The sequence below is a fragment of the Aulonocara stuartgranti genome (genome assembly GCF_965226115.1).
Source record: "Aulonocara stuartgranti genome assembly, chromosome: 13".
In the NCBI taxonomy this organism is placed as follows: domain Eukaryota; kingdom Metazoa; phylum Chordata; class Actinopteri; order Cichliformes; family Cichlidae; genus Aulonocara; species Aulonocara stuartgranti.
The window spans coordinates 31919047-32063225 of record NC_138949.1 but is presented as its reverse complement, the minus strand read 5'-3'; the positions used below and the strand labels follow the sequence as shown (position 1 = coordinate 32063225).

Below are 144179 nucleotides of genomic sequence, written 5' to 3'. Positions count from 1 at the left end.
TGGTCAAATCTGAGCCTGTTTAGAAAAAATAACTCCCAGATGCATCCACCCATGATGGATGTTTCTTTTTCAATCACTATGTGCTAAAAGACCTCCCTGCACTGAATCATACTTGTTATCAATCTCTGGCTCTCTTTCACAGCATGTCTTTTGTACTGTCTTCCTTCTCTCACCCTAACCAGTCGCGGCAGATGGCCGCCCTCTCACTGAGCCTGGTTCTGCTGGAGGTTTCTTCCTGTTAAAAGGGAGTTTTTCCCTCCCACTGTCGCTAAAGTGCTTGCTCATAGGAGGTCATATGACTGCTGGGTTATTGTAAGGTCTACCTTACAATATAAAGCGCCTTGAGCTTGTATAAATAAAACTGAATTAGTGTACACCCCCCCAACATACACACACGCACGCACACAGCGCAGGTAAGCAGCTGAGTCACATGTGAGGTAGACTCTTCATCTGCAGCTCACAGACGGTCACACGCAGAGCCATGAACCGGAGACGTGCACGTGCTTATTTACTTTTTTTTCTTTTTCTTTTTTTTTTTTTTACAATAGATGACGTCATCATCCTCATCCCCGTGTCAGCGTTGCGGTGACGTCACGCAAAACCGGCGCTTCCCGTACTGAAGCGACGGCGCTCCAAATCATGTGACCTCTGCCCGGCGCACGCTGAGCTGATCGATCAGAAGAATCTGTGCTGATTACCGATGAGCGGGTCTTCCGAAAACCCTCACACTGCCGAGCGCGCGACCGGAAACCGACCCGCCTTCACAATAAGAGTAGGCCGAGGGCAGCCGTTCCGTCACGGTCACACCTGCAGTCAGGTGTGCTGTGACGAAGTTACTCGCGTGGTCACACTTTTTACTCGTACATGAGTTATCCTCCATCATCGCTCCTCAGCAGACCAACGCTGAGGGGGCCGTGCTTTTCCGTGCTCAAGTCTTACAGTATGTAAAAGGGACTCTGAGCTGCTCTCCGGTTTAAGTCTTGCTGGATCATGCAGGTCTGACTTGCCACTTACACAGCCATTCGACTCAGTCGTGTGAGGTGTGCACCGCTGGATTGGCTCAGCACACACCATCCCTATCGGTACAATCTGCAGAATCCTGCCTACCACGTGACTTTAGCCAGCAGGTGAACCACTGTTTCATTTTAATCAATGGCTAGTTTTGTGTGAACAAAAACAACATGAAAATTCAGTCTGACTCACCGAAATTACAACATAGTGCCTCTGAGTCTAACTACTGACCACTGCCAAGCCAAATGTATGATAACAGAGCTCCACAGCGACCTCTGCTGTGGCAGTACCAGGTAATTTGACAGCCAGCCCCGGTGTGCCTGCCTCAGACTCGGTCGGTGCTGCAGTGGACTGTAATATTCTATTTTTTCTAATAAAACCTGTTCGAACCTCACTGGGCATGTTATCAGGTGCGGGCTTTAATTGTGAAGGTCTCGGCAGCTCTTCCGGTGCGGTGGTCGCTGTCGCGGTGCGTGTTGACGCAGCGGGTGCGTCAGGAGGAGATGTTGTAGAGCATCATCGGAGCCGAGCCGCCCCAGTCCGTGTGAGTCCGGATAACGGGACCCGCTCATGCTCTGCCCGCCCCGCAGCACGCCAGCCCCAGATCCAAGAAGCGAAGAGCAGCGGGGAAGAGCCCGGAGGTAAGAGAGGGGGAGGGCAGGGCGTGGAGGAGGAGAGCCTGTCTGTCATCTGTCTGTAACTCCCCCACCCTTCACACACACACGTCTGTCGGAACCGGACAGGAGGAGCAGCTCTGGGCAGCAGCCGCCGAGAGGCGCTGAGGCCTGGAGAGATGCTGCTGAAGAGCCGCTCCTCTCCTCCAGCATCAGCTCAGTGTCTGTGGTTGTCTGTGTGTATGTGCATCTGAGTGTGTGTTGTCCACACTTGTCCACATCATGAGCAGTTTTCTTCACTGGTTCTATGCCGTGATGAAAAACAGGAAGATCCCCCCCTCCCTTCCCCAGACTTTTTTACCTATGGAACCCTTTGGAGTGAGCCGTCCAATCACCTCTGACCTCCTGAGAAGGGCAGAGCTTCACAGAGTGAGCTCCAGAGTGGATGTGAAGTCTCAGTGACTGATGGAGGAGCTGATCTACTCCATGTGTGCCCGTGTGTCAGCCTCTGATTGGACAGAGCGTCTGTGGCACTGCTGTCTGTGCTGCAGAGGAGCTTCATCTATCCTTCAGCTGTGTCTGCAAGAGCTCCTGCATACAAAACCCAGTGCTCAAACTCCAAACTCTCACTTCATCTGTTCGTGTGGTTCACACAAAAGTATTGACAGTACTGATGATACTGCAGTATATGTGCAGAAAAACACTAAAACTGAAGTTTTAATGTCAGTGACTCTCACCTGTGCGAGTGTGTGTGTGAGATCATGTGGTCATTTGACAGTTGGATATTTCCTGTTAGAAATAGGAAATATCTTTAACCCCTTCCCAGGAAACAGAATCATCTCTGAGCCGTTATTTCAAATTAGAAGTTTTATAAAGCGCTCGTGTTTTATTTTCTGCTGGTCAGTGCTTTAGTTCAACTTTTAACTCTAAAGATGAAATGAACAGTTGATTTGCTCATGCTCTGTGTTTTTAATAAATATCACATATTTGACTGCATGACCCCGTTTCTGTGCCGAACCTCTGTAATCAGAGCACTGTGAATAAAAATGTCTGTAGGAGTTCATTCAGTGCTTAATTGAAAGTTGAAGGTGTTTGAACCTCAGACTCAGGCTGGTGTGGACAACCTGCAGGTCCTTTTGGACCTGACTACACACCTGCAGGTGCCTCAGCTGTCAGGATTCAAACACACACAAATCAGTAAGAGCAGGATCGTCTGAAATTACTCATTTTGTCTGATTAAATATTTAAAATCTGTCACGGTGGCACAACAGGCCCGCACAAACCCACCTGTATCACCTGCCTCTGTCTTCATTTCCCAGGATGCTCTGGGGTTTCTCAGCAGGCCTGTGAAGATGAGTGTGACATCATGGTTCCTGGTAAGCAGTTCGGGGACTCGACACCGCCTCCCCCGAGAGATGATTTTTGTGGGCCGAGAGGACTGCGAGCTGATGCTTCAGGTGAGGCTGACCTGTGCAGGTGTTCGGGTTAGTAGAAATTGCCTCCCTCTAGGTTGGTCTGAAAAAGGAAGTTGTAATGGTGTCTTGTTTGAGTCGCAGTGAAAGTAAGCAAAAAGAGTTGTATGTGTGTGTGTCTCAGTCTCGCAGTGTGGACAAACAGCACGCTGTCATCAACTACAACCCGACCACTGATGAACACCTGGTGAAGGACCTGGGCAGCCTCAATGGGGTGAGCCATACACAACATATCAGTACATTATCATAGGTATCCACCAATCAGCAGCAAACACAGGTGGGGGGTGGTGATGCCTAAAGTCACAGGTTACAGTACAAAGATTTTTTTTTTTTTTTATTAACTTAAAAAAATTTAATTCCACTTTAATTTAAACAGGCAAGAACTGTAAAATCACAAAAGAGTGAAAACCTTCAGAGTGGACTTCAGCATCATAATCAGAAACTTTCACCTGGACGTTTGTTTGTTTGTTTCCTGCAGACATTTGTAAACGACCTTCGGATTCCTGATCAGACCTACATCACCCTCAAACTGTCCGACATCATCCGCTTCGGATACGATATCCTTCAGACGCACACACGCACTGTTTGTGTGCGTGTCTGTGCGCGCCTGTGTGTGTGTGTGTGTGTGTGTGTGTGTGTGTGTGTGTGTGTGTGTGTGTGTGTGTGTGAGATAATTTTAATATTTTTCTGAGCTGTTGTTCACATTCTCACGTCTACGTTCTGGAGAAAAGTCAACACAAAGTCCCAGAGGAGGCCCTAAAGGTTGGTGTTTGTGGGTGTGTGTTTTCTATTGTACAAATTACTGCATAGAGGGTGTTATTTAATTTCCTTGTTTAACTGCATTTAGTTTGCATTTCCAAAACTACTCAGAGCGTCATGAATTTCTCATGACTACACACAGCATGTACAGTACCGTGAGCACATGCAATTTGCAGTACCTTGAGTACGTTTGCCTCGTTCTTCTGTTTCAGCATGAGAAGTACAGCAGTCAGCTGCAGATGAGCCTAAAGCCTTCAGAGGGGAAGAAGAGTGACGTGGATGAGCGGGCGAGAGGCGAGAAAGCGCAGAGTACCAAGAGCCTCGCACAGGGTAACAATAATACAGCAACAGTACTGGCAGTAAATATACTGTGTATCAAATGTACTCCTAACAATACTGGGCGTAATACAAGCAATAACACAAAATTTTGACATCACACAGGGTCAAAAATATACTGCACTGTACAAAACATAATGTAACACAAAACCCTGCACCAGAAAGCCTGGTGCAGGGTTAAAAAGTACTGGATCAGGTGTCTGGCCGCTGTGTGTTCCTGTACGCAGATGATGTGTTGCTGTTTGTTCTGATGTATTTTTTACTATAAATCTGCTCGTTCAGGAAAATGTTTTAGTAACAAACCAGAAAGTCGTTTGTTCACGCTCCTCGGGACACTTTGATTGGTCGGCAATTTCACCTATCACACGTTTCTGTGACAGAGGCGCCGGTGTGTCGGCCCACTCCTTTGTATGGCCAGCCTTCCTGGTGGGGAGAGGAGGATTATGGGAGTAAAGTCCAAACCAGCGATGAGCCACATTCAGGTACGCACACCTTAATAAAGTGGAGGAGTGCAGTAAACTGGTGCTGTATAAATAAAGCTAAATTGAGCTGATGGTGCGTTATTGATGATGTTGGTGAGATGTCATCTCTTTGCCTCTGTCAGATGTTCAGAAAGACGCTCCCTCTGCAGATCCAGAATTTTCTGCATCGCTGTCAGACTGTCAGCCAAAGTCCGCCTTCCCTTCGTACCACCGTGAGCCGAGCTACTTTGAGATCCCCACCAAGGACTTCCAGCACCCTAAGTCCTCAGGCGCGGAGCTCCATGAGATCCCCACCAAGGACACTGACACGCCCCCGGCCCCACCCTCACTTCCCACTCCGACTCCGCCTGTCGTTCAGAGCCATGCCTCCTTTACCATTGAGTTTGATGATTGCATGCCTGGGAAGATCAAGATTAAAGACCACATCACCAAGTTCTCCACTCGCCAGAGGAAGCTGCAGGCTACACCCACCAAGACAGCCATCATGGCCACACCTGCAGAGGTGATGTCAGCAGAGAGCAAGGTGGCTGACTGGCTGGTCCACAGTGATGTAAGCATGATGAAGAGACGCCCACCGTCTGAAGACGTTTACAGCACCAAGAGTGACCTCGCCATGAACATCAAGACCCTGAAAGGTCAGAGTTGCACCTGTGTTCCGGACCATACCTGTGTTACCTGTTTGTCATTCACAGGTAATCGGGGATTATGCTTCCTGCTGGTGATAAAACCTGTCCAGCACTTCATTGTTAACAATTTATTGACACACGGTCCCTGAATCTTCTGATATTTCTCTGATTTTACTGACCCCACTAAACTTCTGTCTTTGTTTGAGGCTATCAAAGCTTCAGTCATACACTTGTGACCATTGAGCTTCAAAGTTCAAAAGCTAGTACTCACTGACATCTTTATTCCTGTCTTTAGGTCACCACCATGAGGATGGGACCCAGAGTGACTCAGAGGACCCAGTTCTCAAAGGAAGGGGTAAATCCCACCACTCGGTCCGCACTGAGCACTCTATGCAATCAGAGCTGTCCCAGGCGTCGCAGCAGGTCATCCAATCAGGCCAGTCCATCCATAGTCAGCTACACCAACCACTGCAGTATGCTCCACCCAGACCGGCCTCTGCCTCACCCGTAGCCCCTGAGAGGCCCCTGTCCCAGAGTCCTCCTAAAGCTCTGTCACCCACCGAATTTCCCAAACAGGCGCCCCCCGAGCACCTCACTCAGCAAGCTTTCATCATTGAGTTCTTTGATGACAACCCACGCAAGAAGCGCTCTCAGTCCTTCACCCACAACCCCGCCCATGCTGACTCGTACTCCACACTCAGAGCCAAGTTGGAGCGGCGGAAAGGCGGCGAGAGGCCGGCATCTGTGCACGGCCACATCCCTCCCACACAGCAGGTGACGGTTCCTCTGAAGAGTCAGAGCCATGGCGGCCCTCAGAGGTCAAGCTCTCTGAAGAGAGAAAAGACTGAGGGGGAGGCGGCTTCGTCGGCTTCCTCGTCTCGCTCCTCATCGGGCATCATCATCCGTATGCTGTATGATAATGATGTAACCGTTGTGTTCCTGCCTATAACACATATGTGGCACACACGTACTACACATTTACAGCATCTAGCAAAAACATCCACAATGATGACAATATCTGAACTAAAAACAGAAACATCAGTGTGGCTAAATATACACAGCAAAAACTGGAGTGTTAAAATTTCAGGGTTAAAGATGTTAGAGTTGATTTCCACTCTCAAAGTGTCATTTTAACACATTCTGATTCAAATAGTGTTCAGTGTTGGAGTTATTAAACAGTGTTATTCAAGTCCAAGCAAATGAACTCTGAAGAGAGTTATTTAACTTGGCAGGCCCCTGGGCTTCTGCCCAGGTAAACCCGTGGATCAATAAATAGTTTGCTCTGCCGGGCCGATTTTCCATGTGCTTCTGCTGGTTACACCGTGGTGGATGCCTGCCGTACTCATTGGAGTATTTTACACAAACGGTAAGTTATTCAAACTTATATAAAATTCACGGTATTCTATCGGCGCAGTGAGGTTTTCTTGATGTTTCTTGGTGTTCGGTTGCTGAAAACGAGCTTTAATAGAGGAGGAGATGTGTCGAAAATTCTATTTAGCCTCCAATGCTAATGTTAATGTTGCAGTCTTTTTACTCGTGATGGTAGACACTGCACGTGGAAGCGCCGCGCCACGTTCAGCTTTTTCCCTGTTCACACAGACACGTCTTTCTCCACGCCAGTTCATGAGCGTTTTTGCTTCTCTGTTTATTCAGAGCAATTTTTTCACAATTGATAAGTAAATAACATCCCAAAATAATTGAAGAGAGCTTGTTTTAGTCACTCCTGCTTTTACTTTGACATTGTCAAAGGCTTTTACTTTGGAAGTCAAAATCAGAATGACTTGATATTGATATGGTATCACTGTGGGGCTGTATACTGTTGATCTAAAGTGGAATTATCCTGTTGAAACATGAATTTTTCATTTAAGAGCATTTTGAAATCGTTAAAAGAGTAGGTCGTATATGGACAATTTGAAAAGGCTTTTATTTTGGAAGGCAAAATAAGATGGCCTTGATAGTGACAGGGCACAATTAGGGTACAAGGCTGTGTCATATAGTAGTGATGGCCAAATGAAGCTTTCCGAAGCACTGAAGCTTGTATTGAAAAATGGTTCATTACTCGAAGCTTTTCAACACAGTCCTCTCCGGTGACATCTGGTGGCGAATATTTTGAAGAGCAGCTTGAATCTGCAAAATAAAACAGACTGCTCAATAAAAAATTCACTGGGTGAATGGGTTAAATGCAGAGGAACTATTTCCCTATGGGGACTAACACGCACACTCAATCATCACTGCTCACTCAAGAGTGGAGTTCTCTCTGATATTGGGCCACCGTTCCGTTGCTTTGAACATGTAATTGGTTTTGTTTTCTCGATTGGGGGGCTGAAAAAAATGTAATGCGTATTTGCGTAATACATTTTGATCAATAAACTTTCCCTATTTAAACATGCACTATGGTGTGGCCTTTCTTTGCTCATAACTCCTTTATGTTGGTAAATACAATAAGTGAGCAACATATACAATATACATATGAGACTGCACAGCACATTATGGAGTATGCCCCTGCTGTGGAGTCCTGCCCCCATCTACTTGTCATTTAATCACTGGACAGCTGGACAGGTTCATACAAAATATTAGATTAGGCCAATTGTCCTATACATATTTTTGACCTAGGGGTGGGATTGATTGTGAACTGGAAAGGGAAAATGCTTAGGGGCTGAGTACGGCTGCATCGTTACTGATTTGTAGAATCATTTTGATTCGATACAGGATCCGATTCAATTTGATTGGAATCTTGAAAGTTTTGCCTCAGTCAGAAATATTACAATTCTGGTCATCTATCAGTATATATCCATAATTTCGTATCTATTAAAAGAAAGCTGACACATGTGAGACTTAATTAGAGATGTAAACAGAGAGTTATGAACCTGCAGCTGCAGAAGCCAGCGAAAAAAAAAAGAGGCAAACACAGCGCGGACCCGACGACACACCAAAATCTGACTCTGACGCGTCGGGTCCGCGCTCTGTGTTTACGTTTGTATGCAGAATCCGTAAACCTGCTCCCAGGTACTGTTTTAGCTGTATGGTGTTTGACGACATGTTGTGAGGTTTAACCTGAGATGCTGGCGTTTCAGGCATAATAACGTTAATTTACAAATCGACACAGGATTGTAATGAATCAATATAAATTTATCCAATTTAGCATGGATTGTAATCAGAAAGGCAATAATCAAAACCCACCCCTAATCAAGAACTTGCAAAGTAAAAACATGATCTATGTCAGGTAGCCCTTTTGTAATTTACATTTAAAAAGAGGATTAGTGTTACTGTGCGCTGGCTGAGTCTGTTTCTTTTCTTAGAAATAGTTTCTCCTGCCCTGGAGAAAATCCACTTGCATGGAACAGAAGAGGCTGTGGAGTGCAGGAACTGCACTGCAAGCTGGTAGATATGCAGGTATTCCTGGGTCCTGCAGACTATCACCTAAAAACAATAAACAAAATGATTTTCTAAACTGTAGCAATGTAATGTACGTATAGTGTCAAATACATTGTTGTAGTCTTCATCAGCTTTAATTCACATGGAAGTGTTCCTAAAGTCATATGCTGTAATGAGATTTACATTATGAAAACATGATTTTGGACATTTCAGGTTTTTCACTTCGGCAGATAAAATGAATTGAGCAAAATCAACTCAAAATATTCCCACACGCCAGAACGTCCTCTCTTCCTCGCTGGCTCCATATCTGTCAGTGGAATGATCACCTCTTCGCTCTATGTCACCATCAACACACTCCACGAATCCCGTGGATGATTCACTTCCTTATATCCGTTTGAATCAGGTACCGAAGCAGTTACGTGCGTAATGAAGCTTCGGACGTCACTGGTCACGTGACTTTTGCCAAACGAAGCAAGCCTCGACACAGTGCTTCTGAACCAGTGTGTTGTTTTTTTCGACACACGCTCCGGAGCGTCAGCTTCAAGCGGGCCATCACTATCATATAGATCTAACATTAGAGTTTGAAAAAAAAGAAAAAGGAAAAAAAAAAGCCTAAATTATATGTTATTATGTTCTTAACATACCTGTTAATTCACTCGAAGTTGGCTTTTATTTTGAAATCCGGTTTCCACATCCATTCCGTAATACTTTGAATACACAGGGAACGTAAAACAAACTGGAGGCTGGCTTGACTGCAAGTCTCGAATTGGAGGCCGGCTTGACACAAGTGACAGATTCCAGGTAAGTTTGTGTGATGAGCTTCTTCTGTTCCCGGTGAAATACACCTGTACCTGTGGGAGCAGCGGAGCGGCTGAAGCTGCTCCGTCCTCCGGCCGGTGTTGCTGAGCCGAACCCACCACAGCACCGAGTGAACTGAAGCTCAGACACTAAATTCGATTAATTTTGAAGGGAGTCCGGTTTGGCAGGCACAGCTCGACCTGTCAGCGGTTTTTAGCCACAACTGTGTTTAAACTTTTGAACCTTTGAATCGGAGCATGCGGGTCTGCTCTTATCCAATCACTGTATTGATCCATCAGCACTGAGATCAATGCATTTGTTCTTCTGTGAGGGTGTACCACTGACAGATATGCGCATGTGTACAGTGAAAGGTCTGTTTAAGTTGTTAAATGATGACAAACACCTGAGCTTCAGGTTTAAAGGATCATCCCTCAGTTTTTCCCGATACTGGAACAACTAGTGCTGAGTTTGTTTGCTGGTCCTTCTCTGAAGACTGAAACCTGCTGCTGCTGATGAGGAGCATTTGTTTCCGTGGTTAAAGTTCTGCTGCCGGGCGTGAGGAGGAGGCCACAGTTTAACCAAGCGATGAAGCATCTGTCCAAAAAGAGGAAGAGTCTTTATCCTGAGCTCATCTGCTGAGAAGGAATTTCTCCCCCCAGTCAGTCTGTCTTCACTCACACACACACCCACACACACCTTTACAGGTGAATTTCCTGCCTGTGTTTCTGCTGGTTTACACAGTCAGTGCTCACTTTATTAGGACCATGTTGCAGTGAGTCTGAAAGTTTCATGGTTGTGTTTAATATTCTGAAGCTTTACTGACGCAGGAAGGCTGGCTGGATGGGGGGGGGGATTCAAATGCCCCGGGGGAGATTTGAATCCAGGCCTCTGGAAACACCCTTTGACCATGTGACTGACCTACTCCACCTTTCAAGTTTAAAGTTCAGGTTTTCTCACAGCGGCGCGTTAATGTGGCGAGCGTGCTCAGCTGTCAGGACATGCACACGCACTGAATACCAGAAATACCACATAGCTGACATATTTCACCCACCACGCTGTGACGTGCAGTCACTCTTCTTCACTGATGAAGACTCTGCAACACACTGAGTGCAGGATTCACGTAGCCTTCAGTCTGATTCATTCACTTTCCAAATCACAGCCACGATAGCTGTGAGCGCTTCGTGTTTATTTTTCTGTTACTGGAGCCAATCATGTGCTTTATTATCAGTCTGTTAATCAGCTGATCCTTCAGCCTGATTCACTGCATTCTTCTTCTTTTTCTCTGTTTCTTGTTATTCATGCATTCCACAGAGTGCCTTTGTCCTGTCTTCCTTCCCTCTCCCAAACTGGTCTGAGCCTGGCTCTGCTGGAGGTTTCTTCCTGTTAAAATTGAGGTTTTCCTTGCCACTGTCACAAAACTTCTTACTCATATGGTTGTTGAGAGTACAAAGACAGTACAGCATCTCAAGGTGACTGTTGTTGTGATTTGGAGCTTTGATTCGGAGCTGAATAAAACCAAGTTAAAACTGGTCCACATCAGAAGTGTACTCGAGCTGTCAGTCAGGAACATAATTCAAATAATAATTTATGACACAACTAAAGCCAAATGGAGTCCAATCACAGTAAAGGACTCTGACCTCCTGAGCAGATAAAGGCGTCCACTGGAGGAGCTCAGTTTGTGACTCAGAGATGTGTTAATGAATGTGAAACTGTGAGCCCGAGGCAGGCTGACACGGGCGTGATGTCATCGCTTGTGTCAGGTCTGCTTGTCATGGACGTTAAAAAGATGATGATGTCATTGATTGTTTGTGATTGATTACCTGTATCTGTTTTAACCCTCGTCAGCTCAAACATCGGTAAAACCTTTAGCCTGTCATCATGGCAACCAGTACCAAATGGGGGGCGGTAAAGGACCAGTTGACCAGAGGCCCCGCCACAGTCACTGACGGCAAGGTGGAGGCCAATCTGGAGAACGCTGACCCCGAGCTCTGCATCCGACTGCTGCAGGTAGGAAAGAAGCAGAACCTCAGGAGTCCTGCAGGGGAAGGAGAGGGCGTCTCACAGCTCTGACCGATGGTCACTCTGCCCCTCCAGGTTCCCACAGTGGTGAACTACTCGGGTCTGCAGCGGCGGCTGGAGGTGAGTAATCAGTCATGGATGGTGCAGTTCCTTGAACTACAGGGTTTGGACCTCCTGCTGGAGGCGCTGGAGGCTCTGTCGGGCCGCGGCTGCGCCCACATCGCCGATGCTCTGCTGCAGCTCACCTGCGTCAGCTGTGTCCGGACCATCATGAACTCGTCCGCAGGGCTGCATTTCATCCTGGACAACGAGGGCTACATCAGGATGCTGGCTCAAGGTGGGTGGAGGACCAGAAAGTTAGAATGAAGCAGATCTGCCTTAAAACCACCTTAAAATCATATTTACACGCTACCCTGAGCAACAGGTAGACTCAGGTGGCTGTTCCAGCCTAAGCTAAGCAGGTAGCCGGTGTACCTGTGAGGTGAAGATGACGACTCAGAGTCATTACTTATGAAAGCGGTAACTCCACCTCCTCCTATATGCCCTCAGCTCTCGACACGTCCAATGTCATGGTGAAGATGCAGCTGTTCCAGCTGCTGGCTGCTCTTGCCGTCTTCGACCCTCGGGGACACCACCTCGTCTTCGATGCACTCGACAACTACAAGGTATGCTCATGTCCTCGTCCACTTCCTCCTCTCTCCTTATTTCCTTCCTGTCCTTCCTTTTTTCCTTTTTTCCCTTCCTTCTCGGTCTCCTCTGAGGTGATTTGTGATTTCATGAGATCAGTTTAAGTAATCTGAACTCTGCCTCACGATGGCAGTCAGGACAGTTGGCGCTCAGTCATATAAACAGTTAAATGTTGCTGTAGGTCCAGGTCACTTTCAGAGGCTCTCTTGGCTGATTTCATTTGTTTAGAGGGGCATGTTTACCTGCTTGATGGACGAACCAACAGATGTCGCATGAGCTGGATGGGGAGACATGAGCAGGCCATTTGGGTCGGTTTGAAAAGCTTTATCGGCAGGACGTTAGCAAAAGGAAGTGCGAGTCAGTTTCACTTAGTTTCAAGGCTAACATGACAAGCAGAACAGCTCAAACTGAAAGCCACTGGCTGACTACCTAAGTCAGCAGAGAGCTCACAAAGCTCCACCACAGCTCCTCGCTGCCAGGTGAGAGCAACGACGACGTGGTCTGTGTACCATCAGGGCGTAACTGCAGATACACCATAACAAACAGCTGAACCTCAGACGCTGCAGATCTTATCGTCCCCGCCCAGCCTGTTCTCACAGGCTCTGAACTTACAGCATGGAATCATGGGATACCACACGTGTGCACACACACACTCGTTTTATTATCTTAGTGAGGACATCTCATTGACAGCTTCTCCCTCGAAGAGCTCTTCAGCACCATCAAGGCATTCAGAGACCTCTTCCTTCGAACCCTCAAGGTCAGCGCCAATCGCAGTGCGGCTCAGTCTGCAGGACTCATACCCTGCCGCACGTTTGCATGTGTCATTTAAACTATGTCTCAGCCAGCCAATCGGCTCTGACTTGAACCGTGACAAAGTGTGGTAGCTGCCACACATTAGTCCTGTTTCCCTGTAAATGTTAAGCTCCGCCCTCTCTGGGGGGCCGGTTAGCCTGCTGAAGTTTGAACTGTGTGTTCCTTTTATTCTTCGATCAGGAGAACGAAGGTCACAGGGAGCAGGAGAAGAGGAGGAAGAGGTTGGAGGAAGGGAGGAAACTGAGAGAAGAAGCCCCCACCAGAAAGATCAGCAAGTCAGACACCATTATTTCACCTTAAATCCTCCCTCCTTAAATGGAGAGACAGGTGTCCCTCACCTGTCTCTCCAGGTGTGGCAGGTGAAGGACAGGTCAAGTGCAAGTGGAGAACAGGTGAGACATGTGAAGGGCCGGTGACGGACAGGTCGAGAATCAATAGCTGACATCAGCAACATTTTTCTGCAACAGTTTATCAGCAGCTGAATATTTAAAGGAAATGATGTGACAGCATCAGGACGAGAAGAAAGTTTGTAAAGATTAAATGCTGCTGTACCTGTGAGGCTGTCAGGTGATGCAGTGACAGCTTTCACCTGTTGTTTGTGACACGTGCGCTAAGCTCACAGGGGAACGTGTGTCTGTGCTGCAGTTAGGACAGACATGGCCAATTGGGACGAAGGATGCACCGTCGACAACCTGCTGGCCGAGATCAGGAAGGGCTGCAGGCTGAGGAAGACAAGCCCACGGGCAGAGCCGGACGGTGGGGTCGAAGGTGAGAGCCCGGCAGGACTTCTGCAGACTTTCTTGTCGCTACTGCTCGTTTGACAAAGCCTGTACACATTGACAGTGAGCTGTGGAGTCCCTTTGATAAGGAACTAGAGGAGGCAATAGTCAAAGTTAATGTTAAAATAAAGGGGAAGCAAATTGTGCAGATTCAAAAAAGTCAGTGTGAATAATTTGAATAAAATGTACAGTTCCTTTGTTCAAAAATGTGACCGATTGTATTTTATAAATGTCACGGTTTGCCGGGGCAAGCCGTGTGGAATTATTTAGGACAAGGACGCGGCAGCTCTGGTGCAGGTGAGTATTTATTAACGAAGGAAATACAAACAACAAAGGCACTGGGAACATGAAACTGGAACCTAAACTGGGTAAAACTAACAAAACAAACCAGAAACGAAGATGCAGGGAGGTCCGGGGAAATACACATGAAGAGATGCAGGGAGACCGAGGGGAAACAACACAGACGAACCAGCAACTACTATGACAGAAGACGCAACTTAAATACACTCAGAGAACACAGGGAGATTACACACAGGTGAGGAACACAGCTGGGAGTGATTAACGTGACGAGACTAGGGAGTCAAACTGAAAACACTCACATAAGACGCAGACCTTCACAATAAAACAGGAACTTACACATGAAAGGACACAAACTAAGAAACGCAGACTAGATACAGGGCACACGGGCAGAACAGAGTAAACACCAAACAGAGGAAGAACAGAACCAAAATCGCAATAAGAGAAAACACAAAACGCTGGGTTAAAAGGACCCAGAATCATGACAATAAATTAAAAAGAATGACTTTTTTTGTTATCAGTATTTATAATTTTTAATGACATTTTGTTAAGTTCTGTACCATAGTTAACAGTTATAGTATTTTCCAATGTTAAGCATTTATATTTTAAAAATTCTAATAATCTTATATTTGCGTTTGTTTTTAATTTTTTTAGAACACTGGAAGGCTAGAAATGTTTTTCTTTTGAAAAGAAGAATAACAGAACAGATCAAGGCTTAATGTTTTATTTTGTAGCTAATAAAGGGGGCAGGTCTATCAACAATATTTTATTTGTACCTTTTGAAAAAGCCAACAAATTCCTTTTATTATTAATTTTAACACTCCTGCTCTTTTAATTTTTAATTCAAATGATTGTGGAAGGGCAAAAAACAGTGCAGGATACTGAAAAATGTTTAAATAGTTAGGAATATTTAGAATAATTAGCAAAATGCAGACTTTGTATCGTACCTGTGCATTAAAAAGTAGACATGTAGTAGACTGTTTCTTCTAACTTTTTGCCTGTTTTCTTTCTTTTTTATTTTCATATGTTGTCTTTTCATTGTGTGATGGGATTTCCGGCTCTTTTTAGAAAACCGGCTCTTTCGGTTCGGCTCACTAAAAAGAGCCGGCTCTTTCGGCTCCGAAACAGCTTTAACGGTTGTTTTGTTGCTTTAATTGATTTATTATTAACAATAATATAAAATTATGCACAAAAGGAATTACTAACGTAAAAACAAGTGGTTTTATTTATATATGTTTATATATAAATATATGCGGTGGCCCCTAGAGACAAAACACGTACAAACTCCAAAACACATTTCTAGCATGAACTGAACTTCCAAAGCAGAGCTACTAGATCACTTAAATTACACAATTGAAAGCATGTGTGTATTGTTTGTGTATTTATACACAGGCACTCATATATATATTCAAATAATTTTAAAAAAAGTTCATTTACCTGTTATTACCACACACCAAATCCGGTCATTGGTACTTGCTGGCTTGTGTAGCCACAAGATAACAAAGGCTCAACACTGCGCCCAGCATCCTGGAGCACTTCTGTTGTTCTTTTGTACGTGTTTTGAGTTTTTATGTGCTTCTGAGTTTTTATATGCTTGAGTTTTTACGTGCTTCGGAGTTTGTACGTGTTTTTACGTGTTTTGGAGTTTTTACGTGTTTTGGAGTTTGTACGTGTTTTTACGTGTTTTGGAGTTTGTACATGCTTCAGAGTTCGTACGTGATTTGAAGTTTGTATGTGCTTTGTCTCTAGGGGCCACCGTAAATATACTTTTATTTATTCACTCCACATAAAATGTAATAAATAAATCATATAATACAAAAATCAACTATTCACATTTCAAGTTTTAACTATTTAAATTTTCAGCTTTTTCCTTTCACAAATTTAAAGTGAAAAGAACACAAAACACTGCAAACCACAACACAATTAAATATAAATTATAATATGAAAACAAAAAGAACATGCATATTCTCTGTCATATGGACCTGCATGAATAAACTTTCTGAATCCTTTATCATCTGCAACTGAAAATAGTTGTGGATGATTATATACCTTTCTAATGTGACGTTGTTGTCCCTGGCTCTTTCTCTGTCTCTCCCTCCTGCTCTGTTCCTGTGCTACTGCGAGTGTAACTACCGCCCCTCCCCCCTCTTCCCAGTGTAAAGCACAAGGCTTGCATGCTGAGTGAAGCGGGAAAAAAGTGCGAGAGAGAGCGGATGAGAGAAAGAATGTTTATATGTTCTCTCTCTTGCTCTCTCTCTATATATATATATGTGTGTGTGTGTGTGTGTGTATATCATATATATTGTATATCTTTTGTATATAAACTATAAACTTTCATCTTCAGACAAAAATTATATGACTTAAATTACTTAAAAATTCTGCCTGGTCTTGTGTCTCTTTGTTTCTGTAACATAAATAACAAGCCAACATTTTCCTCACGACACCACTGATCAGCTCTATGGACCCTCAGTTTACCTGTACACATCCATCTCACCTGTCAGCTGTTTAACACCTGCTGATGAGTCAGGAAGCACGTCCACGTGTCCTGGTGTTAGTCTCCTGTTTATTGCAGCTGCTGTTCAATATAATGTAATGTCGACACAAAATTGTGCACAAAATAAGTAAATGCAGTTTGTTTCCTGAGTGCAGACCTGCTGTTTCCCTCAGAGTGACTGTTCTGGGTTAAAAATGACAGACTTTAAAAGGAGGCGAGATGGACACAGAAAATTACACAGCACTTTATCAGTGGCTGATATCCAGTCACCAGCTTTAGCAAACACCAGACTGTCAGGTGACGTTTACATCACTGTTTTATTTGTTTCTTGGAAAATCATTTTGGCTCAGATATAAGTCAAGTTTTATAACTGTACAGTTTTACTTAAGCTCAATGTCATACTGCAGAATACGTGTTAGACTGAACCATTCGCTTTTCTTTATTATCTGCTGTTCGTATGTACAGGATTTTTTTTAACCATGAATTTTGAAATAAAACTAACATGAAAAATCGTTTTTATTCAAGGAGAAGAGAGAAAGCGCTATCCACCAGGAGAAGCGTCTGAACCAGCATGCTGTTTGTGAATACTGAAAGACTCCAGCCTGTCTAGAAATACTTACATTATCTGTTTTTTAATATTTATTCAACTAAGCACAATTATCTGTTAGAAGTTTTGGGGTTTACTAAATTAAGAAAAAAAATCAGATTACTGTATTTTCCGCACTACAAAGAGCACTTAAAATCCTTTAATTTTCTCAAACAAAAATGCATGAATTCTGGTTGAATTCTCACTGACTACAAACCTATTTTATGTGATTTTATGTTTCAAAAAAAACTGCCCAAAACTGTTTTAGTACGACTTTGGTAAGCTACAAAGCTGAGCATTACCGCTACCGTAGTCACGAGCTTCCCAGAGTAATCTGGGTCCAAAACGCCGTCCTTTAAGGTCCCAAAGTCATACAAACGCTGCGGCATCACTGAGAGTTAAAAACTGTCTAATTTATTTCATCTGTAATGATCAGCATTGCTGCTTTACGGTGTAACAATTAAGTTTAACATCCAGGCATCCATAAAAACATTCATACATTCTTATATAGTTATATAGTTCTATACTGTGTATTGTGTATTTTGTTGTACAGTTATTTTATTTTCAACTTTAATTTATATATTTTATCTTATTCTTTCCCAGTTAAATTTACCCTTTATTCTAATTTGTGTTGTACAGTTATTTCATTTTTAACCTTAATTATTTTATATTTTATTCCTTCCTAGTTAAATTTACCCTTTTTCATTTTTTCATATTTATTTCCTATCTTATTCATAGCCTTGTCCTTTTTTTTTCTTTAGGTCACAAGCAGTTGTCTAAGCATTTCACTGCATATCGTACTGTGTATGACTGTGTACGTGACAAATAAAATTTGAAAACAGAATTTATTCAATTTAATTGAGTTAGAAGTTAGCAGGAAGTTAGCTCGCTAGTTTCCACCTAAACATGATACAGCATGTTCTGAATGAGAGATTTCTAATAAGAAAAATAAAATAATACATCTCTTTTATCACTTCCAAAATGATTGAAGACAGAAAACTAATCAGCAGTGACATTTGTAGGGTTACAGAAGTTGGACTAGCTGGTATATAATGATTTGCTACGTGATCACTAGCGGCACAGCTATGTTAGCATAATATAAACACAGTGATGCTGGAGGATGAATGCTAACTTTTGTTCAGAAGAATTACGGAGATAATCCATCCACAATACATCCATATACTCCAACCACACCGGAATAGAGCAGTAGTGAGAGAATTCTAGTGATGTGTTGGTCACAAACGAAATGGCTCCTAGAGCCGGATCTTTGACGTGAACGACATGAGCCAAGGAGCCGTGGTTTTTCTCTCACCCTCTCTCTCTCGCACTTTTTTCCCGCTTCACTCAGCACGCGAGCCTTGTGCTTTGTGCTGGGAAGAGGGGGGAGGGGTGGTAGTTACACTCGCAGTAGCACAGGAACAGAGCAGGAGGGAGAGACAGAGAAAGAGGCAGGGACAACAACATCACAATAGAAAGGTATAGTAATCATCCACAACTATTTTCAGTTGCAGATGATAAAAGATTCAGAAAGTTTGTTTATTCATGCAGGCCCATATGACAGAGAATATGCATCCTGTAAACGACCACGGCAGACCCAGTGGCATTTTGATGCTTTTATTAATCCCTACACGGTTGCTGTACATTCGCACTCAGAGCTGCAGCTCTCTCGCTTCCAGCTCAACATAACACCAACAACCCAACCACAGGACCCAGTACAATATTTAATTCGGTGGGGCGTGATTGCGGATGCCGTGCAGGTGCGTCCGCCTCCTCTGCACGGCACCGCAGGCCACGCCCCACCACACATCTTTTTTGTTTTCTTATTTTAATTTATATTTAATTGGGTTGTGGTTTGCAGTGTTTTGTGTTGTTTCACTTTAAATTTGTAAAAGGAAAAAGCTGAAAATTTAAGTAGTTAAAAGTTGAAATGTGAATAGTTGGTTTTTGTATTATATGATTTATTTATTACATTTTAGGTGGAGTGAATAAATAAAAGTATATTTACGGTGGCCCCTAGAGACAAAGCACGTCCAAACTTCAAAACATGTATTAACTCTGAAGCATGTACAAACCCTGAAGCACGTATAAACTCCAAAACACGTAAAAACTCCATAGGACGTACAAACTCCGAAGCACGTACAAACTCCAAAACACTAAAAACTCAGAAGCACATAAAAACTCAAAACACGTACAAAAGACAACAGAAGTGCTCCAGAATGCTACGCGCAGTGTTGAGCTTTTGTTACCTAGTGGCTACACAAGCCAGCAAGTACCAACGACCGGATTTGGTGTGTGGTAGTAACAAGTAAATGAACATTTTTTTTTAATTATTTGAATATATATGAGCGCTTGTGTGTAAATACACAAACAATACACATATGCTTTCAATTGTGTAATTTAAGTGATCTTAGGTAGCTCTGTTTTGGAAGTTCAGTTCATGCTAGAAATGTGTTTTGGAGTTTGTACTCGTTTTGTCTCTAAGGGCCACCGCATATATTTATATATAAACATATAGAAATAAAAACACTTTTTTTGTACATTAGTAATTCCTTTTGTGCATAATTTTATATTATTGTTAATAATAAATTAATTAAAGCAACAAAACAACCTGAAGAGCCGGTTGGGAGCCGAAAGAGCCGGCTCTTTTTAGTGAGCCGAGCCGAAAGAGCCAGTTCTCTAAAATGAGTCGGAAATCCCATCAGTACTCCATACTTTGCTCGGACATAAGCGCTCTTTCAGACTCATTGAGTCTACCTGCGAGAACAAAAAGAGAACAAAAATCACTCAAGAAATCTCATCCTTGTCACCAAGATTATTGTGGAAAAATACACTGAGCATCGACCCAAACTGACTTTCTCAGGTTTATCGAAAGAAGCTTCAAACCTTTGCAAAGGGATCAACACAGCATGGACGGGGTTCATACCAGCACTGACAAACAGGCAAAATAATAACAGCTCCTCTATAGCCATACAGATACAGTGAAAATGAAAGTGTTTTTGAATTTTATTTTCTGTAAATCATTTGATTTATTTAATAGATTAAATATTATATTTTAGAGGCCGTTCTAATCTGATATTCCATTCTAGGCAAATTGACAGCAAATAAAACTAAGTACACTTTTAAAACTTTTTTTTAAATTAATTTTTATTTGAATTCAATTCCATTTTATTTATATAGTGCCTAATCACAACAACAGTTGCCTCAAGGCGCGTTCTATTGTAAGGTAGACCCTACAATAATACAGAACCCAACAATCATATGACCCCCTATGAGCAAGCACTTTGGCGACAGTGGGAAGGAAAAACTCCCTTTTAACAGGAAGAAACCTCCGGCAGAACCAGGCTCAGGGAGGGGCGGCCATCTGCTGCGACTGGTTGGGGTGGGAGAAGGAAGACGGGATAAAGGACAGAAAAACGTTATAATGTAATGTGGTGAAATTATTATCAACCAGGTGGTTCATGAGACAATTACTTTAAAGTAGTTTGGTTTTAACATTTACAATGAAGAATTGTAATAAAAAATGTAATGCATTTAGGCTACGTCCACATGTATACCCAGGTGTTTTTGAAAACGCCGCTTTTTTGATGCAGGTGTCAGGTAAACTTTAACGTGCTCGTAAGAAAACCCTAGAGAAGAAATTAGGTCTCTTCAGTGGGGCATTTCTTTTGAAACTTTTGACAATCACATTGTCAATATTGTCTTGGCCATTAAACATTAACTCCAGCACAGTGTTTGGATTTTTCCACTTTTCCCGGAGTTCATTGAATACTTTCACACTGACTTCTTCAGTGTTCTCGAAGGACATTTTAAGGTTTTGGGACAAAATTTTAGCCCAAATCCTGTTGGTAAACCTGTTCATAATGGCTTTATCAACCCTTGGAGGCAATTCCCTTGTCTCATTTGCATTGCTTATAGCGTGCAGAACCAAATCTTTAGTGAAGCTTTCAACAACTTTTATGTACTCTTCTCGGTTTTCAGATATAGTGAGTACTCTTTTTGGTAAAGCCAACAGGGGTTCTGTAAACGTTGGGACAGTAATATCATCAAGCCGTTCGCTCAGATATAAAATCAAATATTTCTCCTTGCAGTTATGTGCTTTACAAAGATTGGTGAAAATGTCCCTGTTGATATTGGTCAGCCTTTTTGGAGATAGATCCAAATTTTTCTCGTCAATTTGAGGCCAGAGTTTTTCACGCAGGCGATCGCTGATAGAGTCGGGATTGTGCCGCTGTGTGAAGTCCTTGTATTTAGACGAGGCTTTGGCCTCTGAAACTACCAACTGAATAACTTTGTAAACACACATCTTTTCTTCAGACAGATAATCAGATGCCAGAGTGATGTCATAAGAACCAAAATCTGAATCAGACTTACGGACTGACCTATGTAGTTTTTTCTTCACAGGCTTTTCCAGGGGGCAAGCTTCTATGTTGTCCAAGTCTTTTGTATCAGCTGAGTAGTTTTTCTTCGGTTCTACTGTGGCTGTGGTTTGGGTTTGAGGAGGAAACATCTGGGATGACACAGACGCTTCTTCCTCAGATGAATCACTAAAACCAATAAAAACATTTAGATATATGTTGGGTGGTGTAGGTGCACGATGCAGTGTTACAATTTCGCTATTTTCACTGTCACCTGTGCATGTTTTATCAAGACTGCTCTCCTCTGCAGTCAAATGCAGCTTGAGGTTTTTTGAGTCGGAAGAATCCTCCAGTCCTGGAGTTTCTGTTTCTTCTTTATCACCGTGGTCATCTACAGAACTTTCTTTCAGGATGCTGTCCTTTGCTCGGGTTTCTTCTGTTTTCTCAGGGGACTCTGTGTCCACTGAGTGAAGACAGGCCTCATCAGTCTGCGTGGACACTGGATCTCCCTTCTCCACAGTTGTGTCCATTGCGTCCACTAACATGGAACAAAGTTTCAACATGTCTTTCATCAAAGTGGAAGGCATCTCAGTGTTGCAGTACTCTGGGTTGAACTGCAGAGATTTCCACTGTGGTACAATTGTACCAAAAAAGTGGTCACTTAAGGACTTCCATGTTTCCACTGAGGTGTAACTGTGTGCAGTTGTCATGTTTAAGTTTGTATTAATATTTCTTTGAGTCTGAAATGTAGAAGTGGAAATAAATTGTTGGGTGGTTGGAGTTGTGGTTGGCATGTGTGCTCTTTGTAAACTAAATGCTTGGGATTCTGGACGGTCCCTGTATAAGGGTTTAAGCCCCGCCCACGTTTGGCTGCAGCCACTGTGATGTCATCCACTTTTCTCTGAAGTTGAACCTTCAATGGCTTGGGGGCGAGGTTTAAGATAATCTCTGACACAGCTGCATGACATTTAAATGGCATAAACTATTAATTTAAATTACGCACTGTAAATTTTGTTCTTAAACCAGACTAGTTAATAATAATTTCACCACATAATATTGTCAAATTATTTTTTGTTTTCTTAAATAAATACATAATTCAAAGACAAGTTAGGTGATTTTTCATTGTGTATCTGTTAGAATGCCTGGGTTGTTGACCCAGGGTTTTGAGTTTATATATTATTTATCATTTCTATTCTTTGGTTTCTTTGTTAGAGTTCTGTTTTATGGTTTATGTCTCTGTGCATCCTTAGTTGCTGTCTCCCCTGTCTGCGATATCCAGTCCAGTCCAGTCAGTGTCTGTGTCTGTCCTGGTCCCACGTCTCTGTTCTCTCTGTTGCAGTGCCTGCGTGTGAGTCTGTGTCTTTAGTTCAGTATGTGTTATGTTTCCTGTTTTATTTTGAAGGTCCATGTCTGATGTTAATGTATCTGGTTTCGCTTCCCCTTGTCTCGTTAGGCCTGATTTGCCCCAGCTGTGTTTCCCTCCTGTTACCCATTCCCTGATTGCTCCCTCTGTGTATTTAAGCCCTGTGTTTCTCTGTGTCTGTGTTGTGAGCTACCCTCATTTATGCTGTGTGGTCTGGCTACCTGCTTATGTAAGTTTATTTGGATTTTTGCTACGTTTTGCAATCCAGCAATAAAACTGAGTTTTGAAGTACACTTTTGCCTCTGAGCGTCTGCACTTTGGGTCCTCCTTACCACCACTCCTGCCTGCACACAACCTGCACCTGACAATATCAAGTTACAGTTGGACATTTTAGGTGTTCCCTACATTTTAATGTAGGCATCAGGAAATAGATATCTTTTATTTTTCTTCTTTTTATTCAGATTCAAGCTGAGTATGATTAAAAGTTGTTGTTGTTTTTTTCTTTTTAACTTAGACTGAAGTTTGTATTCCTATCTACTGATATTAATTCATTGTTATCTTAATATAGCTCAAGGTGGGGTGCATGCATACCCATATGGAAACGATATATATATATAAATCTTATAAAGTTTGTATCTGTCTTGTGTGAAACTTGTATGAAAAGCATACAAGAGTGAAAGCAGATATAAGATCCCTTGAAAAATGATATACATGAAACTTGTATATTTTGGATACTTACTAAAACACTATATGAAAGTAATGAGAAAGTGGCCACCTTCATGAGTGAATCATATAAGCCTTATATGATTCACTTTAATGAAGTAGGCCACATCTTAGGCAAGTTTTTTTCTATTTCTTTTCTATATGGGTATACTTGAGCTTGTATGTATACTTTTTACCCTGTGTGGATAAGAGAAAATCTAAAACTAGTGATGTGCGGATCGATCCTGAAATATCGATTCCTCCGATACCAGTCATTTATGTTCTAGAATCGATTCTCACATTAAAATATCGATATTTTAGTAATTTAGGGTAAATTTGTAGTTTATAATTAACAGGAACACAGTGGAAAGAAACTATAACATTCGGATTGTCTACATTCAAAGGAACTACTTCCTCTTCCGCCTTTCATAGTCATGTGCGAAATACGGCTGTCTGTCTCGCAGCCCCTTGGTGTGCGCACTCACAACAATGGCTGAGCGTAATTGGAGTAATGTGCGAACGTATTTTACCTCCATAAAAGCTGAAACGTGGTTTGCGATACATGTGGCAAAAACGTGAGGTGTTGTGGCCACACTCGGGAGATATTCAAAAGGGCTGCTGGGGGGATAAATACATTTTACAGTGTTTATTTATCGGATAAAATACGTTAAATGTCTGGAAACAGCGGGGTTGTCCAAATTCAGAGGCTGCTTCCACCTGAGGACCTGGCCTTCGCGGTCTAAAGAAAGCTGGGTAGTACGTCACGAGCTCCCTCGGTGGAGTGAAACGCTGCCATCTGCTCCTTGCTATCTAAAATATAACAGTGCACTGGCGTAAACTCTCGACCGTCTCACACTTCTGTTTAATCAGTTTTCTGTTTGACGTTTATTCAGCTGTGAAAACCCAGAGGAACCCTCCCGAGGGATTAATAAAGTTAAATTTAATTTGATCTAATATAATAACTTTAATTTCAGCCAAACTGATTTACAAATAAAACTGAAAACGCCAAACAATAACATTTTGAAGTTATCAAAGTGACTTATATATCATGTTTAACCCAAGTAGCGAAAGACCGCGGGGATTTGAAGACGATGCGTCGGTCGGCTCAGATATTTGAAGTTTACACAGCTACATTCTCACCTGAAAATATGTTAAAAGTTTTTTTGCGACCCAAAAAGAGAAATAAGAGTAATATTAAAACTAAGTTGCTGCCGACATTGTTGGAAACTGGAATTGGCTGGACCAGTCTGGGATATGGTTTTTCAATTTTGTTGTCCGGGTGGAAAATCGGGAGAAATTTGGGAGAATGGTGGCTCCGGGAGATTTTCTGGAGGGGCACTGAAATTTGGGATTCTCCCGGAAAAATCTAGAGGGTTGGCATGTATGGTTGTGGCAACATCACTAACCTTGTCAAACACCTCAGAGCAAATCATATCACAGAATATGACGAGTGTATGTTGAGGTGAACTGAAGAGGAGGACAGGGACAGGTGCTGCTAAGGCGAGACACGGAGTCCTTTAGTGCTGCAGGCAGGCAACGTGTTCACATAGCGCTTTTATTTCTATGTGATGAACTCTGCATTATTAAGTGATAAGAACAAGTAATCTGATGTCCTGTAATCATTATGACGCTATAATTTGAGATACAATAAATAAAATAAGTATTGGTATTGGATCAGTATCGTCGATACCACCCTGAATATTAATTGGTATCGGATCGGAAAGAAAATCAGTGGTATCGCACATCACTATCTAAAACTAAATTCAAACTTCTGCACCCAATTCTTCCCTTTTAAAGGCATTAAAATGTATACTGTAAAGTTAGAGAAATCATTAAAAGCCCCAAATTACAATATAATATTCATATTCATTATAAGAGCCTCTAAACTTCTCACCATATCTGTATGAAACTCCTGGCACCATTTTTGGTGATCCCAGCATCTGTTGACAAATTTGGGGCGGACGTCATAGTAATTTAACCTTAGTTATGGTTCATACTAGGTTTTGCAATATTATTTGACTATTTTACACATTTGACTTTCTTATATATTTCATTATTTTACTATCACTTACCACAATTTATAATTTTATCAAAACATTTCTTTCTTATAGCATTTTGTGAGGTGATTTTGGTCCAACTGTAATTATTACAAAAGGACATCTTAACTGTATAAACAACACACTGAACAACCGACAATGAAAAGAATAAAACTTCTGAACCTCTCAAGGCGCACCCTTGAAGGTTGATCAGGGTCTCGTCAGTTTACAGAACTTTTCTCTGAATGGCTGACACCCTTACCAAACACAGAGTAAGTTTACATTTCTTAAATCATACTTGCCCCTTTAAAAACCCTCTCATCCGCTCTCCACTCTGGATTCTTTAATAATTGAGATTTCAGTGGTGACTCTGTCTGATCTCAGTTGCCACGCACTCGCCTTCTCCATACTAGTGATGTGTTGATCGTGAACGAAACGGCTCTGGGTCTGCAGCCTTAAAGGCCGCATTTTAAGGCCGATTACATCACAGCGATGCGACGAAGGCTGTCCCAATTCAAAGGCTGCTCGAAATGCGGCCCTCAAATGCGTCCTTCATTTCCCTGAATTTTAAAGATGTGGTGGTGTAGACTTCATGGCCCAACATATCTCAGACTTCATAGCGCGGCGGTGGGTGTGGATAATTTTGCCGAAAAAAACGGTGAAAGCGGAGCGGCCAAAGAGTAAACTTTTAAAAGTAAGTACTGAATATTATGTCACTTATTTATGTGCAAATGTTTAATAATGAAGAACATTAAAACATTACTGTTGGCCACATGTCCGTAAAGTCATGTGACATTAGCGGTGTTTGCACTTTCAGCGTTAACTTGGTTTTAAAGACTTTACTTTAAAATATAAGACGTTCAATAGTTGACCTTAATCTTACAGAGAATGTGATGATTTAATGGATAATTAAAGTCAGTCACATATCCACAAACGCAACAAGCTCAGTGAATGCTGCTCTGTTTGCAGTCCTGAATATCACGTGATTTATCAAAACGTGATTTTACTTCAGCAGCACAGAAAGCGTCTGAAGGTGAGCTTAAAAAATGACTGCAGGCTTAGGCTACATTGTGGAACAGATGCTACCGCTGCGTACTGTAGAGTGTCTGTCTTTTAAAAAATGTATCTATTATTTAAAGCAGCGGTCCCCAACCTTTTTCGCGCCACGGACCGGTTCATGCCCGACAATATTTTCACAGACCGGCCTTTAAGGTGTTGCGGATAAATACAACAAAATAAAACTAGTACCGGTACCGTAAAAAAGAAGATTTATTCATAACACACATGAAAAGACCCAGGAAAACCGAGTTAACGATAAAAACGATAACAAAATCACGCTCAGAACCGATAAAAACCCTGAAAACTATACATTTCATACCTGAGCCTCAACTCTCACGGCCCGGTACCAAACGACTACATAAGTAAATACTTATGTAGTAATTAAGTTACTTTTTTGACACAGTAATTAGTATTTTAAATACAATATTGACTAAGTAATTAGTAATTAATTACTTTTTTAAAGCAACTTACCCAACACTGGTTATGTGTTTGTATACTTTGTGCCCAATTTGACCCAAATAGTAGAAGTCAGCCTGTTTAAGGCTCTGATATCTATTCTGTATGACTTAACTTGGAGCGCCTTAGAAAACGACTCCCTTTCGACGCCCTAGAGCCAAATATCGACCACGCCATAAAAAGTGCTATAAAAATATCATATATTAATATTTTTTTCCACTTTAAATTAGCCAATCTTTTAGACCTACTTCTCCTTGAAATATTCATATAAAGTTTTAATTACATTTCGTGGATTTTAACCCTTTATATCCCGGTTTTGTCACATGAGCGCACGGCTTTTTTTGGCGAAAAAAACGAAAAAATTTAATATTTTCCATAAAATACATTTGAAAGTTATATTTTATTGTAATTATAATTAGGCCTTTAGATGGTCTAAAAATTACCACTGACATTCATTTTGATCGGCCGTTGGTTTTTCTGCAGGAGCTCATGTAAAAAAAGACTCCCTTTCGACGCCCTACAGCCAAAAATCGACCACGCCATAAAAAGTGCTATAAAAAGATTATATATTAAAAAAAATTTCCACTTTAAATTAGCCAATCTTTTAGACCTACTTCTCCTTGAAATATTCATGTAAAGTTTTAATTACATTTCGCGGATTTTAATCCTTTATATCCCGGTTTTGTCACATGAGCGCATGGCTTTTTTTGGCGAAAAAAACAAAAAACTTGAATATTTTCCATAAAATACATTTGAAGTAATATTTTATTGTAATTATAATTAGGCCTTTGGATGGTCCAAAGATTACCACTGACATTCATTTTGATCGGCCGTTAGTTTTTCTGCAGGAGAACGGTTTTTCACTCTTGCCCTGTTAAATGCATATTACCTTGTTGCCTTCTAATAAAATAAAAAGCATTATGTAAATAAAAATTCAAGATCAGTTTGAACCAAATAAACATTTATTTTTTCAACGATGAACAAGAACATGTATATTGTTGTTGGGAATGGGGAAATGTATGAGAGAGAAAGAGAGAGCTAGTGAGAGGGTGGGGGGGGGGGGCTGTGTGTGGCCGGGGGGGTAAATGTCTTGCTCAGGTAGAGCAGTTGCTGCAGACAAATTTGCTGTGGGCTCGGCAGGTGAACTTTCCACATTTGCTGCAGGTGTTTCCGACTCGCCTCCTTTTCTCAAAACAGACCTCACAGGACTTCCTGCCCTTGGGATCTGTCACTCCAGAGGGGCCTGCAGCAGCACCATCCTGCGCATCTCTGACTAATTCAGCAGCGGCTAATGAGCGGGGAAGGCGCTCTCTTTTTGACAAATGAGGCTTGATCAGGCTTTCTCCCACCTCTTCTATGAACAGCCTCCTCCTGTGTGACTTCTGCTGATGCCAGGCCTGATCTACGGAGGTCCACAGCACGAAGGCGTTGTAGAGGGAGACGTCTATGACGTTATGAAAGAGGGCCATTGGCCATCGATTGGTCCGTCTCCTGCAGGAGTAGGTGCCGACAACCTAACAAAACAACAACAACATAAAACCTCTGTATATTTTACACAAGAATATATGAGCAAAAATGAATAAAGGTGTGCGTAACTGATGCGTAATGACACCCACCTTATCAAGGTTGTCGACACCTCCTTTGCATCGATTGTAGTCGTCAATGATCACCGGCTTTTTTCTTTGTCCATTGCTGACCTCCGGCCTGCGATGTTTGGTGCTCAACAAAAGCACATTTCTGCCCCGTCGAGGAATGTAGGACACTAGGGTGTGTTTCAATGAAAAGGCAAAGGTGGAGGCATAGACAGCTCTCCCTCTCGTCTGGCGCAAAACGGGTGGAATTTCTGTTTTGTTCCGGCGAATTGTGCCGACCAGAGCCATTTTATTCTTGAGGAGTTCCTCTACCAGTTCAAATGAGGTAAAAAAGTTGTCGCATGTCACGACGTGTCCCTGGAGCCTGTCCGTCATCTGCAGGACGACCCTCATCCCCTGATTTACTTCGGCTGGTTCGCCCGCTGCTCTCCCGGTGTAAACCTGCAGCCGCCAGGCGTAAGATGTCTTGACGTCGCAGGCTGCCCAGATCTTTATGCCGTATTTAGCAGGCTTTTTGGGGATGTACTGGCGGAAACCGCACCTTAAGGTCCCGGTCTGGACTAAACAACATCGGCAGGCGGTGTGCCCACATGTCCCATACCTGCCGAAAGGGAGCCAATTTGTCGGTACGGCGTCCAGGTCGGGAGAGCTTGTCGTCAAATCTGAGGGCCCTGCAAATGTGCGAAAATCTTTTCTGGGACATCGCGTCCCGGAACATCCCGTTTTCTCACTCCAAAGGCTTTTGATTGACTTGTGTTTTGACCGGTATACATCGGCCAAAATGAGCAGCCCCACATAAGCCAGCATTTCGTCGCTGTCCAAATCGCTCCATTCTGAGATTGCCCGTCTGCCATGAAGGTTTGTCATTGAAACGATATGCTGTATAATCTCATCGGTTAGGAACAACCTGAAGCTGGAGAGTGGGTCTGAAATTCGGGCGACGGCTTAGTGGGTTGGTCCCGGAATAAGCCCCGTGGGTGCTGCGACGTAGCGCAGCGTCTCGGTGTTTGTCGGGGACCATTTCTCTCCATTTTTGGCAGTCCACGCCACTGCTTCCTCGTGCGTCTCCCCCTCGTTCTCATCTCCAGTAGAAAAATCAGAAGATGACTCCTGCTGATCGGTGTGGAGAGACGACGACTCCGTGTCATCCCCGGAATCAGAGTCACTCTGGGCGGGTGAAGAGGAAAGATCCTCGCTGTCGGAGCGCATCAGGATGTCCACTACTTCCTCGGTCCTGTAATACCGTGCCATCGTGAAAATGCCTACTCCCGCGCTACGGCTTATTCTTATAACCTCTGCTGCAGTGCACCTGCATAAACAAGCTAAGCTTGAAGACAAAATAAAGTCTAATTTGTTTTTTGTTCTTGTTTTCATGTTAGATTTGTTTGCATTGCGGGGTGGACTTCAAAGAGGGAAGGCTTCTGATTTTAGACATAAACATACTTTTATCTAAAGTTAGAAGCAGACACAGACACATCTTTTTCTCTTCTTTTAGGCAAAAGGACCTTTATTTTTTTGTAAATATAAAGGTCATTGATAGTGACACAGAACACAAATCTTTTTTCACTTTCTAAAGCAGAAAGAGACGCTCAAAATCTGACTTTTTTTGGCTGGAGTTCGTTCAATGGTGAAATATGAAACAAGAGCGCCACCTGGTGGACAAATAAAAAAAATTACAATTCTAAGGCCCCTACTTCAAAGACTGAGTGAAAGTGGAAAGATGACATTTAATTTGATGGTAATGATTGGGCAGTGAAAAATAGCGTTTATAATGGGTTTCAATGGGGCGTTTTTTGGCTCTAGCATCTCAAGTGGATGGAAGTTTGTAGCTTAGCCACTTTAAGCTAATCTAATGAACTCAGACTGGAATTCTAAAGTTAAAAAAAAATGTGTGGAAAGTTTGGCTATATTCTATTCAACACAGTGAAAATGGCTTGAAATTAAAAAACGCTGTGGATGAAAAATGGCTCCAGGTAGCCCAGAGGGGTTTAACCCTTGTGCTCCCCTTCGGGCCAGCTCCAGACCCCGGGGGTCCCAGAGTACTCCTGGGTCGCATTTCACAGGCCGCGCATCAGGGTTGGCTCCCGCACCCCGTACACCCACGTTTCCCTCCCTGAATGCCACTCCCGTTTCAATTTTTTTCCTAGTTTCAGGCAGGCTCTATCACGTTCGTCCATGGGAGGCCGCTCTTAATTTGTTGGCATTCTTACATTTGGCTCAATGCTTACATATATGTGTAAAAAGAAAATGTACGAGCTGTGATAACTGTTTCTGATAGAATGAAGAGTAGACTGATATATTAAATATTCCTTTATTGGGTGAGAAAATCATACTGCTACAGGTAGCAGCACTTCCAGATTTGTATCATAGTTTTAATACAGCACGTGCATTTCAGTAAGAGCTCATATATTTCCGTATCGCAATTTACAGTTCTTATCAGTTTGTCCTTGTAAAGTCCACAACAAGCATGACACAGGAAATAAACACCCGATAGATATTATCTCAGTAAATGAAGTTGGTGTTCAGCCTCTGAGAGGGGACAGTCAGCGGGGGTTATGCAAGTTGTGTGTGTTAGCTGAACAAGAGCTTGACCTCTTGCAAGGCAAGCGGGTCTGTCACACCCTTTACTGAGATACTGGGCTGGGCAGACATCTCCGAAATCATCAAAGATTTTGGCAAATAGGCTCTATCTTGGCAAACTGACCGGATATCTAACATGAAACCACAAATATCCAAAGTGTATTTGGTGACACACAAACGGGGCTTTTCATAATGTATAGTTTAGTTTAGTTAGTTTCCACATGTCCGTTGTTGTGTTGGGAAAATGCTCACCGAAAGCGTAGCCACATGAAAATGTTAATTAAGTATTCAATAGCGCATTTAAGTAATTTGTTTAATTTTAGCACGCCTGGCCCTCCATACTCACTGAGACTCACACTAAGACATGTAAATTTCCAACTGCAACTCGGGATAAACAGACATTGAGACATGACAGAAAGGGTAGAAAAAGGGACGAAACACAGAGAGACACTAACAAAAACTGAGTTCAAGATTAACTCATGTGGAAAATACACAACTAGAACACAAGTTATCTCAAATTTCCAAAGAAAAAGAACAAATAACGCGTCCATAACAAACTCAAAAACTGTTTTGAAGATACAGGACCATGACAAAAAGCCACGATGTTCAACTTCAAATTCAAATTCAATAGAAGCTTCAGTTCTCACGATTACATATATAAAATGTTTAGTATTATAAAGCAGTAAGAAAACAATGGATGTCTTTCAGCACCTGGCTTTACTAAGCACATGTGGGCATAAGCCTTTGTAAAATACCACATGGACCTTATCCCGCAAGCTCACAGCAATGATATCTGTGATGGTGTCTGTGCAAGAAAAAAACCCACTTAATTTTGTATGAAACACAATCTAACTACAGGGGACGTCTGATCTTTATTTCTAATGTTACTTGTGTCTTTGGGAATTCTAATCCTCAACTCTCTCTTGATTTTAACCACATAACAGAGTCAACAAAGAAACTTTAAGAGTTATTGGGACTGGGGCCCACTGCATTAACATTGTTATTTTTTCAATACCTAATTTATGGAAATATGCCTACTTTTTCCCCTAATACAATAGGTACCAAAGACAGCATGTCTAACAGGAAGCATTTTGAAATGGAAAACTAAAAACACATTTACAAGAGACAGTTTGTTCATTGATTATTGATTTTGGTTTTTATTAGTTAACCCTATGTATTTGGATTAATTGGATCAAACCGGCAATATTAATAAAAGGCAAAAAACAAAACATAAAAGAAAAAAAAGAAACAAAGACAAATAAAACAAAAAACTGAAACAAAGACAAACAAAACAAAACTGAAACAAAGACAAACGAAACAAAAAAACAGAAACAAAGACAAATAAAACTAAAAACAGAAAAAAATTGAAACAAAAAAGAGAAACAAAGACAAAACAAAAAAGAAAAAACAAAACCCAACAATCAAATGATCCCCTGTGAGCAAGCACTTGGCAACAGTGGGGAGGAAAAACTCCCCTTTAGCAGGAAGAAACCTCCGGCAGAACCAGGCTCCTCTTGGGGCAGCCATCCGCCAGGACTGGTTGGGTTTTGTTTAACTGTAATTTGGATAAAGTGCCAGTTTAATATTATTTTTGAGATTAGAGCTGAAATAAGGCCCCTGGAGTAAAGCCAGTTCAACACCATAAAGTCAGACTTCACACAGTGGTGGACTCACATTCTAACCTTCTTGTATGAAGTTTAAAATTTAAACTATCTTCTCCTAACTGACAATCTGGTGCTTTCTGTGACTGAGCTTTCAAAGTCTGACCTTGTTGAATCTGTGAAATCACTGAGTTCTGTTTTTAGAGCGTCTTGTTGTCTGCATACATTCTCTTTTTTCGCTCTCATTGCTGCGACTTTCTCTTGCAGAGCCTTTTCCTTTCTCATTTTCTGCTCTAAGTTCACTATTCTGCTGACGCAAAGCCTGTTCCTTAACCAGCTTTGGCCGCAGCCCCTCAAGCTCTTTCTGCAGAGTGGTACCTTGGCTGGTAAGAGACTTTTTCTCTGCTTCCAGAGCCTTATAATTTGCCTTAATAGCCTTTCGACTGTCTATTTCTCCATTCAGTCTTTCAATTTCTGTAGTTATCTCGTTATTTTCTTTCTTCAAGACTTCTACCTGTTCCTTTAGTATGCTATATTTTTTACTCCAGTCTTCTTCAGTAAACACCTGTTTGGAGACATCAGCACGCCTTTTAAAAATACTTTTTTTGTGCCCCTGGAGGGCTTTTTCTTCCTTTTCTAGTTTTTTTTAAAGCTTTTCTCATTTCTACACGATCATTTAGCTCACTTATTTGAGCTTTTAATTTCTTGTTTTCTTTTTTCATTTTGCTCATTTGTGCCAGTTTTTCTCCATTTTCAGAGAACAGTTTCCTGAGATCATGGTTATTTTTGTAAGTTTCTTTGAGGGATGATCTGGCCTGTAGAACGTCTGTAAGTATCTTCTCGATGTCTTTCATCAACTTCTGATTTTCCCTTTTAACAGCGACATGTTGTTGTTTTTCAGACTTGTAGACCTGAACCAAATTGCTTATGTGCTCGCGTTCCTTTTTCAATCTCCGGATTTGCTGTTGCAGTGCACTGTTTTGCGCCTTCATCTCTTCTGTACATTTTTTTAGCGCCTCACAGTTCTTCTCTAAGGCTGCTTTATTTATAACTGATGCCTGCAGATCTTGAAGTTCCTTCTTGAGGGCCACATGCTCTTGTGTGACACTTTCATTCTCTTCTTTAATGGTCACATTAACTTCTGGCCCGCTGTTGTCTTTGACCGTTTTCTGAGACGCTTCAACAGCTTTTCTTTTCTTCCTTCTTATTTCAGCGTTAGATTTATGATTTTGGGCTACGTCCAAGAGTTTGTTTAATTCCTTTTGAAGAGAAACACATTTTGCTCTTGCATTCACTTCCTCTGCCCTCATTACGAAATATTTGTCCTCCATATAATCAGGGCTGTGGAGCTCAGTGCTGACCTCGTAAATTTGGAGTTGCGCAGCATATTACTGTTCTTTAATGGCTTTGATCCTGTGATACATGTTCTTGTATTGGGTTTGTTTTTCGGTAGCCATTCTTCTTTTTCTTTTTTTGAACAAATCACTAAAATATTCAAAGTTGCTTTAAACGAGAAAATACACTGTGACATCACACTCATGATCACATGACATAAACCAATGTTTCCTGGCTTTTGGAGCCAGGGCACATATTTCACATTCAAAAGATCACACGGCACACCACCACACAAAAATGTTACAAATAGCATATTGATAGTTTTGCTCTATGCACCAGGCTTAGCAGAATTGGCTCAGTTTGTCCCCAGTATACCTTTTTTGCTTTCTTTTGACCACTACTCATGCTAGAGCCCTTATCTGGGTCGCAATTTTCTCCAGGACCCAGGTCAGATTGATGACTTTTCAAATATTTACCTATTGCTATTTGTGGTATTTAAAAGCTCAAGGCAAAACACAGGATGACTGACCTGAAACAATAAGAGGAATAATTCCAAAACAGTCACAGGTACAAAGTAAGGAGAGACATCCTAATGCAGAGCACTAAGTGAGTATTTGTTTGCAATACTCTCAGAATAAGAAAGTGGTTTAAAGAAATGGACTGCTATTATTAAAGTGTGTGGACACTTCTTCTTCTTGGCAGATTTGCTGCATGTTTGAAATTCTTTATTAATATATCATCATAAAATGCCAGTTAGCCATACTCTGCCTACTTAAAACTTTTCAGTCTCCCGTTTCCTTCTAAGGAACTTTACTTTGTGACAGCTACTCTGTCAAGAAGGGAGATGAACACACTGTAACAGTGATATTTGTCTCTCTCTACAGGATAAAAGTATTTATAACGTTCTGCATGTTAATAACACCTTAAGGACAAGGAATAAGAAACCATTCACAAGCTTAAATAGGAAAATACAATAAAGAATAAGAAATACTTTATCTCAAAAGTTTGGGAATTAAAGCTTTATTGTTGGCGCAATACTAAATTCCTTTCTGATCTGATACCAAATAAAACTCAAGCTGATATGGACGATGCTGACCCGACACAGATTGTTTGTACAAAAACTGGATGTGTTTTGGAAATTTAAACTAAGCAGTAGTGTATTTCAAATGATATCTTTCATGTTTCATTATGAAGAATTATTATACAAGAAATAAAAAACCTGCATTTGTGACAACAGCTGTGTGCAGATCAACAATGGATCATATATCGAGTACTGGAGAGAGTATGAGCGTGCAGCGTTTAAAGCATGGAAGTACTGACCTTACTTTGAGTTTGATTCCATAAAAAGTGACAAAAACATTAGTGTCCGTTGTGCGTGGGAAGAAAACTTCTTTTTACAGCGAAAAAACCCCTAAACTTCCAAGCAAGCACCGAGTGCGCAACCACGTAATGGGAAATTCACAGAGAAACTGCCATATCCTTCCACTGACCGCTGCGGCACACCTGCACCAGGGTAAACCTCCGCCTACCCTGCTCCTGCTTTACAGGTGAAAATAGAGCAAAAGGACCGCTCAGTCTTTGACTTTATTTATTTTCTGCTGTGTTTTACTTGCATCTATTTAAAGACTGAGTGTAAACACACAAAAAAAATAAATTTATGTGCTGGAATGTGCAGAAAAAAGGTTTAAATATTAAACAAATTTCTTCCAGTCAGAGAATGTTGCATATAATTACATTTTTGCTTGATGCATAAAGTTAAAAGATTAAAACTAATAAAACAAGTTTTAAAAAGGGACTTTTCCATTTGATTACATTTTGTATGATGGATTATGTAGAAAAAGTAGAATTGGGCTGAAAGATCTATCACTTTATCACCTCTTCAGGTTGTAAATCGTGTTTTTAAAAAGTAACTAAGTAATTAATTACTTTTGAAAATAAGTAATCAGTAAAGTAATGGGATTACTTTTGGGGGGGAAGTAATCAGTAATTAGTTACTGATTACTTTTTTCAAGTAACTTGACCAACACTGCTTACAATCAGCCATTATTGTCAAATAACTGAGTGAGCACACGTGAGTCAAACACAAGAGTAGATCTTCTGCCCTCGTGGATCCCAGCCAAGTTTTGAATTCTTTTGTGTGTGTTTTGGTTAATAAAGTTTGTAGGAAAAAAACTGAAGTGTCTGTGAATTCAGTTTTCTCACAACCTTTACTGTTATATCAGTGAAAGAAAAGATTTTGTAAAAAAAACAAAAACCCCTCACACCACAACATCCTACAGTTACAAGTGTTAAGTTTAAAATGATTGTGAATGAACACATTTCAGAGGAGGTGTTGGACCAAGAGCTTAAATTGGACATGAAATACTACATGTTTAAAGGCTAATTTACGCTATGGAGCAAGGGTGTAGATTTGTTGTGTGGGGCATGTAGTCCATGTCTGTTGCTGTAACAGTAGTCCATGTTTAGAATAAAAAATCCCAGCTCACTGAGTTGATCGGGGCAATAGTGCCTAAAATGTTGCATAATTTTGCTGAGAGATCTTTTACTTTGTGGTCATCTTACATCAGTAGTTTTATGGACAAAAACCAGCAGGTCATTCAGTGTTCCCTTAGTGCTAATGTGTCAGAGATGTTGGTGTACTATAACTGAAGTAATGTTGTTAAGTCCTTAAAGTCATATTCTTTTATTGTCATGACTGTATTTGAAGCTATTTTTATTTTTGTATGATACCTGATTTTTATGGAATATGGCTGAAGTAAACTAAAGCCTAAAATACTTAGGCAGTCATTTGTTTAATAGTAATTTAACATTATATAATTCACATATAGAACTATGAATTGTGATTTTAAATGGTTTAAAAGCAGGTAGAATAGCATATGTAGGCAAGTATGTTTCTCCTCTTTTTATCAAGAAGCAAAAACAAAAAGGAAAAAAAAAAGAAACAGGGCAGGCTTCGGTCCCCACCAACGCCGAAACCAAATCTACACCCTTGCTATGGAGCACTGCTCTCACATGGATTTAACACTTTCTCTCTTCCACACAGTCCTCATTTCTCGTGTGCTTTACAACCCTGAATATTACAGCAGGAAGGCAGTACAGCCAGGGAACACCCTGTGACGTCACACTCTGGACTGGCACACGATGGCAGAAAAGTTCTTAAAGTAGTAAACACTTATTTATTAAACAACACAGTAATATGTCAGATTTTGAAAGCAGGGTATAAATGATTTTCATGTCCACTTTAAAAGGAGACCTGCCAAAGCAGTAATCAGACTCATATGATCAGCGGCTTATGCAACGCAGCTCCGTCGGTGCTCTGACCTGGTATGAGCGCGAGTGTCCGTCACGCGTGGCTGGGTTAAAATACTGCGTCCGCTGAGACATCAGTGGCTTCGTTAAATAGCACTATTTTATTTGCTCCTAAGAAAATCAGTTTGGCTCAGATTAAAGTTTCAGCACATAGTTGTACAGTAGGTGGATATTGAAAGCCTCCAGCCTGTCCAGAGATGATTATTCTATTCTGAGCTCAGCTGTCTATTAGAATTTTTGGAGTTAATTAAAATTAGAAAAAAAAATCAAATTCACATCTGATTTGTGTTCTTTTGTTTTTGTTCAATAAGCAGATGTCGGTGTTTCGATCATGTTACGTTGAGATGTAAAATGCTTGTTAGAAACTATGAAACACATTATGCTGACTTCTGGGTGTTAGAAGACAATTAATAATGCTCATGAATAAGACTAAAGGCAAGAAGGTGTCCTTTATAACTAAACATGTTAATAGTACCACTAGAGTTTATAACATAGCGTGTGTATTTCAGTAATAGCCTGTATATTTCAGTGTAGTGATGTGCAGTTCTTACCAGTTTGTCGTTCGAACGTCAACACGAGTCGAGATTTCCGAGGAAACAGCTCACGTTGACGTTAGTTCTGATACTCCCTAACTTAAGTTATCCAAGTTGACTTAAGTCAAGTCAGATAATTCTTTTGTAATGAAAACGTAAACACTCGCCGGGAGTTACCGCAGTGTCAGCTGTTTAATTCACACAGCGTGTGCAGTAACCATGGTAACAACGGACACTGAGTGGAGGATCGATGCAGGTCAGATTTTGGGAAATATCCCTCATATCTCTGAAACTAAAAAACGGTCGTTCATCAGCTGTGCTGATAGTTTTCCAGCAGGACAGCTGAGAGAAGAAAAACTCAAACTGTCGGAGCAGGTTTGATCGTTCAGGTTTAAAATCAGCTGGAAGCTCCACGTTTTCACAGCAAGCGGCTCTGTTCAGGAGAAATATGTTTTATATGTGCACCATGTGAAGCCTGCTGTACTAAAATCACTGAATGAAGAACAAACAGTGCGTCGCTGTTAAGGAAAATGTTCTAAAACACTTCTTCAGTAAAGACTCAGAGAGGAGAAACACACAGAACTTCTTGCTAGCAAGGGCAGCCTCCAGACTGAGACTCGCGCTAAGAAACTGCCCCGGTCTTTATTTATACTTCAGTGAGCGTTTGTTCTTTACATTGGAATGTGGAGGTGTACGTGTGTGTGTGTGTTGCTGATCAAAGGGTCATATAACATGAAAGCACAAAAGGTACATCCTTGGTCAGGAAGAGGGTAATCTCCCCCTCACCCTAGATGGTTCACCCTAGATAACACTGTGAGGAAGTCCAGCAGTTAAAACACTTAGACTAGAACAGACGTAGCTACGTTAAAACAATAAAACAATAAAACAAGGTACGAACTCTCATGCTCCCAGGACGTGGGGGTGCATTCCTGGAGTGCACACCAAGCCTGCAGCCTGTTAGAGATCACACACAATTGATTATATGCCTCTAAGTATACATGGCTGAATATTTCCTAATACAAATAACTACATGCAGTATTCTATCATATGCAAACTTATATCACTAAAAGATTATACTGACTACTAAATACAATTTTCCATTGACAGTTGCATTGTCGCAAGAACATGCATGTATTTATTAAATGTATAAATGTTATGATATTTGATTCTAATCTGCTGCTGAGTCTCTGACGCTGATGGAAACGCAACAAACAGAACACAGAGCAAGAACACCTGTCTAACCAATCACATTCATTCCACTTTGTGACAAACTGATGTCACGGCGGGGTGCGCCGGTGTGTAAAGAAAACAGGACCCAAAAGCAGATGAGGACGAGGAGTTGAAGTTTGAACAGAAAAAGTGATCCTTTATTAGATGACGGCAGAAGTAAACCAGGAAACCAAAGTAAACTGACAAGACACTAAGAAACAAAATACTAGACGGTACTGCGACCAAAAACTATAACTATGACTAACGTGGAAATAACAGACGACAACTAGACCTATGACTGAGGTGAGGTAAACAGACGACCCGACAATGGCATGCAGAAAACAAAGGACTTAAATACACACATGAGGTGATCAGGGGAAGTGGAGACACATGAGGAAACAGCTGACTAACATGAACCTAATGACAGGAGCAGTGAAGCTAAATACAAAGAACCAAGAACACACGACTCCTTCCAAAATAAAACAGGAAGCATAATGAAACGCAGACATGACAACCAGAACTTGACAACGTAAGACACAGACATGAAACACATGAAGAGCAGGGGAGACTTAACATGGGTTGGAAACATGAGGGGGAATTAATAAGAACTAAAATCACCTAGACATGGTAACAAATGAACTTAGAAAACCTGAAGGGCTTAACATAAACTATAAACATCAAAATGAACTCATACTCAAAACACTGGGTCATAAGACCCAGGACCGTGACAACTGAAGCACTCACCTCTCATCATCGGGTTTCTTCCTTCAGTTTAACCTCCTAAGACCCAAACTCTTTCATGGCAGCATTTTTAAATTCTCTTTGCTATTTGAGCTGTTTGGGACCTGATGAATATAAAAACAAAGAATTTACAGATTTTGTTTTTTTTTTACCTGATTTTATCTCTGACAAAAATAAGATCAACATATGAGGACATTTGTTTTAAACTTCAATGGAACATTTGCAGTATATTGTCCTTATAAGTGGTTATCAGGCCCTTGTAGAGTAAAATTTTGTATTTTGGTCTAGACATCCCAAAATGTGATGTCCACATATGTGGACAGCAGGTCCTAAGAGGTTAAGTGCCCATGTGAAGAAATATTTAGGTCTAAAAACTAAGGTCAGTAATGTGTTTGGAAATTACGTTCTATAAATCATTAATACTGCTCTTTGTAAAATGTGTAATTCTTTAACTATTGACAAAAAGTCACAGCATCACTTCAAGGAAATATCACAGTTCTTCATAATTTTCTGAGCCAAAATACAAAATGATTGTGTATGAAATGTGTATGAAACGTCTCATATATTTTAACAATAGGAACTAGAGTACCTGTTTTTTTAATGTTTTGCATAATTTGATTTCTGCTTTGTATCACTTTTTTCTACTGCTGGTGAGAAGCAGTCGTCTGCTTAGACGTGAGAAAACTGGTGTAATTTTTAGGCTTTCATATCCTATTTCTGTTTCACATCTCAGAGGCCACACTTTCCTACTGAAGATAACAATCTTTAAAAAAAACTATGTCATCAATCAGGCATTTGCTGCCACTTCAGCTACTGCTGTGTCTGTGGGTTTTAATGTGGTGTAAACAGGAAGAATAGGTTTGTAAGGAGCTCATGAAGTTAAAAACATGACTTCAAAAAGTTAGGCTAAATCTGTATATGCTCCATTTGTTTCAGATTATTTCCATTTGTGGATCGATTCAATTCACAACTGCTGCTCTAGTGAGTATTTCTATGTAACGGAGAGAAAAAAGGACACTCTGTCCCATGTTTTCTTCCTCCAACCCTGGCAGCAAACTCTGTTCAGTATACAAGGAAATATGAGATGTGGAAGATAAAAATGTTTTAGTGCTAATAATTACATCTATGAAACTACCAGTATTTCAAGTTTTGTTAGCAGATTCTGTACTTGTCTGAATCAGCCGTCTGGTCTGGTGCTGTAAGCACAAGTGAAAGGTAAGAAAATGTGCTGTCACTAATTATCACCTATACTGTACAAAGATGGATAGTTTCTGCAATAAATATAAAAAATTAAATAACAATCATTGACTATTTCACGAAATCACATTTGCTTTCATATAACCAAATAGTTTTAGTTTGTGTTCACTAAAAATCAAAATAAATAGACTCCATGTGTCGGTATTGCAGCAGACTTAATGAGTAACCTAATTCTTATTGTGTAGAAGATTTATCTAATGATACTAGAATACCTGCTTATATGCTTGTTTTGATTTTCTACACAAGTCTGTGGTTGTGACTTCTTGAATAAGCCATCAGCTGGACCTTCACACCACTGAAGATTATGATAATTAACTGTATAAGAAGGATGGAGTAGCTCCTTGTCATGAAAAAGATCTGTCATGTCCTTAAGAAACAGGAAAAATACACCAAAGGCCTGACACAGAGCTTTTACACATGCATCTGTCTCAATCCATCTCCTGTTCACTGATCCCTCATCAGAAATGGTCTCAGTGGGAGGATGGATGTGAAGAAGCCGTTCTTTATTAGGGATACAGGCTAGGCTTCTGCAGTTAAACAAGAACTGTTATGAATATCAGTGGCAACAGCTCTGAATCTGAATTAAAATTTGGGGGATTGAACTGTCATCAGTGGGTTTGTTTGTTTGTTTTTTTGCATGACAATGATCCCAAACACACTGCCAATGAGATGAAAGTATGAACAGAAAATCACACAGAGTCATGGACGGACCTCTGCAGACTCCAGACCTCAATATTATTGAAGCAGTGTGACAAAGAAATAGGAAAAAAACACAGCAACCAAGAAAGGGCTTTGATATGTAATCCAAGATCTCTGGAGTAAAACTTCTGAAGATTACTTAAAGAAACAGCAAAAGATTTTGCCCAAAAGAGTTCCAACAGTCCTAAGAATAAAGGTGGTGACACCAAATGTTGCCTTTCCAGCTCATTAGAAACTCTGTTTGCCCTATGAACTGCATTGTACATAGCATTGTGCTGCCCCTTTAAGGCAGGTATGATAATTTGGCTGTGTTTTTTGTACCAGCAGACTTGCCGTAGTTCTTTTCCACTAAAAACAGCCTTAAAGCTAAACTGTTGTTTTTTCTACTCTTTGTTTATTTGTTCCTGCTGAGCCTGAGAGAGCAAACGCCTGTAAGGAGTTGTTTCTATCTTTTCCGCGACAGGTTTGTGTAACAGTTTCGAGTTTTGCGTGAGAAGTCTCAGTGGGAGAATGACTGTGAAGAAGCCTTTCTTAAAGAAGGCAAACAGGGATAAACGGCTGGGCTATTCCAAATTACACAAGAACTAGACTGAAAATCAGTGGTCAGATGGAGTGATGAGTCCAAATTGAAAATTTTTGGTACAGAAATATTCTGAATAAAGGTGATGACATTAAATAGAGCCTTTCAAAATTATTAGAATTGTGCAGACTCTGTTTTTGCCTTATGTACTCTCATGGATCTCCAGTACTCCTCTGCGTTTCTGCCAGTACTCTCTGTCTCGCTCCATCCTTGGGCTCTTTCTCTTCCTCTCATTCGCTCATGGTGTGTGTCTCTGGATAACCACCTTTCAGTGGTGGGGTCTTCCTGGATATCCGCCCACCTCCTGGCACACCTGGGATAATCAAGCTCACCTGGTGGTCATCACCCAGTCTGCTGGCAGCCTACTTAAGCTGGAAGCAAACCTTCATTCTTTGCCTGAGTGGTGCACTGCCAGTGTTAGTGCACCTCTCTGTCTGGTCAGTCTGTTGCATCTCAGAAAATTGTTAATCTCACTGTGCAAAAGCCTGGATGCTTCCCTGCAGTGGTGTTCATGTGTGAGAGAGATTAGTGAGCAAATTTCTGTGTCTGTGTGGATTAAATCCCAGAGACTTGCATTCACCAACAGACCCACTACCTGAAGACAGTTTTAGTTAAACAGCTACGTCCACTGTAAATAAACTCACTGCTTTCCTGTGCTTGCTGTTTTTGTATGTAGCTAATGTATGTTTTCTACATGTTTGTAATAAATCACTCCAGCTTTTTCTATTTGCCAATAAAAATATCAAGAAATGAAGGATGACTCAAAATCCTGTGAAAACATGCCAAATAATCAACATCAGAGATAAAAACCTTTTATGTAACAAAGGTTATTTTTCCTTTATGTTATTTTCGGTTCCTAATGGCTGTGTTACTTTTAGCAACAGCAGTACTGGAGAATGTTCACAACAAAATCATGATTTGTGTTTATTAGTTTGGCTGACTGCTGCTGGCTTCATGTTCGTGGGCTGCTGTGAGTACGAGGTTTGTAAAGTAGGTCACCACAGCTTCCTTGTTTAAGACAAACTCATCACATTACAGATTTTACCCACTGGTTCAGCTGGAAGCAGCCCTGAGACAAGTAAGGCCAAAGTTTACACTTATTCATATTTTCTCTACATGAAAACGAGGATAGTTATGAAGAAACTGACTCATAACTAGAACAGCTGAATAACTACTGAAGTTGTGGTACTAACTTCTTTTCCTTTGTTCTTGTCGTGCACTTCTGTTTCAGTGTAGCTAATGTAAATGTGTGTGCTGGTAATGTCTTAAGTTTATTTTATATTATTTGATGGAGACCTGATGACAGATCAGTCATTTGTGTTCACATCTTTATATAAAATAGCAGTAAATACAACAGGTGATCCTGGTGAACACAAAATAACAAAAGAGTTACCCATAGAATGCATCCAGTTCATTCAGTACACATACATATTAGACTCCAATGAATGTTCAAAGTTAAGCCTTTAAGGAGTTTACAAAAAATTTTTAAAAAAACCTGCAAAGTTGGATTTTTGGGGGGTTTTTACTGTTTTTGGTGTGTTGGAACATTTTTTGAGGAATTTCTGAATAAATTTTATTCACAATCATAGATTTAATAACATAACAACATGTTTAAATTTAAATTTGTGCAAATAAAATTTTTATAGACAGTTCTGTACATCTAACAAAATCTGACCAAAATCAGTTAAGTTTCAATCAAGTGCTATCAAACTGGTTTTAAGCCGGTTTTTCTTCATCTCAGCTTTATTTTAGAGACGTGTCCCTGTCGGCACAAGTTGAGGCTCTTTCATGTTTTTACTTTCAGCTAAGCAGAAGTTGCTTCTTCTTAACTAATGTCATTAATAATTTCATGTCTAAATAATTACACTAATACTCTGCTGTGTTTTCCTTTACTTGCTATGCCATAAAGTGTTTTACAGAGGAAGAGGTCCTCTTAGATTCATATACAACAACCCCATCATAGAAAATGATCAAGAAGAGCGTTATGTCCTTGAAGTGATGATGTGGATCAACATGTGTGTCTGCCTTCCTTTGACCATACTGATCATCTACTGTGTGTTTTATGCAGTAAGTAAATAATAATTAATATTTATACATTTTTTTATGAGTCTGTGAGTATTTGAATGATTTTAAGATTTAGAAGAAAGAAAGAAAAACACTGGTAGCATTTGTAATTATTTGAATTCATCATCATGAAAATGAAATCATTAGCTCCATCCTCACACATAATCAAGCTTACCGAATGATTTAAAAGGTGTTTGAGTTACACCATATGGGTTCTTCTTACTTCAAAAGTATTAAGTATTAGGAGAATGAGTATGTATACTAGCAAGAATGGCCAATTTATATATATATATATATGGATAGCGTAGTGGTTAGACTACACGCCTTTGGAACAGAGGATCGCAAGTTCGATTCCTGCCTGGGGCGTCTGTATCCAGTAAGGGTCCTAAGGCTAGACCCCCTATGCTAAGCAAGCCTACCGCAGACATGAGCGAGACAGATAAATATGAAGGCATGCCGGCTCGGACGTCGCCCGGATCAACAAGGTCCGCGTCAGGTGTTGAGGAACCAGGGCACCCTGACGAAAAGTGGGCTACTGGAACAAGAAGGCATCGGTGGGCAAGGGACGAAAACAGGGCGTTGTTGGAATGCTACTACGCAAGTAACCCCGGCGGAAGGGGCTACATGAATAGGATGAGGGACCTATGGATTCTTCGATACCCAACATCCACAATGACGGCGAAACAACTAGTAGCTCAGTGTTCCAACATTCGAAAGAAGGGACTCCTCTCACAGCTAGAGATTGACGAGGTAAAACACAAATGCTACGGCAAGGAGGAGTCAGGACGCCAGGTCAGGGGGGAGATATCATCACCCCCACCCGAGATTGGGTACATAGCCCCAAGTGTGATAGGAGAAGGATCGTTGAGTGCGAGAGGAACTGACCTGAAAAATAGGATCATGGCCAAACTTGAAACCTGGATCCCCCGTAGCCGGTTACCAAGATTACGTGAAGTACCCTCAGAAGGTCTGCTAGATGATGTTAATGCAGCACTACGGGCAATACCTACAACCACGATTACCGACACTAACAAGCTGATCTACAATACGGCAGCAGTGATCAGTGAGATGCTTGGCTACAAGTTGAACAGCCACAAGGGGCAGTACCCTCCATGGAGAAGGAGGCTAGAGGGCAAGATCAAAGTAGCACGGAGAGAGGTTAGCCAACTAACGGAGTTGCAGAAAGGTGCGACGAATAAGGTGCCTAAGAAATACAGCAAGCTGTCCATACCTGAGGCCTTGGAAACTGCCAAGCAAAGACTCACAGCCTTGGCCAGCCGCTTGAGGAGGTACACCAGAGAGATAGAAGGCAGGAGAATAAACCAGCTGTTCTCCACAGAACCAGCAAAGGTGTACTCTCAGTGGCAAGGGAACAATAAGAGAACAGCACCACCAAGGCTGGAGACGGAGCAATACTGGAAGAGCATATGGGAGAAGGATGCAACCCATAACGGCAATGCTCAGTGGCTAGAGGATCTGAGGGCAGACCACAGCGACCTCCCTGAACAGGGTCCAGTAACCATCACAGTGGCAGATATCCAAGAAAGGGTCTCCAGTATGAAGAGTTGGACAGCACCAGGGCCCGACATGGTTCACGCCTACTGGCTGAAGAAGCTAACTGCACTCCACGAGCGTCTGGCAGCACAAATGAACCAGCTGCTAGTTAACGAGATACACCCGGAATGGCTAACTGAAGGCCGGACGGTCCTGATCCCCAAGGACCCCAAGAAGGGACCGGTCCCCTCCAACTACCGACCAATAACCTGCCTCAGTACTACATGGAAGCTCCTGTCAGGCATCATATCGGCTAAGATGAACAGGCACATGGGTCAATACATGAGCGGGACACAGAAAGGAATTGGCAAGAATACCAGAGGCGCAAAACACCAGCTACTGGTAGATAGAACAATCAGCCGAGACTGCAAGACCAGACTGACCAACCTGTGCACTGCCTGGATTGATTACAAGAAGGCCTATGACTCAATGCCCCACAGCTGGATACTGGAATGCCTAGAATTGTACAAGATCAATGGGACCCTAAGAGCCTTCATCAGGAACTCAATGGGGATGTGGCGTACAACACTAGAGGCCAACTCCAAGCCCATAGCACAAGTCACCATCAAGTGCGGGATCTACCAAGGAGATGCTCTGTCCCCACTGCTGTTCTGCATAGGCCTGAACCCCCTCAGTGAGATCATTAACAAGACTGGCTACGGATACCGATTACGGAACGGAGCAGTTGTCAGCCACCTCCTGTACATGGATGACATCAAGCTGTATGCCAAGAGTGAACGAGACATCGATTCACTGATCCACACTACCAGGCTATACAGCAATGACATTGGAATGTCGTTCGGACTGGAGAAGTGTAGTCGGATGGTAACAAAGAGAGGGAAGGTAGTCAGAACTGAGGGGATTGAACTACCAGAAGGCAACATTGCAGACATAGAGGACAGTTACAAGTACCTGGGGATCCCGCAGGCGAATGGGAACCATGAAGAGGCCGCTAGAAAAGCTGCAACCACCAAGTACCTGCAGAGGGTCAGGCAAGTCCTGAGGAGTCAGCTGAATGGTAAGAACAAGATCCGGGCCATCAACACGTACGCCCTGCCCGTGATCAGGTACCCTGCTGGGGTAATAGGCTGGCCAAAGGAGGAGATAGAAGCCACTGACATAAAGACAAGAAAGCTCCTTACCATGCATGGAGGGTTTCACCCCAAGTCCAGCACCCTGAGGCTGTACGCTAAGCGGAAGGAAGGGGGCCGGGGACTGGTGAGTGTCAGCACCACAGTCCAGGATGAGACAACGAACATCCAAGAATACATTGGGAAGATGGCCCCAACTGACCGAGTGCTCAGTGAATACCTCAGGCAGCAGAAACCCAAGAAAGAGGAGGGAGACGAGGAACCATCATGGAAGGACAGGCCCCTGCACGGTATGTACCACCGGCAGATAGAGGAGGTGGCTGATATCCAGAAATCCTACCAGTGGCTGGACAAAGCTGGACTGAAAGACAGCACAGAGGCACTAATCATGGCAGCACAAGAACAAGCTCTGAGCACAAGATCCATAGAGGCTGGGGTCTATCACACCAGGCAAGACCCCAGGTGCAGGCTGTGTAAAGATGCCCCAGAGACAATCCAGCACATAACAGCAGGGTGCAAGATGCTAGCAGGCAAGGCATACATGGAACGCCATAACCAAGTGGCCGGCATAGTGTACAGGAACATCTGTGCCGAGTATAACCTGGAAGTCCCGAGGTCAAAATGGGAGATGCCCCCAAGGGTGGTGGAGAATGACCGAGCTAAGATCCTGTGGGACTTCCAGATACAGACGGACAAAATGGTGGTGGCTAACCAACCGGACATAGTGGTGGTAGACAAACAGAAGAAGACGGCCGTAGTGATCGATGTAGCGGTTCCGAATGACAGCAATATCAGGAAGAAGGAACACGAGAAGCTGGAGAAATACCAAGGGCTCAGAGAAGAGCTCGAGAGGATGTGGAGGGTGAAGGTAACGGTGGTCCCCGTGGTAATCGGAGCACTAGGTGCGGTGACTCCCAAGATAGGCGAGTGGCTCCAGCAGATCCCGGGAACAACATCGGAGATCTCTGTCCAGAAGAGCGCAGTCCTGGGAACAGCTAAGATACTGCGCAGGACCCTCAAGCTCCCAGGCCTCTGGTAGAGGACCCGAGCTTGAAGGATAAACCGCCCGCAGGGGCGTGCTGGGTGTTTTTTTTTTTTTGTATATGTATATATATATATATATATATATGTATATGTGTATGTATATATATATATATATATATATATATATATATACATACATATATATATACATACATATATATATATATATATATATATGTATACACACACACACACACACACACATACACATTTGTATATATATATGTACATGTGCGCGCGTTTGTGTACATATAAAAAGCACTGTTTTCGTCCGCTAGAGTGGGATTTTCACGGCATATTCTGCACCACATCATTTGTTTGAAGCCAGCTCACCTCCTGCAACCACTTTTCCGAGAATACGCGCTTGTTTTGCGATTCGGACTCCTGACATTTCTTTGAAAGTGGAGGGACACCAAAGTATTTGCTTAAAGGAGCTTGCTTCTTCAACATCTTTAAGAGTTCTAAACAAATGTCTGTCCTCCTCCAGAAAATCTGCAAACCATTTTTCCAAAAAATTAGCTACACCCAAATGAAAGAATTTAGAAAAATCAGTACAAGGAAGAGAAATTCACAGAGAAGAAGCAATGAGAGTAATTAAACAGCTGAATTTAGTCACTCGGTTTACGCTAAAAATATGGTTTAATCTGGTACAAAAATACAAACTGGAAAAAGAGCTCGGACTGCTTCAATGGATCGCTTATGATAAGGGTTTTTTCCCTTGTTCTATGGACCAAAGATTTAAACAGTGGATTCCTAATGGATTAACAGTGATATGTACACTAATTAAAGATAGGAATTCTATGAACTTCCAGGAGATTAAACAACAACATATGTAAAAGTGAAGTGGCAGAGAGACTTGGGACTGAACATATTTGATGAGGAATGGTCACAAATCTGGAAAACACAGCAGTCAACAACATCATCATTACGTGCCTGAAGATTACATTGCTGGAAAAATGTAATTAGATTTTTTATGACACCCAGAATTAGGAACAAACACACTTCATTACCACAACCGTGTTGGAAAAGCTGTGGAGATGTAATTGTGAATCATTCCCATGTATTTTGGTTCTCTCCCAAGATCCGGAAATTTGAGGAAGATGTTCATTTAGTTATAGGTTAAAATTCTGGGTTATGCTGTATCTCAGTCTTGTACATTATTATGTCTTGGTGTCATTACGGGAAATGTGTTGAACAAAGATAGAGACATATTGAAAATTATGCTTGCAGCCTGTAAATTGGCAATCACAAGAAAATGTACAAGATAGACCCACCATCGCAGGATGAATAGATCAAAATTATAGATGAAATACAAATCATGGAACAATTGACTTACTCCCACTTTCAATACCATTGAAAGTGGGAGAAATGGACTGAGTACAAACTCGACAGGAAAAAGACCATCACACTGATAATGAGAAATAATCAAATTCTAGAAAAATGGTAACCCAACACGTTCTTTTTTTCACCTGGTTTATTTATTTATTTACCTACTTTTTATTTTATCATTTTATTCTTTCTTTTTATCTTCTGTTTGTTGTTATCCTCTACCCCCACTGTACAATGTTTAAAGAAAAACAATAAAAAGAAAGTTAAAAAAAGAAAGTAAAAAGAAAGATATAACATATGTATGTGAAGGAGAGGAAATAAAGTGGAAATTTAATTTTAACATGTATTTCCTACAGGTGCAAAGAGTTAAGGTCCCCATCATCTCTTACACAAACCTCCTCATCTCACATCTAATCCAGATGTGTATAATGATTGCTTGGGTGGCGAGAGTGGAACGAAGCATCTGTGTTATGATTCACGTCTCATGTGCTATGGCCAGTCTTTACTTCAAGATGTGCATCGCTTTGGAAAGGTACTTCCATCTGTGTACTTGGATGTCTATGAATGTTGTTTTCTACTGGAAAGCATCATTATTGTCAGAAACATACCATTCTGTACTGTGATAATCATAATATGTTCGCATCCTGTGTTACAGATGTTTCTTCTTTGCCTACCCACTGTTGGACTGCCTCAGACAAACTAGGAGTTCTGTGCTGGTCTGTGTCCTGGTCTGGGCTTTTTGTATTGTCAGTGTTCCTCTTGCCATAATCTTAAAAGAATTTGTACGTTTAATTATTTATGCCCTCCTTCCTGCCCCTATGTCCATCTTCTGCTTAGCCTGGACTTTCACAGCCCTGCCTGCTGCCACCTCAGTGCCCACTGAAGACAAACGAAGAAGTCTGGGAACTTTGGTTCTGTTGTTCTTTAACTACTTTGTCATGATTCTTCCCACACTGATTTTTCCAATTTTAGATTTTTTAGCAGATATAAATTTATTCTGTCTTTTCATTCCAGTTTCAATCTTGTTTCTGCTTTGTCCTTTTGTGGACTTGATTTTGTTCCTTTTCATGCAAAAAGGATGCATAGACAAGCTGCTAGTCTGTCTGTGCTGCTGTATTATGAACATCACTGTATCAGATGTAGCAGCTGATTATCACTGTAACTGATGGTAACACGGAAAGGACAGCTGATGCAGTCAAAGTGAGTCAAATGTAGATAGAACAGAGAAAATAATCAAACAGCATCCTTTACAAATATTATTTAGTGTTGCCATCAACCAACAGATAAATACCAAGAATCTGAGCAGTACTGCTCTCAGCTGAAGTGGCTCTGGTTTTAGATTTCCAATTAATGTTGTATTTACTATATATATATATTTTTTTTATTTTTTTTATTTTTTATTTTTTGTATAAAATTGTATATTGCGATACAATAACCATTTTAGTACTGAGGTTGTGCTTGCTGGCTGATTACAGTTAATTTAGTAATGAAGTTTCTACACCACCACTATATTCGAATATTATTGTAAATAACTGGACTGAACAAACACACCAGCTGGTCATATGGATAGAGGTTTTGTACAGATGAATTGCATACATTTCAAGGGAAACATTATTATTAAATGCTTAAGAATTTAACAAAGGTACAAAGAATTGTTGTTGCTCTTTTTGCTGCTCTGCAGTGCATTGTTTTCTTCAATATTTTAAAGGTTTTCTGTATAATTATCTGGGTTTATAGTCAACTGGATTTTTCACTTTTTGTTAAACTTACCATCATTATTGTATTATATATCTTGCAATAATATTACTAATATTAATAACAACTTTACTGATAAGTTTGCAGTCTCATGTGATAGGTTGTGTTCGGCAGTCTCATCAAGTCTCTAAGATAAGATAAGATACGACTTCATTGATCACACGTTGGGGAAATTTGTGTGTACAGATAGCAGAAGAAAAATACAGACAAATAAAAAAGAAAGAAGATAATACACTATATACAACGGTAGCATACACAATATGTGATTATGGATATAAATTTAATTATTCTAAGGATTGCTCATCTCTGGGGTTATCAGCCACCTAAAGCAACCTCTAAGATATATATAATAATTTACTTGTACTACAAAATGAACATACAGAAATATGTATAGAAAGACCTTAAACAGATTGCTTATTGGATATTGAAATTATACATGGTAGCACTTTCTATTACAGCTTGGTAATAAAGGTGAATAGTAGGATAACAAGGGGGAAACAACAGGGTAATAATGCGGTAATTTCTAAGTTATTACTATGCAACTACCAAAGTAATAACCATGTAATATCAAAATTCTCCTGACCATTTATCAATGGTCATGAGCATGAAGATTGGGGAAACCTGCAGTCAGCTGAGACTGAAGAAGTCACTTGGATAAGTGACAAAACGTTTCTCCCACTGAAAACGCTACGTCCAGATGAACTTTTGGTCCCAGAGAGGTACATTTTTCTCCAAAGCCTAATGAAGGGGGTTAACCTTGCAACTGCTCTAGGTAGGATATTTTATAGCACTTTAGTTTTAATCTTGCAGGCCTGCTAAAAAGGACAGATTATTAAATTTGCGTATCCAAAAATGTTGATCTCTCCATAGGGATTAAACCTGACAAGTTTTCTTTAAGTGCACTGTAAAAAATCTTAGGGACTGGTTTAGGCCATGGCTGAGTATAATTTTTTGCCTGGAAAGAGAAAGCAACCCAATACGGAGCCCCGCAGGGGACATGGGAGAAAAAAAAAATTAGGGAGAAAAAAAAAAATTAGGGAGAAAAAAAAAAAATTAAGACGGACTTTTGCGAGATCCCGAGTTTGTTTTGCGAGATCTCGCAAAACTCCAACAATGGCGGCCGCTACTTAGTTGTAATATTACTCTTTCTGGGTCACAAAATACACTCTTAAGATCTTTTGAGGCGTGAATGTAGTTGTGTAAACGTCAGATACCTGCTCGGTTTACAAGACATCACATATTTGCAAAAGTGGAGATCTGACACTCACTAGCTCGAAGCTAACGGGAGGTCGAGACCTACTACAGCCGGGAGGAACACCGCTTTCCCGGCACATCGTGCCTCGACCTCCCGGTCGGCTTCGAGCTGGCGGCCTCGGAAGAATGCGGCTAAAACTTTTGCGAGCTCTCGCAAAAGTCCGTCTTAATTTTTTTTTCTCCCTAATTATTTTTTTTTTCTCCCTAATTTTTTTTTTCTCCCATGTCCGCTGCGGGGCTCCGTGACCCAAAGCTAACTGCCAGGATTACATGTTTTTTACTGAAAAATACATTAGCCAGATCAAACATGTTGCAATATTCTGACCCTTTCTCAACCTCCACACCAAGTCAGTCGGCCTCAGTTTTTTCCTGGTTTTCCTTAACCTGATTTTCACGTGTCCCCACACTAAAAACAGTATTCATTGTTCCTCTATGTTCTCTTCTCCCTCCTTGTTATCTTCTTCCTCCTGTCTGCTGCTGTCTTTCTCTCCCACATCCCGCAGCAGTTCATGGCTGTGACATCCCATACGGAAAAGATAGATATAAATCTTATAAAGTTTGTATCTGTCTTGTGTGAAACATGTATGAAAAGCATACAAGAGTGAAAACAGATACAAGATCCCTTGAAAAATTATATAAATGAAACTTGTATGTTTTGGATGCTTACTAAAACAATATATGAAAGTAATGAGAAAGTGGCCACTTTCATTAGTGGCCACTTATATGATTCACTATATGAAGTAGGCCACATCTTATGCAAGACTTATAAGTTTGTTCTATTTCTTTTCCGTATGGGATGTGCATTATCAGTGATACTTTTTTTTTTTACAGTTTTTCTTCAGCCTTGTCTTGTTTTTCAGTCTCTTCTGTTGAAACTTTACTCCATCTGTGGCAAATTTCAAACTCAGACAGTCTTTCTGAGTCCACTCAGACACAGTGATATTGCAGGTGAACTTCCCAGCTTGTGATTCTCCATCCACCATGCTGTTTAATGTGCAACTGCTCCCTTTAACGTTTAAGGCATTTTTCAAGAATTATCTTTCATAATTCTCAGAATGCATTCAGTTTCATTAATTGTTACTTATTTATTCTTATTCTTTATTTATACCTTTATTATTGTTTATCTATAAAGAGTGTTTGGTTTCTCTTTTTTTTTCAAAAACAGGAAACTGGACTTTTTCTGTTTTAGGGTCTTTTAGGGTCTGGCCCACCAAAAAAAATGTAATAATACTAAAAGGGTTTTTAGTATTATTTCATATTTTTTCATTCTACTTTATTTATTTTGTGTCCCCTAGGGGCAGCTGGTGACCTGCAGTATCACCCTCTGCTATCCAGTTTACTGTCTGCACCCTTGTCAGTCTGTCTCTCTGTTACCCCAGCTTCACTTCCTATTCCCTTTCTTACTCATGTCTCACTTTATGCCTCTGACACTTGCAAAATACTTCACTCAGAACATTCAAAATCACTCTTTCCACAGTTTGCAATACTTCACTCAGGACAGTCACAATCATGTTCTCACACAATTTACAATAGCACTATTCTATTTGTTCCACTGCCTTATGCGTTAGGGCAAACTCCTCAGCCAGGACAGCTGCCTCTTGTAACGTGGCCACCTTCTGCATGCTCAGGTACATCACTGTCTGCTCAGGAAAACAGTTCTTAAACTCCTCCAGCAATATTAACTCGCACAGCGACTTAAAGTCTACAACAACACTCGCCTGACTCCAACTATCAAACAATATACACAGCAAAAACTGGAGTGTTAAAATTTCAGGGTTAAAGATGTTAGAGTTGATTTCCACTCTCAAAGTGTCATTTTAACACATTCTGATTCAAATAGTGTTCAGTGTTGGAGTTATTAAACAGTGTTATTCAAGTCCAAGCAAATGAACTCTGAAGAGAGTTATTTAACTTGGCAGGCCCCTGGGCTTCTGCCCAGGTAAACCCGTGGATCAATTAATAGTTTGCTCTGCCGGGCCGATTTTCCATGTGCTTCTGCTGGTTACACCGTGGTGGATGCCTGCCGTACTCATTGGAGTATTTTACACAAACGGTAAGTTATTCAAACTTATATAAAATTCACGGTATTCTATCGGCGCAGTGAGGTTTTCTTGATGTTTCTTGGTGTTCGGTTGCTGAAAACGAGCTTTAATAGAGGAGGAGATGTGTCGAAAATTCTATTTAGCCTCCAATGCTAATGTTAATGTTGCAGTCTTTTTACTCGTGACGGTAGACACTGCACGTGGAAGCGCCGCGCCACGTTCAGCTTTTTCCCTGTTCACACAGACACGTCTTTCTCCACGCCAGTTCATGAGCGTTTTTGCTTCTCTGTTTATTCAGAGCAATTTTTTCACAATTGATAAGTAAATAACATCCCAAAATAATTGAAGAGAGCTTGTTTTAGTCACTCCTGCTTTTACTTTGACATCGTCAAAGGCTTTTACTTTGGAAGTCAAAATCAGAATGACTTGATATTGATATGGTATCACTGTGGGGCTGTATACTGTTGATCTAAAGTGGAATTATCCTGTTGAAACATGAATTTTTCATTTAAGAGCATTTTGAAATCGTTAAAAGAGTAGGTCGTATATGGACAATTTGAAAAGGCTTTTATTTTGGAAGGCAAAATAAGATGGCCTTGATAGTGACAGGGCACAATTAGGGTACAAGGCTGTGTCATATAGTAGTGATGGCCAAATGAAGCTTTCCGAAGCACTGAAGCTTGTATTGAAAAATGGTTCATTACTCGAAGCTTTTCAACACAGTCCTCTCCGGTGACATCTGGTGGCGAATATTTTGAAGAGCAGCTTGAATCTGCAAAATAAAACGGACTGCTCAATAAAAAATTCACTGGGTGAATGGGTTAAATGCAGAGGAACTATTTCCCTATGGGGACTAACACGCACACTCAATCATCACTGCTCACTCAAGAGTGGAGTTCTCTCTGATATTGGGCCACCGTTCCGTTGCTTTGAACATGTAATTGGTTTTGTTTTCTCGATTGGGGGGCTGAAAAAAATGTAATGCGTATTTGCGTAATACATTTTGATCAATAAACTTTCCCTATTTAAACATGCACTATGGTGTGGCCTTTCTTTGCTCATAACTCCTTTATGTTGGTAAATACAATAAGTGAGCAACATATACAATATACATATGAGACTGCACAGCACATTATGGAGTATGCCCCTGCTGTGAAGTCCTGCCTCCATCTACTTGTCATTTAATCACTGGACAGCTGGACAGGTTCATACAAAATATTAGATGAGGCCAATTGTCCTATACATATTTTTGACCTAGGGGTGGGATTGATTGTGAACTGGAAAGGGAAAATGCTTAGGGGCTGAGTACGGCTGCATCGTTACTGATTTGTAGAATCATTTTGATTCGATACAGGATCCGATTCAATTTGATTGGAATCTTGAAAGTTTTGCCTCAGTCAGAAATATTACAATTCTGGTCATCTATCAGTATATATCCATAATTTCGTATCTATTAAAAGAAAGCTGACACATGTGAGACTTAATTAGAGATGTAAACAGAGAGTTATGAAACCTGCAGCTGCAGAAGCCAGCGAAAAAAAAAAAAGAGGCAAACACAGCGCGGACCCGACGACGCACCAAAATCTGACTCTGACGCGTCGGGTCCGCGCTCTGTGTTTACGTTTGTATGCAGAATCCGTAAACCTGCTCCCAGGTACTGTTTTAGCTGTATGGTGTTTGACGACATGTTGTGAGGTTTAACCTGAGATGCTGGCGTTTCAGGCATAATAACGTTAATTTACAAATCGACACAGGATTGTAATGAATCAATATAAATTTATCCAATTTAGCATGGATTGTAATCAGAAAGGCAATAATCAAAACCCACCCCTAATCAAGAACTTGCAAAGTAAAAACATGATCTATGTCAGGTAGCCCTTTTGTAATTTACATTTAAAAAGAGGATTAGTGTTACTGTGCGCTGGCTGAGTCTGTTTCTTTTCTTAGAAATAGTTTCTCCTGCCTTGGAGAAAATCCACTTGCATGGAACAGAAGAGGCTGTGGAGTGCAGGAACTGCACTGCAAGCTGGTAGATATGCAGGTATTCCTGGGTCCTGCAGACTATCACCTAAAAACAATAAACAAAATGATTTTCTAAACTGTGTAGCAATGTAATGTACGTATAGTGTCAAATACATTGTTGTAGTCTTCATCAGCTTTAATTCACATGGAAGTGTTCCTAAAGTCATATGCTGTAATGAGATTTACATTATGAAAACATGATTTTGGACATTTCAGGTTTTTCACTTCGGCAGATAAAATGAATTGAGCAAAATCAACTCAAAATATTCCCACACGCCAGAACGTCCTCTCTTCCTCGCTGGCTCCATATCTGTCAGTGGAATGATCACCTCTTCGCTCTATGTCACCATCAACACACTCCACGAATCCCGTGGATGATTCACTTCCTTATATCCGTTTGAATCAGGTACCGAAGCAGTTACGTGCGTAATGAAGCTTCGGACGTCACTGGTCACGTGACTTTTGCCAAACGAAGCAAGCCTCGACACAGTGCTTCTGAACCAGTGTGTTGTTTTTTTCGACACACGCTCCGGAGCGTCAGCTTCAAGCGGGCCATCACTATCATATAGATCTAACATTAGAGTTTGAAAAAAAAGAAAAAGGGAAAAAAAAAGCCTAAATTATATGTTATTATGTTCTTAACATACCTGTTAATTCACTCGAAGTTGGCTTTTATTTTGAAATCCGGTTTCCACATCCATTCCGTAATACTTTGAATACACAGGGAACGTAAAACAAACTGGAGGCTGGCTTGACTGCAAGTCTCGAATTGGAGGCCGGCTTGACACAAGTGACAGATTCCAGGTAAGTTTGTGTGATGAGCTTCTTCTGTTCCCGGTGAAATACACCTGTACCTGTGGGAGCAGCGGAGCGGCTGAAGCTGCTCCGTCCTCCGGCCGGTGTTGCTGAGCCGAACCCACCACAGCACCGAGTGAACTGAAGCTCAGACACTAAATTCGATTAATTTTGAAGGGAGTCCGGTTTGGCAGGCACAGCTCGACCTGTCAGCGGTTTTTAGCCACAACTGTGTTTAAACTTTTGAACCTTTGAATCGGAGCATGCGGGTCTGCTCTTATCCAATCACTGTATTGATCCATCAGCACTGAGATCAATGCATTTGTTCTTCTGTGAGGGTGTACCACTGACAGATATGCGCATGTGTACAGTGAAAGGTCTGTTTAAGTTGTTAAATGATGACAAACACCTGAGCTTCAGGTTTAAAGGATCATCCCTCAGTTTTTCCCGATACTGGAACAACTAGTGCTGAGTTTGTTTGCTGGTCCTTCTCTGAAGACTGAAACCTGCTGCTGCTGATGAGGAGCATTTGTTTCCGTGGTTAAAGTTCTGCTGCTGGGCGTGAGGAGGAGGCCACAGTTTAACCAAGCGATGAAGCATCTGTCCAAAAAGAGGAAGAGTCTTTATCCTGAGCTCATCTGCTGAGAAGGAATTTCTCCCCCCAGTCAGTCTGTCTTCACTCACACACACACCCACACACACCTTTACAGGTGAATTTCCTGCCTGTGTTTCTGCTGGTTTACACAGTCAGTGCTCACTTTATTAGGACCATGTTGCAGTGAGTCTGAAAGTTTCATGGTTGTGTTTAATATTCTGAAGCTTTACTGACGCAGGAAGGCTGGCTGGATGGGGGGGGGATTCAAATGCCCCGGGGGAGATTTGAATCCAGGCCTCTGGAAACACCCTTTGACCATGTGACTGACCTACTCCACCTTTCAAGTTTAAAGTTCAGGTTTTCTCACAGCGGCGCGTTAATGTGGCGAGCGTGCTCAGCTGTCAGGACATGCACACGCACTGAATACCAGAAATACCACATAGCTGACATATTTCACCCACCACGCTGTGACGTGCAGTCACTCTTCTTCACTGATGAAGACTCTGCAACACACTGAGTGCAGGATTCACGTAGCCTTCAGTCTGATTCATTCACTTTCCAAATCACAGCCACGATAGCTGTGAGCGCTTCGTGTTTATTTTTCTGTTACTGGAGCCAATCATGTGCTTTATTATCAGTCTGTTAATCAGCTGATCCTTCAGCCTGATTCACTGCATTCTTCTTCTTTTTCTCTGTTTCTTGTTATTCATGCATTCCACAGAGTGCCTTTGTCCTGTCTTCCTTCCCTCTCCCAAACTGGTCTGAGCCTGGCTCTGCTGGAGGTTTCTTCCTGTTAAAATTGAGGTTTTCCTTGCCACTGTCACAAAACTTCTTACTCATATGGTTGTTGAGAGTACAAAGACAGTACAGCATCTCAAGGTGACTGTTGTTGTGATTTGGAGCTTTGATTCGGAGCTGAATAAAACCAAGTTAAAACTGGTCCACATCAGAAGTGTACTCGAGCTGTCAGTCAGGAACATAATTCAAATAATAATTTATGACACAACTAAAGCCAAATGGAGTCCAATCACAGTAAAGGACTCTGACCTCCTGAGCAGATAAAGGCGTCCACTGGAGGAGCTCAGTTTGTGACTCAGAGATGTGTTAATGAATGTGAAACTGTGAGCCCGAGGCAGGCTGACACGGGCGTGATGTCATCGCTTGTGTCAGGTCTGCTTGTCATGGACGTTAAAAAGATGATGATGTCATTGATTGTTTGTGATTGATTACCTGTATCTGTTTTAACCCTCGTCAGCTCAAACATCGGTAAAACCTTTAGCCTGTCATCATGGCAACCAGTACCAAATGGGGGGCGGTAAAGGACCAGTTGACCAGAGGCCCCGCCACAGTCACTGACGGCAAGGTGGAGGCCAATCTGGAGAACGCTGACCCCGAGCTCTGCATCCGACTGCTGCAGGTAGGAAAGAAGCAGAACCTCAGGAGTCCTGCAGGGGAAGGAGAGGGCGTCTCACAGCTCTGACCGATGGTCACTCTGCCCCTCCAGGTTCCCACAGTGGTGAACTACTCGGGTCTGCAGCGGCGGCTGGAGGTGAGTAATCAGTCATGGATGGTGCAGTTCCTTGAACTACAGGGTTTGGACCTCCTGCTGGAGGCGCTGGAGGCTCTGTCGGGCCGCGGCTGCGCCCACATCGCCGATGCTCTGCTGCAGCTCACCTGCGTCAGCTGTGTCCGGACCATCATGAACTCGTCCGCAGGGCTGCATTTCATCCTGGACAACGAGGGCTACATCAGGATGCTGGCTCAAGGTGGGTGGAGGACCAGAAAGTTAGAATGAAGCAGATCTGCCTTAAAACCACCTTAAAATCATATTTACACGCTACCCTGAGCAACAGGTAGACTCAGGTGGCTGTTCCAGCCTAAGCTAAGCAGGTAGCCGGTGTACCTGTGAGGTGAAGATGACGACTCAGAGTCATTACTTATGAAAGCGGTAACTCCACCTCCTCCTATATGCCCTCAGCTCTCGACACGTCCAATGTCATGGTGAAGATGCAGCTGTTCCAGCTGCTGGCTGCTCTTGCCGTCTTCGACCCTCGGGGACACCACCTCGTCTTCGATGCACTCGACAACTACAAGGTATGCTCATGTCCTCGTCCACTTCCTCCTCTCTCCTTATTTCCTTCCTGTCCTTCCTTTTTTCCTTTTTTCCCTTCCTTCTCGGTCTCCTCTGAGGTGATTTGTGATTTCATGAGATCAGTTTAAGTAATCTGAACTCTGCCTCACGATGGCAGTCAGGACAGTTGGCGCTCAGTCATATAAACAGTTAAATGTTGCTGTAGGTCCAGGTCACTTTCAGAGGCTCTCTTGGCTGATTTCATTTGTTTAGAGGGGCATGTTTACCTGCTTGATGGACGAACCAACAGATGTCGCATGAGCTGGATGGGGAGACATGAGCAGGCCATTTGGGTCGGTTTGAAAAGCTTTATCGGCAGGACGTTAGCAAAAGGAAGTGCGAGTCAGTTTCACTTAGTTTCAAGGCTAACATGACAAGCAGAACAGCTCAAACTGAAAGCCACTGGCTGACTACCTAAGTCAGCAGAGAGCTCACAAAGCTCCACCACAGCTCCTCGCTGCCAGGTGAGAGCAACGACGACGTGGTCTGTGTACCATCAGGGCGTAACTGCAGATACACCATAACAAACAGCTGAACCTCAGACGCTGCAGATCTTATCGTCCCCGCCCAGCCTGTTCTCACAGGCTCTGAACTTACAGCATGGAATCATGGGATACCACACGTGTGCACACACACACTCGTTTTATTATCTTAGTGAGGACATCTCATTGACAGCTTCTCCCTCGAAGAGCTCTTCAGCACCATCAAGGCATTCAGAGACCTCTTCCTTCGAACCCTCAAGGTCAGCGCCAATCGCAGTGCGGCTCAGTCTGCAGGACTCATACCCTGCCGCACGTTTGCATGTGTCATTTAAACTATGTCTCAGCCAGCCAATCGGCTCTGACTTGAACCGTGACAAAGTGTGGTAGCTGCCACACATTAGTCCTGTTTCCCTGTAAATGTTAAGCTCCGCCCTCTCTGGGGGGCCGGTTAGCCTGCTGAAGTTTGAACTGTGTGTTCCTTTTATTCTTCGATCAGGAGAACGAAGGTCACAGGGAGCAGGAGAAGAGGAGGAAGAGGTTGGAGGAAGGGAGGAAACTGAGAGAAGAAGCCCCCACCAGAAAGATCAGCAAGTCAGACACCATTATTTCACCTTAAATCCTCCCTCCTTAAATGGAGAGACAGGTGTCCCTCACCTGTCTCTCCAGGTGTGGCAGGTGAAGGACAGGTCAAGTGCAAGTGGAGAACAGGTGAGACATGTGAAGGGCCGGTGACGGACAGGTCGAGAATCAATAGCTGACATCAGCAACATTTTTCTGCAACAGTTTATCAGCAGCTGAATATTTAAAGGAAATGATGTGACAGCATCAGGACGAGAAGAAAGTTTGTAAAGATTAAATGCTGCTGTACCTGTGAGGCTGTCAGGTGATGCAGTGACAGCTTTCACCTGTTGTTTGTGACACGTGCGCTAAGCTCACAGGGGAACGTGTGTCTGTGCTGCAGTTAGGACAGACATGGCCAATTGGGACGAAGGATGCACCGTCGACAACCTGCTGGCCGAGATCAGGAAGGGCTGCAGGCTGAGGAAGACAAGCCCACGGGCAGAGCCGGACGGTGGGGTCGAAGGTGAGAGCCCGGCAGGACTTCTGCAGACTTTCTTGTCACTACTGCTCGTTTGACAAAGCCTGTACACATTGACAGTGAGCTGTGGAGTCCCTTTGATAAGGAACTAGAGGAGGCAATAGTCAAAGTTAATGTTAAAATAAAGGGGAAGCAAATTGTGCAGATTCAAAAAAGTCAGTGTGAATAATTTGAATAAAATGTACAGTTCCTTTGTTATCAGTATTTATAATTTTTAATGACATTTTGTTAAGTTCTGTACCATAGTTAACAGTTATAGTATTTTCCAATGTTAAGCATTTATATTTTAAAAATTCTAATAATCTTATATTTGCGTTTGTTTTTAATTTTTTTAGAACACTGGAAGGCTAGAAATGTTTTTCTTTTGAAAAGAAGAATAACAGAACAGATCAAGGCTTAATGTTTTATTTTGTAGCTAATAAAGGGGGCAGGTCTATCAACAATATTTTATTTGTACCTTTTGAAAAAGCCAACAAATTCCTTTTATTATTAATTTTAACACTCCTGCTCTTTTAATTTTTAATTCAAATGATTGTGGAAGGGCAAAAAACAGTGCAGGATACTGAAAAATGTTTAAATAGTTAGGAATATTTAGAATAATTAGCAAAATGCAGACTTTGTATCGTACCTGTGCATTAAAAAGTAGACATGTAGTAGACTGTTTCTTCTAACTTTTTGCCTGTTTTCTTTCTTTTTTATTTTCATATGTTGTCTTTTCATTGTGTGATGGGATTTCCGGCTCTTTTTAGAAAACCGGCTCTTTCGGTTCGGCTCACTAAAAAGAGCCGGCTCTTTCGGCTCCGAAACAGCTTTAACGGTTGTTTTGTTGCTTTAATTGATTTATTATTAACAATAATATAAAATTATGCACAAAAGGAATTACTAACGTAAAAACAAGTGGTTTTATTTATATATGTTTATATATAAATATATGCGGTGGCCCCTAGAGACAAAACACGTACAAACTCCAAAACACATTTCTAGCATGAACTGAACTTCCAAAGCAGAGCTACTAGATCACTTAAATTACACAATTGAAAGCATGTGTGTATTGTTTGTGTATTTATACACAGGCACTCATATATATATTCAAATAATTTTAAAAAAAGTTCATTTACCTGTTATTACCACACACCAAATCCGGTCATTGGTACTTGCTGGCTTGTGTAGCCACAAGATAACAAAGGCTCAACACTGCGCCCAGCATCCTGGAGCACTTCTGTTGTTCTTTTGTACGTGTTTTGAGTTTTTATGTGCTTCTGAGTTTTTATATGCTTGAGTTTTTACGTGCTTCGGAGTTTGTACGTGTTTTTACGTGTTTTGGAGTTTTTACGTGTTTTGGAGTTTGTACGTGTTTTTACGTGTTTTGGAGTTTGTACATGCTTCAGAGTTCGTACGTGATTTGAAGTTTGTATGTGCTTTGTCTCTAGGGGCCACCGTAAATATACTTTTATTTATTCACTCCACATAAAATGTAATAAATAAATCATATAATACAAAAATCAACTATTCACATTTCAAGTTTTAACTATTTAAATTTTCAGCTTTTTCCTTTCACAAATTTAAAGTGAAAAGAACACAAAACACTGCAAACCACAACACAATTAAATATAAATTATAATATGAAAACAAAAAGAACATGCATATTCTCTGTCATATGGACCTGCATGAATAAACTTTCTGAATCCTTTATCATCTGCAACTGAAAATAGTTGTGGATGATTATATACCTTTCTAATGTGACGTTGTTGTCCCTGGCTCTTTCTCTGTCTCTCCCTCCTGCTCTGTTCCTGTGCTACTGCGAGTGTAACTACCGCCCCTCCCCCCTCTTCCCAGTGTAAAGCACAAGGCTTGCATGCTGAGTGAAGCGGGAAAAAAGTGCGAGAGAGAGCGGATGAGAGAAAGAATGTTTATATGTTCTCTCTCTTGCTCTCTCTCTCTATATATATATGTGTGTGTGTGTGTGTGTGTGTATATCATATATATTGTATATCTTTTGTATATAAACTATAAACTTTCATCTTCAGACAAAAATTATATGACTTAAATTACTTAAAAATTCTGCCTGGTCTTGTGTCTCTTTGTTTCTGTAACATAAATAACAAGCCAACATTTTCCTCACGACACCACTGATCAGCTCTATGGACCCTCAGTTTACCTGTACACATCCATCTCACCTGTCAGCTGTTTAACACCTGCTGATGAGTCAGGAAGCATGTCCACGTGTCCTGGTGTTAGTCTCCTGTTTATTGCAGCTGCTGTTCAATATAATGTAATGTCGACACAAAATTGTGCACAAAATAAGTAAATGCAGTTTGTTTCCTGAGTGCAGACCTGCTGTTTCCCTCAGAGTGACTGTTCTGGGTTAAAAATGACAGACTTTAAAAGGAGGCGAGATGGACACAGAAAATTACACAGCACTTTATCAGTGGCTGATATCCAGTCACCAGCTTTAGCAAACACCAGACTGTCAGGTGACGTTTACATCACTGTTTTATTTGTTTCTTGGAAAATCATTTTGGCTCAGATATAAGTCAAGTTTTATAACTGTACAGTTTTACTTAAGCTCAATGTCATACTGCAGAATACGTGTTAGACTGAACCATTCGCTTTTCTTTATTATCTGCTGTTCGTATGTACAGGATTTTTTTTAACCATGAATTTTGAAATAAAACTAACATGAAAAATCGTTTTTATTCAAGGAGAAGAGAGAAAGCGCTATCCACCAGGAGAAGCGTCTGAACCAGCATGCTGTTTGTGAATACTGAAAGACTCCAGCCTGTCTAGAAATACTTACATTATCTGTTTTTTAATATTTATTCAACTAAGCACAATTATCTGTTAGAAGTTTTGGGGTTTACTAAATTAAGAAAAAAAAATCAGATTACTGTATTTTCCGCACTACAAAGAGCACTTAAAATCCTTTAATTTTCTCAAACAAAAATGCATGAATTCTGGTTGAATTCTCACTGACTACAAACCTATTTTATGTGATTTTATGTTTCAAAAAAAACTGCCCAAAACTGTTTTAGTACGACTTTGGTAAGCTACAAAGCTGAGCATTACCGCTACCGTAGTCACGAGCTTCCCAGAGTAATCTGGGTCCAAAACGCCGTCCTTTAAGGTCCCAAAGTCATACAAACGCTGCGGCATCACTGAGAGTTAAAAACTGTCTAATTTATTTCATCTGTAATGATCAGCATTGCTGCTTTACGGTGTAACAATTAAGTTTAACATCCAGGCATCCATAAAAACATTCATACATTCTTATATAGTTATATAGTTCTATACTGTGTATTGTGTATTTTGTTGTACAGTTATTTTATTTTCAACTTTAATTTATATATTTTATCTTATTCTTTCCCAGTTAAATTTACCCTTTATTCTAATTTGTGTTGTACAGTTATTTCATTTTTAACCTTAATTATTTTATATTTTATTCCTTCCTAGTTAAATTTACCCTTTTTCATTTTTTCATATTTATTTCCTATCTTATTCATAGCCTTGTCCTTTTTTTTTCTTTAGGTCACAAGCAGTTGTCTAAGCATTTCACTGCATATCGTACTGTGTATGACTGTGTACGTGACAAATAAAATTTGAAAACAGAATTTATTCAATTTAATTGAGTTAGAAGTTAGCAGGAAGTTAGCTCGCTAGTTTCCACCTAAACATGATACAGCATGTTCTGAATGAGAGATTTCTAATAAGAAAAATAAAATAATACATCTCTTTTATCACTTCCAAAATGATTGAAGACAGAAAACTAATCAGCAGTGACATTTGTAGGGTTACAGAAGTTGGACTAGCTGGTATATAATGATTTGCTACGTGATCACTAGCGGCACAGCTATGTTAGCATAATATAAACACAGTGATGCTGGAGGATGAATGCTAACTTTTGTTCAGAAGAATTACGGAGATAATCCATCCACAATACATCCATATACTCCAACCACACCGGAATAGAGCAGTAGTGAGAGAATTCTAGTGATGTGTTGGTCACAAACGAAATGGCTCCTAGAGCCGGATCTTTGACGTGAACGACATGAGCCAAGGAGCCGTGGTTTTTCTCTCACCCTCTCTCTCTCGCACTTTTTTCCCGCTTCACTCAGCACGCAGCCTTGTGCTTTGTGCTGGGAAGAGGGGGGAGGGGTGGTAGTTACACTCGCAGTAGCACAGGAACAGAGCAGGAGGGAGAGACAGAGAAAGAGGCAGGGACAACAACATCACAATAGAAAGGTATAGTAATCATCCACAACTATTTTCAGTTGCAGATGATAAAAGATTCAGAAAGTTTATTGTTTATTCATGCAGGCCCATATGACAGAGAATATGCATCCTGTAAACGACCACGGCAGACCCAGTGGCATTTTGATGCTTTTATTAATCCCTACACGGTTGCTGTACATTCGCACTCAGAGCTGCAGCTCTCTCGCTTCCAGCTCAACATAACACCAACAACCCAACCACAGGACCCAGTACAATATTTAATTCGGTGGGGCGTGATTGCGGATGCCGTGCAGGTGCGTCCGCCTCCTCTGCACGGCACCGCAGGCCACGCCCCACCACACATCTTTTTTTTTGTTTTCTTATTTTAATTTATATTTAATTGGGTTGTGGTTTGCAGTGTTTTGTGTTGTTTCACTTTAAATTTGTAAAAGGAAAAAGCTGAAAATTTAAGTAGTTAAAAGTTGAAATGTGAATAGTTGGTTTTTGTATTATATGATTTATTTATTACATTTTAGGTGGAGTGAATAAATAAAAGTATATTTACGGTGGCCCCTAGAGACAAAGCACGTCCAAACTTCAAAACATGTATTAACTCTGAAGCATGTACAAACCCTGAAGCACGTATAAACTCCAAAACACGTAAAAACTCCATAGGACGTACAAACTCCGAAGCACGTACAAACTCCAAAACACTAAAAACTCAGAAGCACATAAAAACTCAAAACACGTACAAAAGACAACAGAAGTGCTCCAGAATGCTACGCGCAGTGTTGAGCTTTTGTTACCTAGTGGCTACACAAGCCAGCAAGTACCAACGACCGGATTTGGTGTGTGGTAGTAACAAGTAAATGAACATTTTTTTTAAATTATTTGAATATATATGAGCGCTTGTGTGTAAATACACAAACAATACACATATGCTTTCAATTGTGTAATTTAAGTAATCTTAGGTAGCTCTGTTTTGGAAGTTCAGTTCATGCTAGAAATGTGTTTTGGAGTTTGTACTCGTTTTGTCTCTAAGGGCCACCGCATATATTTATATATAAACATATAGAAATAAAAACACTTTTTTTGTACATTAGTAATTCCTTTTGTGCATAATTTTATATTATTGTTAATAATAAATTAATTAAAGCAACAAAACAACCTGAAGAGCCGGTTGGGAGCCGAAAGAGCCGGCTCTTTTTAGTGATCCGAGCCGAAAGAGCCAGTTCTCTAAAATGAGTCGGAAATCCCATCAGTACTCCATACTTTGCTCGGACATAAGCGCTCTTTCAGACTCATTGAGTCTACCTGCGAGAACAAAAAGAGAACAAAAATCACTCAAGAAATCTCATCCTTGTCACCAAGATTATTGTGGAAAAATACACTGAGCATCGACCCAAACTGACTTTCTCAGGTTTATCGAAAGAAGCTTCAAACCTTTGCAAAGGGATCAACACAGCACGGACGGGGTTCATACCAGCACTGACAAACAGGCAAAATAATAACAGCTCCTCTATAGCCATACAGATACAGTGAAAATGAAAGTGTTTTTGAATTTTATTTTCTGTAAATCATTTGATTTATTTAATACATTAAATATTATATTTTAGAGGCCGTTCTAATCTGATATTCCATTCTAGGCAAATTGACAGCAAATAAAACTAAGTACACTTTTAAAACTTTTTTTAAATTAATTTTTATTTGAATTCAATTCCATTTTATTTATATAGTGCCTAATCACAACAACAGTTGCCTCAAGGCGCGTTCTATTGTAAGGTAGACCCTACAATAATACAGAACCCAACAATCATATGACCCCCTATGAGCAAGCACTTTGGCGACAGTGGGAAGGAAAAACTCCCTTTTAACAGGAAGAAACCTCCGGCAGAACCAGGCTCAGGGAGGGGCGGCCATCTGCTGCGACTGGTTGGGGTGGGAGAAGGAAGACGGGATAAAGGACAGAAAAACGTTATAATGTAATGTGGTGAAATTATTATCAACCAGGTGGTTCATGAGACAATTACTTTAAAGTAGTTTGGTTTTAACATTTACAATGAAGAATTGTAATAAAAAATGTAATGCATTTAGGCTACGTCCACATGTATACCCAGGTGTTTTTGAAAACGCCGCTTTTTTGATGCAGGTGTCAGGTAAACTTTAACGTGCTCGTAAGAAAACCCTAGAGAAGAAATTAGGTCTCTTCAGTGGGGCATTTCTTTTGAAACTTTTGACAATCACATTGTCAATATTGTCTTGGCCATTAAACATTAACTCCAGCACAGTGTTTGGATTTTTCCACTTTTCCCGGAGTTCATTGAATACTTTCACACTGACTTCTTCAGTGTTCTCGAAGGACATTTTAAGGTTTTGGGACAAAATTTTAGCCCAAATCCTGTTGGTAAACCTGTTCATAATGGCTTTATCAACCCTTGGAGGCAATTCCCTTGTCTCATTTGCATTGCTTATAGCGTGCAGAACCAAATCTTTAGTGAAGCTTTCAACAACTTTTATGTACTCTTCTCGGTTTTCAGATATAGTGAGTACTCTTTTTGGTAAAGCCAACAGGGGTTCTGTAAACGTTGGGACAGTAATATCATCAAGCCGTTCGCTCAGATATAAAATCAAATATTTCTCCTTGCAGTTATGTGCTTTACAAAGATTGGTGAAAATGTCCCTGTTGATATTGGTCAGCCTTTTTGGAGATAGATCCAAATTTTTCTCGTCAATTTGAGGCCAGAGTTTTTCACGCAGGCGATCGCTGATAGAGTCGGGATTGTGCCGCTGTGTGAAGTCCTTGTATTTAGACGAGGCTTTGGCCTCTGAAACTACCAACTGAATAACTTTGTAAACACACATCTTTTCTTCAGACAGATAATCAGATGCCAGAGTGATGTCATAAGAACCAAAATCTGAATCAGACTTACGGACTGACCTATGTAGTTTTTTCTTCACAGGCTTTTCCAGGGGGCAAGCTTCTATGTTGTCCAAGTCTTTTGTATCAGCTGAGTAGTTTTTCTTCGGTTCTACTGTGGCTGTGGTTTGGGTTTGAGGAGGAAACATCTGGGATGACACAGACGCTTCTTCCTCAGATGAATCACTAAAACCAATAAAAACATTTAGATATATGTTGGGTGGTGTAGGTGCACGATGCAGTGTTACAATTTCGCTATTTTCACTGTCACCTGTGCATGTTTTATCAAGACTGCTCTCCTCTGCAGTCAAATGCAGCTTGAGGTTTTTTGAGTCGGAAGAATCCTCCAGTCCTGGAGTTTCTGTTTCTTCTTTATCACCGTGGTCATCTACAGAACTTTCTTTCAGGATGCTGTCCTTTGCTCGGGTTTCTTCTGTTTTCTCAGGGGACTCTGTGTCCACTGAGTGAAGACAGGCCTCATCAGTCTGCGTGGACACTGGATCTCCCTTCTCCACAGTTGTGTCCATTGCGTCCACTAACATGGAACAAAGTTTCAACATGTCTTTCATCAAAGTGGAAGGCATCTCAGTGTTGCAGTACTCTGGGTTGAACTGCAGAGATTTCCACTGTGGTACAATTGTACCAAAAAAGTGGTCACTTAAGGACTTCCATGTTTCCACTGAGGTGTAACTGTGTGCAGTTGTCATGTTTAAGTTTGTATTAATATTTCTTTGAGTCTGAAATGTAGAAGTGGAAATAAATTGTTGGGTGGTTGGAGTTGTGGTTGGCATGTGTGCTCTTTGTAAACTAAATGCTTGGGATTCTGGACGGTCCCTGTATAAGGGTTTAAGCCCCGCCCACGTTTGGCTGCAGCCACTGTGATGTCATCCACTTTTCTCTGAAGTTGAACCTTCAATGGCTTCGGGGCGAGGTTTAAGATAATCTCTGACACAGCTGCATGACATTTAAATGGCATAAACTATTAATTTAAATTACGCACTGTAAATTTTGTTCTTAAACCAGACTAGTTAATAATAATTTCACCACATAATATTGTCAAATTATTTTTTGTTTTCTTAAATAAATACATAATTCAAAGACAAGTTAGGTGATTTTTCATTGTATATCTGTTAGAATGCCTGGGTTGTTGACCCAGGGTTTTGAGTTTATATATTATTTATCATTTCTATTCTTTGGTTTCTTTGTTAGAGTTCTGTTTTATGGTTTATGTCTCTGTGCATCCTTAGTTGCTGTCTCCCCTGTCTGCGATATCCAGTCCAGTCCAGTCAGTGTCTGTGTCTGTCCTGGTCCCACGTCTCTGTTCTCTCTGTTGCAGTGCCTGCGTGTGAGTCTGTGTCTTTAGTTCAGTATGTGTTATGTTTCCTGTTTTATTTTGAAGGTCCATGTCTGATGTTAATGTATCTGGTTTCGCTTCCCCTTGTCTCGTTAGGCCTGATTTGCCCCAGCTGTGTTTCCCTCCTGTTACCCATTCCCTGATTGCTCCCTCTGTGTATTTAAGCCCTGTGTTTCTCTGTGTCTGTGTTGTGAGCTACCCTCATTTATGCTGTGTGGTCTGGCTACCTGCTTATGTAAGTTTATTTGGATTTTTGCTACGTTTTGCAATCCAGCAATAAAACTGAGTTTTGAAGTACACTTTTGCCTCTGAGCGTCTGCACTTTGGGTCCTCCTTACCACCACTCCTGCCTGCACACAACCTGCACCTGACAATATCAAGTTACAGTTGGACATTTTAGGTGTTCCCTACATTTTAATGTAGGCATCAGGAAATAGATATCTTTTATTTTTCTTCTTTTTATTCAGATTCAAGCTGAGTATGATTAAAAGTTGTTGTTGTTTTTTCTTTTTAACTTAGACTGAAGTTTGTATTCCTATCTACTGATATTAATTCATTGTTATCTTAATATAGCTCAAGGTGGGGTGCATGCATACCCATATGGAAACGATATATATATATAAATCTTATAAAGTTTGTATCTGTCTTGTGTGAAACTTGTATGAAAAGCATACAAGAGTGAAAGCAGATATAAGATCCCTTGAAAAATGATATACATGAAACTTGTATATTTTGGATACTTACTAAAACACTATATGAAAGTAATGAGAAAGTGGCCACCTTCATGAGTGAATCATATAAGCCTTATATGATTCACTTTAATGAAGTAGGCCACATCTTAGGCAAGTTTTTTTCTATTTCTTTTCTATATGGGTATACTTGAGCTTGTATGTATACTTTTTACCCTGTGTGGATAAGAGAAAATCTAAAACTAGTGATGTGCGGATCGATCCTGAAATATCGATTCCTCCGATACCAGTCATTTATGTTCTAGAATCGATTCTCACATTAAAATATCGATATTTTAGTAATTTAGGGTAAATTTGTAGTTTATAATTAACAGGAACACAGTGGAAAGAAACTATAACATTCGGATTGTCTACATTCAAAGGAACTACTTCCTCTTCCGCCTTTCATAGTCATGTGCGAAATACGGCTGTCTGTCTCGCAGCCCCTTGGCGTGCGCACTCACAACAATGGCTGAGCGTAATTGGAGTAATGTGCGAACGTATTTTACCTCCATAAAAGCTGAAACGTGGTTTGCGATACATGTGGCAAAAACGTGAGGTGTTGTGGCCACACTCGGGAGATATTCAAAAGGGCTGCTGGGGGGATAAATACATTTTACAGTGTTTATTTATCGGATAAAATACGTTAAATGTCCGGAAACAGCGGGGTTGTCCAAATTCAGAGGCTGCTTCCACCTGAGGACCTGGCCTTCGCGGTCTAAAGAAAGCTGGGTAGTACGTCACGAGCTCCCTCGGTGGAGTGAAACGCTGCCATCTGCTCCTTGCTATCTAAAATATAACAGTGCACTGGCGTAAACTCTCGACCGTCTCACACTTCTGTTTAATCAGTTTTCTGTTTGACGTTTATTCAGCTGTGAAAACCCAGAGGAACCCTCCCGAGGGATTAATAAAGTTAAATTTAATTTGATCTAATATAATAACTTTAATTTCAGCCAAACTGATTTACAAATAAAACTGAAAACGCCAAACAATAACATTTTGAAGTTATCAAAGTGACTTATATATCATGTTTAACCCAAGTAGCGAAAGACCGCGGGGATTTGAAGACGATGCGTCGGTCGGCTCAGATATTTGAAGTTTACACAGCTACATTCTCACCTGAAAATATGTTAAAAGTTTTTTTGCGACCCAAAAAGAGAAATAAGAGTAATATTAAAACTAAGTTGCTGCCGACATTGTTGGAAACTGGAATTGGCTGGACCAGTCTGGGATATGGTTTTTCAATTTTGTTGTCCGGGTGGAAAATCGGGAGAAATTTGGGAGAATGGTGGCTCCGGGAGATTTTCTGGAGGGGCACTGAAATTTGGGATTCTCCCGGAAAAATCTAGAGGGTTGGCATGTATGGTTGTGGCAACATCACTAACCTTGTCAAACACCTCAGAGCAAATCATATCACAGAATATGACGAGTGTATGTTGAGGTGAACTGAAGAGGAGGACAGGGACAGGTGCTGCTAAGGCGAGACACGGAGTCCTTTAGTGCTGCAGGCAGGCAACGTGTTCACATAGCGCACAACTTCATTTTTTTTATTTCTATGTGATGAACTCTGCATTATTAAGTGATAAGAACAAGTAATCTGATGTCCTGTAATCATTATGACGCTATAATTTGAGATACAATAAATAAAATAAGTATTGGTATTGGATCAGTATCGTCGATACCACCCTGAATATTAATTGGTATCGGATCGGAAAGAAAATCAGTGGTATCGCACATCACTATCTAAAACTAAATTCAAACTTCTGCACCCAATTCTTCCCTTTTAAAGGCATTAAAATGTATACTGTAAAGTTAGAGAAATCATTAAAAGCCCCAAATTACAATATAATATTCATATTCATTATAAGAGCCTCTAAACTTCTCACCATATCTGTATGAAACTCCTGGCACCATTTTTGGTGATCCCAGCATCTGTTGACAAATTTGGGGCGGACGTCATAGTAATTTAACCTTAGTTATGGTTCATACTAGGTTTTGCAATATTATTTGACTATTTTACACATTTGACTTTCTTATATATTTCATTATTTTACTATCACTTACCACAATTTATAATTTTATCAAAACATTTCTTTCTTATAGCATTTTGTGAGGTGATTTTGGTCCAACTGTAATTATTACAAAAGGACATCTTAACTGTATAAACAACACACTGAACAACCGACAATGAAAAGAATAAAACTTCTGAACCTCTCAAGGCGCACCCTTGAAGGTTGATCAGGGTCTCGTCAGTTTACAGAACTTTTCTCTGAATGGCTGACACCCTTACCAAACACAGAGTAAGTTTACATTTCTTAAATCATACTTGCCCCTTTAAAAACCCTCTCATCCGCTCTCCACTCTGGATTCTTTAATAATTGAGATTTCAGTGGTGACTCTGTCTGATCTCAGTTGCCACTCACTCGCCTTCTCCATACTAGTGATGTGTTGATCGTGAACGAAACGGCTCTGGGTCTGCAGCCTTAAAGGCCGCATTTTAAGGCCGATTACATCACAGCGATGCGACGAAGGCTGTCCCAATTCAAAGGCTGCTCGAAATGCGGCCCTCAAATGCGTCCTTCATTTCCCTGAATTTTAAAGATGTGGTGGTGTAGACTTCATGGCCCAACATATCTCAGACTTCATAGCGCGGTGGTGGGTGTGGATAATTTTGCCGAAAAAAACGGTGAAAGCGGAGCGGCCAAAGAGTAAACTTTTAAAAGTAAGTACTGAATATTATGTCACTTATTTATGTGCAAATGTTTAATAATGAAGAACATTAAAACATTACTGTTGGCCACATGTCCGTAAAGTCATGTGACATTAGCGGTGTTTGCACTTTCAGCGTTAACTTGGTTTTAAAGACTTTACTTTAAAATATAAGACGTTCAATAGTTGACCTTAATCTTACAGAGAATGTGATGATTTAATGGATAATTAAAGTCAGTCACATATCCACAAACGCAACAAGCTCAGTGAATGCTGCTCTGTTTGCAGTCCTGAATATCACGTGATTTATCAAAACGTGATTTTACTTCAGCAGCACAGAAAGCGTCTGAAGGTGAGCTTAAAAAATGACTGCAGGCTTAGGCTACATTGTGGAACAGATGCTACCGCTGCGTACTGTAGAGTGTCTGTCTTTTAAAAAATGTATCTATTATTTAAAGCAGCGGTCCCCAACCTTTTTCGCGCCACGGACCGGTTCATGCCCGACAATATTTTCACAGACCGGCCTTTAAGGTGTTGCGGATAAATACAACAAAATAAAACTAGTACCGGTACCGTAAAAAAGAAGATTTATTCATAACACACATGAAAAGACCCAGGAAAACCGAGTTAACGATAAAAACGATAACAAAATCACGCTCAGAACCGATAAAAACCCTGAAAACTATACATTTCATACCTGAGCCTCAACTCTCACGGCCCGGTACCAAACGACTACATAAGTAAATACTTATGTAGTAATTAAGTTACTTTTTTGACACAGTAATTAGTATTTTAAATACAATATTGACTAAGTAATTAGTAATTAATTACTTTTTTAAAGCAACTTACCCAACACTGGTTATGTGTTTGTATACTTTGTGCCCAATTTGACCCAAATAGTAGAAGTCAGCCTGTTTAAGGCTCTGATATCTATTCTGTATGACTTAACTTGGAGCGCCTTAGAAAACGACTCCCTTTCGACGCCCTAGAGCCAAATATCGACCACGCCATAAAAAGTGCTATAAAAATATCATATATTAATATTTTTTTCCACTTTAAATTAGCCAATCTTTTAGACCTACTTCTCCTTGAAATATTCATATAAAGTTTTAATTACATTTCGCGGATTTTAACCCTTTATATCCCGGTTTTGTCACATGAGCGCACGGCTTTTTTTGGCGAAAAAAACGAAAAAATTTAATATTTTCCATAAAATACATTTGAAAGTTATATTTTATTGTAATTATAATTAGGCCTTTGGATGGTCCAAAGATTACCACTGACATTCATTTTGATCGGCCGTTAGTTTTTCTGCAGGAGAACGGTTTTTCACTCTTGCCCTGTTAAATGCATATTACCTTGTTGCCTTCTAATAAAATAAAAAGCATTATGTAAATAAAAATTCAAGATCAGTTTGAACCAAATAAACATTTATTTTTTCAACGATGAACAAGAACATGTATATTGTTGTTGGGAATGGGGAAATGTATGAGAGAGAAAGAGAGAGCTAGTGAGAGGGTGGGGGGGGGGCTGTGTGTGGCCGGGGGGGTAAATGTCTTGCTCAGGTAGAGCAGTTGCTGCAGACAAATTTGCTGTGGGCTCGGCAGGTGAACTTTCCACATTTGCTGCAGGTGTTTCCGACTCGCCTCCTTTTCTCAAAACAGACCTCACAGGACTTCCTGCCCTTGGGATCTGTCACTCCAGAGGGGCCTGCAGCAGCACCATCCTGCGCATCTCTGACTAATTCAGCAGCGGCTGATGAGCGGGGAAGGCGCTCTCTTTTTGACAAATGAGGCTTGATCAGGCTTTCTCCCACCTCTTCTATGAACAGCCTCCTCCTGTGTGACTTCTGCTGATGCCAGGCCTGATCTACGGAGGTCCACAGCACGAAGGCGTTGTAGAGGGAGACGTCTATGACGTTATGAAAGAGGGCCATTGGCCATCGATTGATCCGTCTCCTGCAGGAGTAGGTGCCGACAACCTAACAAAACAACAACAACATAAAACCTCTGTATATTTTACACAAGAATATATGAGCAAAAATGAATAAAGGTGTGCGTAACTGATGCGTAATGACACCCACCTTATCAAGGTTGTCGACACCTCCTTTGCATCGATTGTAGTCGTCAATGATCACCGGCTTTTTTCTTTGTCCATTGCTGACCTCCGGCCTGCGATGTTTGGTGCTCAACAAAAGCACATTTCTGCCCCGTCGAGGAATGTAGGACACTAGGGTGTGTTTCAATGAAAAGGCAAAGGTGGAGGCATAGACAGCTCTCCCTCTCGTCTGGCGCAAAACGGGTGGAATTTCTGTTTTGTTCCGGCGAATTGTGCCGACCAGAGCCATTTTATTCTTGAGGAGTTCCTCTGCCAGTTCAAATGAGGTAAAAAAGTTGTCGCATGTCACGACGTGTCCCTGGAGCCCGTCCGTCATCTGCAGGACGACCCTCATCCCCTGATTTACTTCGGCTGGTTCGCCCACTGCTCTCCCGGTGTAAACCTGCAGCCGCCAGGCGTAAGATGTCTTGACGTCGCAGGCTGCCCAGATCTTTATGCCGTATTTAGCAGGCTTTTTGGGGATGTACTGGCGGAAACCGCACCTTAAGGTCCCGGTCTGGACTAAACAACATCGGCAGGCGGTGTGCCCACATGTCCCATACCTGCCGAAAGGGAGCCAATTTGTCGGTACGGCGTCCAGGTCGGGAGAGCTTGTCGTCAAATCTGAGGGCCCTGCAAATGTGCGAAAATCTTTTCTGGGACATCGCGTCCCGGAACATCCTCCTTCCCGTTTTCTCACTCCAAAGGCTTTTGATTGACTTGTGTTTTGACCGGTATACATCGGCCAAAATGAGCAGCCCCACATAAGCCAGCATTTCGTCGCTGTCCAAATCGCTCCATTCTGAGATTGCCCATCTGCCATGAAGGTTTGTCATTGAAACGATATGCTGTATAATCTCATCGGTTAGGAACAACCTGAAGCTGGAGAGTGGGTCTGAAATTCGGGCGACGGCTTAGTGGGTTGGTCCCGGAATAAGCCCCGTGGGTGCTGCGACGTAGCGCAGCGTCTCGGTGTTTGTCGGGGACCATTTCTCTCCATTTTTGGCAGTCCACGCCACTGCTTCCTCGTGCGTCTCCCCCTCGTTCTCATCTCCAGTAGAAAAATCAGAAGATGACTCCTGCTGATCGGTGTGGAGAGACGACGACTCCGTGTCATCCCCGGAATCAGAGTCACTCTGGGCGGGTGAAGAGGAAAGATCCTCGCTGTCGGAGCGCATCAGAATGTCCACTACTTCCTCGGTCCTGTAATACCGTGCCATCGTGAAAATGCCTACTCCCGCGCTACGGCTTATTCTTATAACCTCTGCTGCAGTGCACCTGCATAAACAAGCTAAGCTTGAAGACAAAATAAAGTCTAATTTGTTTTTTGTTCTTGTTTTCATGTTAGATTTGTTTGCATTGCGGGGTGGACTTCAAAGAGGGAAGGCTTCTGATTTTAGACATAAACATACTTTTATCTAAAGTTAGAAGCAGACACAGACAGATCTTTTTCTCTTCTTTTAGGCAAAAGGACCTTTATTTTTTTGTAAATATAAAGGTCATTGATAGTGACACAGAACACCATTCTTTTTTCACTTTCTAAAGCAGAAAGAGACGCTCAAAATCTGACTTTTTTTGGCTGGAGTTCGTTCAGTGGTGAAATATGAAACAAGAGCGCCACCTGGTGGACAAATAAAAAAAATTACAATTCTAAGGCCCCTACTTCAAAGACTGAGTGAAAGTGGAAAGATGACATTTAATTTGATGGTAATGATTGGGCAGTGAAAAATAGCGTTTATAATGGGTTTCAATGGGGCGTTTTTTGGCTCTAGCATCTCAAGTGGATGGAAGTTTGTAGCTTAGCCACTTTAAGCTAATCTAATGAACTCAGACTGGAATTCTAAAGTTAAAAAAAAATGTGTGGAAAGTTTGGCTATATTCTATTCAACACAGTGAAAATGGCTTGAAATTAAAAAACGCTGTGGATGAAAAATGGCTCCAGGTAGCCCAGAGGGGTTTAACCCTTGTGCTCCCCTTCGGGCCAGCTCCAGACCCCGGGGGTCCCAGAGTACTCCTGGGTCGCATTTCACAGGCCGCGCATCAGGGTTGGCTCCCGCACCCCGTACACCCACGTTTCCCTCCCTGAATGCCACTCCCGTTTCAATTTTTTTCCTAGTTTCAGGCAGGCTCTATCACGTTCGTCCATGGGAGGCCGCTCTTAATTTGTTGGCATTCTTACATTTGGCTCAATGCTTACATATATGTGTAAAAAGAAAATGTACGAGCTGTGATAACTGTTTCTGATAGAATGAAGAGTAGACTGATATATTAAATATTCCTTTATTGGGTGAGAAAATCATACTGCTACAGGTAGCAGCACTTCCAGATTTGTATCATAGTTTTAATACAGCACGTGCATTTCAGTAAGAGCTCATATATTTCCGTATCGCAATTTACAGTTCTTATCAGTTTGTCCTTGTAAAGTCCACAACAAGCATGACACAGGAAATAAACACCCGATAGATATTATCTCAGTAAATGAAGTTGGTGTTCAGCCTCTGAGAGGGGACAGTCAGCGGGGGTTATGCAAGTTGTGTGTGTTAGCTGAACAAGAGCTTGACCTCTTGCAAGGCAAGCGGGTCTGTCACACCCTTTACTGAGATACTGGGCTGGGCAGACATCTCCGAAATCATCAAAGATTTTGGCAAATAGGCTCTATCTTGGCAAACTGACCGGATATCTAACATGAAACCACAAATATCCAAAGTGTATTTGGTGACACACAAACGGGGCTTTTCATAATGTATAGTTTAGTTTAGTTAGTTTCCACATGTCCGTTGTTGTGTTGGGAAAATGCTCACCGAAAGCATAGCCACATGAAAATGTTAATTAAGTATTCAATAGCGCATTTAAGTAATTTGTTTAATTTTAGCACGCCTGGCCCTCCATACTCACTGAGACTCACACTAAGACATGTAAATTTCCAACTGCAACTCGGGATAAACAGACATTGAGACATGACAGAAAGGGTAGAAAAAGGGACGAAACACAGAGAGACACTAACAAAAACTGAGTTCAAGATTAACTCATGTGGAAAATACACAACTAGAACACAAGTTATCTCAAATTTCCAAAGAAAAAGAACAAATAACGCGTCCATAACAAACTCAAAAACTGTTTTGAAGATACAGGACCATGACAAAAAGCCACGATGTTCAACTTCAAATTCAAATTCAATAGAAGCTTCAGTTCTCACGATTACATATATAAAATGTTTAGTATTATAAAGCAGTAAGAAAACAATGGATGTCTTTCAGCACCTGGCTTTACTAAGCACATGTGGGCATAACCCTTTGTAAAATACCACATGGACCTTATCCCGCAAGCTCACAGCAATGATATCTGTGATGGTGTCTGTGCAAGAAAAAAACCCACTTAATTTTGTATGAAACACAATCTAACTACAGGGGACGTCTGATCTTTATTTCTAATGTTACTTGTGTCTTTGGGAATTCTAATCCTCAACTCTCTCTTGATTTTAACCACATAACAGAGTCAACAAAGAAACTTTAAGAGTTATTGGGACTGGGGCCCACTGCATTAACATTGTTATTTTTTCAATACCTAATTTATGGAAATATGCCTACTTTTTCCCCTAATACAATAGGTACCAAAGACAGCATGTCTAACAGGAAGCATTTTGAAATGGAAAACTAAAAACACATTTACAAGAGACAGTTTGTTCATTGATTATTGATTTTGGTTTTTATTAGTTAACCCTATGTATTTGGATTAATTGGATCAAACCGGCAATATTAATAAAAGGCAAAAAACAAAACATAAAAGAAAAAAAAGAAACAAAGACAAACGAAACAAAAAAACAGAAACAAAGACAAATAAAACTAAAAACAGAAAAAAATTGAAACAAAAAAGAGAAACAAAGACAAAACAAAAAAGAAAAAACAAAACCCAACAATCAAATGATCCCCTGTGAGCAAGCACTTGGGGAGGAAAAACTCCCCTTTAGCAGGAAGAAACCTCCGGCAGAACCAGGCTCCTCTTGGGGCAGCCATCCGCCAGGACTGGTTGGGTTTTGTTTAACTGTAATTAGTGTGAATGCTTGAAAAGCATTCACAGTATTGTTCTTCTAATCTTTATTATTGTGTGGATGCTTTAAGCATCCACACTATTGAGTTCCTGTTTCTCTTTATTCTTTATTGTGTGGATGCTTTAAGCATCCACACTATTGAGTTCCTGTTTCTCTTTATTCTTTATTATTATTATTCTTAGGACTTCCGTACACTTTTCGCCGTAGAACTACTTCCACAATTTTCAGCCGATTTTCACCGTTCAAATTTTAAACTATTCAGCTATTTTTGCTCTTTCCGGCTATGACTTTTGCTATTTTTAACTATTATACTTTTTAAACTATTCCACTTTTTTCCTTTAATTTGTCCCATTGAAATGAATGGGAAACTTCTGCAATTCTGCTAAAATTTGCTTGTTTTTGAAACTTAACTACTTCCTCATACTTTCACCTAGAACAACCATTCAAATTTTAAAATGTTCACAAATTATTGGGCTATTCAGGTATGATTCAGCTTTTTCAAATCTTTTACTGTTTTACTTTTATGCCTCTTAAAGTTTTGAGTTGCAAAATTGTGATTTTTCACAAAATACATGCGTTGTTATGGTTGCTATGCTCTTGGCTTCCAGTGTGCCACTGAAGCTTTTGCAGTCTTCTCTTCATGTCCGAACAACTGTTTGCTACTTGCTCAATTTTCACTCAACTTCCACAAATTATACATCAAAACGTAGGTATTTTTTCTGGCTTTCAGAAAATGTCACTATCATTGTTGTGGTATTCATAGAACTTTCGCAAATCTCCTCAGACTAACACAAGGTCAGAAAACTCTCCATATAAAGTCAATGGAGAGTTTGTTCAAAATCACCGCTGCATTTCTGTAATGAGAGGCATATTCGAATCGTCATATCTCCTTAACGAAGCAAAGTTAAGACATGAGGCTTGTCCCGGCATATCTTCAGACACTCCTGACGCTCACAATTCAAGAATTTCTTTCTCAACTATTACCGTTCTGAAATGAGTTGGACTTGTTTGAGGGTAGGAAATTCGTCCTTCGCTCAGATTTCTTCAGATTTCAAAGTCTGGAAATGAACCACTTTTTTCTCTCGTCATAACTTTTTGTTGGATTTCCACAGAGACCTGAAAATTTCCATGATTGTTCACCAAAGCCTGCTGTCTCTTACGGTGAAAGAATGATATTGATACTCCAAACAGATTTCAAGTTACAAAGCGTTGTTTGAGGGCAAGTCAAGGCAGTTTTTGCTTCGCTCTACTCAGTTATGGTGCATTAGAAGTCAAATATCTTTAATAATTCATATTTTAATGATAAATTGTAAACACTGGAAGATTCCCCCATGTCTTCTGAACAAAACGGTGTAAGAATGACCGTTCTAGCCCCTACGGTTAGGAAATTATGGTCATTTGTTTGAGGGGAGTCGTCACTATGAGAAATAGACTGCAATAATCCTGTGCCTCTCTCTGCTGCGTGTGTAAAAAGATGCACCTTTTTTGGCGGGAAAACGTAAACAGCCACGCTGATTGGTGGATTTAAATTCGGCGGCTCTCTCCCTCTGTGTCTGTGTGTCTGTGTGTCTGTCTGTGTGTGTGTGTGTGTGTGTGTGTGTGTGTGTGTGTGTGTGTGTGTGTGTGTGTGTTTAGTGGGAGAGAGAGAACCCTACCCTTATTTGGCAGCATGTCATTGTAGGATTTAAATTGAATATAGTTAGACTGATTGACTGGATTAGAGCCTGTGTTTGTGTGTCCCTCTCTGCATTTCTGTTTCAATATGCCTCCATATTTGTAATTTTGTAAGTTATTGCTATTCTGCTAAATCATAGTATTTCTGGTACTTTTCGGTACTTGTGCTAAATACAGTATTTCTACTAAATTATAGTATTTCTGCTTTATTATACTATTTGTGCTAAAACATAGTATTTCTACTAAATGTAGTATTTCTGCTTTTTATACTATTTGTGCTAAATTATAATATTTCTGCTTTTTATACTATTTGTGCTAAATTATAATATTTCTGCTTTTTATACTATTTGTGCTTAATATAGTATTTCTACTAAATGTAGTATTTATGCTTAATCATACTATTTCTGCTTTTTATACTATTTGTGCCTAACATAGTATTTCTGCTAAATTATAGTATTTCTGCTTTTTATACTATTTGTTCTAAATTATACTATTCCTGCTTTTTATAGGATTTGTGCTTAATATAGTATTTCTGCTAAATTATAGTATTTCTGCTTTTTATAGTATTTGTGCTAAAACATAGTATTTCTACTAAATGTAGTATTTATGCTTAATCATAGTATTTCTATATATTTCTGCCAGGTCCCCAGGCAGCCAATCCTCTGTGAGGACTTAGACATTCAAATTTTCAAATCAGGGCCTGCACGGTTTCCCAGCCAATCATATATGTGGCCTCAGGCATACAAATTTGCATATTGGGGGAATTCGTGGCTTCTAAGTCAACAAGTCATCCATGTCGTATATCTCTAAAAATTCACATTTTAATGATAAATTGTCAACACTGGAAGATTCCCCCATCTCTTCTGAACAAAACGGTGTAAGAATGACCGCTCTAGCCCCTACGGTTAGGAAATTATGGTCATTTGTTTGAGGGGAGTCCTCACTATGAGAAATAGGCTGCAATAATCCTGTGCCTCTCTCTGCTGCGTGTGTAAAAAGATGCACCTGTTTTGGCGGGAAAAAGTACACAGGCTCTCTGATTGGTGGATTCAAATTCAGCAGCTTCCAGGCTGACCTAGAAACTTACTTCTCTCTCCCTGTGCATTTTTTTGCTGATTTTTTCATTTAACAAGTATATTTGAGGGACCCTCAGCATGTTCAGCATTTTTTCAGCTGTCCATTTTGCTTTTCCAATTTTTCTGTTTAACTTATTACTATTGTGCTAAATAATACTATTTCTGCTATTTTATAAGATTTGTGCCTAATATAGTATTTCTGCTAAATTACAATATTTCTGCTTTTTATACTATTTGTGCTAAAACATAGTATTTCTACTAAATGTAGTATTTATGCTTAATCATACTATTTCTGCTTTTTATGGGATTTGTGCCTAATATAGTATTTCTGCTTTTTATAGGATTTTTGCTCAAACATAGTATTTCTACTAAATGTAGTGTTTATGCTTAATCATCCTATTTCTGCTTTTTATAGGATTTGTGCTTAATATAGTATTTCTGCTAAATTATAGTATTTCTGCTTTTTATAATATTTGTGCTAAAACATAGTATTTCTACTAAATGTAGTATTTATGCTTAATCATAGTATTTCTATATATTTCTGCCAGGTCCCCAGGCAGCCAATCCTCTGTGAGGACTGAGAAATTCAAATTTTCAAATCAGGGCCTGCACGGCTTCCCAGCCAATCATATATGTGTCCTGAGGCATTCAAATTTGCATATTGGGGCCTTCATGGCTTCTAAGCCAGCCAATCATATCTGAGGGCTGAGGAATTCAAATCCACAAATCAGGGCCTGCACGGCTTCCCAGCCAGCCAATCATATATGTGGTCTCAGGCATTCATATTTGCATATTGGGGAATTCGTGGCTTCTAAGTCAACAAGTCATCCATGTCATATATCTCTAAAAATTCACATTTTAATGATAAATTGTTAACACTGGAAGATTCCCCCATATCTTCTGAACAAAACAGTGTAAGAATGACCGCTCTAGCCCCTACGGTTAGGAAATTATGGTCATTTGTTTGAGGGGAGTCCTCACTATGAGAAATAGACTGCAATAATCCTGTGCCTCTCTGTGCTGCTGCGTGTGTAAAAAGATGCACCTGTTTTGGCGGGAAAACATAAACAGCCACTCTGATTGGTGGATTTAAATTCGGCAGCTCTCTCCCTCTGTGTGTGTGTGTGTGTGTGTTTAGTGGGAGAGAGAGGACCCTGCCCTTATTTGGCAGCATGTCATTGTAGGATTTAAATTGAATATAGTTAGACTGGTTGACTGGATTAGAGCCTGTGTTTGTGTGTCCCTCTGTGCATTTGTGTTTCAATATGCCTCCATATTTGTAATTTTGTAAGTTATTACTATTCTGCTAAATCATACTATTTCTGCTTTTCATAAGATTTGTGCCTAATATAGTATTTCTGCTAAATTATAGTATTTATTCTTTTTATAGGATTTGTGCCTAACATAGTATTTCTGCTAAATTATAGTATTTCTGCTTTTTATACTATTTGTGCCTAATATAGTATTTCTGCTTTTTATAAGATTTGTGCCTAATATAGTATTTCTGCTTTTTATAGGATTTGTACCTAATATAGTATTTCTGCTAAATTATAGTATTTCTGCTTTTTATAGTATTTGTGCTAAAACATAGTATTTCTACTAAATGTAGTATTTATGCTTAATCATAGTATTTCTATATATTTCTGCCAGGTCCCCAGGCAGCCAATCCTCTCTGAGGACTGAGAAATTCAAATTTTCAAATCAGGGCCTGCACGGCTTCCCAGCCAATCATATATGTGTCCTGAGGCATTCAAATTTGCATATTGGGGCCTTCATGGCTTCTAAGCCAGCCAATCATATCTGAGGGCTGAGGAATTCAAATCCACAAATCAGGGCCTGCACGGCTTCCCAGCCAGCCAATCATATATGTGGTCTCAGGCATTCATATTTGCATATTGGGGAATTCGTGGCTTCTAAGTCAACAAGTCATCCATGTCATATATCTCTAAAAATTCACATTTTAATGATAAATTGTTAACACTGGAAGATTCCCCCATCTCTTCTGAACAAAACGGTGTAAGAATGACCACTCTAGCCCCTACGGTTAGGAAATTATGGTCATTTGTTTGAGGGGAGTCCTCACTATGAGAAATAGGCTGCAATAATCCTGTGCCTCTCTGTGCTGCGTGTGTAAAAAGATGCACCTGTTTTGGCGGGAAAACGTAAACAGCCACTCTGATTGGTGGATTTAAATTCGGCAGCTCTCTCCCTCTGTGTCTGTCTGTGTGTGTGTGTGTGTGTTTAGTGGGAGAGAGAGGACCCTGCCCTTATTTGGCAGCATGTCATTATAGGATTTAAATTGAATATAGTTAGACTGGTTGACTGAATTGGATCTTGTTTTGGCGGGAAAACGTAAACAGCCACTCTGATTGGTGGATTTAAATTCGGCAGCTCTCTCCCTCTGTGTGTGTGTGTGTGTGTGTGTGTGTGTGTGTGTGTGTGTGTGTGTGTTTAGTGGGAGAGAGAGGACCCTGCCCTTATTTGGCAGCATGTCATTATAGGATTTAAATTGAATATAGTTAGACTGGTTGACTGAATTGGATCTTGTGTGTGTGTGTCTCTCTGTGCATGTGTGTTTCCTCATGTGTACATATTTGTAATTGTGTGGCTGTCATAAATTTTTTTTCAGATTTTTGTCATTTAACAAGTATATTTTAGGGACCCTCAGCATGTTCAGCATTTTTTCAGCTGTCCATTTTGCTTTTCCAATTTTTCTGTTTAACTTATTACTATTGTGCTAAATCATACTATTTCTGCTTTTATAGGATTTGTGCTTAATATAGTATTTCTGCTTTTTATAAGATTTGTGCTTAATATAGTATTTCTGCTAAATCTAGTATTTATGCTTAATCATATTATTTCTGCTTTTCATAGGATTTGTGCTTAATATAGTATTTCTGCTAAATTTAGTATTTCTGCTTTTTATAGGATTTGTGCTAAAACATAGTATTTCTGCTAAATTATAGTATTTCTGCCAAATTATAATATTTGTGCTAAAACATAGTCTTAATTTAAAATTACAATATTCATAGTTCATCACAGTGTCTCTGGTAAATCACAATATTTCTGCTCTGTTGTACTATTTTTCTAAATCATAGTGTTTCTGTAATGTTTAAGTATTTTTGGCTAAATATATTCTTTCTGTTATCTTATACTATTTCTCCTAAATTCTTGTATTTTTGAGAAGTTATCATGTTTCTGGTAAGTTACAATATTTCTGCTAAATTCTGCTATGCTATTGTATTTCTGCCAAGTATTATGTTTCCTCTAAGATATTGCAGTTCTGCTAAGTTATTCCATTTTAGCAAACTTCTTTTGCTTCTGCAAAGTTTTTACAATTTCTGCAACTTTTCAGCTTTTTCAGCTACTTTTTGCATACAGCTTCAGCTTTAAGCATCCACACTGCATTTTCGCAGGAAATGCAAATTTTTCTAGTTATTATTATTATTCTTCAAATTGCTTCCGTACACTTTTCGCCGTAGAACTACTTCCACAATTTTCAGCCGATTTTCACCGTTCAAATTTTAAACTATTCTGCTATTTTTGCTCTTTCCGGCTATGACTTTTGCTATTTTTTTGCTATTATACTTTTTAAAATATTAAGCTTTTTTCCTTTAATTTGTCCCATTGAAATGAATGGGAAACTTCAGCAATTCTGCTAAAATTTGCTTGTTTTTGAAACTTAACTACTTCCTCATACTTTCACCTAGAACAACCATTCAAATTTTAAAATGTTCACAAATTATTGGGCTATTCAGGTATGATTCAGCTTTTTCAAATCTTTTACTGTTTTACTTTTATGCCTCTTAAAGTTTTGAGTTGCAAAATTGTGATTTTTCACAAAATACATGCGTTGTTATGGTTGCTATGCTCTTGGCTTCCAGTGTGCCACTGAAGGTTTTGCAATTTTCACTTCATGTCCGAACAACTGTTTGCTACTTGCTCAATTTTCACTCAACTTCCACAAATTATACATCAAAACGTAGGTATTTTTTCTGGCTTTCAGAAAATGTCACTATCATTGTTGTGGTATTCATAGAACTTTCGCAAATCTCCTCAGACTAACACAAGGTCAGAAAACTCTCCATATAAAGTCAATGGAGAGTTTGTTCAAAATCACCGCTGCATTTCTGTAATGAGAGGCATATTCGAATCGTCATATCTCCTTAACGAAGCAAAGTTAAGACATGAGGCTTGTCCCGGTATATCTTCAGACACTCGTGACGCTCACAATTCAAGAATTATTTTCTCACCTATTACCGTTCTGAAATGAGTTGGACTTGTTTGAGGGTAGGAAATTTGTCCTTCGCTCAGATTTCTTCAGATTTCAAACTGTGGAAATGAACCACTTTTTTCTCTCGTCATAACTTTTTGTTGGATTTCCACAGAGACCTGAAAATTTCCATGATTGTTCACCAAACCCTGCTGTCTCTTACGGTGAAAGAATGATATCGATACTCCAAATAGATTTAGAGTTAGAAAGCGTTGTTTGAGGGCAAGTCAAGGCAGTTTTTGCTTCGCTCTACTCAGTTATGGTGCATTAGAAGTCAAATATCTTTAATAATTCATATTTTAATGATAAATTGTAAACACTGGAAGATTCCCCCATCTCTTCTGAACAAAACGGTGTAAGAATGACCGCTCTAGCCCCTACGGTTAGGAAATTATGGTCATTTGTTTGAGGGGAGTCCTCACTATGAGAAATAGGCTGCAATAATCCTGTGCCTCTCTGTGCTGCGTGTGTAAAAAGAGGCACATGTTTTGGCGGGAAAAAGTACACAGGCTCTCTGATTGGTGGATTCAAATTCAGCAGCTCCCAGGCTGACCTAGAAACTTACTTCTCTCTCCCTGTGCATTTTTTTGCTGATTTTTTCATTTAACAAGTATATTTGAGGGACCCTCAGCATGTTCAGCATTTTTTCAGCTGTCCATTTTGCTTTTCCAATTTTTCTGTTTAACTTATTACTATTGTGCTAAATAATACTATTTCTGCTATTTTATAAGATTTGTGCCTAATATAGTATTTCTGCTAAATTACAATATTTCTGCTTTTTATACTATTTGTGCTAAAACATAGTATTTCTACTAAATGTAGTATTTATGCTTAATCATACTATTTCTGCTTTTTATGGGATTTGTGCCTAATATAGTATTTCTGCTTTTTATAGGATTTTTGCTCAAACATAGTATTTCTACTAAATGTAGTGTTTATGCTTAATCATCCTATTTCTGCTTTTTATAGGATTTGTGCTTAATATAGTATTTCTGCTAAATTATAGTATTTCTGCTTTTTATAGTATTTGTGCTAAAACATAGTATTTCTACTAAATGTAGTATTTCTATATATTTCTGCCAGGTCCCCAGGCAGCCAATCCTCTGTGAGGACTGAGAAATTCAAATTTTCAAATCAGGGCCTGCACGGCTTCCCAGCCAATCATATATGTGTCCTGAGGCATTCAAATTTGCATATTGGGGCCTTCATGGCTTCTAAGCCAGCCAATCATATCTGAGGGCTGAGGAATTCAAATCCACAAATCAGGGCCTGCACGGCTTCCCAGCCAGCCAATCATATATGTGGTCTCAGGCATTCATATTTGCATATTGGGGAATTCGTGGCTTCTAAGTCAACAAGTCATCCATGTCATATATCTCTAAAAATTCACATTTTAATGATAAATTGTCAACACTTGAAGATTCCCCCATCTCTTCTGAACAAAACAGTGTAAGAATGACCGCTCTAGCCCCTACGGTTAGGAAATTATGGTCATTTGTTTGAGGGGAGTCCTCACTATGAGAAATAGGCTGCAATAATCCTGTGCCTCTCTGTGCTGCTGCGTGTGTAAAAAGATGCACCTGTTTTGGCGGGAAAACGTAAACAGCCACTCTGATTGGTGGATTTAAATTCGGCAGCTCTCTCCCTCTGTGTGTGTGTGTGTGTGTGTGTGTGTGTGTGTGTGTGTGTGTGTGTGTGTGTGTGTGTTTAGTGGGAGAGAGAGGACCCTGCCCTTATTTGGCAGCATGTCATTGTAGGATTTAAATTGAATATAGTTAGACTGGTTGACTGGATTAGAGCCTGTGTTTGTGTGTCCCTCTGTGCATTTGTGTTTCAATAAGTTATTACTATTCTGCTAAATCATAGTATTTCTGGTACTTTTCGGTACTTGTGCTAAATACAGTATTTCTGCTAAATCATACTATTTCTGCTTTTCATAGGATTTATGCCTAATATAGTATTTCTGCTCAATTATAGTATTTCTGCTTTTTATAGGATTTGTGCCTAACATAGTATTTCTGCTAAATTATAGTATTTCTGCTTTTTATAGGATTTGTGCTTAACATAGTATTTCTGCTAAATTATAGTATTTCTGCTTTTTATACTATTTGTTCTAAATTATAGTATTTCTGCTTTTTATAGGATTTGTGCTTAATATAGTATTTCTGCTAAATTATAGTTTTTCTTCTTTTTATAATATTTGTGCTAAAACATAGTATTTCTACTAAATGTAGTATTTATGCTTAATAATAGTATTTCTATATATTTCTGCCAGGTCCCCAGGCAGCCAATCCTCTGTGAGGACTGAGAAATTCAAATTTTCAAATCAGGGCCTGCACAGTTTCCCAGCCAATCAAATAAGTGTCCTGAGGCATTCAAATTTGCATATTGGGGCCTTCGTGGCTTCTAAGCCAGCCAATCATATCTGAGGGCTGAGGAATTCAAATCCACAAATCAGGGCCTGCACGGCTTCCCAGCCAGCCAATCACATATGTGGTCTCAGGCATTCAAATTTGCATATTGGGGAATTCGTGGCTTCTAAGTCAACAAGTCATCCATGTCATATATCTCTAAAAATTCATATTTTAATATTAAATTGTCAACACTTGAAGATTCCCCCATCTCTTCTGAACAAAACGGTGTAAGAATGACCGTTATAGCCCCTACGGTTAGGAAATTACGGTCATTTGTTTGAGGGGAGTCGTCACTATGAGAAATAGACTGCAAAAATCCTGTGTCTCTCTGTGCTGCTGCGTGTGTAAACAGATGCACCTGTTTTGGTGGGGAAAAGTGCACAGCCTCTCTGATTGGTGGATTCAAATTCACCAGCTCCCAGGCTGACCTAGAAACTTACTTCTCTCTCCCTGTGTGTGTGTGTGTGTGTGTGTGTGTGTGTGTGTGTGTGTGTGTGTGTGTGTGACAGAGAGAGAGAGAGAGAGAGAGAGAGAGAAAGGCTTTTAATGGGATGATCTCATTCTAAGATTTAAATTCAATATATTTAGACTGGTTGACTGAATTGGATCTTGTGTGTGGGTCTCTCTGTGCATGTGTGTTTCCTCATGTGTACATATTTGTGATTGTGTGGCTGTAATAAATTTTTTTGCAGATTTTTGTCATTTAACAAGTATATTTGAGGGACCCTCAGCATGTTCAGCATTTTTTCAGCTGTCCATTTTGCTTTTCCAATTTTTCTGTTTAACTTATTACTATTGTGCTAAAACATACTATTTCTGCTATTTTATAAGATTTGTGCTTAATATAGTATTTCTGCTAAATTATAGTATTTCTGCCAAATTATAATATTTGTGCTAAAACATAGTCTCAATTTAAAATTACAATATTCATAGTTCATCACAGTGTCTCTGGTAAATCACAATATTTCTGCTCTGTTGTACTATTTTTCTAAATCATAGTGTTTCTGTAATGTTTAAGTATTTTTGGCTAAATATATTCTTTCTGTTATCTTATACTATTTCTCCTAAATTCTTGTATTTTTGAGAAGTTACCATGTTTCTGGTAAGTTACAATATTTCTGCTAAATTCTGCTATGCTATTGTATTTCTGCCAAGTATTATGTTTCCTCTAAGATATTGCAGTTCTGCTAAGTTATTCCATTTTAGCAAACTTCTTTTGCTTCTGCAAAGTTTTTACAATTTCTGCAACTTTTCAGCTTTTTCAGCTACTTTTTGCATACAGCTTCAGCTTTAAGCATCCACACTGCATTTTCGCAGGAAATGCAAATTTTTCTAGTTAGTGTGAATGCTTGAAAAGCATTCACAGTATTGTTCTTCTAATCTTTATTATTAGTGTGAATGCTTGAAAAGCATTCACAGTATTGTTCTTCTAATCTTTATTATTAGTGTGAATGCTTGAAAAGCATTCACAGTATTGTTCTTCTAATCTTTATTATTATTATTATTATTATATTTTATTTTTCCGTACGTTTTTTCAAAGCCTACTCCTTCAAAACCGTTCAACTTAGAAAAACCATTCAAACATCGTTAGATTCCTATTATTTTGGACATGACTGCTTCTAATTTTCTCATTTTTAACATTTATATTTTTAATTTTATTCAACTTTATTCAACAAAAATTTCCCATGTATTTCAATGGGGAGACCCTTCAAATTCTCATTCAACTTACTCATTTTTAAACTCTTACTACTTCCACATACATTGACATAGAGCCACCATTCAAACTTTAAAACGAAGACAAGACATTCAACTATTCAACTTGTATTTATCTTTTCAATATCTATTATACTTTTTCTTCAGTTCCAGTTTAAGTTTCATGATGTTTTTTCACCCGTTTCAGAGTTTATAATGGGTGTGTATGGGACGGAATGTTGGGGCTAGAGTGAGACAGCTCAACTGCTAGAGTGAGAGGAGCAAAAAAATTAATCTTAAAATCTTTTTTAAAACTGCTGCTGTGTCCACAGCGTTTGCTCTACAGGTATGATTTTACCCTCAAAACGTAGCCATGGCTGTCCTCTTTCATCCAATGTGTTTACTATTGTACTAGGTGTTATGGTTCTTTCATAAATGTCACCAATGCACAGCCTCCTCCCTCCAACTCTTCCATAGACTCTAATGTTAAAATGGCTCAGAAGGTTCGTTTGAAAATCAGAAGAGCATGGTGTCTTTACACTGTCACCACGTCCATATAATAAACTCCACAGGCATGAAAACTGAGAATTAGGTAGACTAGACATGGCTGTCGCTCACGGTGAAAGAATTTTGTCAATACGACATGTACTTTTCATTTGGGAAGAATTTGTTTGGGCCTGACTTTTCTGTTCATTTTAAGCAGCAAAAGTGAGGTGCATGTCTGTGTACGTGTGTATGGAGCCATTGGGTGCAGTCACTATAGCAACCAGGCTCACACCTGCCTGCTTAACGAGCTCTGCCTGCCACTGTGCCAAGATTCATCTTAAGCACTTCTCTTTCAACTGCTGCTGTGTCCACAGTGTTACAGCCATCATTTTACCCTCAAATTGTCGCCATTATTGTTCTCTTTCCAACACCGTGTCTTTCAAAGCTCAGGCATTTAAACTTTTTAAACTGTGTGGATCAAAGTGGAGGGATCACATTTTAGTCATTCAGTGATTCAAAGAATATGACCTTTTAATATTCTTTCAGATGTTTTCTGACTCTAAATGTTCTTTTCTCATTTCTTAGGTTTTTCTAATTTACAATTAGAACATTTTCAGCTTTTTTCCAACTTCTTCTTCTGTGTAACCTTCAGCTTTTAGCAGTTCAGCACTGTTGTTTTCAGGTTAAATTCAGGTTGTTTTTTTTGTTTTTTTATCTCATTCAAAATTTTTAACTCAAAATTCAGCAATTAATTCATTTCAGTCCACATGTCTGTGTCCGTGTGTATGGAGCCCTTGGGTGCGGTCACTATAGCAACCAGGCTCACACCTGCCTGCTTAACGAGCTCTGTCTCTCACTCTGCCAAGATTAAATCAAAAATGTGTGTTACATCTAAGCAGTTGTAGTAAGATTAACTTTTTCAATAGGTACAATAAGACAGGTTTGACAGGCTTTTGCCACAGATTAACAGTATGTCAGTAGTTAATATAGGCTAACTGAATAGAGCCCTGAATTATTGCCCTGTTAAATTCAAGTTGATTGTGTATTGGTGGACTTGTCTTCTCCACACAGGTTTTTCATACCTCGGCAGTTTTAGTCAGTTGATGACTTTAAAATAATCTTTTCTGACTGGATAATTAAAGCTCACAGCATCTACCTGTCTGTAGTGTATTTTCCCACATTTTAAATAATCGAATCTCATTTAATGTCTCTGTTTTTAGTCTGTATAGTTTATCTCCCCACGAATACGCTCAAAGTAGTCTTAAAATAAAATCCATAAAACAGTTCAAGATGACATACTTTTTATTTGCTAATTTAATGCCAGTTGCCCTCTTTCCTGAGTATAAGCGAATGAGTGACATAAAGAGAAAAAGTACCAATTTGTATGCTGGTGAGTCTTGTGTATTTTTTTCTCTGTCTCTCTATGACAGAGAAATATATATGCTCATTATTGATGTTCAAACTGATGCTCAAATTTCCAAGCACCACCTGAACGCCTCATCAGTCTTTAACTAATCACTGCACCAACTGCCGTCATTCCGCTTTGCTCTCTGCTGTGGTAAGTACAATACACTCAGTACAGCACTGTTTTAGTTTTATGATGGTAAAAATACATGTTTGACATTTAAACTCACATATCAAGTCTTTTTAAAGTTCAACAGAGTTCAAAGAATAAAGAAAGCAAAAAAAGAATAACCTTTGCTACCATTTATATAGGTTTATGACTTTTGCTGTTAGCAGCAGTGCTAACGCTAGCTTCAATGCTAATGCTAGCTATAGTGCTAACACTAGCCTTAGCAGTTGTTAACTGACAAAAAGAATATTCTTGTGATATTCCTGTGATATTTATTGGCGGTCAGTGAGACAAAAGTAACAAATGAGATTTATTATTGCCATTGTGCCTCAGTTTTAACAGTAAGAGTACTTTATGACTTTTGCTGTTAGTAGCAGTGCTAATGCTAGCTTCGATGCTAATGCTAGCATCAATGCTAACGCTAGCTATAGTGCCAACACTAGCCTTAGCAGTTGTTAACTGACAAAAAGAATATTCTTGTGATATTCCTGTGATATTTATTGGCGGTCAGTGAGACAAAAGTAACAAATGAGATTTATTATTGCCATTGTGCCTCAGTTTTAACAGTAAGAGTACTTTATGACTTTTGCTGTTAGTAGCAGTGCTAACGCTAGCTTCAATGCTAATGCTAGCTATAGTGCTAACACTAGCCTTAGCAGTTGTTAACTGACAAAAAGAATATTCTTGTGATATTCCTGTGATATTTATTGGCGGTCAGTGAGACAAAAGTAACAAATGAGCTTTATTATTGCCATTGTGCCTCAGTTTTAACAGTAAGAGTGCTAGTTCTACCAGCAGTGCTAACACTAACTGAAGTGCTAACGCTAGCAGGAATGCTAGCGTTAGCAGCGATGCTAAGGCTAGTAACAGTCTAACAGTAGCCTTATATAAGTACTTAAATAAATACTTCAGTTAATTAGTTTGAATTATAAAATGGCTGCTGTATCAGCTGGTGTGCTATATTACTCTATAATTACCCTGCTGACTATAAGTTCAGTGTATCATGTCGTGTGGGCTTTGTTTTTTTGTTAGTCTGATAACACTGTACAGACAACTAACATGTTATTTCTTGTCTTACACTTTCAGGAACTTGACTCACATCTGTGCTTTGCCTGGTAGGTGTGCACATACTGTTAGAGAAGTACACCAAAATTTTAAAAAAAGAGTCTGACTAATATAAGCTTTAAAGTGATGGGTTCAAACTTTGTGCTAGACCTTTTAAACACATTTTTATAATAAATACACATAAGTTCAGCTTAACAATTGGGCTAAAATATTTTTTTCGTACATTTTTGCACATTACATGTGATTAGTTAACAATTCACTCAATCATATTTGTATTTAAAAATATTATTGCTGAATTTAATTAAATATTTATTCTTTTAAAAAGTGCCAAATTGTGCAACTTTTTGCACATGGCAGCCGACAACAGTTTAGCTTGAATATTTGTTTTGTCCTTTTTCAGTAGTCACAATTAGTTCATACAATTACCATGTGATATAATTTTATTAAAATTATTATTTTTTTCTTGTTTTTTGTTCACAGTGTGCAGAAGAAGAACAAGGACCAGATCTCCAGTCTTCTATCTCACATCCCAACCCCCCAACCCCTCTATCTTCTGTCCTACTCCACCTGTTGTCTCTGCCTTCTTTCCATCTGTATTTCACCCTGTGGTTTGTGAGAAATTTTGCCAAACCAAGAATCTTATTGCGGTTTGATTTAAAGCCGTGTCTCTCCTGCTCTGTCTGTTCTCTCTGCTAAATTTTCTCTCTACCTGTTTTTCACTCTTTGGCTTGCTGCTGAAAAATGCACAAGCCAATAAAACAATAAAGAGTGCATATTTTGCCTCAACCTGAGAACAAACTGAACAAACAAAGAAAACTCTGCGGTTTGATTTAAAGCCGTGTCTCTCCTGCTCTGTCTGTTCTCTCTGCTAAATTTTCTCTCTACCTGTTTTTCACTCTTGGCTTGCTGCTGAAAAACGCCAAGCCATTAAAGCAATAAAGAGTGCATATTGCCTCTACCTGAGAACAAACTGAACAAATAAAGAAAACTCTAATTCACGGTTTGATTGTGATTTCCCAGCCGTGTTTCTCCTGCTCTGTCTGTTCTCTCTTCTAAATTTTCTCTCTAGCTGTTTTTCACTTTGCGCTTGCTGCTAAGTTGTGCCAAGCCAATAAAGAGAGTGCATATTATTCTCTCGACTGACAAACTGTCAAACAAACAAAGACATCTGTTTCTGAGAAATAAAAACTGAAATATAAAGACAAAGAAAACATCTCCTGCTCTGTGCCACTCTTATTTTATAAACATATTTTCTAAAGACTAAGAGAAACACTTGTGTAAAAATGCCAAGGAAGCAGAAAAAGTCACAAGCTGCAAAACAACGCTGGAAGACGTTCCATGAGTTTCATGAAGTACCAACATGTGAACAAGCTGAGTGTGATTTTCCTCAGAGCTCTGCAGAAGACTTTGTGTCTGCAAAGACCAATGCTGATGGTGTCAAACAGGCAGGTCAACATGTTCCTGCACATGTACAACAGGTATCCTATGCAGATGCTGTAAAGATTGGATTGCAGCATGAATTTAATGATCATCAGGTAAACCATAGAGACCAACCTGAGGTGTCAAGTGCCCCACAGGTGGGTTATGCTGATATTGTAAAAAGAGGCCGTCACAGTGATGTGGCAGGACCATCTCATGCAGAAAGAGTGAACTTTGAAAACCAGCCCTCTGTTACACATATCTGTGCATCTCACAGCCAGGCTCATCCCAAATATGGAGACTCCAGAAACAAGCAGTGCACATGTAACTCACTCACATTTCTTGCTTTCCTTCATGAGAATGATAACATGACTACAGCTGACCTTAATCTGGTCTTGGATAAAGGTGATGTGATGTACAAAGAGGCCAAGAAAAGATTTCCTAAAAATATTCATTTGGCAACCGATGAGCTGCCAGACAAAGTTGATGCTCGCTGGTCTATGTATGATGTCGACATGACACAGCCTTCCCGGTATGGGACATTTGAAGAACCTCCAGAGGAAGCAGTAGATACCTTTCTCAGCTTAGAAGCAGGACTGAGCTGCCTGTTGTCAGATGTGCAGTATGCCTTATTGATTATGAGTGGATTGTGTATCGCAGTGTTCAGATCCACATCAGGCAAATATGGTTTCTTTGATCCACACTCCAGAACACCCAGTGGTCTTCCTCTACTACTACAGTCACGTAATCGTGGTACAGCAGTGATGCTGAAATTCACACTCCTCAGTGACATGATTAAGAGGATCCAAGATTCTTATGAAATGATGGAGATATCACCTTCTTGTAACTATGAGCTGAAGCCTGTGCAGTTCTACAGTATGAGCACAGTCAACCTGAGTGATACTATCACAGACACAGTCTGCAGACCAACAGCTGCCACTGCTGTGGCACCTACTCACTCTGATGCAACTGTTGATGAAGCAAACCCCTCTTCTCCAAGGAGAAACACAACCACTGATCTGACTGAGAACATCTTTTGTCAAATGGTGAAACAAAAAGAAGACCAAATGACTCAGTTCACATCATATGAAGATCAGAATGAACCTCCTAATATACCCACTGAACAACTATGCAGTGAATTAAGTTTCCTTCCATCAAGTGATGCTTTTTCATGTCAATCAAATGCTGCCATAACAAATGTTGCTGCCTGTGACCTTTCTGATATAGTTTTACAAAAACTGAAAAAAGTTAATAAACAACAAAGGAACAAAATGAAAAGAAGATTAATGGCATCAGAGAAACCCAGAAATAAGAGAAAAGAAAACCAAAAAAGGAAAGAACAACAAAAGTATGCTTCAAATAAAAATTACAAAGAAAAGAAAAAATCTTGCACAAGCGAGGCATATAAAAACAATCCTGAAGTTAGACAGAAAAGACAACAGTATATGAAAAGACGTTACTGTGAAAATGATGAATTCAGAAAGAAACAAAAACAATATGTTAAAAAACGTTTTTCTGAGAATGCTACAGTTAGAAAGAAACAACAACAATATATTAAAAGACGCTACTGTGAGAACGATGAATTCAGAAAGAAACAACAACAATATATTAAAAGACGCTACTGTGAGAACGATGAATTCAGAAAGAAACAACAACAATATATTAAAAGACGCTACTGTGAGAACGATGAATTCAGAAAGAAACAACAACAATATATTAAAAGACGCTACTGTGAGAACGATGAATTCAGAAAGAAACAACAACAATATATTAAAAGACGCTACTGTGACAATGCTGAATTTAGACAAAAACAAAAAAACTATATCACTAAAAGGTATCAAGAAAACCCTGAATTCAGAGAGAGACAGAGATCTCGAGTGACTCAGCGTTATGCACGTGATAACGCATTCAGAGTAAGACACAGACAACTAATGAAACAACTAATGCGAGACAGGTATCAAAGTAATCTTGCATTCAGGATTATGCACAACATGAGATGTGCAATGAAAATAAAAAGGAAATACAGATGGGTGAACAGACAAACCCAAGAGAGTGACAACAGTGTGATCAACGAGGCCATATCTGTGTTCAAATCACAAATCAAAGCTGGACCATCATACCCATGTACTGTATGCTTCAAGGCTTCATTTCCAAACCAAGTGCGACCCTGCACAAGGTCAAAGTATGTCAAAAACCCACATGTGGTTGCAACATGTTTGACTGGAAGATTTGTTCATGTTTGTGATGAAAACTGCAGAAATGAGCAGTGCAATGTTCCCGATGAGAGAAAGAGAGAGTGGATTTGTCACACCTGCCACGATCATCTTAAAAATGGATCCATGCCAGCGCTTGCTGTTGCCAATAAACTGGATCTTGCTGATACTCCACCTGAACTGTCTGATCTCAACATACTGGAGAGACATCTCATAGCCAAGTGCATACCATTTGCCAAGATCATTCCTCTTCCCAAAGGCAGACAAAGAGCAATTAGAGGAAATGTGGTCTGTGTCCCATCAGAGGTACAGGAAACTGTTGAAGCATTGCCTCGATTAAGAATTAATTCTCAGGTCATGAGAATAAAACTGAAGAGACGCTTGTCTTACAAAGGTCATCAGCTGTTTCAGACTGTAAGCTGGTCTAAACTTGTGCAAGCACTGCATAAACTCAAGCAGATTCATCCACAGTATAAGGATGTGAGCATCAGAGATGATGCTGAGCTGTGTGATCCAACACTTCCTGATGAAGATGATGATGATGATGAAAACATGAATGAGGACGATTATGATGAGGCTGATTTAATGGAAATTGACAGCTGTGAGAAAAATGCACTGAGTGAAGCACAAAATAAAAATGAACAGGACATTGACACGTTACCCTGTGATGGTGAACAATCGCATGAACAGATGAGAGATGATTCAGAGCAAGCAGATGGACTGACTAATGGTGGTTTTGCACTCGAGTCCTGTTTGCAGCCCCCTGATGTGGCTGAGGAGATATTATGTTTCAGTGAAGGAATCTACTCTGTTGCTCCTGCAGAGAGAAACAATCCAATAAGTTTTTTCAAAACACCTAAACTGGAGGCCATGGCCTTCCCTGTGCAGTTTCCTACAGGCCAAAACACACTTGATGAAAGAAGGCTGATCAAAGTATCCCCCAGTGGGTATTTCAAATCAAGACTTTTCTGCATTGATGATCGTTTTGCCAAAGACACAAACTATTTATTCTTTGCACAGTTTGTGACTGAAATACACTTGGCTACATCCAGCATGACAGTACAGTTAAGGAAGGCAAAGCCTCTGACCAGAGATGGTAGAAAAATAACCTCAGGCATGTTACAAGATAAACATGAGGTGGAGAAACTGGTGCGAAATAAAGATGCAGTGAGATTCATGCAGCCTCTGAGAGGAACCCCAGCCTATTGGGAGAAAACAACAAGAGATCTTTTTGCCATGATCAGACAGTTGGGAACTCCCACGTTCTTTTGCACATTTTCAGCTGCTGAAATGCGCTGGCCTGAAGTGATCGAGGCAATAACAAGGCAGCAAGGTGAACAAGTGAATTTTGAAGGACTCGACTGGTCAGCAAAGTGTGACATCCTGAGAAGCAATCCTGTCACAACAATGCGCATGTTTGACAAGAGAGTTGAAGCATTATTCAGAGATTTACTCTTATCTCCCGCAGAGCCACTTGGCAAAGTCATTGACTACTTTTACAGAGTTGAGTTTCAGCACAGAGGAAGCCCACACATACACTGCCTCCTGTGGGTAGAAGGTGCTCCTGTGTTTGAGGAGGATGATGAGCAAACTGTTCTTGATTTTATAAACAAATACATCACAGCTCAGCTGCCTGATCCACATAAACAACCTGAACTGTACAAAAAAGTAACAGAAGTGCAAAAACACAGTAAGAACCACACAAAGACGTGCTTTAGGAGTTTAAGCTCCGGGTGCCGTTTTGGTTTTCCCAAACCACCCTGCAATGAGACAATGATCACAAGACCCAGTGAGGATGATGCACTGGAAGTAGAAACGGCAAAGAACAAGCTCAGACCACTGAACCAGCTGCTGAATGAACCTGAAACTGCTTCCATGAGTTTAGAGCAGCTCTTGGAAAGATGCAAGTTGACACATGCAGAATATGAGAGATACCTGAATAAAATGAACATGAGGAGTACGATCATACTAAAGCGTGATCCAAAAGACTCTTGGATAAACGGCTATAATCCACATCTGCTTGAAGCCTGGAACAGTAATATCGACATAAGCTTTGTTTTAGATGCTTTTGGTGCTGCAAATTATTTAATGAAATATATATCAAAAAAAGAGGGCGGGCTATCTGAGTACCTGAAAACTGTCATTGAGAACTCCCATAAGGACAGTGTAAATGAGTGCGATGAAATGAGAGCCGTCATGCAGGCATATTCAAAGAAGCGAGAGATCAGTGCACAGGAGTGTGTTGCTCGTGCATGTGGTCTTCACATGAAGCAATGCTCACGTGCTGTAATATTCATTCCAACTGATGATAATCCTGTGAAAATGAGTCGTCCCCTGTCAGTTCTGGACAACACAACACCTGAGTCTTCCAATGTTTGGATGACATCTTTGAATGACAAATACAAAGCCAGACCTGAAACACCAGAGTATGAGGAGATGTGCATGGCAGACTTTGCTGCTACTTGCAGGATTGTCTATGGCCAACAGAAAAAAGGTAAAGATGTTTTGCCCCTTCTCAATGAGATGGGGTTTGTGCAAAGGCGCAAAAACAATAAGCCTGCTATCATCAGATTTCACCGCTGCTCACAAGAAAAACATCCAGAGCAATATTACGGAAGACTGCTTAAACTGTACCTTCCTCATCGTTCAGACCACGAACTGAAAACACCATCGTTGCCAACCTATCAGGCTTTCTATGGTGCTGGCTGTGTACAGCTACCAGGTACTGACCATCTTGAGTACGTGCAACACATTGTCAAAAGAAACAGAGAAAAATATGAGAAAAACAGTGAGGAGATCGAGAGTGCTGTTGAGGAATATGAGCAGAACAGAGGTGTGACTGACGAATGGTGTAATCTGGCACCTGAATCAGATCTCGTAAGGTTGCCACTTGTCGAACAAGAAAGAGAGCGAGACAATGAAAATGAACAGGAAGATGTGCCCGACTACAGCCGTCAGGCTGATGCTTCAACAGAAGTCAGAGCCATCAGGGAACCCCCTGCTATTGATCCCACATTGTTACGTCAGATGTTTCAGAATCTGAACAAGAAGCAAGCCTGCATATTTTATGCAGTTAGAGACTGGTGCATTAAAAGAGTCTGTGCTCTAAATCCAGAGCAGTTTTTCTTTTATATTAATGGTGGTGCTGGAACAGGAAAATCACATCTTATCAAATGCATCTACTCAGAAGCATCTAAGATACTGAGCAAAGTGCCCAGATATGCAGACGACGTTGACATATCAAAACCCACTGTCCTGTTAACTGCTTTCACTGGGACTGCAGCTTTTAACATTTCTGGAACAACACTGCATTCTCTTCTCAAGCTGCCTAGAAGCTTAAAACCTCCCATTCAGGGACTTGGCAATCAGCTGGATGAAGTCAGATCAGAACTTTTGAATGCTGAAATAATCGTCATTGACGAAGTGTCTATGGTGTCAAGACATCTGTTTGCATATGTAGATGCAAGACTCAAACAGATCAAAGGGACTCGGAGACCCTTTGGAGGCATGTCAGTCATTGCTGTCGGAGACTTCTATCAGCTACCCCCAGTGCGACAGTCTAAACCTCTCTGTGTGCACGACCCGTCTGAGATCGACCTGTGGCGGGAGCATTTTCAGATGATCACTCTGACTGAGATTATGCGTCAGAAAGATGATGTTGTCTTTGCAGAGATGCTGAACAGAATTCGTGTGAAAGGAAAGTTGGATGAGCTTTGCGAAGCAGATAGAGATTTGTTGTTACAGGCCATAACTGAACCAGCCCATTGTCCAACTGATGCGTTGCACATTTTTGCAACTAATAAAGAAGTGGATGCACACAACTCTGCAACACTGGCTCTGCTCCACACTCATATCATTGACATCCATGCAGATGATTATAGAAAAGATCCTAGAACTGGCAGAATGGCACTTCAAGACAGACCATTGAAAGGAGGTAAAAACGAGTTACCAGACACACTGAAAGTTGCAGAAGGAGCTCGTGTCATGCTCACCAGAAACATTGACATACAAAATGGTTTGGTTAATGGAGCTTTTGGAATACTACTTAGAGTAGTTCACTCTGAAAACGACCAACACATCATCAAGCTTGGACTTAAAATGGATAATGAGACATCTGGAAAGAATAACCGCACACCAGCAGACGACATGGTGTACATTGAGAGAGCAGAGGAGAATCTGAAGCAGAAAGGAGTGGTACGAAGACAGTTCCCAGTGAAGCTGGCCTTTGCATGTACAATACATAAGGTACAGGGTATGACAACTACATCAGCTGTTGTCTCTCTTAAGAGCATTTTTGAGCCCGGCATGGCCTACGTAGCTGTCAGTAGAGTGACGTCTCTCAGTGGACTGTATCTTCTTGATATGGAGGAGAAAAAAATATTCACCAACCCAGAAATCACTGCAGCGCTTGAGAACATGAGACAAGCCAACCTTGATGACATGATGCCTCTTCTACACGTGAGGCAAACACTGAGCAGGTCAGAGGTTTTCACCATTGTTCATCATAATACAGAGGGACTGCCAGCTCACATTAATGACATCAAAAGTCACCATGAATTGTGTCTAGCAGATGTTTTGTGCCTAACAGAAACACACCTGCGGGGCTCTTTTGTCGCAGAGAGTCTCCACTTGGAAAATTACAATTTGTTCAAACGCAACAGACACCTGTCCTACACAAACTTTCCCCAGATGGCAAACAGAAGTGGTGGTGGAGTTGCTGTTTATGTGAAAAGTGACATTCAAGTGCATGAAAAACAGTACATCCATAATGTAACTGACCTTGAATTTCTGGCTTTAAAGGTTGAAGCACCAGTCAGTGCTCTGATTGCAGTTGTATACAGACCTCCAGACTACACTCTGAGGCCATTCCTGAAAAACCTGGTAAGCCTATTAGACTCATTGGAGATCATGGACTGTCATCCCATCATAGTTTGTGGTGATTTTAATGAGAATGTTTTATCCAGTGCAAACAAACCAATCCTGGAGCTGTTTGAGTCTAGGGGATACGCACAGGTCATCACTGCCCCTACCACAGAGAAGAACACACTGCTTGACCTAATTTTCATTTCTCATCCAGAGCGATGTCTCCATTCTGGAGTCATGAAGACATACCATAGTTACCATGACCCAGTATACTGTGTATTGTCCTGTGATGATTCATGATCTAGATCTTTGAATACAGTAAGTAATTTCTATATTTTTGAATGACTTAAGAAAGTAGAGCGATATTTAAAAGTTGACGCCCTGCATTGCAGTATAATGTTTGAATTGTTTACATAAAATACAATTACATGAATTAAGTAATGATATCAGTAAAAGATGACAATTTTATTTATCACAGAAAATCTAAAATTCACTAACAGTAACCTATAAATGTCAGAAAAATCAAATATAGCAGTTTAAAATGAATAGTGTAGGCATATCCTCTCTGCAGCCAGGCTTCAACATCCTGCCAGGCTGCCCCAGTCTCACTGTGGCTGGGAGGGAGGGAGGGTGGACCAGAGGATTGCCTACACAACACATAAATGTTCAACAGCTTCTTCATTGTTTCTGAGAGAACAATAATGACTAAAGGTTGCTTTTTAAAAAAACAAACAAACAAACAAACAAACAAACAAACAAACAAACAAACCTAATTACAGCAATAATGACAGTTAAGCCACTTTATGTGTGCCTCTATTTTGAAATAGTATTTACAAAAATGTTATTATTTTGGTTTGTTATAAACTTTAAACTTTTTCAAAAGTATACGATTATATTTTTGGACAAATCTTTCGATGAAACATACATTTTTATGAGCTTTTATCATGTTTCGGCCAGTGCAATCATCAGGGTGGGTCTGGGTTGATAACTGCACATTTCTGGCCAGAAATGTTTCAGCAGTGTTACATAAGTAGTACATATGTAACACTTGCTTTCTGTTACCAGCTGATACCCTACATTTGTATAGACATTGGATGGTGTGAGGTTGGGGAGTTGAGTGGGGGGGGGGGGGGTTTACGGTGGGAGCTGAGGGGGGGGGGGGTGTTAGGTTTCCTTTTTTCTTTTTCTTTTTTAAGAGAGACACAGTCCTCCTGTGTCTTCTCCAAGCTTCACATGTAAGATCCAACAGTGTGAAGCACATAGCAGCTAGAAACTGTAATGCCACAGATCAGAGAGGCTTCATCATCACCATCTTCATCGCCGTACGATCAGAGCGTGAGACTTCACATCTGGAGCACAGGAGACATTCTGTGATAAGTCCTCCTTCTAGCTTGTCCCACAAGCAGTCGGTGAGATTTACTCACAACAAAAAGGGTTAATGACATAATTTCCATGAAAACATGTGTTCATTCTTTGTAAAGTGTTTAAATTGTGTTTTCACTTGACCTTAGGAGTGTTAGAGTGTATTGTAATGTCTGTACTCAGGTGTTTCCCTCTGTGATCCATCCCCATCAGAGCTGAGACACTCAGGACTGAACAGACTGCACAGTTTCTGTGACCGAGCCTCCAAAACACCTTCTTTGAAACCACTCATGATAGAAGGGCTTCATATTTGCAGCAGCACTACTACAGGTATTCAGTTTATTACAGGATGTGTTTGTTTCTTAGGACCAGCTCTGAGTGCACACTACCTAACATATACACCTTTCTGTTCATTACAAACCAACTACTCTGGATCATATGGCCAGTTGGCAGGAATGTTGCTGCAGGAAAACATCCCTGGAGATCACCATCATTGTCAGACTGACTGTGCCTCCTCTGTGCAGTGTCAAGATCCTCTCTAAATGAGTGTGTAAGTTAACATTTTCATTATTTTATTCCCTTTGACAAGACAAGTATCACTGATATTTACATTTACAACTACATATGTTCCCGTTTTCTGCTCTTCTTTTAAAGTCCTCAGCTATCCTGCTTCTGTGCTGCTTGCCACACATCAAACACTGGCCGGATGACAGGGAGGATCCACTCTGAAGTCACTGGACGTGATGAGGATCATATGGGACTTCATAGTTTCACAGAAACATTGTGCTCTGTGATTACAGGTTTTAAATGGACATAATGACTGCCTCTCTCTGATCAACAGGCTAAAGGATTGTTTTCATTGTTAGTGCTCTGTACAATGTATGCTTATTTAATATTTCATCACAGAGCAAACCTTTATTTATTTAACATTTTTTTTATTTTGTTTTAATGTTGAATTAACTGTGGGGATTTTTTTAAGTGGGCACTTGGGATGTCATATGACCAGAAATGTGGTAACTGGAATTCAACAGTATGGAAGAAAAAATCTGCTGAGAACGAAACACATACAAAAACCCCCAAGAAAATTCAAATTCATTCCATGTAATCCAATCTAAAACATTTTAAACTGCTGAACAGCAACACAAACAGTGTTAAAAAACAGTGTTAACAGAATGATTATGATGATTTTGTACCAAAGTTTCAGGTCACATGGCACACCTAGTGTGTAGTGTGGGGTATCAGCTGGTAAGTATAGGTTTTTTCATATTTGTGTCCTTAGAGTTTAGATAGATAAAGCCTTGTGTATAATAATTAGTCATAACCACAACTCAAAGTCAGGGACTAACTAAATTTGGGACTTTGTGTCTGAGCCCAGGTTAAAACAATGTGTAAAAAAGCATTTAGTGGCATGGCTGAACAATGCTGTATTGATACTTATTTATCCATGTTCACAAAAAGGACTAATGTGTTTATTTGATTATTTGCATGTGTTAAACTGTGTCACCACCTTAGGCTTTCATTTGAGTTTACTCACAAATCTCTATACAGTTCTCTTTTACCACTGTGTGGACTCTGTTTACATTAAAACATAAAAAAGAATGAGTAATAAAAAGATGTGTAGACAGATCAGAAGATTAAGTAGACCGATAGAAACAGCTGTTCAGCCATGTTCTAAGAAACCAACACAATTTAAAGGTTCAGGATTGTGGTTTTAAAAGTTGAATTTTCATGTATTTCATATGTTGCTCATTATTTTTTATTTAGTTATTTAATTTAGTTATTTTTCTTTATTCTACCAGTCCTTTTCAGAAAGAAGCTGTAAAATATGACTTAAGATTTTTATGTTATTTTCTATGACATACAAAACAAATTGATGTATGTAATACTATTAAACATGATATACACATGTGTATATGTCTGAAAAACATCATGCTGTATATTAAAGTTTGTATTTTCTGCAGAATGTTTGTTCATCTTTTAAGTTCATTTCAATTAGAAGAATATGAACTTTTAATATTCATTCAGAGGTTTTCTGACTCTAAATTTTCTTTTGTCATTACTCATCTTTTTATTATTTACATTTTAAACATGCTTAGCTTTTTCCAACTTCTTCTGTGTGAACATCAGCTTTCAAAAGTTCTGCACTTTTATTTTCAGGTTAAAAATTCTGTATTTTCCAGCTCATTCAGATTTTTAACTTAACATTCAGCAATTAATTCATTTCAGTGCATACATTCAGATTCAAGCATTCACACTGCAGTTTCTTCAGAAAATGCACTTTCTAGTTATTATTATATTTTATCTATTCCGTACGTTTTTTGTAATCCTACTCCTTCAAAACCGTTCAACTTAGAAAAACCATTCAAACACCGTTAGATTCCTATTCTTTTGGACAACACTGCTTCTATTTTTCATATTTTTAACATTTATATTTTTAATTTTATTCAACTTTATTCAACAAAAATTTATAATGTATTTCAATGGGGAGACCCTTCAAATCCTCATTCAACTTACTCATTTTTAAACTCTTACTACTTCCACATACATTGACATAGAGCCACCATTCAAACTTTAAAACGAAGACAAGACATTCAACTATTCAACTTGTATTTATCTTTTCAATATCTATTATACTTTTTCTTCAGTTCCAGTTTAAGTTTCATGATGTTTTTTCACCCGTTTCAGAGTTTATAATGGGTGTGTATGGGACGGAATGTTGGGGCTAGAGTGAGAGAGCTCAACTGCTAGAGTGAGAGGAGCAAAAAAATTAATCTTAAAATATTTTTTAAAACTGCTGCTGTGTCCGCAGCGTTTGCTCTACAGCCACCATTTTACCCTCAAAACGTAGCCATCGCTGTCCTCTTTCATCCAATGTGTTTACTATTGTCCTAGGTGTTATGGTTCTTTCATAAATGTCACCAATGCACAGCCTCCTCCCTCCAACTCTTCCATAGACTCTAATGTTAAAATGGCTCAGAAGGTTCTTTTGAAAATCAGAAGAGCATGGTGTCTTTCCACTGTCACCACGTCCATATAATAAACTCCACAGGCATGAAAACTGAGAATTCAGTAGACTAGACATTGCTGTCGCTCACGGTGAAAGAATTTCGTCAATACGACTTGTACTTTTCATATGGGAACGATTTGTTTCGGCCTGACTTTTCTGTTCATTTTAAGCAGCAAAAGTGAGGTGCATGTCTGTGTCCGTGTGTATGGAGCCATTGGGTGCGGTCACTATAGCAACCAGGCTCACACCTGCCTGCTTAACGAGCTCTCTCTCTCACTCTGCCAAGATTCATCTTAAACACTTCTCTTTCAACTGCTGCTGTCTCCACAGTGTTACAGCCATCATTTTACCCTCAAAACGTCGCCATCGTTGTTCTCTTTCCAACATCTTGTCTTTCAAAGCTCAGAGATGTAAACTTTTTAAACTGTGTGGATCCAAGTGGAGGGATCACATTTGAGTCATTCAGTGATTCAAAGAATATGACCTTTTAATATTCTTTCAGATGTTTTCTGACTCTAAATGTTCTTTTCTCATTTCTTAGGTTTTTCTAATTTACAATTAAAACATTTTCAGCTTTTTTCCAACTTCTTCTTCTGTGTAACCTTCAGCTTTTAGCAGTTCAGCACTGTTGTTTTCAGGTTAAATTCAGTTTTGTTTTTTTTGTTTTTTTATCTCATTCAAAATTTTTAACTCAAAATTCAGCAATTAATTCATTTCAGTCCATACATTCAGATTCAAGCATTCACACTGCAGTTTCTTCAGAAAATGCACTTTCTAGTTAGTGTGAATGCTTGAAAAGCATTCACAGTATTGTTCTTCTAATCTTTATTATTATTAGTGTGAATGCTTGAAAAGCATTCACAGTATTGTTCTTCTAATCTTTATTAGTGTGAATGCTTGAAAAGCATTCACAGTATTGTTCTTCTAATCTTTATTATTATTATTATTATTATATTTTATTTTTCCGTACGTTTTTTCAAAGCCTACTCCTTCAAAACCGTTCAACTTAGAAAAACCATTCAAACATCGTTAGATTCCTATTATTTTGGACATGACTGCTTCTAATTTTCTCATTTTTAACATTTATATTTTTAATTTTATTCAACTTTATTCAACAAAAATTTCCCATGTATTTCAATGGGGAGACCCTTCAAATTCTCATTCAACTTACTCATTTTTAAACTCTTACTACTTCCACATACATTGACATAGAGCCACCATTCAAACTTTAAAACGAAGACAAGACATTCAACTATTCAACTTGTATTTATCTTTTCAATATCTATTATACTTTTTCTTCAGTTCCAGTTTAAGTTTCATGATGTTTTTTCACCCGTTTCAGAGTTTATAATGGGTGTGTATGGGACGGAATGTTGGGGCTAGAGTGAGACAGCTCAACTGCTAGAGTGAGAGGAGCAAAAAAATTAATCTTAAAATCTTTTTTAAAACTGCTGCTGTGTCCACAGCGTTTGCTCTACAGGTATGATTTTACCCTCAAAACGTAGCCATGGCTGTCCTCTTTCATCCAATGTGTTTACTATTGTACTAGGTGTTATGGTTCTTTCATAAATGTCACCAATGCACAGCCTCCTCCCTCCAACTCTTCCATAGACTCTAATGTTAAAATGGCTCAGAAGGTTCGTTTGAAAATCAGAAGAGCATGGTGTCTTTACACTGTCACCACGTCCATATAATAAACTCCACAGGCATGAAAACTGAGAATTAGGTAGACTAGACATGGCTGTCGCTCACGGTGAAAGAATTTTGTCAATACGACATGTACTTTTCATTTGGGAAGAATTTGTTTGGGCCTGACTTTTCTGTTCATTTTAAGCAGCAAAAGTGAGGTGCATGTCTGTGTACGTGTGTATGGAGCCATTGGGTGCAGTCACTATAGCAACCAGGCTCACACCTGCCTGCTTAACGAGCTCTGCCTGCCACTGTGCCAAGATTCATCTTAAGCACTTCTCTTTCAACTGCTGCTGTGTCCACAGTGTTACAGCCATCATTTTACCCTCAAATTGTCGCCATTATTGTTCTCTTTCCAACACCGTGTCTTTCAAAGCTCAGGCATTTAAACTTTTTAAACTGTGTGGATCAAAGTGGAGGGATCACATTTTAGTCATTCAGTGATTCAAAGAATATGACCTTTTAATATTCTTTCAGATGTTTTCTGACTCTAAATGTTCTTTTCTCATTTCTTAGGTTTTTCTAATTTACAATTAGAACATTTTCAGCTTTTTTCCAACTTCTTCTTCTGTGTAACCTTCAGCTTTTAGCAGTTCAGCACTGTTGTTTTCAGGTTAAATTCAGGTTGTTTTTTTTGTTTTTTTATCTCATTCAAAATTTTTAACTCAAAATTCAGCAATTAATTCATTTCAGTCCACATGTCTGTGTCCGTGTGTATGGAGCCCTTGGGTGCGGTCACTATAGCAACCAGGCTCACACCTGCCTGCTTAACGAGCTCTGTCTCTCACTCTGCCAAGATTAAATCAAAAATGTGTGTTACATCTAAGCAGTTGTAGTAAGATTAACTTTTTCAATAGGTACAATAAGACAGGTTTGACAGGCTTTTGCCACAGATTAACAGTATGTCAGTAGTTAATATAGGCTAACTGAATAGAGCCCTGAATTATTGCCCTGTTAAATTCAAGTTGATTGTGTATTGGTGGACTTGTCTTCTCCACACAGGTTTTTCATACCTCGGCAGTTTTAGTCAGTTGATGACTTTAAAATAATCTTTTCTGACTGGATAATTAAAGCTCACAGCATCTACCTGTCTGTAGTGTATTTTCCCACATTTTAAATAATCGAATCTCATTTAATGTCTCTGTTTTTAGTCTGTATAGTTTATCTCCCCACGAATACGCTCAAAGTAGTCTTAAAATAAAATCCATAAAACAGTTCAAGATGACATACTTTTTATTTGCTAATTTAATGCCAGTTGCCCTCTTTCCTGAGTATAAGCGAATGAGTGACATAAAGAGAAAAAGTACCAATTTGTATGCTGGTGAGTCTTGTGTATTTTTTTCTCTGTCTCTCTATGACAGAGAAATATATATGCTCATTATTGATGTTCAAACTGATGCTCAAATTTCCAAGCACCACCTGAACGCCTCATCAGTCTTTAACTAATCACTGCACCAACTGCCGTCATTCCGCTTTGCTCTCTGCTGTGGTAAGTACAATACACTCAGTACAGCACTGTTTTAGTTTTATGATGGTAAAAATACATGTTTGACATTTAAACTCACATATCAAGTCTTTTTAAAGTTCAACAGAGTTCAAAGAATAAAGAAAGCAAAAAAAGAATAACCTTTGCTACCATTTATATAGGTTTATGACTTTTGCTGTTAGCAGCAGTGCTAACGCTAGCTTCAATGCTAATGCTAGCTATAGTGCTAACACTAGCCTTAGCAGTTGTTAACTGACAAAAAGAATATTCTTGTGATATTCCTGTGATATTTATTGGCGGTCAGTGAGACAAAAGTAACAAATGAGATTTATTATTGCCATTGTGCCTCAGTTTTAACAGTAAGAGTACTTTATGACTTTTGCTGTTAGTAGCAGTGCTAATGCTAGCTTCGATGCTAATGCTAGCATCAATGCTAACGCTAGCTATAGTGCCAACACTAGCCTTAGCAGTTGTTAACTGACAAAAAGAATATTCTTGTGATATTCCTGTGATATTTATTGGCGGTCAGTGAGACAAAAGTAACAAATGAGATTTATTATTGCCATTGTGCCTCAGTTTTAACAGTAAGAGTACTTTATGACTTTTGCTGTTAGTAGCAGTGCTAACGCTAGCTTCAATGCTAATGCTAGCTATAGTGCTAACACTAGCCTTAGCAGTTGTTAACTGACAAAAAGAATATTCTTGTGATATTCCTGTGATATTTATTGGCGGTCAGTGAGACAAAAGTAACAAATGAGATTTATTATTGCCATTGTGCCTCAGTTTTAACAGTAAGAGTACTTTATGACTTTTGCTGTTAGTAGCAGTGCTAATGCTAGCTTCGATGCTAATGCTAGCATCAATGCTAACGCTAGCTATAGTGCCAACACTAGCCTTAGCAGTTTTTAACTGACAAAAAGAATATTCCTGTGATATTCCTGTGATATTTATTGGCGGTCAGTGAGACAAAAGTAACAAATGAGCTTTATTATTGCCATTGTGCCTCAGTTTTAACAGTAAGAGTGCTAGTTCTACCAGCAGTGCTAACACTAACTGAAGTGCTAACGCTAGCAGGAATGCTAGCGTTAGCAGCGATGCTAAGGCTAGTAACAGTCTAACAGTAGCCTTATATAAGTACTTAAATAAATACTTCAGTTAATTAGTTTGAATTATAAAATGGCTGCTGTATCAGCTGGTGTGCTATATTACTCTATAATTACCCTGCTGACTATAAGTTCAGTGTATCATGTCGTGTGGGCTTTGTTTTTTTGTTAGTCTGATAACACTGTACAGACAACTAACATGTTATTTCTTGTCTTACACTTTCAGGAACTTGACTCACATCTGTGCTTTGCCTGGTAGGTGTGCACATACTGTTAGAGAAGTACACCAAAATTTTAAAAAAAGAGTCTGACTAATATAAGCTTTAAAGTGATGGGTTCAAACTTTGTGCTAGACCTTTTAAACACATTTTTATAATAAATACACATAAGTTCAGCTTAACAATTGGGCTAAAATATTTTTTTCGTACATTTTTGCACATTACATGTGATTAGTTAACAATTCACTCAATCATATTTGTATTTAAAAATATTATTGCTGAATTTAATTAAATATTTATTCTTTTAAAAAGTGCCAAATTGTGCAACTTTTTGCACATGGCAGCCGACAACAGTTTAGCTTGAATATTTGTTTTGTCCTTTTTCAGTAGTCACAATTAGTTCATACAATTACCATGTGATATAATTTTATTAAAATTATTATTTTTTTCTTGTTTTTTGTTCACAGTGTGCAGAAGAAGAACAAGGACCAGATCTCCAGTCTTCTATCTCACATCCCAACCCCCCAACCCCTCTATCTTCTGTCCTACTCCACCTGTTGTCTCTGCCTTCTTTCCATCTGTATTTCACCCTGTGGTTTGTGAGAAATTTTGCCAAACCAAGAATCTTATTGCGGTTTGATTTAAAGCCGTGTCTCTCCTGCTCTGTCTGTTCTCTCTGCTAAATTTTCTCTCTACCTGTTTTTCACTCTTTGGCTTGCTGCTGAAAAATGCACAAGCCAATAAAACAATAAAGAGTGCATATTTTGCCTCAACCTGAGAACAAACTGAACAAACAAAGAAAACTCTGCGGTTTGATTTAAAGCCGTGTCTCTCCTGCTCTGTCTGTTCTCTCTGCTAAATTTTCTCTCTACCTGTTTTTCACTCTTGGCTTGCTGCTGAAAAACGCCAAGCCATTAAAGCAATAAAGAGTGCATATTGCCTCTACCTGAGAACAAACTGAACAAATAAAGAAAACTCTAATTCACGGTTTGATTGTGATTTCCCAGCCGTGTTTCTCCTGCTCTGTCTGTTCTCTCTTCTAAATTTTCTCTCTAGCTGTTTTTCACTTTGCGCTTGCTGCTAAGTTGTGCCAAGCCAATAAAGAGAGTGCATATTATTCTCTCGACTGACAAACTGTCAAACAAACAAAGACATCTGTTTCTGAGAAATAAAAACTGAAATATAAAGACAAAGAAAACATCTCCTGCTCTGTGCCACTCTTATTTTATAAACATATTTTCTAAAGACTAAGAGAAACACTTGTGTAAAAATGCCAAGGAAGCAGAAAAAGTCACAAGCTGCAAAACAACGCTGGAAGACGTTCCATGAGTTTCATGAAGTACCAACATGTGAACAAGCTGAGTGTGATTTTCCTCAGAGCTCTGCAGAAGACTTTGTGTCTGCAAAGACCAATGCTGATGGTGTCAAACAGGCAGGTCAACATGTTCCTGCACATGTACAACAGGTATCCTATGCAGATGCTGTAAAGATTGGATTGCAGCATGAATTTAATGATCATCAGGTAAACCATAGAGACCAACCTGAGGTGTCAAGTGCCCCACAGGTGGGTTATGCTGATATTGTAAAAAGAGGCCGTCACAGTGATGTGGCAGGACCATCTCATGCAGAAAGAGTGAACTTTGAAAACCAGCCCTCTGTTACACATATCTGTGCATCTCACAGCCAGGCTCATCCCAAATATGGAGACTCCAGAAACAAGCAGTGCACATGTAACTCACTCACATTTCTTGCTTTCCTTCATGAGAATGATAACATGACTACAGCTGACCTTAATCTGGTCTTGGATAAAGGTGATGTGATGTACAAAGAGGCCAAGAAAAGATTTCCTAAAAATATTCATTTGGCAACCGATGAGCTGCCAGACAAAGTTGATGCTCGCTGGTCTATGTATGATGTCGACATGACACAGCCTTCCCGGTATGGGACATTTGAAGAACCTCCAGAGGAAGCAGTAGATACCTTTCTCAGCTTAGAAGCAGGACTGAGCTGCCTGTTGTCAGATGTGCAGTATGCCTTATTGATTATGAGTGGATTGTGTATCGCAGTGTTCAGATCCACATCAGGCAAATATGGTTTCTTTGATCCACACTCCAGAACACCCAGTGGTCTTCCTCTACTACTACAGTCACGTAATCGTGGTACAGCAGTGATGCTGAAATTCACACTCCTCAGTGACATGATTAAGAGGATCCAAGATTCTTATGAAATGATGGAGATATCACCTTCTTGTAACTATGAGCTGAAGCCTGTGCAGTTCTACAGTATGAGCACAGTCAACCTGAGTGATACTATCACAGACACAGTCTGCAGACCAACAGCTGCCACTGCTGTGGCACCTACTCACTCTGATGCAACTGTTGATGAAGCAAACCCCTCTTCTCCAAGGAGAAACACAACCACTGATCTGACTGAGAACATCTTTTGTCAAATGGTGAAACAAAAAGAAGACCAAATGACTCAGTTCACATCATATGAAGATCAGAATGAACCTCCTAATATACCCACTGAACAACTATGCAGTGAATTAAGTTTCCTTCCATCAAGTGATGCTTTTTCATGTCAATCAAATGCTGCCATAACAAATGTTGCTGCCTGTGACCTTTCTGATATAGTTTTACAAAAACTGAAAAAAGTTAATAAACAACAAAGGAACAAAATGAAAAGAAGATTAATGGCATCAGAGAAACCCAGAAATAAGAGAAAAGAAAACCAAAAAAGGAAAGAACAACAAAAGTATGCTTCAAATAAAAATTACAAAGAAAAGAAAAAATCTTGCACAAGCGAGGCATATAAAAACAATCCTGAAGTTAGACAGAAAAGACAACAGTATATGAAAAGACGTTACTGTGAAAATGATGAATTCAGAAAGAAACAAAAACAATATGTTAAAAAACGTTTTTCTGAGAATGCTACAGTTAGAAAGAAACAACAACAATATATTAAAAGACGCTACTGTGAGAACGATGAATTCAGAAAGAAACAACAACAATATATTAAAAGACGCTACTGTGAGAACGATGAATTCAGAAAGAAACAACAACAATATATTAAAAGACGCTACTGTGAGAACGATGAATTCAGAAAGAAACAACAACAATATATTAAAAGACGCTACTGTGAGAACGATGAATTCAGAAAGAAACAACAACAATATATTAAAAGACGCTACTGTGACAATGCTGAATTTAGACAAAAACAAAAAAACTATATCACTAAAAGGTATCAAGAAAACCCTGAATTCAGAGAGAGACAGAGATCTCGAGTGACTCAGCGTTATGCACGTGATAACGCATTCAGAGTAAGACACAGACAACTAATGAAACAACTAATGCGAGACAGGTATCAAAGTAATCTTGCATTCAGGATTATGCACAACATGAGATGTGCAATGAAAATAAAAAGGAAATACAGATGGGTGAACAGACAAACCCAAGAGAGTGACAACAGTGTGATCAACGAGGCCATATCTGTGTTCAAATCACAAATCAAAGCTGGACCATCATACCCATGTACTGTATGCTTCAAGGCTTCATTTCCAAACCAAGTGCGACCCTGCACAAGGTCAAAGTATGTCAAAAACCCACATGTGGTTGCAACATGTTTGACTGGAAGATTTGTTCATGTTTGTGATGAAAACTGCAGAAATGAGCAGTGCAATGTTCCCGATGAGAGAAAGAGAGAGTGGATTTGTCACACCTGCCACGATCATCTTAAAAATGGATCCATGCCAGCGCTTGCTGTTGCCAATAAACTGGATCTTGCTGATACTCCACCTGAACTGTCTGATCTCAACATACTGGAGAGACATCTCATAGCCAAGTGCATACCATTTGCCAAGATCATTCCTCTTCCCAAAGGCAGACAAAGAGCAATTAGAGGAAATGTGGTCTGTGTCCCATCAGAGGTACAGGAAACTGTTGAAGCATTGCCTCGATTAAGAATTAATTCTCAGGTCATGAGAATAAAACTGAAGAGACGCTTGTCTTACAAAGGTCATCAGCTGTTTCAGACTGTAAGCTGGTCTAAACTTGTGCAAGCACTGCATAAACTCAAGCAGATTCATCCACAGTATAAGGATGTGAGCATCAGAGATGATGCTGAGCTGTGTGATCCAACACTTCCTGATGAAGATGATGATGATGATGAAAACATGAATGAGGACGATTATGATGAGGCTGATTTAATGGAAATTGACAGCTGTGAGAAAAATGCACTGAGTGAAGCACAAAATAAAAATGAACAGGACATTGACACGTTACCCTGTGATGGTGAACAATCGCATGAACAGATGAGAGATGATTCAGAGCAAGCAGATGGACTGACTAATGGTGGTTTTGCACTCGAGTCCTGTTTGCAGCCCCCTGATGTGGCTGAGGAGATATTATGTTTCAGTGAAGGAATCTACTCTGTTGCTCCTGCAGAGAGAAACAATCCAATAAGTTTTTTCAAAACACCTAAACTGGAGGCCATGGCCTTCCCTGTGCAGTTTCCTACAGGCCAAAACACACTTGATGAAAGAAGGCTGATCAAAGTATCCCCCAGTGGGTATTTCAAATCAAGACTTTTCTGCATTGATGATCGTTTTGCCAAAGACACAAACTATTTATTCTTTGCACAGTTTGTGACTGAAATACACTTGGCTACATCCAGCATGACAGTACAGTTAAGGAAGGCAAAGCCTCTGACCAGAGATGGTAGAAAAATAACCTCAGGCATGTTACAAGATAAACATGAGGTGGAGAAACTGGTGCGAAATAAAGATGCAGTGAGATTCATGCAGCCTCTGAGAGGAACCCCAGCCTATTGGGAGAAAACAACAAGAGATCTTTTTGCCATGATCAGACAGTTGGGAACTCCCACGTTCTTTTGCACATTTTCAGCTGCTGAAATGCGCTGGCCTGAAGTGATCGAGGCAATAACAAGGCAGCAAGGTGAACAAGTGAATTTTGAAGGACTCGACTGGTCAGCAAAGTGTGACATCCTGAGAAGCAATCCTGTCACAACAATGCGCATGTTTGACAAGAGAGTTGAAGCATTATTCAGAGATTTACTCTTATCTCCCGCAGAGCCACTTGGCAAAGTCATTGACTACTTTTACAGAGTTGAGTTTCAGCACAGAGGAAGCCCACACATACACTGCCTCCTGTGGGTAGAAGGTGCTCCTGTGTTTGAGGAGGATGATGAGCAAACTGTTCTTGATTTTATAAACAAATACATCACAGCTCAGCTGCCTGATCCACATAAACAACCTGAACTGTACAAAAAAGTAACAGAAGTGCAAAAACACAGTAAGAACCACACAAAGACGTGCTTTAGGAGTTTAAGCTCCGGGTGCCGTTTTGGTTTTCCCAAACCACCCTGCAATGAGACAATGATCACAAGACCCAGTGAGGATGATGCACTGGAAGTAGAAACGGCAAAGAACAAGCTCAGACCACTGAACCAGCTGCTGAATGAACCTGAAACTGCTTCCATGAGTTTAGAGCAGCTCTTGGAAAGATGCAAGTTGACACATGCAGAATATGAGAGATACCTGAATAAAATGAACATGAGGAGTACGATCATACTAAAGCGTGATCCAAAAGACTCTTGGATAAACGGCTATAATCCACATCTGCTTGAAGCCTGGAACAGTAATATCGACATAAGCTTTGTTTTAGATGCTTTTGGTGCTGCAAATTATTTAATGAAATATATATCAAAAAAAGAGGGCGGGCTATCTGAGTACCTGAAAACTGTCATTGAGAACTCCCATAAGGACAGTGTAAATGAGTGCGATGAAATGAGAGCCGTCATGCAGGCATATTCAAAGAAGCGAGAGATCAGTGCACAGGAGTGTGTTGCTCGTGCATGTGGTCTTCACATGAAGCAATGCTCACGTGCTGTAATATTCATTCCAACTGATGATAATCCTGTGAAAATGAGTCGTCCCCTGTCAGTTCTGGACAACACAACACCTGAGTCTTCCAATGTTTGGATGACATCTTTGAATGACAAATACAAAGCCAGACCTGAAACACCAGAGTATGAGGAGATGTGCATGGCAGACTTTGCTGCTACTTGCAGGATTGTCTATGGCCAACAGAAAAAAGGTAAAGATGTTTTGCCCCTTCTCAATGAGATGGGGTTTGTGCAAAGGCGCAAAAACAATAAGCCTGCTATCATCAGATTTCACCGCTGCTCACAAGAAAAACATCCAGAGCAATATTACGGAAGACTGCTTAAACTGTACCTTCCTCATCGTTCAGACCACGAACTGAAAACACCATCGTTGCCAACCTATCAGGCTTTCTATGGTGCTGGCTGTGTACAGCTACCAGGTACTGACCATCTTGAGTACGTGCAACACATTGTCAAAAGAAACAGAGAAAAATATGAGAAAAACAGTGAGGAGATCGAGAGTGCTGTTGAGGAATATGAGCAGAACAGAGGTGTGACTGACGAATGGTGTAATCTGGCACCTGAATCAGATCTCGTAAGGTTGCCACTTGTCGAACAAGAAAGAGAGCGAGACAATGAAAATGAACAGGAAGATGTGCCCGACTACAGCCGTCAGGCTGATGCTTCAACAGAAGTCAGAGCCATCAGGGAACCCCCTGCTATTGATCCCACATTGTTACGTCAGATGTTTCAGAATCTGAACAAGAAGCAAGCCTGCATATTTTATGCAGTTAGAGACTGGTGCATTAAAAGAGTCTGTGCTCTAAATCCAGAGCAGTTTTTCTTTTATATTAATGGTGGTGCTGGAACAGGAAAATCACATCTTATCAAATGCATCTACTCAGAAGCATCTAAGATACTGAGCAAAGTGCCCAGATATGCAGACGACGTTGACATATCAAAACCCACTGTCCTGTTAACTGCTTTCACTGGGACTGCAGCTTTTAACATTTCTGGAACAACACTGCATTCTCTTCTCAAGCTGCCTAGAAGCTTAAAACCTCCCATTCAGGGACTTGGCAATCAGCTGGATGAAGTCAGATCAGAACTTTTGAATGCTGAAATAATCGTCATTGACGAAGTGTCTATGGTGTCAAGACATCTGTTTGCATATGTAGATGCAAGACTCAAACAGATCAAAGGGACTCGGAGACCCTTTGGAGGCATGTCAGTCATTGCTGTCGGAGACTTCTATCAGCTACCCCCAGTGCGACAGTCTAAACCTCTCTGTGTGCACGACCCGTCTGAGATCGACCTGTGGCGGGAGCATTTTCAGATGATCACTCTGACTGAGATTATGCGTCAGAAAGATGATGTTGTCTTTGCAGAGATGCTGAACAGAATTCGTGTGAAAGGAAAGTTGGATGAGCTTTGCGAAGCAGATAGAGATTTGTTGTTACAGGCCATAACTGAACCAGCCCATTGTCCAACTGATGCGTTGCACATTTTTGCAACTAATAAAGAAGTGGATGCACACAACTCTGCAACACTGGCTCTGCTCCACACTCATATCATTGACATCCATGCAGATGATTATAGAAAAGATCCTAGAACTGGCAGAATGGCACTTCAAGACAGACCATTGAAAGGAGGTAAAAACGAGTTACCAGACACACTGAAAGTTGCAGAAGGAGCTCGTGTCATGCTCACCAGAAACATTGACATACAAAATGGTTTGGTTAATGGAGCTTTTGGAATACTACTTAGAGTAGTTCACTCTGAAAACGACCAACACATCATCAAGCTTGGACTTAAAATGGATAATGAGACATCTGGAAAGAATAACCGCACACCAGCAGACGACATGGTGTACATTGAGAGAGCAGAGGAGAATCTGAAGCAGAAAGGAGTGGTACGAAGACAGTTCCCAGTGAAGCTGGCCTTTGCATGTACAATACATAAGGTACAGGGTATGACAACTACATCAGCTGTTGTCTCTCTTAAGAGCATTTTTGAGCCCGGCATGGCCTACGTAGCTGTCAGTAGAGTGACGTCTCTCAGTGGACTGTATCTTCTTGATATGGAGGAGAAAAAAATATTCACCAACCCAGAAATCACTGCAGCGCTTGAGAACATGAGACAAGCCAACCTTGATGACATGATGCCTCTTCTACACGTGAGGCAAACACTGAGCAGGTCAGAGGTTTTCACCATTGTTCATCATAATACAGAGGGACTGCCAGCTCACATTAATGACATCAAAAGTCACCATGAATTGTGTCTAGCAGATGTTTTGTGCCTAACAGAAACACACCTGCGGGGCTCTTTTGTCGCAGAGAGTCTCCACTTGGAAAATTACAATTTGTTCAAACGCAACAGACACCTGTCCTACACAAACTTTCCCCAGATGGCAAACAGAAGTGGTGGTGGAGTTGCTGTTTATGTGAAAAGTGACATTCAAGTGCATGAAAAACAGTACATCCATAATGTAACTGACCTTGAATTTCTGGCTTTAAAGGTTGAAGCACCAGTCAGTGCTCTGATTGCAGTTGTATACAGACCTCCAGACTACACTCTGAGGCCATTCCTGAAAAACCTGGTAAGCCTATTAGACTCATTGGAGATCATGGACTGTCATCCCATCATAGTTTGTGGTGATTTTAATGAGAATGTTTTATCCAGTGCAAACAAACCAATCCTGGAGCTGTTTGAGTCTAGGGGATACGCACAGGTCATCACTGCCCCTACCACAGAGAAGAACACACTGCTTGACCTAATTTTCATTTCTCATCCAGAGCGATGTCTCCATTCTGGAGTCATGAAGACATACCATAGTTACCATGACCCAGTATACTGTGTATTGTCCTGTGATGATTCATGATCTAGATCTTTGAATACAGTAAGTAATTTCTATATTTTTGAATGACTTAAGAAAGTAGAGCGATATTTAAAAGTTGACGCCCTGCATTGCAGTATAATGTTTGAATTGTTTACATAAAATACAATTACATGAATTAAGTAATGATATCAGTAAAAGATGACAATTTTATTTATCACAGAAAATCTAAAATTCACTAACAGTAACCTATAAATGTCAGAAAAATCAAATATAGCAGTTTAAAATGAATAGTGTAGGCATATCCTCTCTGCAGCCAGGCTTCAACATCCTGCCAGGCTGCCCCAGTCTCACTGTGGCTGGGAGGGAGGGAGGGTGGACCAGAGGATTGCCTACACAACACATAAATGTTCAACAGCTTCTTCATTGTTTCTGAGAGAACAATAATGACTAAAGGTTGCTTTTTAAAAAAACAAACAAACAAACAAACAAACAAACAAACAAACAAACAAACCTAATTACAGCAATAATGACAGTTAAGCCACTTTATGTGTGCCTCTATTTTGAAATAGTATTTACAAAAATGTTATTATTTTGGTTTGTTATAAACTTTAAACTTTTTCAAAAGTATACGATTATATTTTTGGACAAATCTTTCGATGAAACATACATTTTTATGAGCTTTTATCATGTTTCGGCCAGTGCAATCATCAGGGTGGGTCTGGGTTGATAACTGCACATTTCTGGCCAGAAATGTTTCAGCAGTGTTACATAAGTAGTACATATGTAACACTTGCTTTCTGTTACCAGCTGATACCCTACATTTGTATAGACATTGGATGGTGTGAGGTTGGGGAGTTGAGTGGGGGGGGGGGGGGTTTACGGTGGGAGCTGAGGGGGGGGGGGGGTGTTAGGTTTCCTTTTTTCTTTTTCTTTTTTAAGAGAGACACAGTCCTCCTGTGTCTTCTCCAAGCTTCACATGTAAGATCCAACAGTGTGAAGCACATAGCAGCTAGAAACTGTAATGCCACAGATCAGAGAGGCTTCATCATCACCATCTTCATCGCCGTACGATCAGAGCGTGAGACTTCACATCTGGAGCACAGGAGACATTCTGTGATAAGTCCTCCTTCTAGCTTGTCCCACAAGCAGTCGGTGAGATTTACTCACAACAAAAAGGGTTAATGACATAATTTCCATGAAAACATGTGTTCATTCTTTGTAAAGTGTTTAAATTGTGTTTTCACTTGACCTTAGGAGTGTTAGAGTGTATTGTAATGTCTGTACTCAGGTGTTTCCCTCTGTGATCCATCCCCATCAGAGCTGAGACACTCAGGACTGAACAGACTGCACAGTTTCTGTGACCGAGCCTCCAAAACACCTTCTTTGAAACCACTCATGATAGAAGGGCTTCATATTTGCAGCAGCACTACTACAGGTATTCAGTTTATTACAGGATGTGTTTGTTTCTTAGGACCAGCTCTGAGTGCACACTACCTAACATATACACCTTTCTGTTCATTACAAACCAACTACTCTGGATCATATGGCCAGTTGGCAGGAATGTTGCTGCAGGAAAACATCCCTGGAGATCACCATCATTGTCAGACTGACTGTGCCTCCTCTGTGCAGTGTCAAGATCCTCTCTAAATGAGTGTGTAAGTTAACATTTTCATTATTTTATTCCCTTTGACAAGACAAGTATCACTGATATTTACATTTACAACTACATATGTTCCCGTTTTCTGCTCTTCTTTTAAAGTCCTCAGCTATCCTGCTTCTGTGCTGCTTGCCACACATCAAACACTGGCCGGATGACAGGGAGGATCCACTCTGAAGTCACTGGACGTGATGAGGATCATATGGGACTTCATAGTTTCACAGAAACATTGTGCTCTGTGATTACAGGTTTTAAATGGACATAATGACTGCCTCTCTCTGATCAACAGGCTAAAGGATTGTTTTCATTGTTAGTGCTCTGTACAATGTATGCTTATTTAATATTTCATCACAGAGCAAACCTTTATTTATTTAACATTTTTTTTATTTTGTTTTAATGTTGAATTAACTGTGGGGATTTTTTTAAGTGGGCACTTGGGATGTCATATGACCAGAAATGTGGTAACTGGAATTCAACAGTATGGAAGAAAAAATCTGCTGAGAACGAAACACATACAAAAACCCCCAAGAAAATTCAAATTCATTCCATGTAATCCAATCTAAAACATTTTAAACTGCTGAACAGCAACACAAACAGTGTTAAAAAACAGTGTTAACAGAATGATTATGATGATTTTGTACCAAAGTTTCAGGTCACATGGCACACCTAGTGTGTAGTGTGGGGTATCAGCTGGTAAGTATAGGTTTTTTCATATTTGTGTCCTTAGAGTTTAGATAGATAAAGCCTTGTGTATAATAATTAGTCATAACCACAACTCAAAGTCAGGGACTAACTAAATTTGGGACTTTGTGTCTGAGCCCAGGTTAAAACAATGTGTAAAAAAGCATTTAGTGGCATGGCTGAACAATGCTGTATTGATACTTATTTATCCATGTTCACAAAAAGGACTAATGTGTTTATTTGATTATTTGCATGTGTTAAACTGTGTCACCACCTTAGGCTTTCATTTGAGTTTACTCACAAATCTCTATACAGTTCTCTTTTACCACTGTGTGGACTCTGTTTACATTAAAACATAAAAAAGAATGAGTAATAAAAAGATGTGTAGACAGATCAGAAGATTAAGTAGACCGATAGAAACAGCTGTTCAGCCATGTTCTAAGAAACCAACACAATTTAAAGGTTCAGGATTGTGGTTTTAAAAGTTGAATTTTCATGTATTTCATATGTTGCTCATTATTTTTTATTTAGTTATTTAATTTAGTTATTTTTCTTTATTCTACCAGTCCTTTTCAGAAAGAAGCTGTAAAATATGACTTAAGATTTTTATGTTATTTTCTATGACATACAAAACAAATTGATGTATGTAATACTATTAAACATGATATACACATGTGTATATGTCTGAAAAACATCATGCTGTATATTAAAGTTTGTATTTTCTGCAGAATGTTTGTTCATCTTTTAAGTTCATTTCAATTAGAAGAATATGAACTTTTAATATTCATTCAGAGGTTTTCTGACTCTAAATTTTCTTTTGTCATTACTCATCTTTTTATTATTTACATTTTAAACATGCTTAGCTTTTTCCAACTTCTTCTGTGTGAACATCAGCTTTCAAAAGTTCTGCACTTTTATTTTCAGGTTAAAAATTCTGTATTTTCCAGCTCATTCAGATTTTTAACTTAACATTCAGCAATTAATTCATTTCAGTGCATACATTCAGATTCAAGCATTCACACTGCAGTTTCTTCAGAAAATGCACTTTCTAGTTATTATATTTTATTCTGTATTCCGTACGTTTTTTGAAAGCCTACTCCTTCAAAACCGTTCAACTTAGAAAAACCATTCAAACATCGTTAGATTCCTATTATTTTGGACAACATTGCTTCTATTTTTCTCATTTTTAACATTTATATTTTTAATTTTATTCAACTTTATTCAACAAAAATTTCCCATGTATTTCAATGGGGAGACCCTTCAAATTCTCATTCAACTTACTCATTTTTAAACTCTTACTACTTCAACATACGTTCACATAGAGCCACCATTCAAACTTTAAAACGAAGACAAGACATTCAACTATTCAACTTGTATTTATCTTTTCAATATCTATTATACTTTTTCTTCAGTTCCAGTTTAAGTTTCATGATGTTTTTTCACCCGTTTCAGAGTTTATAATGGGTGTGTATGGGACGGAATGTTGGGGCTAGAGTGAGGCAGCTCAACTGCTAGAGTGAGAGGAGCAAAAAAAATAATCTTAAAATATTTTTTAAAACTGCTGCTGTGTCCGCAGCGTTTGCTCTACAGGTATGATTTTACCCTCAAAACGTAGCCATGGCTGTCCTCTTTCATCCAATGTGTTTACTATTGTCCTAGGTGTTACGGTTCTTTCATAAATGTCACCAATGCACAGCCTCCTCCTTCCAACTCTTCCATAGACTCTAATGTTAAAATGGCTCAGAAGGTTCGTTTGAAAATCAGAAGAGCATGGTGTCTTTCCACTGTCACCACGTCCATATAATAAACTCCACAGGCATGAAAACTGAGAATTCAGTAGACTAGACATTGCTGTCACTCACGGTGAAAGAATTTTGTCGATACGACTTTTACTTTTCATTTGGGAACGATTTGTTTCGGCCTGACTTTTCTGTTCACTTTAAGCAGCAAAAGTGAGGCGCATGTCTGTGTACGTGTGTATGGAGCCATTGGGTGCGGTCACTATAGCAACCAGGCTCACACCTGCCTGCTTAACGAGCTCTGCCTGCCACTGTACCAAGATTCATCTTAAGCACTTCTCTTTCAACTGCTGCTGTGTCCACAGTGTTACAGCCATCATTTTACCCTCAAATTGTCGCCATTATTGTTCTCTTTCCAACACCGTATCTTTCAAAGCTCAGGCATTTAAACTTTTTAAACTGTGTGGATCAAAGTGGAGGGATCACATTTTAGTCATTCAGTGATTCAAAGAATATTAACTTTTAATATTTTTTCAGATGTTTTCTTACTAAATTTTATTTGCTCATTTCTTAGGTTTTTCTAATTTACATTTAAAACATTTTCAGCTATTTTCAAACTTCCTCTCTGTGAATGTCAGCTTTTAGCACTTCAGCACTTTGGTTTTCAGGTGAAAATTTCTGTATTTTTCATCTCGTTCAACATTTTTAACTTAAATTCAGCAATTAATTCATTTCAGTGCATACATTCAGATTCAAGCATTCACACTGCAGTTTCTTCAGAAAATGCACTTTCTAGTTAGTGTGAATGCTTGAAAAGCATTCACAGTATTGTTCTTCTAATCTTTATTAGTGTGAATGCTTGAAAAGCATTCACAGTATTGTTCTTCTAATCTTTATTATTATATTTTCTTATTCCGTACGTTTTTTGAAAGCCTACTCCTTCAAAACCGTTCAACTTAGAAAAACCATTCAAACACCATTAGATTCCTATTATTTTGGACATGACTGCTTCTACTTTTCTCATTTTTAACATTTATATTTTTAATTTTATTCAACTTTATTCAACAAAAATTTCCCATGTATTTCAATGGGGAGACCCTTCAAATTCTCATTCAACTTACTCATTTTTAAACTCTTACTACTTCCACATACATTGACATAGAGCCACCATTCAAACTTTAAAATGAAGACAAGACATTCAACTATTCAACTTGTATTTATCTTTTCAATATCTATTATACTTTTTCTTCAGTTCCAGTTTAAGTTTCATGATGTTTTTTCACCTGTTTCAGAGTTTATAATGGGTGTGTATGGGACGGAATGTTGGGGCTAGAGTGAGGCAGCTCAACTGCTAGAGTGAGAGGAGCAAAAAAATTAATCTTAAAATCTTTTTTAAAACTGCTGCTGTGTCCGCAGCGTTTGCTCTACAGGTATGATTTTACCCTCAAAACGTAGCCATGGCTGTCCTCTTTCATCCAATGTGTTTACTATTGTCCTAGGTGTTATGGTTCTTTCGTAAATGTCACCAATGCACAGCCTCCTCCCTCCAACTCTTCCATAGACTCTAATGTTAAAATGGCTCAGAAGGTTCGTTTGAAAATCAGAAGAGCATGGTGTCTTTCCACTGTCACCACGTCCATATAATAAGCTCCACAGGCATGAAAACTGAGAATTAGGTAGAGTAGACATTGCTGTCGCTCACGGTGAAAGAATTTTGTCAATACGACTTTTACTTTTCATTTGGGAACGATTTGTTTCGGCCTGACTTTTCTGTTCATTTTAAGCAGCAAAAGTGAGGCGCATGTCTGTGTACGTGTGTATGGAGCCCTTGGGTGCAGTCACTATAGCAACCAGGCTCACACCTGCCTGCTTAACGAGCTCTGCCTGCCACTGTACCAAGATTCATCTTAAGCACTTCTCTTTCAACTGCTGCTGTGTCCACAGTGTTACAGCCATCATTTTACCCTCAAATTGTCGCCATTATTGTTCTCTTTCCAACACCGTATCTTTCAAAGCTCAGGCATTTAAACTTTTTAAACTGTGTGGATCAAAGTGGAGGGATCACATTTGAGTCATTCAGTGATTCAAAGAATATGACCTTTTAATATTCATTCAGATGTTTTCTGACTCTACATGTTCTTTTCTCATTTCTTAGGGTTTTCTAATTTACATTTAAAACATTTTCAGTTTTTTTCCAACTCCTTCTTCTGTGTAACCTTCAGCTTTTAGCAGTTCAGCACCTTTGTTTTCAGGTTAAATTCGGGTTTTTTTTTTTGTTTTTTTTTTAAATCTCATTCAATATTTTTAACTCAAAATTCAGCAATTAATTCATTTCAGTGCATACATTCAGATTCAAGCATTCACACTGCAGTTTCTTCAGAAAATGCACTTTCTAGTTATTATATTTTATCTATTCCGTACGTTTTTTGAAAGCCTACTCCTTCAAAACCGTTCAACTTAGAAAAACCATTCAAACATCGTTAGATTCTTATTATTTTGGACATGATTGCTTGTATTTTTCTCATTTTTAACATTTATATTTTTAATTTTATTCAACTTTATTCAACAAAAATTTCCCATGTATTTCAATGGGGAGACCCTTCAAATTCTCATTCAACTTACTCATTTTTAAACTCTTACTACTTCAACATACGTTCACATAGAGCCACCATTCAAACTTTAAAACGAAGACAAGACATTCAACTATTCAACTTGTATTTATCTTTTCAATATCTATTATACTTTTTCTTCAGTTCCAGTTTAAGTTTCATGATGTTTTTTCACCCGTTTCAGAGTTTATAATGGGTGTGTATGGGACGGAATGTTGGGGCTAGAGTGAGGCAGCTCAACTGCTAGAGTGAGAGGAGCAAAAAAATTAATCTTAAAATCTTTTTTAAAACTGCTGCTGTGTCCGCAGCGTTTGCTCTACAGGTATGATTTTACCCTCAAAACGTAGCCATGGCTGTCCTCTTTCATCCAATGTGTTTACTATTGTCCTAGGTGTTATGGTTCTTTCGTAAATGTCACCAATGCACAGCCTCCTCCCTCCAACTCTTCCATAGACTCTAATGTTAAAATGGCTCAGAAGGTTCGTTTGAAAATCAGAAGAGCATGGTGTCTTTCCACTGTCACCACGTCCATATAATAAACTCCACAGACATGAAAACTGAGAATTAGGTAGACTAGAAGCTGCTGTCGCTCACGGTGAAAGAATTTTGTCACTACGACTTTTACTTTTCATTTGGGAACGATTTGTTTCGGCCTGACTTTTCTGTTCATTTTAAGCAGCAAAAGTGAGGCGCATGTCTGTGTACGTGTGTATGGAGCCATTGGGTGCGGTCACTATAGCAACCAGGCTCACACCTGCCTGCTTAACGAGCTCTGCCTGCCACTGTACCAAGATTCATCTTAAGCACTTCTCTTTCAACTGTTGCTGTGTCCACAGTGTTACAGCCATCATTTTACCCTCAAATTGTCCCCATTATTGTTCTCTTTCCAACACCGTGTCTTTCAAAGCTCAGGCATTTAAACTTTTTAAACTGTGTGGATCAAAGTGGAGGGATCACATTTTCTTCATTCAGTGATTCAAAGAATATGACCTTTTAATATTCATTCAGATGTTTTCTGACTCTAAATGTTCTTTTCTCATTTCTTAGGGTTTTCTAATTTACATTTAAAGCATTTTCAGCTTTTTTCCAACTTCTTCTTCTGTGTAACCTTCAGCTTTTAGCAGTTCAGCACTTTTGTTTTCAGGTTAAATTCGGGTTTTTTTTTTAAATCTCATTCAAAATTTTTAACTTAAATTCAGTGATTATTTCATTTCAATGCATACATTCAGATTCAAGCATTCACACTGCAGTTTCTTCAGAAAATGCACTTTCTAGTTATATTTTATTATTTTTCCGTACGTTTTTTGAAAGCCTACTCCTTCAAAACCGTTCAACTTAGAAAAACCATTCAAACATCGTTAGATTCCTATTCTTTTGGACAACATTGCTTCTATTTTTCTCATTTTTAACATTTATATTTTTAATTTTATTCAACTTTATTCAACAAAAATTTATAATGTATTTCAATGGGGAGACCCTTCAAATTCTCATTCAACTTACTCATTTTTAAACTCTTACTACTTCCACATACATTGACATAGAGCCACCATTCAAACTTTAAAACGAAGACAAGACATTCAACTATTCAACTTGTATTTATCTTTTCAATATCTATTATACTTTTTCTTCAGTTCCAGTTTAAGTTTCATGATGTTTTTTCAGCCGTTTCAGAGTTTATAATGGGTGTGTATGGGACGGAATGTTGGGGCTAGAGTGAGACAGCTCAACTGCTAGAGTGAGAGGAGCAAAAAAATTAATCTTAAAATCTTTTTTAAAACTGCTGCTGTGTCCACAGCGTTTGCTCTACAGGTATGATTTTACCCTCAAAACGTAGCCATGGCTGTCCTCTTTCATCCAATGTGTTTACTATTGTCCTAGGTGTTACGGTTCTTTCATAAATGTCACCAATGCACAGCCTCCTCCTTCCAACTCTTCCATAGACTCTAATGTTAAAATGGCTCAGAAGGTTCGTTTGAAAATCAGAAGAGCATGGTGTCTTTCCACTGTCACCACGTCCATATAATAAGCTCCACAGGCATGAAAACTGAGAATTAGGTAGACTAGACATTGCTGTCGCTCACGGTGAAAGAATTTTGTCAATACGACTTTTACTTTTCATTTGGGAGCGATTTGTTTCGGCCTGACTTTTCTGTTCATTTTAAGCAGCAAAAGTGAGGTGCATGTCTGTGTGCGTGTGTATGGAGCCATTGGGTGCGGTCACTATAGCAACCAGGCTCACACCTGCCTGCTTAACGAGCTCTCTCTGCCACTGTACCAAGATTCATCTTAAACACTTCTCTTTCAACTGCTGCTGTGTCCACAGTGTTAAAGCCATCATTTTACCCTCAAAACGTCGCCATCGTTGTTCTTTTTCCAACATCTTGTCTTTCAAAGCTCAGAGATGTAAACTTTTTAAACTGTGTGGGTCCAAGTGGAGGGATCACATTTGAGTCATTCAGTGATTCAAAGAATATGACCTTTTAATATTCTTTCAGATGTTTTCTGACTCTAAATGTTCTTTTCTCATTTCTTAGGTTTTTCTAATTTACAATTAAAACATTTTCAGCTTTTTTCCAACTTCTTCTTCTGTGTAACCTTCAGCTTTTAGCAGTTCAGCACTGTTGTTTTCAGGTTAAATTCAGGTTGTTGTTTTTTTTTTTTATCTCATTCAAAATTTTTAACTCAAAATTCAGCAATTAATTCATTTCAGTCCATACATTCAGATTCAAGCATTCACACTGCAGTTTCTTCAGAAAATGCACTTTCTAGTTAGTGTGAATGCTTGAAAAGCATTCACAGTATTGTTCTTCTAATCTTTATTATTATATTTTATTCTGTATTCCGTACGTTTTTTGAAAGCCTACTCCTTCAAAACCGTTCAACTTAGAAAAACCATTCAAACATCGTTAGATTCCTATTATTTTGGACAACATTGCTTCTATTTTTCTCATTTTTAACATTTATATTTTTAATTTTATTCAACTTTATTCAACAAAAATTTCCCATGTATTTCAATGGGGAGACCCTTCAAATTCTCATTCAACTTACTCATTTTTAAACTCTTACTACTTCAACATACGTTCACATAGAGCCACCATTCAAACTTTAAAACGAAGACAAGACATTCAACTATTCAACTTGTATTTATCTTTTCAATATCTATTATACTTTTTCTTCAGTTCCAGTTTAAGTTTCATGATGTTTTTTCACCCGTTTCAGAGTTTATAATGGGTGTGTATGGGACGGAATGTTGGGGCTAGAGTGAGGCAGCTCAACTGCTAGAGTGAGAGGAGCAAAAAAATTAATCTTAAAATCTTTTTTAAAACTGCTGCTGTGTCCTCAGCGTTTGCTCTACAGGTATGATTTTACCCTCAAAACGTAGCCATGGCTGTTCTCTTTCATCCAATGTGTTTACTATTGTCCTAGGTGTTACGGTTCTTTCATAAATGTCACCAATGCACAGCCTCCTCCCTCCAACTCTTCCATAGACTCTAATGTTAAAATGGCTCAGAAGGTTCGTTTGAAAATCAGAAGAGCATGGTGTCTTTACACTGTCACCACGTCCATATAATAAACTCCACAGGCATGAAAACTGAGAATTTGGTAGACTAGACATGGCTGTCGCTCACGGTGAAAGAATTTTGTCAGTACGACTTTTACTTTTCATTTGGGAACGATTTGTTTGGGCCTGACTTTTCTGTTCATTTTAAGCAGCAAAAGTGAGGCGCATGTCTGTGTACGTGTGTATGGAGCCATTGGGTGCGGTCACTATAGCAACCAGGCTCACACCTGCCTGCTTAACGAGCTCTGCCTGCCACTCTGCCAAGATTAATCTTAAACACTTCTCTTTCAACTGCTGCTGTGTCCACAGTGTTAAAGCCATCATTTTACCCTCAAAACGTCGCCATCGTTGTTCTCTTTCCAACATCTTGTCTTTCAAAGCTCAGACATTTAAACTTTTTAAACTGTGTGGATCCAAGTGGAGGGATCACATTTTAGTCATTCAGTGATTCAAAGAATATGACCTTTTAATATTCTTTCAGATGTTTTCTGACTCTAAATGTTCTTTTCTCATTTCTTAGGTTTTTCTAATTTACAATTAAAACATTTTCAGCTTTTTTCCAACTTCTTCTTCTGTGTAACCTTCAGCTTTTAGCAGTTCAGCACTTTTGTTTTCAGGTTAAATTCGGGGTTTTTTTTTAATCTCATTCAAAATTTTTAACTTAAATTCAGTAATTATTTCATTTCAATGCATACATTCAGATTCAAGCATTCACACTGCAGTTTCTTCAGAAAATGCACTTTCTAGTTATATTTTATTCTGTATTCCGTACGTTTTTTGAAAGCCTACTCCTTCAAAACCGTTCAACTTAGAAAAACCATTCAAACATCGTTAGATTCCTATTATTTTGGACAACATTGCTTCTATTTTTCTCATTTTTAACATTTATATTTTTAATTTTATTCAACTTTATTCAACAAAAATTTCCCATGTATTTCAATGGGGAGACCCTTCAAATTCTCATTCAACTTACTCATTTTTAAACTCTTACTACTTCAACATACGTTCACATAGAGCCACCATTCAAACTTTAAAACGAAGACAAGACATTCAACTATTCAACTTGTATTTATCTTTTCAATATCTATTATACTTTTTCTTCAGTTCCAGTTTAAGTTTCATGATGTTTTTTCAGCCGTTTCAGAGTTTATAATGGGTGTGTATGGGACGGAATGTTGGGGCTAGAGTGAGGCAGCTCAACTGCTAGAGTGAGAGGAGCAAAAAAATTAATCTTAAAATCTTTTTTAAAACTGCTGCTGTGTCCGCAGCGTTTGCTCTACAGGTATGATTTTACCCTCAAAACGTAGCCATGGCTGTCCTCTTTCATCCAATGTGTTTACTATTGTCCTAGGTGTTATGGTTCTTTCGTAAATGTCACCAATGCACAGCCTCCTCCCTCCAACTCTTCCATAGACTCTAATGTTAAAATGGCTCAGAAGGTTCGTTTGAAAATCAGAAGAGCATGGTGTCTTTCCACTGTCACCACGTCCATATAATAAACTCCACAGGCATGAAAACTGAGAATTCAGTAGACTAGAAGCTGCTGTCGCTCACGGTGAAAGAATTTTGTCAATACGACTTTTACTTTTCATTTGGGAACGATTTGTTTCGGCCTGACTTTTCTGTTCATTTTAAGCAGCAAAAGTGAGGCGCATGTCTGTGTACGTGTGTATGGAGCCATTGGGTGCGGTCACTATAGCAACCAGGCTCACACCTGCCTGCTTAACGAGCTCTGCCTGCCACTGTACCAAGATTCATCTTAAGCACTTCTCTTTCAACTGCTGCTGTGTCCACAGTGTCACAGCCATCATTTTACCCTCAAATTGTCGCCATTATTGTTCTCTTTCCAACACCGTATCTTTCAAAGCTCAGGCATTTAAACTTTTTAAACTGTGTGGATCAAAGTGGAGGGATCACATTTTCTTCATTCAGTGATTCAAAGAATATGACCTTTTAATATTCATTCAGATGTTTTCTGACTCTAAATGTTCTTTTCTCATTTCTTAGGGTTTTCTAATTTACATTTAAAACATTTTCAGTTTTTTTCCAACTCCTTCTTCTGTGTAACCTTCAGCTTTTAGCAGTTCAGCACCTTTGTTTTCAGGTTAAATTCGTTTTTTTTTTTGTTTTGTTTTTTATCTCATTCAATATTTTTAACTCAAAATTCAGCAATTAATTCATTTCAGTGCATACATTCAGATTCAAGCATTCACACTGCAGTTTCTTCAGAAAATGCACTTTCTAGTTATATTTTATTTTTCCGTACGTTTTTTGAAAGCCTACTCCTTCAAAACCGTTCAACTTAGAAAAACCATTCAAACATCGTTAGATTCCTATTATTTTGGACAACATTGCTTCTATTTTTCTCATTTTTAACATTTATATTTTTAATTTTATTCAACTTTATTCAACAAAAATTTCCCATGTATTTCAATGGGGAGACCCTTCAAATTCTCATTCAACTTACTCATTTTTAAACTCTTACTACTTCAACATACGTTCACATAGAGCCACCATTCAAACTTTAAAACGAAGACAAGACATTCAACTATTCAACTTGTATTTATCTTTTCAATATCTATTATACTTTTTCTTCAGTTCCAGTTTAAGTTTCATGATGTTTTTTCACCCGTTTCAGAGTTTATAATGGGTGTGTATGGGACGGAATGTTGGGGCTAGAGTGAGGCAGCTCAACTGCTAGAGTGAGAGGAGCAAAAAAAATAATCTTAAAATCTTTTTTAAAACTGCTGCTGTGTCCGCAGCGTTTGCTCTACAGGTATGATTTTACCCTCAAAACGTAGCCATGGCTGTCCTCTTTCATCCAATGTGTTTACTATTGTACTAGGTGTTACGGTTCTTTCATAAATGTCACCAATGCACAGCCTCCTCCTTCCAACTCTTCCATAGACTCTAATGTTAAAATGGCTCAGAAGGTTCGTTTGAAAATCAGAAGAGCATGGTGTCTTTCCACTGTCACCACGTCCATATAATAAACTCCACAGGCATGAAAACTGAGAATTAGGTAGACTAGACATTGCTGTCACTCACGGTGAAAGAATTTTGTCAATACGACTTTTACTTTTCATTTGGGAACGATTTGTTTCGGCCTGACTTTTCTGTTCATTTTAAGCAGCAAAAGTGAGGCGCATGTCTGTGTACGTGTGTATGGAGCCATTGGGTGCGGTCACTATAGCAACCAGGCTCACACCTGCCTGCTTAACGAGCTCTGCCTGCCACTCTGCCAAGATTCATCTTAAACACTTCTCTTTCAACTGCTGCTGTGTCCACAGTGTTACAGCCATCATTTTACCCTCAAAACGTCGCCATCGTTGTTCTCTTTCCAACACCGTATCTTTCAAAGCTCAGGCATTTAAACTTTTTAAACTGTGTGGATCAAAGTGGAGGGATCACATTTGAGTCATTCAGTGATTCAAAGAATATGACCTTTTAATATTCATTCAGATGTTTTCTGACTCTGAATGTTCTTTTCTCATTTCTTAGGGTTTTCTAATTTACATTTAAAACATTTTCAGCTTTTTTCCAACTCCTTCTTCTGTGTAACCTTCAGCTTTTAGCAGTTCAGCACCTTTGTTTTCAGGTTAAATTCGGGTTTTTTTTTGGTTTTTTTTTAATCTCATTCAATATTTTTAACTCAAAATTCAGCAATTAATTCATTTCAGTGCATACATTCAGATTCAAGCATTCACACTGCAGTTTCTTCAGAAAATGCACTTTCTAGTTATATTTTATTATTATTATCTATTCCGTACGTTTTTTGAAAGCCAACTCCTTCAAAACCGTTCAACTTAGAAAAACCATTCAAACACCGTTAGATTCCTATTCTTTTGGACAACATTGCTTCTATTTTTCTCATTTTTAACATTTATATTTTTAATTTTATTCAACTTTTTTCAACAAAAATTTATAATGTATTTCAATGGGGAGACCCTTCAAATTCTCATTCAACTTACTCATTTTTAAACTCTTACTACTTCAACATACGTTCACATAGAGCCACCATTCAAACTTTAAAACGAAGACAAGACATTCAACTATTCAACTTGTATTTATCTTTTCAATATCTATTATACTTTTTCTTCAGTTCCAGTTTAAGTTTCATGATGTTTTTTCACCCGTTTCAGAGTTTATAATGGGTGTGTATGGGACGGAATGTTGGGGCTAGAGTGAGGCAGCTCAACTGCTAGAGTGAGAGGAGCAAAAAAATTAATCTTAAAATCTTTTTTAAAACTGCTGCTGTGTCCGCAGCGTTTGCTCTACAGGTATGATTTTACCCTCAAAACGTAGCCATGGCTGTCCTCTTTCATCCAATGTGTTTACTATTGTCCTAGGTGTTATGGTTCTTTCGTAAATGTCACCAATGCACAGCCTCCTCCCTCCAACTCTTCCATAGACTCTAATGTTAAAATGGCTCAGAAGGTTCGTTTGAAAATCAGAAGAGCATGGTGTCTTTCCACTGTCACCACGTCCATATAATAAACTCCACAGGCATGAAAACTGAGAATTCAGTAGACTAGAAGCTGCTGTCGCTCACGGTGAAAGAATTTTGTCAATACGACTTTTACTTTTCATTTGGGAACGATTTGTTTCGGCCTGACTTTTCTGTTCATTTTAAGCAGCAAAAGTGAGGCGCATGTCTGTGTACGTGTGTATGGAGCCATTGGGTGCGGTCACTATAGCAACCAGGCTCACACCTGCCTGCTTAACGAGCTCTGCCTGCCACTGTACCAAGATTCATCTTAAGCACTTCTCTTTCAACTGCTGCTGTGTCCACAGTGTCACAGCCATCATTTTACCCTCAAATTGTCGCCATTATTGTTCTCTTTCCAACACCGTATCTTTCAAAGCTCAGGCATTTAAACTTTTTAAACTGTGTGGATCAAAGTGGAGGGATCACATTTTCTTCATTCAGTGATTCAAAGAATATGACCTTTTAATATTCATTCAGATGTTTTCTGACTCTAAATGTTCTTTTCTCATTTCTTAGGGTTTTCTAATTTACATTTAAAACATTTTCAGTTTTTTTCCAACTCCTTCTTCTGTGTAACCTTCAGCTTTTAGCAGTTCAGCACCTTTGTTTTCAGGTTAAATTCGTTTTTTTTTTTTTTTTGTTTTTTATCTCATTCAATATTTTTAACTCAAAATTCAGCAATTAATTCATTTCAGTGCATACATTCAGATTCAAGCATTCACACTGCAGTTTCTTCAGAAAATGCACTTTCTAGTTATATTTTATTTTTCCGTACGTTTTTTGAAAGCCTACTCCTTCAAAACCGTTCAACTTAGAAAAACCATTCAAACATCGTTAGATTCCTATTATTTTGGACAACATTGCTTCTATTTTTCTCATTTTTAACATTTATATTTTTAATTTTATTCAACTTTATTCAACAAAAATTTCCCATGTATTTCAATGGGGAGACCCTTCAAATTCTCATTCAACTTACTCATTTTTAAACTCTTACTACTTCAACATACGTTCACATAGAGCCACCATTCAAACTTTAAAACGAAGACAAGACATTCAACTATTCAACTTGTATTTATCTTTTCAATATCTATTATACTTTTTCTTCAGTTCCAGTTTAAGTTTCATGATGTTTTTTCACCCGTTTCAGAGTTTATAATGGGTGTGTATGGGACGGAATGTTGGGGCTAGAGTGAGGCAGCTCAACTGCTAGAGTGAGAGGAGCAAAAAAAATAATCTTAAAATCTTTTTTAAAACTGCTGCTGTGTCCGCAGCGTTTGCTCTACAGGTATGATTTTACCCTCAAAACGTAGCCATGGCTGTCCTCTTTCATCCAATGTGTTTACTATTGTACTAGGTGTTACGGTTCTTTCATAAATGTCACCAATGCACAGCCTCCTCCTTCCAACTCTTCCATAGACTCTAATGTTAAAATGGCTCAGAAGGTTCGTTTGAAAATCAGAAGAGCATGGTGTCTTTCCACTGTCACCACGTCCATATAATAAACTCCACAGGCATGAAAACTGAGAATTAGGTAGACTAGACATTGCTGTCACTCACGGTGAAAGAATTTTGTCAATACGACTTTTACTTTTCATTTGGGAACGATTTGTTTCGGCCTGACTTTTCTGTTCATTTTAAGCAGCAAAAGTGAGGCGCATGTCTGTGTACGTGTGTATGGAGCCATTGGGTGCGGTCACTATAGCAACCAGGCTCACACCTGCCTGCTTAACGAGCTCTGCCTGCCACTCTGCCAAGATTCATCTTAAACACTTCTCTTTCAACTGCTGCTGTGTCCACAGTGTTACAGCCATCATTTTACCCTCAAAACGTCGCCATCGTTGTTCTCTTTCCAACACCGTATCTTTCAAAGCTCAGGCATTTAAACTTTTTAAACTGTGTGGATCAAAGTGGAGGGATCACATTTGAGTCATTCAGTGATTCAAAGAATATGACCTTTTAATATTCATTCAGATGTTTTCTGACTCTGAATGTTCTTTTCTCATTTCTTAGGGTTTTCTAATTTACATTTAAAACATTTTCAGTTTTTTTCCAACTCCTTCTTCTGTGTAACCTTCAGCTTTTAGCAGTTCAGCACCTTTGTTTTCAGGTTAAATTCGGGTTTTTTTTTGGTTTTTTTTTAATCTCATTCAATATTTTTAACTCAAAATTCAGCAATTAATTCATTTCAGTGCATACATTCAGATTCAAGCATTCACACTGCAGTTTCTTCAGAAAATGCACTTTCTAGTTATATTTTATTATTATTATCTATTCCGTACGTTTTTTGAAAGCCAACTCCTTCAAAACCGTTCAACTTAGAAAAACCATTCAAACACCGTTAGATTCCTATTCTTTTGGACAACATTGCTTCTATTTTTCTCATTTTTAACATTTATATTTTTAATTTTATTCAACTTTTTTCAACAAAAATTTATAATGTATTTCAATGGGGAGACCCTTCAAATTCTCATTCAACTTCATCCTCTTTAAACTGTATCTACTTCCACATACATTGACATAGAGCCACCATTCAAACTTTAAAACGAAGACAAGACATTCAACTATTCAACTTGTATTTATCTTTTCAATATCTATTATACTTTTTCTTCAGTTCCAGTTTAAGTTTCATGATGTTTTTTCACCCGTTTCAGAGTTTATAATGGGTGTGTATGGGACGGAATGTTGGGGCTAGAGTGAGGCAGCTCAACTGCTAGAGTGAGAGGAGCAAAAAAATTAATCTTAAAATATTTTTTAAAACTGCTGCTGTGTCCGCAGCGTTTGCTCTACAGGTATGATTTTACCCTCAAAATGTAGCCATCGCTGTCCTCTTTCATCCAATGTGTTTACTATTGTACTAGGTGTTATGGTTCTTTCATAAATGTCACCAATGCACAGCCTCCTCCCTCCAACTCTTCCATAGACTCTAATGTTAAAATCGCTCAGAAGGTTGGTTTGAAAATCAGAAGAGCATGGTGTCTTTCCACTGTCACCATGTCCATATAATAAACTCCACAGGCATGAAAACTGAGAATTCAGTAGACTAGAAGCTGCTGTCGCTCACGGTGAAATAATTTTGTCAATACGACTTTTACTTTTCATTTGGGAACGATTTGTTTCGGCCTGACTTTTCTGTTCATTTTAAGCAGCAAAAGTGAGGCGCATGTCTGTGTACGTGTGTATGGAGCCATTGGGTGCGGTCACTATAGCAACCAGGCTCACACCTGCCTGCTTAACGAGCTCTGCCTGCCACTGTACCAAGATTCATCTTAAGCACTTCTCTTTCAACTGCTGCTGTGTCCACAGTGTTACAGCCATCATTTTACCCTCAAATTGTCGCCATTATTGTTCTCTTTCCAACACCGTGTCTTTCAAAGCTCAGGCATTTAAACTTTTTAAACCGTGTGGATCAAAGTGGAGGGATCACATTTTCTTCATTCAGTGATTCAAAGAATATGACCTTTTAATATTCATTCAGATGTTTTCTGACTCTAAATGTTCTTTTCTCATTTCTTAGGGTTTTCTAATTTACATTTAAAGCATTTTCAGCTTTTTTCCAACTTCTTCTTCTGTGTAACCTTCAGCTTTTAGCAGTTCAGCACCTTTGTTTTCAGGTTAAATTTGATTTTTTGATTTTTTTTTTAATTTCATTCAATATTTTTAACTCAAAATTCAGCAATTAATTCATTTCAGTGCATACATTCAGATTCAAGCATTCACACTGCAGTTTCTTCAGAAAATGCACTTTCTAGTTTGGATAAAGTGCCAGTTTAATATTATTTTTGAGATTAGAGCTGAAATAAGGCCCCTGGAGTAAAGCCAGTTCAACACCATAAAGTCAGACTTCACACAGTGGTGGACTCACATTCTAACCTTCTTGTATGAAGTTTAAAATTTAAACTATCTTCTCCTAACTGACAATCTGGTGCTTTCTGTGACTGAGCTTTCAAAGTCTGACCTTGTTGAATCTGTGAAATCACTGAGTTCTGTTTTTAGAGCGTCTCGTTGTCTGCATACATTCTCTTTTTTCGCTCTCATTGCTGCGACTTTCTCTTGCAGAGCCTTTTCCTTTCTCATTTTCTGCTCTAAGTTCACTATTCTGCTGACGCAAAGCCTGTTCCTTAACCAGCTTTGGCCGCAGCCCCTCAAGCTCTTTCTGCAGAGTGGTACCTTGGCTGGTAAGAGACTTTTTCTCTGCTTCCAGAGCCTTATAATTTGCCTTAATAGCCTTTCGACTGTCTATTTCTCCATTCAGTCTTTCAATTTCTGTAGTTATCTCGTTATTTTCTTTCTTCAAGACTTCTACCTGTTCCTTTAGTATGCTATATTTTTTACTCCAGTCTTCTTCAGTAAACACCTGTTTGGAGACATCAGCACGCCTTTTAAAAATACTTTTTTTGTGCCCCTGGAGGGCTTTTTCTTCCTTTTCTAGTTTTTTTTAAAGCTTTTCTCATTTCTACACGATCATTTAGCTCACTTATTTGAGCTTTTAATTTCTTGTTTTCTTTTTTCAGTTTGCTCATTTGTGCCAGTTTTTCTCCATTTTCAGAGAACAGTTTCCTGAGATCATGGTTATTTTTGTAAGTTTCTTTGAGGGATGATCTGGCCTGTAGAACGTCTGTAAGTATCTTCTCGATGTCTTTCATCAACTTCTGATTTTCCCTTTTAACAGCGACATGTTGTTGTTTTTCAGACTCGTAGACCTGAACCAAATTGCTTATGTGCTCGCGTTCCTTTTTCAATCTCCGGATTTGCTGTTGCAGTGCACTGTTTTGCGCCTTCATCTCTTCTGTACATTTTTTAGCGCCTCACAGTTCTTCTCTAAGGCTGCTTTATTTATAACTGATGCCTGCAGATCTTGAAGTTCCTTCTTGAGGGCCACATGCTCTTGTGTGACACTTTCATTCTCTTCTTTAATGGTCACATTAACTTCTGGCCCGCTGTTGTCTTTGACCGTTTTCTGAGACGCTTCAACAGCTTTTCTTTTCTTCCTTCTTATTTCAGCGTTAGATTTATGATTTTGGGCTACGTCCAAGAGTTTGTTTAATTCCTTTTGAAGAGAAACACATTTTGCTCTTGCATTCACTTCCTCTGCCCTCATTACGAAATATTTGTCCTCCATATATAAACAGGGCTGTGGAGCTCAGTGCTGACCTCGTAAATTTGGAGTTGCGCAGCATATTACTGTTCTTTAATGGCTTTGATCCTGTGATACATGTTCTTGTATTGGGTTTGTTTTTCGGTAGCCATTCTTCTTTTTCTTTTTTTGAACAAATCACTAAAATATTCAAAGTTGTTTTAAACGAGAAAATACACTGTGACATCACACTCATGATCACATGACATAAACCAATGTTTCCTGGCTTTTGGAGCCAGGGCACATATTTCACATTCAAAAGATCACACGGCACACCACCACACAAAAATGTTACAAATAGCATATTGATAGTTTTGCTCTATGCACCAGGCTTAGCAGAATTGGCTCAGTTTGTCCCCAGTATACCTTTTTTGCTTTCTTTTGACCACTACTCATGCTAGAGCCCTTATCTGGGTCGCAATTTTCTCCAGGACCCAGGTCAGATTGATGACTTTTCAAATATTTACCTATTGCTATTTGTGGTATTTAAAAGCTCAAGGCAAAACACAGGATGACTGACCTGAAACAATAAGAGGAATAATTCCAAAACAGTCACAGGTACAAAGTAAGGAGAGACATCCTAATGCAGAGCACTAAGTGAGTATTTGTTTGCAATACTCTCAGAATAAGAAAGTGGTTTAAAGAAATGGACTGCTATTATTAAAGTGTGTGGACACTTCTTCTTCTTGGCAGATTTGCTGCATGTTTGAAATTCTTTATTAATATATCATCATAAAATGCCAGTTAGCCATACTCTGCCTACTTAAAACTTTTCAGTCTCCCGTTTCCTTCTAAGGAACTTTACTTTGTGACAGCTACTCTGTCAAGAAGGGAGATGAACACACTGTAACAGTGATATTTGTCTCTCTCTACAGGATAAAAGTATTTATAACGTTCTGCATGTTAATAACACGTTAAGGACAAGGAATAAGAAACCATTCACAAGCTTAAATAGGAAAATACAATAAAGAATAAGAAATACTTTATCTCAAAAGTTTGGGAATTAAAGCTTTATTGTTGGCGCAATACTAAATTCCTTTCTGATCTGATACCAAATAAAACTCAAGCTGATATGGACGATGCTGACCCGACACAGATTGTTTGTACAAAAACTGGATGTGTTTTGGAAATTTAAACTAAGCAGTAGTGTATTTCAAATGATATCTTTCATGTTTCATTATGAAGAATTATTATACAAGAAATAAAAAACCTGCATTTGTGACAACAGCTGTGTGCAGATCAACAGTGGATCATATATCGAGTACTGGAGAGAGTATGAGCGTGCAGCGTTTAAAGCATGGAAGTACTGACCTTACTTTGAGTTTGATTCCATAAAAAGTGACAAAAACATTAGTGTCCGTTGTGCGTGGGAAGAAAACTTCTTTTTACAGCGAAAAAAACCCTAAACTTCCAAGCAAGCACCGAGTGCGCAACCACGTAATGGGAAATTCACAGAGAAACTGCCATATCCTTCCACTGACCGCTGCGGCACACCTGCACCAGGGTAAACCTCCGCCTACCCTGCTCCTGCTTTTACAGGTGAAAATAGAGCAAAAGGACCGCTCAGTCTTTGACTTTATTTATTTTCTGCTGTGTTTTACTTGCATCTATTTAAAGACTGAGTGTAAACACACAAAAAAAATAAATTTATGTGCTGGAATGTGCAGAAAAAAGGTTTAAATATTAAACAAATTTCTTCCAGTCAGAGAATGTTGCATATAATTACATTTTTGCTTGATGCATAAAGTTAAAAGATTAAAACTAATAAAACAAGTTTTAAAAAGGGACTTTTCCATTTGATTACATTTTGTATGATGGATTATGTAGAAAAAGTAGAATTGGGCTGAAAGATCTATCATTTTATCACCTCTTCAGGTTGTAAATCGTGTTTTTAAAAAGTAACTAAGTAATTAATTACTTTTGAAAATAAGTAATCAGTAAAGTAACGGGATTACTTTTTTGGGGAAGTAATCAGTAATTAGTTACTGATTACTTTTTTCAAGTAACTTGACCAACACTGCTTACAATCAGCCATTATTGTCAAATAACTGAGTGAGCACACGTGAGTCAAACACAAGAGTAGATCTTCTGCCCTCGTGGATCCCAGCCAAGTTTTGAATTCTTTTGTGTGTGTTTTGGTTAATAAAGTTTGTAGGAAAAAAACTGAAGTGTCTGTGAATTCAGTTTTCTCACAACCTTTACTGTTATATCAGTGAAAGAAAAGATTTTGTAAAAAAAACAAAACCCCCTCACACCACAACATCCTACAGTTGCAAGTGTTAAGTTTAAAATGATTGTGAATGAACACATTTCAGAGGAGGTGTTGGACCAAGAGCTTAAATTGGACATGAAATACTACATGTTTAAAGGCTAATTTACGCTATGGAGCAAGGGTGTAGATTTGTTGTGTGGGGCATGTAGTCCATGTCTGTTGCTGTAACAGTAGTCCATGTTTAGAATAAAAAATCCCAGCTCACTGAGTTGATCGGGGCAATAGTGCCTAAAATGTTGCATAATTTTGCTGAGAGATCTTTTACTTTGTGGTCATCTTACATCAGTAGTTTTATGGACAAAAACCAGCAGGTCATTCAGTGTTCCCTTAGTGCTAATGTGTCAGAGATGTTGGTGTACTATAACTGAAGTAATGTTGTTAAGTCCTTAAAGTCATATTCTTTTATTGTCATGACTGTATTTGAAGCTATTTTTATTTTTGTATGATACCTGATTTATATGGAATATGGCTGAAGTAAACTAAAGCCTAAAATACTTAGGCAGTCATTTGTTTAATAGTAATTTAACATTATATAATTCACATATAGAACTATGAATTGTGATTTTAAATGGTTTAAAAGCAGGTAGAATAGCATATGTAGGCAAGTATGTTTCTCCTCTTTTTATCAAGAAGCAAAAACAAAAAGGAAAAAAAAAAGAAACAGGGCAGGCTTCGGTCCCCACCAACGCCGAAACCAAATCTACACCCTTGCTATGGAGCACTGCTCTCACATGGATTTAACACTTTCTCTCTTCCACACAGTCCTCATTTCTCGTGTGCTTTACAACCCTGAATATTACAGCAGGAAGGCAGTACAGCCAGGGAACACCCTGTGACGTCACACTCTGGACTGGCACACGATGGCAGAAAAGTTCTTAAAGTAGTAAACACTTATTTATTAAACAACACAGTAATATGTCAGATTTTGAAAGCAGGGTATAAATGATTTTCATGTCCACTTTAAAAGGAGACCTGCCAAAGCAGTAATCAGACTCATATGATCAGCGGCTTATGCAACGCAGCTCCGTCGGTGCTCTGACCTGGTATGAGCGCGAGTGTCCGTCACGCGTGGCTGGGTTAAAATACTGCGTCCGCTGAGACATCAGTGGCTTCGTTAAATAGCACTATTTTATTTGCTCCTAAGAAAATCAGTTTGGCTCAGATTAAAGTTTCAGCACATAGTTGTACAGTAGGTGGATATTGAAAGCCTCCAGCCTGTCCAGAGATGATTATTCTATTCTGAGCTCAGCTGTCTATTAGAATTTTTGGAGTTAATTAAAATTAGAAAAAAAAATCAAATTCACATCTGATTTGTGTTCTTTTGTTTTTTGTTTTTGTTCAATAAGCAGATGTCGGTGTTTCGATCATGTTACGTTGAGATGTAAAATGCTTGTTAGAAACTATGAAACACATTGTGCTGACTTCTGGGTGTTAGAAGACAATTAATAATGCTCATGAATAAGACTAAAGGCAAGAAGGTGTCCTTTATAACTAAACATGTTAATAGTACCACTAGAGTTTATAACATAGCATGTGTATTTCAGTAATAGCCTGTATATTTCAGTGTAGTGATGTGCAGTTCTTACCAGTTTGTCGTTCGAACGTCAACACGAGTCGAGATTTCCGAGGAAACAGCTCACGTTGACGTTAGTTCTGATACTCCCTAACTTAAGTTATCCAAGTTAACTTAAGTTATCCAAGTTAACTTAAGTTATCCAAGTTAACTTAAGTAAAGTCAGATAATTCTTTTGTAATGAAAACGTAAACACTCGCCGGGAGTTACCGCAGTGTCAGCTGTTTAATTCACAC

General features: G+C 39.4%; 7 protein-coding genes and 2 long non-coding RNA genes across 9 annotated transcripts; 7 read left to right on the top strand and 2 right to left on the bottom strand.

The window, feature by feature from the left end:
• Nucleotides 1-626: 626 nt before the first annotated feature.
• Nucleotides 627-10112, top strand: LOC309720718 (centrosomal protein of 170 kDa protein B-like; the record flags this gene model as incomplete). The annotated part of the gene is made up of 12 exons (XM_082557856.1): nucleotides 627-1127; nucleotides 1443-1652; nucleotides 2945-3082; nucleotides 3222-3311; nucleotides 3576-3656; nucleotides 3803-3859; nucleotides 4069-4186; nucleotides 4420-4432; nucleotides 4499-4674; nucleotides 4797-5309; nucleotides 5596-6204; nucleotides 10015-10112. Exons 3-12 carry the CDS (start codon nucleotides 2978-2980, stop codon nucleotides 10110-10112), a joined length of 1860 nt encoding a protein of 619 aa, XP_082413982.1. The 5' UTR covers nucleotides 627-1127; nucleotides 1443-1652; nucleotides 2945-2977.
• On the top strand, nucleotides 6589-12482 carry LOC309720236 (inverted formin-2-like). Its single transcript, XM_082556935.1, has 4 exons — nucleotides 6589-6666; nucleotides 11319-11480; nucleotides 11568-11829; nucleotides 12042-12482. The coding sequence occupies exons 2-4, from the start codon at nucleotides 11352-11354 to the stop codon at nucleotides 12281-12283; spliced, it is 633 nt and encodes a 210-aa protein (XP_082413061.1). The 5' UTR covers nucleotides 6589-6666; nucleotides 11319-11351; the 3' UTR covers nucleotides 12284-12482.
• A 15719-nt stretch (nucleotides 12483-28201) lies between these two features.
• Nucleotides 28202-29578, bottom strand: LOC309720788 (piggyBac transposable element-derived protein 4-like; the record flags this gene model as incomplete). Its single annotated transcript, XM_082557962.1, has 2 exons — nucleotides 28202-28633; nucleotides 28736-29578. 2 exons carry the CDS (start codon nucleotides 29576-29578, stop codon nucleotides 28214-28216), a joined length of 1263 nt encoding a protein of 420 aa, XP_082414088.1. The 3' UTR covers nucleotides 28202-28213.
• A 24252-nt stretch (nucleotides 29579-53830) lies between these two features.
• On the top strand, nucleotides 53831-60519 carry LOC309720233 (inverted formin-2-like). Its single transcript, XM_082556932.1, has 4 exons — nucleotides 53831-54699; nucleotides 59356-59517; nucleotides 59605-59866; nucleotides 60079-60519. Exons 2-4 carry the CDS (start codon nucleotides 59389-59391, stop codon nucleotides 60318-60320), a joined length of 633 nt encoding a protein of 210 aa, XP_082413058.1. The 5' UTR covers nucleotides 53831-54699; nucleotides 59356-59388; the 3' UTR covers nucleotides 60321-60519.
• A 14759-nt stretch (nucleotides 60520-75278) lies between these two features.
• Nucleotides 75279-76181, bottom strand: LOC309720232 (piggyBac transposable element-derived protein 4-like; the record flags this gene model as incomplete). The annotated part of the gene is made up of 2 exons (XM_082556931.1): nucleotides 75279-75710; nucleotides 75813-76181. 2 exons carry the CDS (start codon nucleotides 76179-76181, stop codon nucleotides 75291-75293), a joined length of 789 nt encoding a protein of 262 aa, XP_082413057.1. The 3' UTR covers nucleotides 75279-75290.
• Nucleotides 76182-93759: 17578 nt separating this feature from the next.
• LOC309720787 (uncharacterized protein) lies at nucleotides 93760-100488 on the top strand (the record flags this gene model as incomplete). Its single annotated transcript, XM_082557961.1, has 3 exons — nucleotides 93760-94177; nucleotides 94608-97169; nucleotides 100475-100488. Exons 2-3 carry the CDS (start codon nucleotides 95411-95413, stop codon nucleotides 100486-100488), a joined length of 1773 nt encoding a protein of 590 aa, XP_082414087.1. The 5' UTR covers nucleotides 93760-94177; nucleotides 94608-95410.
• A 3313-nt stretch (nucleotides 100489-103801) lies between these two features.
• On the top strand, nucleotides 103802-105935 carry LOC309720830. The gene is made up of 3 exons (XR_014280575.1): nucleotides 103802-104314; nucleotides 104431-104534; nucleotides 104639-105935. It is a non-coding gene; the product is annotated as an uncharacterized lncRNA (long non-coding RNA).
• A 5017-nt stretch (nucleotides 105936-110952) lies between these two features.
• LOC309720786 (uncharacterized protein) lies at nucleotides 110953-120210 on the top strand (the record flags this gene model as incomplete). Its single annotated transcript, XM_082557960.1, has 3 exons — nucleotides 110953-111524; nucleotides 111955-114422; nucleotides 120184-120210. The coding sequence occupies exons 2-3, from the start codon at nucleotides 112758-112760 to the stop codon at nucleotides 120208-120210; spliced, it is 1692 nt and encodes a 563-aa protein (XP_082414086.1). The 5' UTR covers nucleotides 110953-111524; nucleotides 111955-112757.
• A 939-nt stretch (nucleotides 120211-121149) lies between these two features.
• LOC309721011 lies at nucleotides 121150-123283 on the top strand. The gene is made up of 3 exons (XR_014280629.1): nucleotides 121150-121662; nucleotides 121779-121882; nucleotides 121987-123283. It is a non-coding gene; the product is annotated as an uncharacterized lncRNA (long non-coding RNA).
• Nucleotides 123284-144179: the final 20896 nt, after the last annotated feature.

Bases quoted from the DNA above. Each gene is read 5' to 3' on its own strand.
- LOC309720236 (XM_082556935.1), top strand. From the start codon at position 11,352: ATGGCAACCAGTACCAAATGGGGGGCGGTAAAGGACCAGTTGACCAGA. The intron at 11,481-11,567 runs GTAGGAAAGAAG...CTGCCCCTCCAG, and splicing joins TCTGCATCCGACTGCTGCAG to GTTCCCACAGTGGTGAACTA. The intron at 11,830-12,041 runs GTGGGTGGAGGA...ATATGCCCTCAG, and splicing joins CATCAGGATGCTGGCTCAAG to CTCTCGACACGTCCAATGTC.
- LOC309720233 (XM_082556932.1), top strand. From the start codon at position 59,389: ATGGCAACCAGTACCAAATGGGGGGCGGTAAAGGACCAGTTGACCAGA. The intron at 59,518-59,604 runs GTAGGAAAGAAG...CTGCCCCTCCAG, and splicing joins TCTGCATCCGACTGCTGCAG to GTTCCCACAGTGGTGAACTA. The intron at 59,867-60,078 runs GTGGGTGGAGGA...ATATGCCCTCAG, and splicing joins CATCAGGATGCTGGCTCAAG to CTCTCGACACGTCCAATGTC.